The sequence below is a fragment of the Spea bombifrons genome, chromosome 8, assembly GCF_027358695.1.
Source record: "Spea bombifrons isolate aSpeBom1 chromosome 8, aSpeBom1.2.pri, whole genome shotgun sequence".
NCBI lineage: Eukaryota > Metazoa > Chordata > Amphibia > Anura > Pelobatidae > Spea > Spea bombifrons.
Genome location: NC_071094.1, coordinates 21,627,110 through 21,750,925, shown reverse-complemented (window position 1 = coordinate 21,750,925; position 123,816 = coordinate 21,627,110). Strand labels below are relative to the sequence as shown.

Here is a 123,816-nt window from a genome sequence, read left to right as displayed (position 1 = left end):
GATTTTTCTAAGGTCACACAAGGTAGACATCCTGATGCTGTATTTAACAGGATTAATGATTTTTAGCAACCTAGCTAAATATTCATGTCTGCCCTCAAGGTCCAGCAGTCCCTACTGAGTCTGAGTATGTGTGAATTTGTATCATGTATATTTGTGTTAACAAAACCAGTGTTTCAGCAACACAATCTTGTAGACTTTAAATATTGGATACAATGAAATATGGAAAAATGACTTGAATTGTGCAGCATACTTAAATGAATCTCTCACAATTAATTAACATTAATTAAGAGTTCTGACTTTGAAGCAAAAAAATTGCCCTGTGTTGCTGCATGAGGAATTGATTACTGCATAGTTAATAATCCTTCTATAATCACTCCATCAATCATACAGTGCAGAGGTGTCAGGAAATGTCATACCCGGCATAGTATGTTATTCTTACAGACCCATCTGTGCATTCCAACAAAACCGATCAAGAAACAAGGTCATGTAAAAGACACCACAGTGCACTCAGCAAACAAGATACTTAAAATGTCTTTATTCGCTTTTATATTATTTATATCTCCATTAGTTTCCTAATTGCTTTGTCATAATATCAAGTACTGATTTTCAGCAAGATGGCATAAGAATGGTCTCATTCTGAACACATTATATGCTATGAGAAAAATGGTTAGACTGTGTCCTCTTGTTGAGGTAGTATTTCTGCTTTTAAAAAACTCTTCCTTTATCATGTTGACTCCCTTTAAGTATTTAACCCCTTAAGGACAATGGGCGGTCCCTAAACCCATTGAAAACAATGCATTTTGACCCCGTACATGTACGGGCTTTGTCATTAAGGGGTTAAATGTTTCTATCATAGGCCCCATGTCTCATCTTTCTTCCAGGCTATAAGTGTTGAGATCATTTAACCTTTCCTGGTACCCTACAGCTTGTGGTCACATGGTTGGGAAGTATAGAAGTACATAGTTACATACTACATAAGGTTGAAAAAAGACCTAAGTCCATCAAGTTTAACCCTTCTACCTAACCTTCCTACTCTTGATCCAAAAGAAGGCAAAAAACATAATTAAACTACTTCGAATTCTGCCATCAGGGAGAAAGGATCCTTTTAGACATTTATTTATAGCCCTGTATGTCAGGCCTTTCTAAATAAATAAATAAATAAATATCCAGACCCCTTATGAAGGCATCTAATGTATTTGATAACACCACCTCCCTTGGCAGTGAATTCCATACCTTTATTGTCCTTACTGTAAAGAATCCCTTCCTTTGTTGTCTATGAATAGGTCACTGAAGAGCTCTTGATATTGGCCCTGCATATATTTATATAATGTTATCATCCCCTCTAAGATGCCTTTCTCTAGTGTAAATAATTTAAACTTTTTTTAGTCTCTCTTCATAACTAGTATCTTCCAATCCCCTTATTAATTTTGTATCTCTCCTTTGCACTTTTTCTAGTTCCATAATGTCCTTTTTAAGGACAGGTGCCCAGAATTGTACCACATATTCAAGGTGAGGTCTTACCATTGACCTGTAAAGAGGCAAGATGATATCCTCCTCCCATGAAGTAATACCTTGTTTATGCATGCCAAAACCTTATTGGCCTTTGCAGCTGCTTGCTGGCAGTGCACACTGTTGTCAAGTCTGTTGTCTACCATTATTCCCAAGTCCTTCTAATAGGTAGTTTTCCCCTAGGATATTCCGATCCTAGTATAGATTGCATTGTTATTGTTTTTACCATAATGCATAACTTTGCATTTATCTATGTATAACCTCATCTGCCACTTGCATGTCTAGTCCCCAAGTAAATCCTGCAAAGAAGAAACATCAAGATGAGTTACCCTGCCTAATTTTGTGTCATCAGCGAAAATTGTAACCTAGCTCTCAATGCAGCTTGGGAAATAACTTACAAACAAATATTAAAAAGAAGAGGGCCCAGGACAGACCCCTGAGGTACTCCACTTAATACATGTGTACAGTCAGAGAAACATCCATTCACAACAACTCTCTGCATTCTATCATTTGCCCCTAAGCCTATTTCTGTTAATTTGTATAGTAACCTTTTATGTGGAACCGTATCAAATGCCTTAGCAAAGTCCAGATAAATCACATCTATGGCCACACCCAGATCTGTATTTTTACTGACTTCTTCATAGAATGCTAATAAGTTGGTTTGACAAGACCTGTCTTTCACAAATCCACGTTGACTTATACCGTATTTGCTCGATTATAAGACGAGTTTTTTCCAGATGCTCTGAAAAATACCCCTCGTCTTATAATCGGGGACGTCTTATAATGAGACCTCAAATAGGTCTGACTATGAGGCTAAGATCCAGATCTCCAGATCCCCTGCAGCGATGTAGGGGGACCTGGATCCTCCTGTGTTATGCCCCCCCAACTTACCGGTGCTTCTGACTCCCCGGTGCTTAGTCCGGGCAGCGTGTAGAGCTCTACGCGATTCGCGTAGAGCGGAAGTTGTCTACGCGAATCGCGTAGAGTTCTACACGCTTCCCTGACTAAACACCGGGGACTCCGATGCAGGGGACCTGGATTCTTCTGTGTTATGCCCCAACTTACCGGTGCTTCTGAGTCCGCGGTACTTAGTCCGGGCAGCATGTAGAGCTATACGCGATTCGCGTAGAGCGGAAGTTGTCTACGCGATTCGCGTAGAGCGGAAGTTGTCTACGCGAATCGCGTAGAGCTCCACACTCTGCCTGGACTAAGCACCGGGGGACTCTGAAGCACTGGTAAGTTTGGAGGAGGGAGAGGGAGTGTTAAATGGGGGGCATAAGGCATTTCTGGAGGCAGAGTGCTCTGTGAAATGCCTTTTAACCCCCTTAATGCCACACTGCCTCCAGAAATGCCCCATACCTCCCTATATGCCACTCTGCCCCATAATATGCCTTTTAACCCCCTAAATGCCAGAGTGGCATGTAGGGGTATAAGGCATTTCTGGAGACAGAGTGGCACATAGGGGGTCAAAAGGCATATCATGGGGCACAGTGGTATATAGAGGGTTGAAAGGCATATCATGGGGCACAGTGGCATTTAAAGGGTTAAAAGGCGTATCATGGGGCACAGTGGCATATATGGGGTATAAGGCATTCCTGGGGCAGAGTGGCAAGCCTGGGGGCAGATGTGCATAACTGGAGGGGGCAGGTTGAAAAAAAAGGAAATAAAAACAATTTTTTTTTCTCAATCGTAGCTTTTATTAACCCCTTCGCGACCTTTGCCGGTTCAGGACCGTCATGACAAGAAGGTCACTAAATGACCTTTGACGGTCCTGAACCGTCATAAAATTAAATAAGCTTAGAAAGTGATCAACGATCACTTTCTTCGCTGAAACGGCGTTACGGTAATGCCTCGATGTCGAGGCATTCAGTAGCGCCGAGATCGGCATCGGGGGCCATGTCACGCCCGTTTTAAAAGCGTTTAGGAGGCGATCAACGATCGCCTCCTAAACTTAAATGGTGTCGCTGGAATGCCTCAATCAGGAGGCATCCAGCGACACCAAACACTTACCTTTGGATGGGCTGTGACCGCTCTCCGGAGCTGCCGGCGTTCTTCGCCATCAGCAAGATGGCGGCGGCCCGGGAAAAAAAACAATAAAGACGAAAGAATTCGCTAGACGGTCTCCAGACCCTCTAGAGAACTCTGGCTCCACTTGCAGGTTGAATACAGGTACTGCATTCAACCAAGCAAGTCAATGGAACCCAGCTTTCTAATCACTATGTGATTAGTAAAATATTCAAAAAAAATAAAAAATGGAAAAAAAAATAAAAAAAAAATGTGCTAACATTTACAAATAATTATGCAGTGATGTCACTAGATGAACCATCCAGTACATTGCAAAATGTGTAAAAAAAAAAATATAAAAAAGTATTAAAAAAATAAAATAAAAAAATAAAGTTTATTATTTTGAGCAAGTGCTAAAATTTCTCAAAAATCTCAACAAAGAGTTAAAATAAAAGCACTTTAAATACCCAAGGGGTGTCTAATATATAAAAAAAATGGCTGATGGGGTAAATTGGAGTGGCTGAGCTCAAAGATAGGGCATAGGTACAGACTGACCAAAATGGACAAAAAAAGCGCACTTCCCAAATGTGGCATTTTAAATCTCAAACAACACGACAAACCCATGCATGTCGGGTATCACTGCACTCACATATTGGGGTGTTGTTTGACAGTGACATATACCAGAACCTGTATATCTATAACTAAAGTACAATTTGTGTGAAAAAAAAATAAAAAAAATGACTATTACAGAGTTTGACAAAGTGTAGTTCTATAATTGGTGCATAGAAAGTGTTAAAATAACAGCATTTGGAATATCCTGGGGTGTCTATTTTTCAAAAATATATGGTTTGAATGGGTTAAATTGAGTTAACCCGCTTCAAAGATATTCCAAAGAGGAGATGGAGGCAGAATGACCAGATTTGTTAAAAAAGATTTGGAAATCATAAAACGCTGCTTGTATTTATTGCCCTATAACTTACAAAAAAACAGCAAAAAAACATAAAAACATTGGGTATTTCTAAACTCAGGACAAGTAGCAGAATCTATTTAGCTAGTTTTTTTACTTGCTTTTTTAGGTGAGTAAAAGATTTTTCAAATAAAAGTCATAAATGTCTTTTTTTTCAATTTTTCACCATGTTTTTTTTACCCACAGGGTACAAAACGAAAAATGAGCCCGGTCCTTAAGGGGTTAAAAAACAATTGTTCACATAGTTTACATGAATTAACATTTACTGGTAAACTTTTTTCCTATAGGGTCGTCTTATATTCAGGCTTTTTATTTTTTTCATAAATTAATATTCAGATTTTGGGGGGGTCGTCTTATAATCGAGCAAATACGGTACTAATTGGATTCTGGATGAACATATGTTCTTAAATATATACCTTTAGCAACCCTTCAAATAATTTCCCCACTACCGATGTTAAGCTTACTGGCCTTTAATTGCTCGGTTGAGATCTTGATCCCTTTTTAAATATGGGCACAACTCATCATGAGTAGAAAACTCATTTCATTAAAGAGACAGAAGAATAAATAAAATGGATGTAAAACACCATCACACTGAAGTACTCTTGTCTATTATGATGTTCTCAAACAACCAGATAATAGAACAGTGCAAATTAACCTCTTAACGACAAACGACATTCCAGGCACATCACAAAAAAAACATAAAGATGGGGACTGAGGACGTGCCTAGCATGGGGTTAAAAGGGGCTCTGGTGGGCCCTGGGCAAAATAATATAATAGTGTCCCCCCACAACAACCCTTTCAGCCCCCCCAGTGTCATCTCTGTCCCTGATTCAGCCTCCCCAGTGTCAAACCAGTCCCCATTCAGCCCTCAGTGTCATCTCTGTCCCCATTCAAGCCCCCCAGTGTCATCTCTGTCCCCCATTCAGCCCCATTGTCACCTCCCATTCGGCCCCCAGTGATTTTAGAGTAAATAAATTGGTGGTGAATAAATGGCAAATTCAGCAGATTAGTAAATATCCATTACCTTTCTAAATTAGTCACCATTCGAGGTTCTGTCCTCCTGTAGTGTTGGCCTAGCTTGGCAATCTTAGCAGGCCTGTCCCGTGCCTGTTTATCATTTACGAGATTGTCGCCGCCTGTCCTGACCCGTGCCTGTATACATTTACGAGAGTGTTGCCGCCTGCCCTGACCCATGTCTGCATTATCAGCCTACGTATTGTTCCTGCTTTGGGTATCCATTACCTAAACCTTCTACGCTGACAGTGTGGCAGAGCCTGTCCTGGTGTTTGTTTTTGGGTGTCGGTGTGGCAGAGCCCGTCCTGGTGTGTGTGTTTGGGTGTCGGTGTGGCAGAGCCTGTCCTGTTGTGTGTGTTTGGGGATCTGTTTCCTGGCACTTTACTTACTTTAGGAATAAATGGAACTAATTAATTTTTACACCCTCCTGAATTTGTAGTCGCTTCAGACTCTTTAGTAAGAGGATAAGTAAAGGTATTGTGTTATTTACGCTATTTCAATCTGCGTATTTTATTAAAAAGAATTAGTCGCACTGAATTGTGGCTTAAGGCGTCCCGTATGATGACTTTTTTTTTGGGTGTACTGATGTACTCCGAATCCCATCACATAAGTTTCTATCCTATGTTGCCTGTCACTGATGTCATCTTTATCCAATACACATGGATGCCAAGGGGTTAATATTCTGTCTGTTTTATTTATTTCTATAAAAAGGCCCACCCAAAACCTCAGCAACAGGTCCATAATGCTCTTAATCTGGCCCTGTGTATCCTCCTTGCAGACAGCACGGATATTCTCCAATTAGTGGCAGGTCTTCACTGAAGCCTCTTCCCCCATGCTGTGTTGTGGCTGCGCTGGATATGATGTCATTTCATATCCAATGCGATGTCCAACCCCACATGTAGTCCTGTTTGTTCTGGCTGCGTGAACCAGAGCTTGGGGGAGGAAGTAGTCCGGGAGCAGATCTTCCACAATTTGGTGGATGTGAGGAAAAACTCATGAGGGGAAGTCTCCAGAATGATGGGCTCTTTATGAGGAGTGCTGTTCTGCTGGTTGACATCTGCTTACATAGTGTTATTAATATAACTTTAATATAACATTATTTAGCTGTTAATACATATGCCTGGTGCATGGTATCGCATCACACAGCAAATGATTTAGTGACACCAGGCATATGTTTATTAATAGCTTTGATTTTTTTTAAAATTTCCACACCCCTGAGGTGTTTGTGTGTGAGCATGTATGTACAAGTGGGTTGAGATAGAGTGTGTGTTAGAATGAATGTGTACATGCATGTGTAAGTGAGTATGAAAGTGTGTGTAATTCGTGTAAGTGTGTTTACATATGTAGCCAGAGTGTGTGTTGGAAGGAGGGGCAAGGGGTTAGGAAGGCACAGACAAGTTGTTTGGGGGCAATGATGGCAAAGACAAGTTGTTAATGTTGAGGGCCACGGGACAATTCCCACACCAGGGCCCTGTGGTTTCTAGTTACCCCCTGGTCTCATATGCCGATGGTTCTCAACCTGGTTTGCTCCTAAATATGATTTGCCCACTGATTATACTGTTCCTGTTGCTGAACTCTTTGGCCTTGTGTTTGAATCCTAATTTACCGCTATTCGCATTTTATTTCTATTCTGCTGTCCAGTCTCTGCTCCTGGGTTCCGGTATTCTATGCTCAGCTTGACAATAATACCGTATTTGCTTGATTTATAAGACAAGGTTTCTTTAAGAGCTCTGAAAAATACCACTCGTCTTATATTTGAGGCCGTCTTTTAATCAGACCTTATATAGAGGTCTGACCATAAGACTAAGATTCAGATCCTCCGCAGCGCTGCAGGGGACCTGGATCCTCCTCTCTGGTAACCTCCGCTGCTGCTGGCACTTCCGCTGGGGGCATCTAGACACCAGGGAGTCTGAAGTACGAGTCTTGGGAAGCATTGGTAAGCCTGGGGAGGGGCAAAGTGGCATATGGGGGGGGGACATAAGGTATTCCTGTAGGCAGAGTGGTATATATGGGGTTAAAGGCATTTTGGGGGGTTAGAGTGGCATATAGGGGATTAAAAGGCATATCTGGGGGGCAGAGTGGGATATAGGCAGGTATAAGGCATATCTGGGGGCAAAGTGGCATATAAGGGGGCACGAGGCATATCTGGGGGCAGAGTGGCAAGCCTGGGGTCAGATGTGCATAACTGGGGGGCAGGTTGGCAAATGAAAGGAAATAAAAACAAAACAATTTTTTTCATATGTTATAAATATAAAAAATAGTTTACATGTGAATTAATATTTACTAATAAAAGGTTTTTCCTATAAGGTAGTCTTATATTCAGGCTTTTTTTTCTCTTTCCTAAATTAATATTCAAATTGTGGGGGGTCATCTTATAATCGAGCAAATACAGTATGTGTCAGGACCTGGGTCCATACAGACGACTGTAATGACCCAGAGCGCCCAAAGATGGAGTTCAGGAGTTATTGCACAGTAGTGGAGCTGGACAGGGCCTTTTTGCAGGGCGACTGCACTCTCCCAGGTGGGCATCTAGGGTTGTGCAGCCACATACCAGGGTCCTGACACAGCAGCAGATGTTGTCCAGAACAAAACAAAGTGATTACCTGCAAGCATCCTGGAGGAGGCATGAGACATAGCACTGGAATCATGTGCAGGATGCTGCAGGCTGGGAGTATGGAAGCTAAGCAGAGTAGCAGCTGAAACACAGCAAGCAAGGGAGACAGAGCGAGCAAGGGACAGGGAGACCGAGCAAAAAACATAGCCAGACAATACATACATGGTATTCAGGACAGGACATCCCTCTACCTCTACAAGACTACACAGATACCACAGGACCAAACAGGGCTAGCCTAGGACTATAAAATAACACTTGGAGATTCCGTCACATCTGATGGCCATAGTATGCTTAGCCCACCACTACGCCAAAGTACTCCAATATTCGGTTGGTCCTAACACTAAACCCTGCCTACTGAATTAATAATAAACTGAAACTAAACATTGAATCTAAACACAAAACCAAGGAGGACATACCTTTAGACTGCTGACTTATAAAGGAAACAGAGCTGAAGCAAAGAGCAAAACCGGAATCAAGGAATCAGAAACACAGAACAGAGCATATGGAAATCCAGGAACGGATTACAGCAAAGGGGAAACTCTAGTGAGACAGGGGGAACAAGAGAAGCAGTTCCGCAGCCTGAACAGAACTTGACAGTACGTAAGAGATGGATCTGGTCCTCTAGAACACGTACAAAAACTATGTATGGTGTTAAGGGGCCGTGCAAACGACTCTATTAGTCGCCCGCAATTGGACCCTGCAGGCGACCAATAGGTTCGATTGCACGCCCTTTTTAACTCCTCACGGCAAACCTATGGATTTCTACTCCCGTGAACCCCTGCAATGCTGCGTAGATAACGGGAGCGGAAATCCGTAGGTTCGCCATCAGGGGTTAACTTGGTGAAAATTGGCCGACAGAGACCGCTGGTCTCCCTGCTCCAACAGTTTAAAGTCTGTACGAACAACCAATAAAGTCGCTTGTACAGATATCAGGATTCAACCTTGTCAGACAAAACTTATTGTCATATCTGCGGCAGGCCCTAGAGGCTGCCTGTGTGTACACAGTACCCTGTAGGCGAACGCACAGCTGCCTCTGTGCCCTGTCAAGTGAGCTTCCTGCCTTGTGCCCTATCAAGTAGGCTTCCTGCCTTATGCCCTGCCAAGTGGGCTCCCCGCCGTGTGTCCCCGTGCCCTGCCGTATATCAGGTTTCCTGTCAAGTAACTCACTACCTGTTCTTGCCTGTCCTGCTGGTTTCTTCAATACAAAGCATTTCAGAGTATTCTGCCTGTGGTGAGTTTCTTTGCGTCATAATGCATCACAGGGTACAGACCAGGCCCTGCGTGTCCCCTGCGACTGGGCTCCTACCTGACCATCTAGCCCGGCTCCTGACAACAGACTTTTAACTGTTGGAGCAGGGAGACCAGTGGTCTCTGCCGGCCAAGTTGCTGCACCAGGATTTTAAAAGTCTGTATGACCGACTCTATTGGTCGCCAGCAGGGGGCTCGTCTGCCATCATCATTGATCACAGGTCATAGGCGACCAATGGAGTTGCTCGTACGGACATTTAAAATCCTGGCACCAAAGTTGCTGCATAGTCCGTGCTGCGTTAACCCCGTATTAACCCCTTTACAAAAAACGAACACGAAGAATGTACACGAATATTCGTCTGAACCAAACACAGGAACGGGCGAATATTCGCAAATATGATTCGCAAAGATTTTTTCCCCCACGAAGACGAACACGAAGAGTTGGCCAGCACCCAAGTCTAGTACCTACTGTATAGAGGAAATTCTAAGCAGAATTGCAAAAACAATATTATATATATATATATATATATATATATATATATATTTTAGCACACATAAATTATTGTTTTGGGTTTTTCTATGGGTTCAAAAGAAAGCCCTACTTTTATAATTTGTGTAGGGACATCAAACAAGAGGAATCTTGATTAAACCAACATATAAAAATGGCAAAAATATGGTATTTAGGGTAAAAAAAAAACCCCTTGGTACTGATGGGGTTAAAACAGTTACCCTTAACCCCTTTATGATCCTATGGACATATTTATCATTGTAATTTGTAATTGTGTCATGGAAAAACAAACATGGCAAAAATTCCCAAAAAGGCATTTTGGCTGTGAAGGTGTTAAACATGCGTTTGGTCTTTCATTAGTTTTCTATGAAAATAAGCAACATTTTTGAGGTCTCAGTTTAGCTCTTAACAACATTTAATTATCTCTGTGAATTCAGACCAAAATTATTTTTAGCTGTTACTTTATACATGTGTCTTCCCTTATTACAAAGTTAGTATGCTTGCTGAGACAATGTTACTTTGGGTCACTCTGTGAGTTTACATTGACTTCTCAAAACATCATAGTGGTGGAACAGGTAAATGGTACATAATTGTTAAAATGTTCCAGCAACTCTGAGAAACATAGCAATTCTGCTAAGAAATACGTGTATATAATGCACAAAAAACCTTACAAAGTGAGTGTGTGGTAAGACATCAATAATACACAGCAGGGTTGCTGTATGAGGCATCAAATTCTGTTATTTTTGTTCTGTCTCGAGAGGAAGCTAACAAAAGATCTTGAAGTAATTCTAACACAATTCATATCAGAGGAGTGTATTTAATTTTGGCAGTGTGTGAATTACATATAATGTTGGTTAGCAATTGTGAAAAACTAACTTACAATGTATACAGATGCATGTGGTGTATCTGGTTATGAGATGTTTTAAATAAATTATTGGATCTTTGGGGAAAACTACATTAAAATAATAGAATTACAGTTGTGGAGTTGATAGCTTTTTATGCTTGTTTTATAATCCCTAAGGGAGTACTTTTTCTCTATTTTAAATTATGCATCATAAATATATTAAATGTCATGTAATACATTCTGTTTGGTGTTTTATTTTGTGAGATTGTGTTCATCTATTAGATTAGATTTGTGTGCATTAAAGTTTGTTGAATTTACAAATCACTGTCCTTGAACACAATGCTGGATTAAGGAGCTTTGGACCTTGGAGCAATTACACAAGAAAGGTCCCTTTTCTGGATTTCCTGCCTTTAGCAACCCCTTCCCCCCTTTTTCTCTGCTTTCGGCCCCTTGCAGATATTTTTCCTGCCATTTTATTCTTTCCTCCCTCTTTGGCTATTTCTTTTACACCACACTTGCTGACATCTTCCCCCCTTTTTTTTAGGCTCATTAATATGTTGCTATATATTAAATATTCCCTGTGGTAATAAAACCATAAGCCATAAAACAATGTAAACAAAACAAAAGGAATCATATCGTAAAACTTAACTTTTAATGGATAACCCACTAAAATATAGCCAAAATAAAAAAATAAATCCATTGCTGAGATAACCCACAGTCAATAAACTATTTGAAGTAGTGGTCATAGGAGTCTCTTACCAACTAACTCCAACCTCTGTATAGTCCTGGCTGAGTACTGCTTGATAAATGGTTTTAGAGGACCTGCTCGTTAATTTGTCAAGCAGTACTCGACCAGGATCAGACAGAGAATTGCAGTTATAGATCAATTGAAAACTCACACGCAAACTCAGAATTGAAGGTATAGATCAAATAAATAATGTATGGAAACCCTAACTTACAGGCAGAGATCACAGGTCGCACACCCCAAAGGCCAGGCCTGGCACCCAGCTGAAGCTAAGAGCAGGACTCAAACAAATTATTAAAAGTAAATGGCAGAGCACAAGGAAATTCAGGAATTGATTACAGCAAAGGGGGAACTGTAGCGAGACAGGGAAACTGTAGCGAGACAGGGAAACTGTAGCAAGACAGGGAAACTGTAGCAAGACAGGGGAACTGTAGCGAGACAGGGGAAACTAGAGATAAGCAGCTCCGCAGCCTAAATGGGGCCTGACACGGACAGCGGAAGAACCACCAGTTGAAGTATGGGAAAGGGACCAATAGCAAGCTGTTTGAGCAAGCCAGGCATAGGTGTGAAGTAGAGAGCCACACCTTGTTTGTAGGTAGGTGCTGATGTCTGCATCTGACTTAAGGCTTTGGTTAGGTTGCGACAGAGATGGCTAAAGGAACAGGTTTTTGGACCCGGGATGTGGCTTCAGGTAGTTTGCTGGGAACAGGAGCACTGGGTAAAATGATAGTTATACTCATATAGTGCTGGACCTGGTTATTGTATGTGAACTCGGCTGTGGGAAGTAGATGAATCCAATCATCCTCCAAATGCGTGACAAAGCAACACAAAGAGTGTTCCAGGATCTACCACGGTCAGAGGTGATGGAGTCTTGGATGCCATTTAAACAGTATACAGTCCTTATAAACAGTGTTGCAGTCTTGATGGTACAGGATTGGCCCCCTTGTGGTTGTAAAGCATACCATTTTGGTGAAACAGTCCACTATCGCAAGGATTCTAGTGTGACCTCAGACGAGGGCAGGCCCAACAATAAGATCTATGGCGGGATCTAGCCATGGACATGTTTACGTTTATAAAAGGCCCGCGGTTTAATGACAATACCAAAATTGCGTCTTTTGTGTACAACCTCATGCATAAATATTTACATTTCACCAATTACAACTTTACCAATTAGAGTCTGACCCACTACAGATTGTATATCATTCAATACATTGAAGCTAGCCTCTTGAAAATACAATAATTCTCATTGAGAATGGCTGCATAAACACCATAAACTACTATAAATTCATTCAAAAACACCTAATGTACTGTTAATGTTTGTATACTTTAAACCAATTCATACTTTTATCAGTTTCTGGTGACAGGTGGAAGGGGACCCATATTCAATGGGTCAACAATAAAATACAAAAAGTGGGTGGCTGGGGGGTATAAGTACACAACAGGGTGGTTGGGGCATCACATAAATCAATACACAAAAGGGGTTGGGTGGTTGGGGGCAATATACATGGGTACATTAACCAGTACAAAAGGGGGCATCAATACACAAGGGAGGGGGGCTGGCTGAGAACATCACATAAATTAATGCACAAGGGTGTTGGGGCATACATGCACAAAGAGGGCTGGCTAGGGCACACATGCACATGGCAATACACAAGGGTGTGGGGGGATACTTTAAAACCAAACAGGAGGGGCTGGCTGGGGCATCAATACACAAGGGGGGAAACACACAAAAAAACAAACCAGTGTGGAAAGCATTTTTTATGCTTTGTGTAGATTAACCCGTACTGATGCGGATGTCGGTGTAGCAGAGCCTGTCCTGGTATGTGTGTGTTTGGGTGTCGGTGTAACAGACTCTGTCCTGGTGTGTGTGTTTGGGTGTGGGTGTGGCACAGCCTGTCTTGGTGTGTGTGTTTCAGAGTAGGTATAGCAGAGCCTGTCCTATTGTATGTGTGGCAGAGCCTGTCCGTGTGTGTGTGTGTGGGTGTCGGTATGGCAGAGCCTGTCCTGGTGTGTGTTTGGTGTCTCGGTGTGGCAGAGCCTGTCCTAGTGTGTGAGGTTGGGTGTCGGTGTAGCAGAGCCTGTCCTGTGTGTGTGTGTTTGGTGTGTCGTTGTGACAGAGCCCGTCCTGGTGTGTGTGTTTGGGTGTCGGTGTGGCAGAGCCTGTCCTAGTGTGTGTGTGTGTGTGTTGGTATCTCTGTGTGTGTTAGAGCCTGTCCTGGTGTGTGTGTTTGGGCGTCGGTGTGACAGAGCCTGTCCTGGTGTGTGTGTTTGGGTGTCGGAGTAGCAGAGCCCATCCTGGTGTGTGTGTTTAGATGTTGGTGTGGCAGAGCCTGTCCTGCTGTATGTGTCTGGGTGTCAGTGTGGCAGAGCCTGTCCTGGTGTGTGTGTCTGGGTGTCGGTGTGGCAGAGCCTGTTCTGGTGTGTGTATTTGGTTGTCCGGTTCCTAGCACTTTACTTACTGTAGGAATAAATAGAACTATTTCATTTTTATTTATCCAGAGATAAAGCGACCTCCTGAATTTGTAGTAACTTCAGAGGACAAAACTCTCTAGGCCCAGAAATCAGTGAGAGGAAAAGCACATGTTTTGTGTTATTTACTCTATTTCAATCTGCATATTTTATTGAAAAGGATTATTGGCACTAAATTGTCGCTTCAGGTGGCCCGTGTATGATGACTTATTTTTTGTGTACTGACATACTCCCAATTCCATCACATTACATCAATATGCATTAGAAAATCAGGAAACAATGGGCATGGATGGTGGACTGATTCGATGGCCCAACGGGCCACTTGAGTAGACTTTCCTCACAGGCCTTAGGATGCCAGCCTTCCCCTGTCTATGACTGAGCACCGGAAGGTCACGTCACGCTGATGCTCCGTCATAGAAGCCCCGGCGGAAGTGTCAGATAGCAGTGGAGGTTGTCTGCGCACGTTCACAGGCTTCCAGAGAGGAGGATCCAGGTCCCCTGCAGGTCTGCAGGGGATCTGGATCTTAGTCTTGTAGTCAGACCTCTATTTGAGGTCTGATTATAATATAGCCTTGAATATAAAAAGAGGGGTATTTTTCAGAGCATTTGCTCTGAATAAAACCCTGTCTTATAATCGTGCAAATTTTATTTCTTAGTATCAGTTGTTACTGCGTATATTATTGTAGGTGTATGTTCTGTGATTCAGCTTACTTATTTTGGATGCTTTTGCACACAAAGGTGAAGGTTATTTTTTCTGTACAAAGTTTTGAATGTTGCCAATACTACAGTCGTGGCCAAACGTTTTGAGAATTACACAAATATTGGTCTTCACAAAGTTTGCTGCTTCAGTGTTCTTAGATATATTTTTTAGATGTTATATGGTATACTGAAGTATAATTACAAGTATTTCATAAGTGTCAAATGCTTTTATTGACAATTACATTAAGTTCAAGACCTCTGCAATCCGCCCTTGGCATGCTGTCAATTAATGTCTGGGCCACATCCTGACTGATGGCAGCCCATTCTTACATGCTTGGAGTTTCTCAGAATTTGTGGGCTTTTGTTTGTTCACCCGCCTTTTGAGGATTGACCTTAAGTTCTCAATGGGATTAAGGTCTGGGGAGTTTCCTGGTCATGGACCCAAAATTTCAATGTTTTGTTCCCCAAGCCACTTAGTTATCACTTTGGCCTTATGTCAAGGTGTGCCATCATGCTGGAAAAGGCATTTTCCGTCACCAAACTGTTCTTGGATGGTTGGGATAAGGTTGGGACATCACTGGCATTAATAACATGTTCAAGAGGTCCCTACGAGGACCTCTAACCATTTTTTTTATTTTAAACATATAAAAAATACACAAAAAAATAAAAAAAAATCTAAAAAGAAAATAGTAAAAAAAAACAAAAAAAAAACCTTACATCTCATTGCCCTAACACAACATCTAAACAGTATAACCCTCCTGCCCCCGTTCACAACCCCCAAACCCTTTAAGCCATAAGCATATGAATAATGTACACCTTGCTGGGAAAGTATGGAAATCTATATAATTTAGGTCTTTCTGAAAACACCTGAATTGATAGACTTGGAGGGAATTTTCCATCAGGTTACCTAATTTTGTGAGGATTCAGAGAGAAAATTAAAAAAATATTAGGTGTTTTTTTTTTCTAATTTTCGCTAGTTTTTACTAAATTTCTCAAACTAAATTTTCAGCTAATCAACAATGGTATCAAAAGAAAGCTCTATCTCTCTTTGAAAAAAACAATATATATGTCATGCCCCATCCACGCTGCGGAGCTGCATGTCTCTGGTTTTCCCCTCTTTTGCTACAATCCATTCCTGGATTTCCTTATGCTCTGTTCTAATCTTCTGATTCTTTTATTCTAGTCCTGCTCTTTGTTTCAGCTTCTGTTTCCTTTATAAGTTATGCCCCTCCAGAGGGCTTCCTGTTGTGTGCCCTGCCAGAGGGATTCCTGCCTTGCGCCCCTACAGAGGGCTTCCTGCCGTGCACCCCAAGTATCCCCTGGCACTGGGCTCCTACCCGACCTGCTTACCCGGTTCCTGACAATATAGTTTACATGGGTACACTATTCACAGGAAAAGGGAATAATCGCTGAACTGACATACCGCAAAAATGGCAAAATTGTTCCGGGACTTGTGGTACCAAAAACCCCTGGGACTGAAAGGGTTAATTCTAGAGGGGGCTACGGTTTTTCATTTGCAGATCCATGTAAAGGAGACCATGTAAAGGACTTGGGGAAGATGGAGATGCTCTGGATTGTTTTTCTTCTCCTGTACATTCTAAACTTTCAGTATAGAAAAAATAACCTACACTTTTGTGTGCAAAAACATCCAAAATAGGTAAGTTGAATCATATAACACACACTTACAATCATACATCACTACTGATACTAAGAAGGAAAATAACACCTACACAATTAAAATGTATTTGGTTTATTAATTTCATTTATAAGAAACACGTCAAGTAAAATAATATTACACATAATAAATAAATATCAGTTAACATTACAGATAAGAAAAAACAATTGTTAATTGATTGCCAATAGATAGCATAAAAACATTTCACAAAATCTACAATGTTTTATCTCCTCTTTTTCTCTTCCCACCTTCGTTCTGTTTTTATCTGTATGGATAAGGCTATTATACATTTGTATTACCCATACCTGAGTCAGTGATTAATCTAAAAGGCGAAATAGGTTAGGTCAATTGTTACCAGCATATGCATACCTATTTTAAAACAAATCTTATGGATAACATACACCCCATTTACATCCACAAAATAAATAGTATTGCAGAAGCTATACCAACAATGCCATGCTATCTGAATTTACATAGTTATTATTATTATTATTATTGAGTTGCCTGAGTAAACACTGCTAAGCATGTATATATATATATATATATAAAACTTAGACAGCAGTCGAGTATTTGTATACCCTTGCTATATATGTCCTGTTACGAAGGATATGAAGGTATTTACATGTTTATTCAAAATGTTGGATTTATATCTTAATATACCTTCAAAACTTATTTTACACTAAACCAACCTTATCTACTATTACAAAAACAAAGGCCACACTTACCTATATATAATTAACATAAGTCTCTCTGCAAAATCGGTCTGTACTGCAACTCTCAAAGAACATCCCGAACAGAATTTGTATTACTTAACACCATTTTAATTTACCGTTTGTTGAGAGATATAGAGTAAGGAGACACTACCACAAAATGCAGGTGTTATACATATATTTTACCCCTTTCGATATGTTTTAACATACTTGTGTTAGTTGTGCTTCAGCTCCTTCACTTCACTATACATCACAAAGGTCCAGCCCCAGTGAGCTTCTGATGCAGGCAGAACATGGGTGGCCCTATACAATGTATAGTTAAATCAAAGGGTCTTCTTACACATTTAATTATGCATTGCACTGGGCCAGCTCAGCATTTCACTCTGGAAAATTTTTTTAGTGTTGGCCCTTTGTAATGAACATCAAAGCGAAAGTGTCTTACCGCAAGTATACAGGGGCGTACCTAGAGTATTTGGCACCTGGGGCGGATCCTGAATGTGGCAACTCCCCACACAGAGTTATGCTGTACCACCATCAACTAGATTGTAAGCTTGCAAGAGCAGGGCCCTCTTTTTCTTTTGTGTTGGTTTACGTATTTTTTATTTTACTGACAATGTAACAGCGCTACAGAATCGGCTGGCGCTATATACCATATTTGCTCAATTATAAGACAAGGTTTTTTTCAGAGCAAATGCTCTTAAAAATACCCTTCGTCTTATAATCGAGGTCGTCTTATAATCAGACCTCAAATAGAGGTCTGACTACAAGACTAGGATCCAGATCCCGCGCAGCGCTGCAGTAGACGCAGACAACCCCCGCTGCTGCTGGCACTTCCGGCGTCACATGACTTTCCGGTGCTCCGTCATAGCAGCGCCGCCGGAACTAACGCCGGCCTCCACCCACTGCCCCCACTAGACACCAGGGAGTCAGAAGCACTGGCATATCATGGGGCAGAGTGGTATATAGGGGGTTAAAAGGCACTTCTGGAGGCAGAGTGGCATGTATATGTGGTTAAAAGGCTTTTCTGGAGGCAGAGTGCCCCATGATATGCTTTTTAACCCCCTTTATGCCACTCTGCATCTAGAAATGCCTTTTAACCCCCTATATGCCACTCTGCCTCCTGAAATGCCTCATATCCCCCCCTTTAATGCCACTCTGCCCCATGATATGCCTTTTAACCCCCTATATGCCAAAGTGGTATTTCTGGAGGCAGAGTAGCATATAGGGGGTTAAAAGGCATATCATGGGGCACAGTGGCATTTAGGAGGGTATAAGGCATTTATGGTGGCAGAGTGGCATATAGGGGGTTAAAAGGCATATCATGGGGCACAGTGGCATTTAGGAGGGCATAAGGCATTTCTGGAGGCAGAGTGGCATATAGGCGGTTAAAAGGCATATCATGGGGCAGAGTGGCATATAGGAAGGAATAAGACATTTCAGGGAGGCAGAATGGCATATAGGGGAGTATAAGGCTGAGTTTCTGGGGGCTGAGTGGCACACCTGGAGGCAGATGTGCATTACTGGGGGCAGGTTGGCAAATAAAAGGAAATAAAAACAAAAATATTCTTCTCAATCATAGCTTTTATTAAATATGAACACATAGTTTACATGAATTAATATTTACTAGTAAAAAGGTTTTCCTATAGGGTAGTCTTATATTCAGGCTTTTCCCCCCTAAATTAATATTCAGATTTTGGGGGGTCATCTTATAATTGAGCAAATACTGTACATTCATATAATGTAATGTCTGGCTCAGTATAAAGTGATGGGAGTTATGATCTACTTTAGAGGATTCCCCCATATATACTGAGCCAGGCACTGATGGAGCACAGCATAACTCCAACCACTATACGCTGAACAAGACATTGACAATAGTGCAGTATAACTCCCATCACTCTCATACTTACTAATGCTTTCTTACCGCCCTCTCTCTTTCCCTCCCTCTCTCTCAATGTCTTCCTACCTTTTCCCTGTCACTTTTTCCTCCTCCTCTTCCTTCTTTCTCTTGGCTCTTCTTCTGTGTCCTTCCGGTGCAGTGAGCGGTGGGTGTGGCTTTAGTGTTGTGTGCCAAGATATGATACTGTCGCGGACCGGGTCCATAGAGATGACTGAAAGGACCCAGCGCGCCCAAAGATTGTGTGCAGGAGTCACAGTGCAGTAGTGGAGTTAGACAGGGCCTGGTTGCAGGGCGACCACACTCACCCAGGTGTTGAGCACCTAGGGTTGTGCAGCCACATACCAGCGCCCTGACATAGCAGCAGATGTAATCCTGAAGGAAACAAAGTGAAATCCTGCAGGCACCCAGGAACAGGCATGAGACTTCACGCAAGATTCATGTGCGGGATGCTGCAGGCTGGGAGTATGGAAGCTAAGCAGAGAAATATAGCAGAAACATAACAAGCAAGGGACAGGGAGACCAGGCACGAAACATAACCAGACTAGATATACATTATTACAGAGCACAACAGTGAACAAGACAAGAAATAAACATAACCAGACAAGATATACATAATACAGGGCACAACAGGAAATAAGATAGGACACCCCGCTGCTGGGGATACAGGACAGGACACCCCGCTGCCGGGGATACAGGACAGACTGACACACATAAATACAGAAACTAGCCTAGGACTGTTTGATAACTATTGGAGATTCCGTCACATCTTATGGCCATAGTATGCTTAGCCCACCACTACGCCAAAGTACTCCAATGACGGTGAGTCCTAACGCTAATCCCTGCTGACAAAGATACGAAACAAACCAAACATGAAATCCAAACACATAGCACAGAGACATGCCTTTAGACTGCAGACTGAGACAAACAGAACACACGCGTGGGGCACACCTTATAAAGGAAACAGAGATGAAGCAAAGAGCTGAAGCAGAAGCAAGGAATGGAAGATCAGAACAGAGCAAAAAGAAATCCAGGACTGGATTGAAGCAAAACAGGGAAACTGAAACAAGAGTTAGATATGCAGCTCTGCAGCCTGGGTAGGACGTGACAGATACCAAATCCCGACGCACAGCAGCAGTTGCACACATTGCAACGGAGCAGGATTGGGGGTCTGCATTAACAGACCTAACGCTCCCTTGACTGATTTTAAGAGTGTTCGAGGGAGATCTTTGATCTCCCCAACCGAGCCTGCTCCTCTAGATGTGGACATTCTAGTCAGTCTCTGGAGGTGTGCACACCCGATGCCGGCCTGGGGGCACCCCCCAGGTACGCTACTGCAAGTATACCGCTAACTCTTTTTATTGAATAAACCCCGTTGTCTTTCATGGTCTCCTCTTTTCTTACCTAAGTCTGTCCAGTAATTCCCCAGCAACTCAAACATATTGTACCGATGTCTCACCACATATTACTCCAATGTTCCACTATATACCTGCAAGAGTATTTTCATCTATTTTGTGTAACAGATATTATCAATGTTTACCAGAATAGTCCTACTGGATGTATTGTTGGTTTGTGGATAATATATATGTGAGGTTATTGGCAATAACATCTGCCTAATAATGAGTAATGAGAGTATGCATATATTTGACAACAATGTTATGGAACTATTTGCAAGAAATAGCGCATAGCATATACAGTATATCATAAATGTGTATACAGGTGATCTATGTATGCTGACATCAGTATAAATCTATAGAATAGACAGGGAGCTGTTTTTTTTTCTAAAAAAAAAAAAAAAAAGAGGTTCGGCGGATCTATTTTTTTTTGTAGTGTACAGTGATATAATGTTGTATTATGCTTCAGTCCTTTGTACCTTTCACTATGTAGTTCAATTTGGTCTACTATTTTACATATTTTTTTACAATCAATTAGTACAAAAAAAAACCTTTTGTATATCAATCTTTTTTAAATAAATATTTTAGTATTAAACTCTTAAAAGCAATTCAGCCCAACATTTTAATACACTTTGTGCTTTTAAGAATACAAATTTAAACAGTAAGACAAACACAATCACCTTCATATTTCTTCAATACATTGGATACTAATCATAGCACATTATCTTTAAACCAAGTCAGGCAGATTAAATATTTCAATACATAAAGTAAATCTTCTACTCCTGGAAGACATTTTGTAGTTTGCTCAAGTAACCATTGTATCTTGTGAAATACAGCATATTTAGCAAACATTGGGCTGAATCAAGAGACCCCTACATAAATATCATTGTGATAGCTATAATTTGAATACTTAGCTAAATGACTTAACAATCCACCTTTAGAATATCTACAGTTTAAGGTAGGTGAGAAGTTCTTGTAAGAGGGAGGAGCATTTAATAGTTTTTGGCTTACTGTGCTAAATTCAAATGATCCTTCCTGGACCTCCTCTTTATATTAAAGGTTAGCAAACAGTGTTAGGTTACTATTACAGAGCCATAGGATACTAGCTTGGGATTTATTGACAAGCCTTTAGTCCAGAAACATATGGCGATTCTTGCAGTCTACCAATACACTCTTGTTGCTGAGGTGTGAATGGGTCCATAAAATCAGGTGCCGGGAGTCCTGAGAGGATCATCAAAGACTTGTTCCATATAGTGAAGGTGGGGCATACAGGAAGAATAAAAGAGATCTCAAAAGTATATAGATGAAGGGAATTGGCTGGATCGTAGAAAGAAAATGTGTTGTTGTCATAGTCAAGAAGAACACCTAAGCGCTTAAGCTGTGGATGAACGTCCAAAATAATTTCTTTGTTATTGTGTCTCACGAGAAAGTTATTGTTGCAACGAGAGAAGACCCATGAAGAGGTGTTCTTTCCAATCCATTCATTCCTTGGGGCAGACTTATAAGCAATTCCTATTGCATACCTGAGGACAAAAAAAATAAACATTTATAAACATTTTGCTGTTTTGACACTGTGATGCCTTCGACATAGTTGACCACAACTTTCTCCTGCAAATGCTTCACTCTGGTGGCACCAATAGCATAGCTCCCTCTTAGCTCAAATGCTACCTCTACGGCCATATCTTCTCAAGGACTCGTTTTGTCTCCCTTACTGCTATAAATTGGTATACCCTACTCTCCTCTATCTATAGCTTCTCCCTGACAAGTAATCTGTTCTTTTGGATTCCAGTAGCAAATGTATGCTAATTTATCTTTCTTCTCCCGTCCTCTCACCCTCCCTTGTAACTTGCCTCACTAACTGAACTTTATTTGCTACCTTTATGTTACACTTAACTCAACTCTCTTCTTAACACTTACATACTTTTTTCACGCAAGGGGCTACTGCAATACTAATCAATTCCCCTGTCATATTCAGCCTGGATTATTGCAATTTTCAACTTTTATACATCAACCTCGCTACAATGAAATAATTTTCACCAAAGCAGTCCTCTCCTTTTGTCTCATTCCTCCTCAACCTACTAAGAAAATGTAAGCTCGCAAGAGCAGGGACTTCTTCTCCTTTTGAATCAGTATGTCTTAATGTGTGTTTATGTTATTGTCAATTTTAATCTTGCTTGTAATCTTGTCTTTGTTGTGATAGTGCTATAAAATCTGCTGACACTTTTTAACAAATGTAATTTAATAACAGCTTAGTTTTTTTTTGCCCAAAACATAAAAAGTATCTTTGAAGTTTTCTCTAAGCGACCTTTTACTTAACAGAAGCAAGACGTCAACATCTGAACCTAGCATTTTCAGTGCCTATTCACAGACTAATGCACAACAATGTTAAAAATGTATTAACTGCAGATTGTTACTACTCTAGGATTCTGGGTAATATGCCGACATTGAGCAGTGATTTTGCTTGCGGGTTTTCTTTAATAACTTGGCAAAACAGTTTTCCACAGTGCTGAAATCTAAACATTATGAACACCTCTGCGGAAAGGAGTGCATTTTTTTGTGCTTCGAAAGCCTAAAGAGCAATGTACCTTATTAAAAATGAATGTTTGAGGACTGCACACTGCATGTTAAACAGACTGTGTGTGAAATTTTTAAGCAGAGTTGACAGCATCACCATAATTGGTGTTGTCAGGAACGAACTGCCCACGTAGTGTGTGACCCAGGGGGAGAAGCAGAGTGCAGAGATCACACAGAGCCATTCGAAGTTATAATAACTGGCTTAGACATGCATTCAATGAACATTTTCAAAAGGAAAAGATAAAAAAAAGAGACCAAACGAACATAAAAACCATAGGTTGTTGTGCAAGCCATCCACTGAAGGCTTAAGGTAAACTAAACACTGCACATTGAGAATAAAAAAGACATGTGCACAGGTGTTCCTTCACAAACGTACACCAATAACATTATTGTAAGTAAACAGCTTTGTGGGAGTACCACAAAACAGTCTCCATCAAATAGTTCAAGTCAAAGAAATAAAGTTTTACACAGTTTTTACACAGTTTCAAAAGGCATTTTCAGAGTAAGCAAGAGAAGCCACACAACGCACAAACAGTAATAGCTAACGTCATGGCCTGTTATCTAGTGTGTATCAGCAGCTTGGCAAAGAAAAAATGATACTTAAATGAGTGCATTAAACAATCATCAGTCATTGATATTAGACTATCCACTAAGCCACAGATTTAACTAACCTCTTTGTCTAAAGTTATACAGGACACAGTAAATGAACATATTACCAGTTATCAGAGCCGTAGTTAGCTTCTTTTGTACCTGAGGCAGGAACAGAAAATTGCGCCCCCTCTCTTTTTACAAAGGTTATTTTGAGGAAAGTAGATAAAAAATAAGGACATTAATAATATTACAACATATTTATAAAGATATGTAACTTAGCATGAATTTACACAAAAATAAAGTGCTCTCAGTATTAATCTGTATTTATTAAGATTTTATACAATATTTAAATTATAGAATTAAAGTGTTTTTCATGTTAATTCATCGCCCGGAGAAGTAACCATTTTTGAAAAAAGAAAAACAAATGATTGCAATAATGTTGGGAACATAAAGATTTAAAAATAAAGCACATTTTAAGTGAGCAACGAGTGTTTACAGAGGGTTACCTCTTTTATGAGAACACTATATGGACACCTGCCCATAACACCAACAGGGACTTTTAAATACATAGACATAGATGCAGGTTTTCAAAGTTGTATTTTTCGTGCCTTTAATGAGGCAAATGTTTCAATAATTGCATCAAAATCAATATTTTTTGCTATGTCTTGTTCAATCGACAAGATAGCCATACTTGTTAGTCTCTCTTTACCTGTTGATGCTCTGAGGTAGTTGATTTGTTTAAGCTTGATAAAACTTATTTCACAAGAAGCTACAGTTACTGGCAAACTGAGAAAAATTCTTAAGGAAATTTCTACATTTGGGTAAAATTCAGCCAAATGAGGGCCATGAATAAACCGAAGAAGGTCTAAACTAGATGCCATTGTTTAAAACTCTGGATCTCAGATGAAAATTCACTCATATTCAAATCATGGTTGTATTTTAGAGTCAAATCTACTGCTGCTTTTTGTAGATGCACAGTATCCATTTTGTGAGTGATTCACCTGACAGAAAATCAAAATCAGAAGAAATTTAATTTAGGGCTTCGTATCGCCAGTTAAATTGATGTATTATGGTGTCAAAAACATTTTTTAGATTTGTATTTTGAAAGACTTTTCAGATGATAAAGTAGAAAATTCATCTTCACATTCATATGATTGCTGTCTTTTTATTTTTCTGTTTCTAGATTCCATAAATTCTGCTGTGATTCCAATTTCTTCAGCCTTTTTTTGCAGTCCATAAAAACAGTGACCATATCACTTTGCCTTATCTCCTGTAAGATATTTTGTAATCCCTGATCATTCTGGAAGCCTGAGAAACAGTGGTGCCTTTGTTTTGTAGTGATATATTAACTGTCAATTTGACTCAATATATTGCGCCATGTTACTTAGCCTGCACAAAATATATATAAATTTTTTTAAGAAGGCTGTTAGCTGTTGAAACTGTTTCTGGACATTTTGTTGTAGCAACATGTTTTAAAACCTTGACCACTTATGCAATCTATGAATTTAAAGCTTGTACTGCATTTGATGACCACCTGGCTTCAGCATGACTCTTTAGTGATACTTTTAAGAAACTCATCAAAGTATCCCAGCGACTGGTAGAATGGGAAAAATTGTCAATTTTATTCACAATCCCAAAAAATGAAACAATTGTGCAATTTATGAAAGCTGCATGAACTCTGATTAAGTTAAGGCAATGGGTGAAACATGGAAGAAAATTTGCGTATTTTTTTCTTCTTCTAAATTTCTTAAACCTTCGTACACTCCTGACACGTTTGCGCCATTATCATAACCTTGACCTCTGACATCTTGAAGATCAAGCCCATCCTTTTCAAGCTTTTTTATTATTTCTTTCGGCTAATCCAATTCCTGTTTTTTCTTTTGTTTCGATGAAGTCAATGAAACTTTCTTCCACAGCTATAACTCCATTGTCAATTCACACATATCTCACAATCTGGGACATTTGTTTTCGATGAGATACGTCTTGTGTGCAGTCCAAAAGGAGTGAATAATATTTATCTTTTTTAACTTTGGATATAATTTCACCACATGGTCTCCTAGTAGGACAATGAACTAATTTGTATTGTTGGTGAAAAGTAACTCGGTGAACCTTTATTTCCTGAGTTGTGATATGCTGTTTTAGCTGTACATCATAGCGACTTATAAGTTTCAGTAAACTAAGAAATATTCCCGAGTTAGGGTCTTCTATGTTGTTACTTGATCCTCTTAGAGGTAAATTGTTTTTAGCGCAAAACATGACAGCATCAAGTATTACTTTTAGAATGTGTCTCCATTTTAGTTTTTCAGTTTCAATAGCTTTTTGTACTAAATAATCAATAGACTATCTGCTTAACAACTTTTTTTCTATTGTCTTCCATTCACAAACGTTTTGGCAGTGATTTGCAGAATTTTTGTGTTCCATAATATGATTTACATTTTTCCAGTCAGTAAACCCTACTTCTGGAGTGGCAATATTTGGTTTGGTGGATTGTTGATCAAACAACATACATGGGAAACAAAAAAATGACTTACTGTTTTCTGAGTAAATAAGCCAATTGTGTTCGACTATTTCACCATTAGAAAGCTTCTTGAAAAACCAGTCTTTTGAGAATTTTCTACTATCTTCGGATATTGACTTTAGAAAATCAGCAGTTTTTCCTTGGTCAGGTCCATGCTCAATAAGGTAGCACCTTATTTTATCTGTTATGCAAGGTCATGAAGATAGATCATTAAAATTTAGAAACCCTGAATAGGAATTATATTGTGGATCATAAATGTTCGCATTGGTATTAGTATCAGTTATGGTATTGAAGGTGCTGAGTGTCTAATCATTGTCAATAGTTGATAACGGTGGTGAATGATGGTATTAATATCTACATTTAATTCTAAAGCTGCATTCCCACTGTCATTCTGGAGACAAGCTTGAAATCATCTCTTCAGAGACACTGGGTGCTTTGGTATTCTCATCGGTTGATGCCGTTTTTCCCAGCCATTTTCCCATCGATGAGGACATTTTGTCATTTTCTATTTTGGTATATTTTCTTCTTTTACGATATTCTGCCCCACTGGGTTGTTTTGAATTCATTTTCAAAGACTAAAATACTAGTATGTAAATAAAATACACCTAATTCTAAAACATAAATCTAACAACGAAAAATACAATCCCCTACGATTTCAGGAGCTAGTAAACCATGAGATGCTGGTTCATTTATGGATTATTTTAAATAGAACTACTCAGATTTTTTGGTGTAAAACCTGCCCCCAGTGGCATAGCTACAGGGGTTGCAGCAGCAACGGGGCCTGTGCTTGTAGGGGACCGGTGTGACCTCTTGTTCCTTTCTCCTCATACGGTTTCAAAATTGTTTAGAAAGGGATGTGTAATTGTGTGTGTGAACATGGATTTGTATTTGTGTGTGAGCACGGATGTGTAAGTGTTTGTGTGTGAGCACGGATTTGTAGGGGTTTGTGTGTAACCATGTATGTGTAAGCAGGGTGAAATGTGTTAGAATGCGTTTATATATGTGTGCCAAGTTGTTTGGGGGCAATGATGGCACAGCCCAGCTGCTGAAGTTGCCCCTAGGCTATTTTCGCACCAGTGGTTTCTAGCTACGCACCTGCCTGCCCCTACCTTATTCCTTTGTTTCTGTCCTACCTGCTACAGGTAAGCACCTTGTTTTTTCCCCCTATTTTAGTTTTGGTGTTTTGCTTTTTTGTGTAGGGCTAGTGTTCTTGCATACTGTGAAGTAATATGAAGCTGTGACAAGCTTGTATCTTACAGCCATAGGATAAACCGACTTTTTACATGAATGAGGTCCTAGAGCTAGCTTTTGTGATTGTTTTGTATCTTTGTTTGATGCTTGCCTGTATCCCTGTCCTTTACTTCAGTTTGCCATGCCTACTTGCCATCTGGATCTGTCTCAGCACATGTATACCTCTGCATATTGGACTCTGACGCATGACACCAGACTTCCTATTGATCATGACAGTTTGGTCATAGGCACGCCTTGCACGTCCATGGAGTGAATTCTTTGTTCAGCAGCCCTGAGGCTCTATTTTGGATAGATCTGGGTTTTTTTCTAATTTCTTCTTGCTCCTGGTTTCGCTGCTTGCCTCTTGGATTCCCAGCATGACCTGTTTTGCCCTCAGTTGGTAGTGTCCTGTCTCCTGATAGCAAGATAAACAAGAGTAGCCAGCAGGTATCCCCTTAGCTGTTGAACTCCCACATGTCTCACAGCCTAGGGGATTAATATCTCATCACACATATCTGTATAAACAGCTAAAAGGGAGATTTTCTTTAGGGGTGTGGCTAGAGATACTTCTTGGTGCAGACTTAACCAAGATTTTTTTTTTATGTGACTTTGTGACCTAGTACCATTGTTTAATTTATGAATGTATTTTCTGTTTACATAGAAAATGTTGTAACTTTTTTATTTGTACGTATACCTGGCTACCATTCTGTAGGTAATTTAGGGGAATATGGAGGTAGAGAAGGATTTGGGCCCAAAATAGGGATTGACCCTCCTATAACTGTGAATCTCATGCTCTCCCTCACACATGCAACTCATTTACACTTGTGCAAAGTCTTAGCCTGTCTTCACAGCAGCTAGCCCACAATGCAAACAGCCAAGAAACACGGAATCTCTTGAAGAGAAAAATCTGTGATGAACCCCTCTGGGGTTACATAACCCTGATTCTAGGGCTGCAACAACTAATCGATACAATCGATAATAATAGATAATGAAAATCGTTGCCAAGAATTTCATTATCGATTAGTTGAATCGATTCTATCGAATATAAGAGGAGGGGTTTTTCAGAACAAATGCTTTGAAAAATACCCTTCATTTTATAATCCGATCAGAGGTTGGATAATAACACTAAGATCCAGATCCCCCGCAGCCCTGCAGGGGACCTGGATCCTCCTCTCTGACAGCCAGCAGATGTCTGTGCAATGTGCGCAGACATCCTCCGCTATTATCCTCCATTTCCGCCGGGGCTTCTATGATGGAGCACCAGCGTGACATGACCTTCTATGATGGAGCACCAGCGTGACATGACCTCTATATTCTTCCTCTCTGGCAGCCGGTGGGGGTCTGTGCCTTGGGGGCAGAGTGGCATATACGGGGTATAAGGCATATCTGGAGGGGGCAGAGGGGCATATCTGGAGGGGCAGAGGGGCATATCTGGAGGGGCAGAGGGGCATATCTGGAGGGGGCATAAAGCATATCAGGGGGTATAAGGCAGTGTGGCAAGCCTGGGCTCAGATGTGCATAACTGGAGGGGGCAGGTTGGGAAATAAAAACAACGTTTTTTTATTTGTTTTTAACATCCAGTTTGTCCACTAAATTATTTTAAATAAACAATTTACATTTACCGTATTTGCTCGATTATAAGACGAGGTTTTTTTCAGAGCAAATGCTCTGAAAAATACCCCTCGTCTTATAATCGGGGTCGTCTTATAATCAGACCTCAAATAGGTCTGACTAGGAGACGACTAAGATCCAGATCCCCTGCAGCTGCAGGGGACCTGGATCCTCCTGTCTCCCTCCCCCGCCCCACTTACCGGTACTTCTGAGTCCCCGGTGTGTAGCTGGAGCAGCCTGTAGATGTCTACGCAATTCGCGTAGACAACTTCCGCTGCAGCAGGAAGGAGGTGTGGCTAGCAGCGGGGGTTGTCTGTGTCCATCGTTCACCGGTGCTGGGAACTCTGATCTCTGACAGTCGGAGGAGGTCTGCCCCCCCCCGCTGCTAGCCACGCCTCCTTCTGGCTGCAGTGTAAGTGCGTGGGATCTACACACTGCCCCGGCTACATGACAGGGAAGTCAGAAGCACCGGTAAGTTTGGAGGAGGGAGGGGGAGGGAGTGTTAAATGGGGGGCATAAGGCATTTCTGGAGGCTCTGTGAAATGCATTTTAACCCCCTTAATGCCACTCTGCCTCCAGAAATGCTTTTTTAACCCTCTATACGCCACTCTGCCTCCTGAATGCCTTAAACCTCCCTATATGCCACTCTTGCCCATAATATGCCCTCTAAATGCCTGAGTGGCATATAGGCGTATGAGGCATTTATGGAGGCAGAGTGGCACATAGGGGGTCAAAAGGCATATCATGGGGCACAGTGGCATATAGGGTTAAAAGGCATATCATGGGCCACAGTGGCATATAGGGTTAAAAGGCATATCATGGGGCACAGTGGCATATAGGGTTAAAAGGCATATCATGGGGCACAGTGGCATATAGGGGGTATAAGGCATTTCTGGGGCAGATGTGCATAACTGGGGGGCAGGTTGGAAAATAGAAGGAAATAAAACCAAAATATTTTTCTCAATCATAGCTTTTATTTAAAACTTTTTTCCTATAGGGTCGTCTTATATTCAGGCTTTTTCTTTTTTTCCTAAATTAATATTCAGATTTGGGGAGGGGGGTCGTAATCAACCAACTAATCGATTATGAAGATAATAGTTAGTTGCAGCCCTACCTGATTCATTGTAAAATTGTGGTGAGGTACAGGTAAGAGTTAGAAACTGAGCAAAAAATTATAATGCAATTTTAGAAATAGTAGTACAAATTTAAATAAAAGATGCAAATATCAATACAATTGTTTTCTGTTTTATGAGTAACATACCAGTTTAATATATAGCATTTCATTTTAAGATATTTCTCTTTTCATGTAAAACATTCAGAGCTCATAAAGGTTTCTTAGAAGTCATTTAGATCCTACAATATTGCAGCAGACAATATTACCAGTCAGCACATTCATCAGCTAGTGCTATCAGCCTCCATTTCAGAGATTGATTTATTGATTTGTCAGATTATAAAGTAATTCCTGTTAGTAAGGCTGGAAACCTATCTTGTACTGATGCAAACAAGAGAAAATATTTTACTGAGGAAACATACAGTAAGAAATGTAAAAATTTTAGCTCGTGCAAACAATAACGCATAACAATTTCAGCAGACCCTTAGACACAAAGGATGATTCCTCAAGACATATATGTCTTCTGAACACTTGTTTTATTAATTACATCAAAATTTCCTTAGGCTGCTCAGCAACAGATGCATCACACATCAATCTTTATTACGGAAAAACAAAAAACTAACATTAAAAATGTGTTTGTGGCTCTTCCTTTCCAGAAAAACTGCATTATATGACTATGAGCTTACCATGTAGAGTTCCCCACGGCTACCTCCCAATAGTGACATCCACTATCGATAAATACATTTCCAGAAGCTCCATAGCAACCAGCTCCGCTGAACCTTTCAGGTGTGTGGCTCTTTTTCAGAGAACTCTCTTCCTTTTCCATCTGCATTCCATCATTTGATATTTTTAGCTTCTTGTGAGCAAATTTTGGGTCAAGTTTAAAAGGCTGACCTACAATAATAGTAGTTAAACAAATTACTGCAGCTGAAGGAACTGTAATTAGGGCTTGACAAGTAGAAGTTAGACATACGTACTTTAACATGTGTAAAAAGATGATTTAGATAACTGGGCCATGATACCATGTGTTAAAATAAAATCAAACTTCACCTTTTGGATGCATCCCCCTTTAAGACCAATAATTACATATATGCTAGAAGTCCATTATAGTGCATATGATAATCCAAAAAATGTTTCTTTATAGAGGGAAGAGAAACAGGGAGAAGACGAATTCTAAGTATTTGCATTTGTATTTAGTTTTGAAGAAATATTAATGTGGAATAACACCATCCAGAAATTAGTTGCATCTAGACAAGAATGAAGGGGATACATTGTATAGTTTTTAAAGTTTATAAGCTTTTCTTGATTACATTTCTATTTATTTAAGATAAATCAATCATACTTGAGACGTTTGACATTGCATTCTAAATACATAGACATTAATATGCAGTTGGTCCCCCCTCTTTGCAGCTATAAGAGCTTCCACTCTTCTGGGAAGGTTTTCCACAAGATTTTGGAGTGTTTCTGTGGGAATTCTTGCCCATCTTGCATCCAGTAGAGCATTTGTGAGGTCAGACATTGGGCGAAAAGCCCTGGCGCTCAATCTCCCTCTCATTTCATCCCAAAAGTGTTTGATGAGGTTAAGGCCAGGGCTCTGTGCAGGCCAGTCATGTTCTTCTACACCAAACTCATCCATCCCTGTATTTATGGACCATGCTTTATACACTGGGGCACAGTCAAGCTGGTATTGAAAAGGGCTTTCCCCAAACGGTTTCCACAAACTTGGAGGCATAGCATTGTCCAAAATGTGTGTGTGTGCCCCCTTCAGTATATAAAGACATTTTGGACAATGCTATGCTCCCAACCTTGTGGGAAAAGTTTGGAGAAGGCCCTTTTCTATTTTAGCATGACTGTATTGACAGAATAACAGAATTCCCACAGAAACACTAAATTTAATTTCTCTGCAGCTTTAGTTAGTTTGAGTGTTAGAATTACAGTTACTGCAGATATTTAGAATATAGAGATTAGCTAGCGTTGTCTCCTAGTTGGAGCTTAGTGTGGGAGGCTTTACTGTAGGGTTTGTAGTTTTTAGTTTATGTATTCAATAAATTATTTATTTACTTCAATTCTCCCTTGCCCTACAGCCGCTTTGCAAGATCAGGGTATATGTATTTGATGTTGGGTATTTATATTTTATTTATATTCTCCTATGACCATTTAAATTATTATCTATTAAATGTTATGTTTTAGAGATTACAATTTCTGATACCAATTGGATATTCAGCAGTACTAAGAATAATGTTTCTATAATGCTTCATTTTGTTACAAGTATCAAAATCGGCAGAGGTAGCATCTTTAAGTGCGTACACATAGGCTGCATCTTAAATCTAAGATAAATCATTTTAAAATCAGATCTATCACCCTTTACGTTTGCTCACACGCACCTGATTTTAAATCCTCAGTGAGCTTTACTGCTTATAAAAGCAGTTTATTTCCCAGGATTTGGAAAAGCCAAGGTTCATAGAGAATTGTGCATGGATGCAATGAATTGTTACATCCTGCCTGCCTGGACATTGTCAGTTAACTGCTACGAGATAACATTAAATCCAGAAACCCCTTGTGAATAGCAGACATATTTCTTACTAGTGCCAAGGAATTAGATTCTAATAGGAACTCTGCATCTTTTGTCCTTCTGACATTGTGAATACCAGTCTAAGTAGTGATTTATTTTTTGAGCATCATAATCTACAATAAGAAATGAAGTCATGTTGTTAACAGTAGAAATGCACTGATTTATTAAGCTCTACAGCATACTGTATTTTAGCAATTAATTTAAAATGTCATTTGAATGCTACTGAATCCCAATTCAAATAAAATATTTATTTTACAAAACATTTTCTAGTTAATGATTACGTGTAGATGGAACTATTAGCTGGTATTTAGGTAGGGGAGAGGGATCAGCTTGTTTTGCATTTGAATTGTTCACATTATAGGTCACATTAACCCCTTCAGGACCGGGATTTTTAAGCTAGGGTGTCGCTAAAGGACCGGAGCCGTTTTTGTGTTTTTGCCATGTCTTTCTTCAACTGTAATTTTTCTCTTATCAAGTGGTGCACCCACACAAATCATATATTGTTTTTTTCAGCACAAGTAGGGCTTTCATTTGAAACCATTTTAAGCTGGGTAGTACATTGTTTTATTTGAAATAAACTGGAAAAAGTGGGGAAAAAATAAAAAAAACGCATTTTTTTACAGTTTTGTATACATACAAATTGTACACACATTGAACCAATGGGAAAAAATTATCCCAAATATATTCATTAAGTTGTCCTGATTTGGAAACCACCCAACACGGCCAGGATTTTTATCTATTTTGACCAGTATAGGGGAAAATATTGCAAGGCATGCATTACGTTTTTGAAATGTAATTTTTTTCAAATTTGGCATGGTAGTCTAATAACTGCAATAGTTGTCACAGATACTGATTATCCCCCCAAAATTATATGTTTATGAACAGTAGATAAGTCAAGGTGTACAACTAGGGTCATTTTGACACTTTTCAAACAGGGATTTTATCGCCAATTGCTGCCAAATTTTGAGGTATTTTTATATTTTTTTGGTTTTTTTGCATATGTTGCAATGTTGCTTTAGATTTTATATTATATTTTGTATAGAATATGTGCAACTGCAGAAAAAAACACCAAATTGTGTTCACCAACATCCCCCGGTTCCAACAAGGCCTCACATGCATGGTTCATGCAATTTTTGAGGAAGCTATGAGGGCAAAACTGGAACATGCGCATTTTCTTTTTCACATTTGGAATTTTCAGAAATTGGTTTCCTGGGCCCATATCCCATTTGGGACATTTTGGAAGCCCCCCAATGTAAATTACCCCAAAAAAGTATATATTTATGAACAGTAGACAAGTCAAGGTGTTCAACTAGGGTAGTTTTGACAGTTTTCAGTTAGCCATTTCTTCACTGATGTCTGCCAAACTTCACAGGGAAATTATTTTATTGCGTTTTTAACGCATACATTTCAATGTTGCACTGAATTTCTTGCACACCATAAGTGCAACAGTGGAAGAAAGCACCACATTTTGTTCACCAACATCCCATGAGTCCAACAAGGCCTCACATGCATGGTTCATGCCTTTTTTGAGGAAGCTATGAGGGCAAAACTGGAACATGTGCATTTACATTTTTTTAAATATTTTTTTTTATCAGATTACTTGTAAGTGACAGGTTTAGGCCGCTGACATCAATCAGGGAGACCGATCAATAATCAGCGACTTAAAATGTCACCGACAAGTGATCAGGTAATAATTATGATTTTTCAATTTGTGTTTTTTCATAATTACCCTAGATGACCCCTCTCTCTTTGTAGAGCAGGGTCATCCGTGGGCTGCCATAATGATCCGATCACTCCTATTGGCCAGGAGCGATCTGATCAGCCCAGCATTTGACCTGGAAGCACCCTGGACTTTCAGGTCAGTGCTGTTATTTTTTTTTATTATTATTATTATATTATTTTTTTTAAATTAATTTATTTTTTAATTTTTTTATTATTATTATTATTTTTTACATTTTTTTTAACTCTTTCAATGCTGATGCTCCATTGAAGCACAGCATTGACTGGTATTTAGTCCCCACAAGCTTGTGGGGACTAATATTAACCCTTGCAATGCTGCGATGGGGGTCATACACAATCGCAGCATTGAAGGGGTTAATTGAGGAAGAGGGGGGAGGGGTTAACTGAGGAAGGGTGAGGGTGGGGGGTCTGGTCTCCACACTCATGTGGAGACCAAAGAACCCTGTCTCCCTGTCCCTGAAGCTGCCTCTGGCAGCTGGGACACAATCTCCAACAGACTGGAGATTGTAGGGGAGGAGTCTCTCTTCTGGGACTTCTGGGGGCTCGTTTTTGCTGTTGCTGGTCTGCCTGGGTTCCCAGGCAGACCACAAGCAGCAGAGCCCCCTACAAAACGGGAATTAACCCCTTCAATGCCGCAATTGCGGCATTCAATGCCGCGATCGCGGCATTGAAGGGGTTAACACTGCACTGACGCTCTCATGGAGCGATCAGGCAGCAGGGGGGTGTTGGATCATTCAACACCCCCCCCTTCCCTGAAGCTGCCTGTGGCAGCTGAAACCGCTATTGCAGATTTTTCTGCAATCGCTGTTTCTGCCTACAAAATCACTCCGTGGGAGTGATCGTAGGCTTGGGGGCGGGTTTAGAGAGGCTGTGCTGTCTGCCCAGGACTCCTGGGCAGACAGCAGCAGCGCCTCCACGATCACCGCGATCGTGGTGATGTGGGGGGCGTTTTTGGAGGAGACATACCTGGTACGTCCCGGTCTACCGGTGACCAGTAACCAGGAAGTACCAGGTACGTCCCGGTGCTGAAGGGGTTAAAGGTGGAAAAAGTTCTGACATGATTTATCTTTGTCTCATTCTTTAAAATCACAAGAACCTGGTATTTTAACAGGGGTGTGTAGACTTTTTATATCCACTGTGTCCTCTTTCTTTTTATATTTTCTTAGTAGTGCATATTGACTAACTCAGGGTTTCAATATCTACAGTCCCTCTATTACCATTTTATTATTAGTTTTTGCACTGCTCTCATGACAGGCCTGGACTTTTCAGAACCTTCCTATGTGAGGTTGATTGATAAACAGGTGACCCTTTTTGGGTACATATTTAATATACAGATATCGTGATGCACTTTAGGTATAATTAGGTCTGTTGGACCAAAATGTCCAGTGGTTCATAAAGGTTATATATTACTTTTTTGTGCCAGTGGGTGAAATATATTTTAAGCACTGCTCTATAGTGCACTATAGTGGAAGAACTACTAAACACTTAGCTTAGATACTCACTATTAGTCTTGAGCCTTGCAGGGTCACTGTGTCTGCTCCCAGCTTGGTTAATGGCTTTGACCAAGAAGATGTACCGTGTTCCACTCTGGAGTCCATGCACAGTATAATGGTTCTGCTTGATGTTAGGCACAATCATCCAACTGTCCATTGAACTGTACAGACCTGCATTGTGATAAAAATGGAATATACTAAGATTCTGCAGAACCAAGGGGGCGCCATCTAAATTTAAAGGGACCTCTTGGCTTTAATAAGCATTAAAGTGTTTTTGATGGTTGGAGAATCCCTTTCAGTCAATATACTGATATATTTCATGTTTCACAGTCAAGTTGTCATTTAAGATTAACACAGCGAGGTCCTACCGTGTTTCCCCGATAGTAAGACACCCCCGATAGTAAGACGTATCGGGGGTTTCAGAGGGGTCGGCTAATATAAGCCGTACCCCGAAAGTAAGACATATGTCTTACTTTCGGGGAAACACGGGGGATTTGCCGGGTCCGCCACTCTAAGGGGCCGGGAAGTCCCCACCAAGGCCGGCCTTACGTGTCTGCGGCCGCACAGGATTTAAATTAAAACATCGGGGTTTTTTTTTTAACTTTATTTAACATCCTCCATGTTAAATAAAGTTTTTTTAACTTTATTTAACATGGAGGATGTTAAATAAAGTTGAAAAAAACCCCCGATGTTTTTATTTAAACCCTGTGCGGCCGCAGACCCCTAAGGCCGGCCCTGGTGGGGGCTTCCCGGCCTCTTAGAGCAGGGCGCCACACTCCAGGGGGCGCGACGGGGGGCGGTCCGCACCGGGTGCCGCTCATCAGGGGCTGCCAACTTGCGGCACCCGGCACTCCTCCAGAGACGGACAGTAATGTCCGCCGCTGGAGGAGCAGGCTCGCAAGGGAGCGGTATCGGAGGTCTTTAACAGACCTCCGGCTCCCTTGAGTGATTTTAAGCCGGGTTCAACCCGGCTTAAAATCACTCAAGGGAGCCGGAGGTCTGTTAATGACCTCCGATACCGCTCCCTTGTGATCTGCGCGGCAACAGCTGTTGTGCGCCGGGGTTTCTTGTCAGATCCCGGCGCACAACACTGAAGCCGCGCCCACCGCTGTCCGTGCCCTCTGAACCAGGAAGAAGACAGAACTGAAGAAGAGGAGCGAAGAGGAGGAAAAGAAGCTGAAAGAAGAAAGGAAAGGTAGGAAAGCATTAAGTGAGAGTGGATTGGTGTATATGTGTGTGGATTGGTGTATGTGTGTGTGGATTGGTGTATATGTGTGTGGATTGGTGTATATGTGTGTGGATTGGTATATGTGTGTGGATTAGTGTATATGTGTGTGGATTTGTGTATACGTGTGTGGATTGGTGTATATGTGTGTGGATTGGTATATGTGTGTGGATTAGTGTATATGTGTGTGGATTTGTGTATACGTGTGGATTGGTGTATATGTGTGTGGATTGGTATACGTGTGGATTGGTAGGTGTGTTGATTGGTAAGTGTGTGAGAGTGATGGGTGTTATGCTGTACCATTTCCAATGTCTTTTTCATGATCTAATTATGCTCTAAAAGTACATCATAACTCCCATCACTCTCAATTTTTTCCCAATATAAGACATACCCCGAAAGTAAGACATAGTGGGGCTTTTAGGGATAAAAAGAAAGTAAGACACTGTCTTACTTTCGGGGAAACACGGTATAAAGTGTGATCATGCATTGAGAAATGTTGGCCAACCTTAGTCCTCCTACTGGATAGAATGTTCATAGTGGTTAAGTCTTTTGTTCAAGAGTTGCTTGGTTTCCCGAACGTATTTTAATATTGGGTGATTTCTTGCATTGTGTGAGATACATCACGTAGTTAGATTTTTATTTATTTAACAGCTCTGTGGTGGGCCTTTCAGAAAGTGGTTTTCCTAAAGGTTGAACATTTTGTCCTGTTGCAGAATGAGGCCCCTGTGTGAAATGGTTCAGTAGATGACATTCTGTTCATGACCAGAAAACTATGGATATTGTAGGGTCAGAATAAGAATAAAAAACACTTCTAGAAATAATTGTATTATTTCATAGTGTCATTATTGCATGGCACATATTTGCGGGGTTCTAGTCCCCTTTTTTAAAAAAAAAAAATATACATATACACAGTGTGTAGGTGAATGTAGCTATTTACCTCTTAAATGTTGGTGTGCAGCAAATCCCACAAATCTTAATTATGTTCGCACTTACTCTGATCATGCTCACACTGATGAAAACTCAAATACACTCACTACTCCCAATCACAGTGACATGTCACAGCATGTGCTATATGACTGGAAATCTAACAAAGACTGCCATATTTAAATAATTTACTTATTAGAGATTAGGAAAATAGCAGGTTTTATATGTCTACCGATTCTAATAATTACTTATAAAGACATTTTTTTTTTAATAAACACATTTTAAACTGGGGAATACGCACAGTGTGTAAACAAATGCTTCTTCAGATGTGAAAATATTTTGATGTCTACCTCTGTGTACAAAAACAATCTGGCAACGAGAACAAAACCTCCAGCCAGTAAAACAAACATTATATATATATAAAAACATGAAAAGTACATTCTAGGTTTCAAATTTATTATCAAGGCACTTGTATTGCATTACTCACATATTTAAACTATAAAATTAAATTACATTTGTTATTCATTCTTATTAATGATACACTTAAGGTAATGCTGGTATTCAGGTAAGGGAAATGGGTCATACCATTTTTTTTTGTGAGAGTACAGAGAAAAGCATTTATGAGACTCTTAATCTTGCAATAATAAAACTTAACCTTTTATTTTTTAGTTGAGATATTTCTTTCTTTATCTTTCTCTTAAAAGGTAGAGCTTGATTAATCAGGGTTTCAATACTTACATAACAATATAGTAGTTAAGGAGTTCACTTACCGTTTACTATTCATTTTTACAATTATTTTGGATTAGCGTTTTATCCTGCTATGAGGGGTATAAGGTATTTTTTCTCTTTACACATTTGTCATTTCCTTTATGTTTTTTTTGTTGTCATGACATGCTGCCAGAACCTTCCTACTTTGCCACCATTGACATCATTCTGGCATTTAAACACATTTACGTTATCTGTGTCAGCTCAAGGCTAACCGTTAAGTTCCTGCTGATGGAAGGAAGGTTAGGATGTCAGCAGACAATTAGATCCCCAATAAGGGGATTCGACAGGGCAAATCTACCAGATGATGCAAAATAGCAAAGCCATTTGTTGGTCATTGTGATTACTTTTTCATAATGTAATAGTATCTCTATAGGATCGTGAACAAATTGATGTTTTGGAATGCAACTAATCATTATGATGAGGGGGTGGAGTTGATTGATAAACAGCTGACCCTTTTTGGGAACCTTTTTAATATTTAAATGCAAAACTATTTTTTTAAACAAATTGTATTTTAACAGCTAGATCACTCTATTACATAGTGATCAGAAGGTTTTTTTTTTTACATTTGGGGTTGGGAGAGGGACAAATCTTAATAAACGAAAAAAGTTTGAAAAAATTGATGTATGTGATGTAATTTTAAACCCAGCATGGCCACGTTAGTGAACAGAAGAAAAATCAAAATCAAATTGATATTTGGTGTGACCACTTTTTGCCTTCAAAATAGCATCAATTCTTCTAGGTTCACGTGCACACATTTTTTTATTTTTATTTTTTTTTTATTTTTTTTTTAAGGATCTTGGCAGCTAGATCATTCCAAACATCATGGAGAACTAACCACTGTTCTTCTGTGGATTTAAGTAGCCTCATTTGCTTCTCTCTCTTTTCATGTAATCCCAGACAGACTAGATGTTGAGATCAGGGCTCCTTGTTTTTATAATCCTTTAGAAAGTTATGACACACAAATGTAGACAGCTTACTTTAATGAGAGCCAAAAGACTCTCTGCTGTAATTTAGTCATCTACTATTTTGGAGTGATGCACCAAAGAATCCCCGTTTCCAGCCCTTCGGCAAACAAAACTCCTCTGGCTACATCCAAATAATTCAATTTTTGACTCATCAGTCCAGAGCACCTGCTACTATTTACCTGCACGCTAGTCACAGGCTCAAATAATACAAATGTGTAATACGAGGCCTACCAAACAGGTGTAAGCATGCTGCAAGAAACAGTGTATTGGCTGTACAATGTATACAAGAAACAAAAACTGTCTGCGCTTCTTACCCTAATAAAGTTGGCAACAAATATATAAACATAATATAAATGAGAGGTTTTGATTATATGAATTGGCCAAAGCATAATTAAGATCACCCGCCACGTCAAGGCACACTCTCAATAGGGTGAGAACCTACTCTCACCTCCTACATAGTGGGCACACAAAGCAGTTTATACTGCTACCAAAACCTTATTAATGTGTTGGGGGAGGTGCAATTAAACCTCCTCCCTATTAACCCCTGGACAGCAAGCTGCAACCAGACTAATGAGGAGCCAACACATATTTGCTCTGAAAAAACCTCGTCTTATAATCGAGCAAATACGGTAATAATAATAATAAATAAAAAAGGCTCCAAACAGAGAAGGGCAGAGGGGAAGGGGACACACCATGGATACCCAACCCCGGTATATGCAGGCAATGCAAGCAAGCCCTTACAAAAAATTACTGCAGTTTTTCTGCAGTTTTTTGGACATGAAAAAACTGCAATACTGTACTTTTACTGCAGTATTACTGCACGTTTACTGCAGTTTTACTGCATTTGTACTTCACTGTACTGCATTATTACTGCACATTTACTGCGCTTTTTTTTTTTACTGCAATTATACTGCATTGTACTTCAATGTACTGCAGCTTTATTGCAATTGTACTTCCGTACAAAAATAACTGCAGTACAACTGCAGTACAGTGAAGTACAAATGCAGTAAAACTGCAGTAAATGTGCAGTAATACTGCAGTAAAAGTGCAGTATTGCAGTTTTTTCATGTCCAAAAAACTGCAGTATTACTTCAGAAAAACTGCAGTAATTTTTTCGTAAGGGAGGGCTCACATGATAATGCAAACAATTCCCATGACCTCACTTCACTAACCTGATAACTATAGCAAACAGATTGTTTGGATGGTGTTGTGTCTCTAATTTGTTTTAAATCTTCTCTCTTCATCCGCATCTCTGCAAACATGACCAAGTGGCAACTTCCGCTAAAATGGCGACGCCAAAAGCACCGCCATATTGCTCTGAGTTCAAGTTAGGGCAATATGACGGCGCTTTTGATGACATCCTCTCCCCTGACTATAAGATTGAGGAGAGGACGTCATCAAAAGTGCCCCCCATTTTGGCTGAAGTTCCCGCTGGGTTATGTCCACGCAGATGTGGACGAAGATTGAAAATAGCACATTGAAGATAGACAAGAGAAGATAAAAGAAAGAAGTGGTCAGCAGAAGTGGAGGCGGTATGCAGAGAAAGTAGGGAAACATTGAGAGAGCGTGAACAAGAATGAAAGAGTGAATGTAAGTGAATGAGAAAGAATATGGGCCCACGTATTTTGGACGAAATTCTGAGCATTTTGCTTAATTTTTGTGGTTTTGTACGTTTTTGTGGCTTTGTACGAACTGCTGAATTTACCAAAATTCAGTACATTTCTTACGAATAGGAAGTCTACAAATAATATTTTATTTAAAAAAAAAAACATATTCATATGTGGTAAAGATATTACTTTTAAAGAAAAAGTTTAATAAAAAAAAAAGGATTTTTAAAATATATGTATTCACTGTTTACAGGTATGAAAAATATCTACAGCTAGATATAATGTAAAAAAAAAGTATATTTAGCTTGCTCTTATATAAAAACACCCAAATGTATATTCCTATATAATTTTCATTTGGTTTAGGTTTTTTTTATTTATTATTATTTATTTATTTTTTTATTCCCCTAGGGATTATCTTTTCTTGATGTACCTGGCACATCATTGGTGGTGAAGGGGTTAACCCGAGACATCTATTTGCAAAATAATAAAATACCTTAATTATTCAGCAATTATCCTGATGGTGGAAAAATTTTTCGATATGGAGGAGACAATATGATTTTTTATGATTAATACAGCACTATCATATTGCGCACTGTTGTACAGTGGGAAAACTCTAATAATATTTTGTACTTACAAAAACAAGAGATGATGAGTGTCCTGCTTATTTGTGCTTACAATCATTAAATCTTTGTCTTCTGATTGTATTTTATATTCAAATTAATCCTAATACCAAAATTGGTGCAATGATCAATTAGATTATGCTATGGCAAAAAATTTATATATATTTTTTTTAACAATTTATTAAATTGTTTTAAATCAAAACATCCTGCTTACTACACAACCCATATACATACTCAGTATCAGATCTTAGATCATTTAAACCAAGCACCCTTTAAAGTTACTTTGTCTCTTCAGGACCTTACCTGTAGTTTCATTTGATTTGAATATAATGCAGGGTTAAGACATTTTACTGTGGCACACCAACCTTTCTAAAATATGCTGAGTACCAATTGTATTATTATTATTATTTTTTGTGTTTTTTTTATCCCTCACTACACAACAGAATAACCAGACATTATAACCTCACCTGACAGTTCCATTTGACACCACTGGGAAAGGCATGATTTATCCAGAAACAGTTTCCACATTACTTTTTTCTGCCCCTTTCCAGAGATAAGCACATTATTTCTGACTCTACTAATTATCATATCACCTACTTCAATTGCCAGTTATATAAACCTGTTCTCCTCCCCAGATCATTAGTGTGTTTGCATAGTGTAACTGGTCTATGTTGCTCTCTCTCTGCCTAAACCCTGGTTAGTCGGACCAGTCATGATTATTGTCTCATCTAGAGGAGAAGGTTTAATGCATTAAAGATTTGTCTTACCTTTGTAATATTGTAACATATCTGCACTGGTTGCAGTTCAACTAAACCAGCCCCAGCACAAAGGATTCTATTTCTGTGATACACATTGCCTATGCCTAGTTAAACCACCATACAAGCTTATCAGCAACGTTAAGAAAATCTAACAGAACAAAGCATCATACGTTAAAGTGGTGACAATTTACACCGTAGGAATGCTTATTTTTCATTTGCTGACCCTTTAGGTGGTCAACAAGATTCTGACTCTCATTCTGCAATGGCAATGCTTTCTACAAAGTGGAAATACTTCAACGGCAAAATTGCCCTGCTTGTGGCCATTAACCTGTTCTGATAATTCAACTGCATGGAATTCCTTCTTAGTTACAATAACAGGAATACTTTGTTTCCGCCTGTGTGACCTGTGTCTACTGTGTGATTATTTCAAGGTCGGAAAAAAATCAAAGATCAAATCCATCTTCATACCTATACGTAGGTTAAAGCAAAAATACATTGTGATATTTGTCATTGTGTTGATCACAGCAAAGCCCATTACTCACATACAGGATACATTTGTATAATTAGAGAGTCAGCTTCAACATTTTAATGAAAGTGAGCAAGGGGATATAAAATATCAAGAAGGGGTTAAATGAAATACAGAAATGTGTTGAATGGAGTTTTTGAACTGAATATGTCATGGTATAAAGTCATAAACATGTCAGTTATCAAGGCTGTATCACAGTATTTCTACAAACTCCTTACACACAAGCACTATTAAACAAAACTCCCATTGATTAAAACTATTTTAGAATGTCAGTAACTATTTCCCAGACTATAGTTAGAATATGGGTTACTCTATTCCCAAGACACATCCCCCATAAACAGAAGGCTTCCTTGTGGCTTAGTAAGAATGGGCTGTTGTGACTAAAATAGACTCATGTCCCAAGGACACAACACAGAGCATATGCCAAAGAATAAAAACAGTGAATCATACAAAACAATTAACCGGTTTTTAATTTCCATTAAAAAAAAATACAACTGAACAGAAAACAAAAACAAAAGATACTACCAAATAGTATCAAATATATTTAAGTAATGAAACAAAGAAAGGGCTATGTTTATTTGCTATATTGTTTTTCCTACTAAGGCTGCCCCCTTCTGATTCAGTGAAGCAAAAGATCTTCAAAACTACATAGTTACATAGTTACATAGGCTGAAAAAAGACATGCGTCCATCAAGTTCAGCCTTTCCTATATCTGTTAATTTGTTGCTGTTTGATCCAAAAGAAGGCAAAAAACCCCGGCTTCGCTCTTTCCAATTTTGCACTAACCAGGGACAGAAATTCCTTCTTGACCCCAAAATGGCAGTCAGATTTCTCCTTGGATCAATAAGCTGTTTCCCCATAATTAAAGATTATATCCCCGAATATTATGTTTTTCCAGGTATCCATCCAGTTGCAGTTTAAACATCTGTACAGACTCTGAGGCGACGTTTTTCTAAACTAAACAGATTTAAATTAGTTAACCTTTCTTCATAACTATAGTGCTCCATTCCTTTTATTAATTTTGTAGCCCGCCTCTGCACCCTTTCTAGTGCTATGATATCCTTCTTTAGAAAAGGTGCCCAAAATTGCACAGCATACTCAAGGTGCGGCCTTACCATTGATTTATACAGAGGCAAAATTATATCTTTATTACGCGACTTGATGCCCCTTTTATACTACATCTGCAAGGGGTCTACAAAAAATGTCGCCAGTCTTCCTAGTGTAGCAGCACAAGCAATAGTCTGGTCTGTGTGTATTTCTGTAAGTCTTTTTCCCGTCCTACCTTGCTGATCAACAGCAGCAATGACAAAACATCACCATGGACTGCGGGAGGGGAATGGAATAGTGAAATTAGTGGCATCATTTTTTTGATGCTCAAGGCTGTACACTGTTTGCTCACAATATTGTCTCCATTTGGGAGCCATCTCTTACTGCCGGTGTTTTGCTTTGTATAAGACACGAAGTTTCTTACTGTCGTGAATGTTTACAACAATATAGAGTTGTTTCTAATATTTTAACATTCCCCAGTCTATCAGAAATTTTAATATACAAAACTGTTCCCCTCCACACGGGATATGTAACCCACTGCAGAATAATGCACATGTAAACTGCTGACCAACAGGCTGAAATCCTTAAATGTTTGCTTCATTTAAAACGTAGCTGAACATAAGGTGTGTTATATATGGTGAATTGCTAGCACTTGACCAATCGGGAAGACACGTTTTACTTTTGTGGTTTGATACACAATATTGATTATTAACGTTAGTTTACCAAAAGCTTAATATCTGGCAATATTTAAACCTTTAAGGACAGTTGTACTTTGCTGATGTGAAAACAAAACAAGAAAGGCAGATTTCCACTTTGAACAGATTGCATATATGATCTAATTCTAAAGTATAAACAATTTTACGACACTTAAACACTGCAACATGTATATAAATTGTGAAGAACACGTAATATTTTAAACAAGTAAGGATCATGGAGTCTATACTTAAAGGTGATGCCTTTTATCAGTCCTAAATATGTTGCATACGCTCTTAGGACCTCAGGGGTCTCTAATTCATATGGGAAATAGGTTGTCATCTTCATGGAAGGGAACAGGTTGAGTATTTAAACCATAGTCGATTCACACAATTACAGATTTTGCTGTGTGCTGATATGAGTGACACAATGTGAATAGTAATAAGCAGATTGGTAGCTAAGGGGAAGAATAATGAAGCATCTCTTCATATCCACTCTTCTCCCTGCTTTGAGTTTCTAACCTCATCGCTTTCATTTTGCTGCATTCTCATTCATTTTCTGAACAGCTGTTTTTTTTGGTTTTTTTTTTTTGCTAATCTCTATTCTGTGCTTCTATGTTTAATACCACCTATTTGATCAAAATACTTCTGATCAAACAGACCTTCAACATGATCCTTAGGTTGGACAAGTTACAGTAATCACTTTTTTTTAATTGTTATTCCTATCAGTACTATGAACTAATCATCAGGGTGAAGGGAATTGTTCTGCAGCTGCTGTGAAAAGGCTGAAAACTGCTCAATATTGAATTTAAATTATTCTGTGGTATCCTCTCTCGATACGCTATCTCTTTATTAGGTTTCTTAACACATATCCTGTATATTTTACAAGATCCAGTCTTATTTTTCTCTTGCTTAACCCCTAGCAACACTGCAGCTGGTTTCTCTCTCATTACATCATTCTTTTTTTCTCTGGAAGCTTTCACTCCGTTTGATGCCCTCTCTTATTCTTTCACATCTTTCTTTCCCCTCCAGACACTCCACCCTTCCTCACTTATTTAAGACTACAGCTACCTATGTGTCATATTTTACATACATCTGTCTTTCACTTGCTGTCCACTGCATGTCACATGCATATTTTCCCCCACAGTTAGCCTTTCCTCTAGCTGATACACAAACATGAATGAACAAACAGCTTTACGTCTGCCTTTTACCCCCTCAAGCTATTGTCTCTCGCTTCCTCATAGACCTCTTCTTGCGTTTTTCTCCCCTCTTCGTTCCTCTCTGGTTGACCATAACTCATAAATAAACCAATCACTGCAGACAGCTGCAGATGTCTAGTATAAAAAGCCCAGCCTATATATTCTTTTCCATGCACTACCCAGATGGCAATTTAAGCCATTCTGAAATCATTTTCTAATATATTTCATAAATATACCTTTCTCAGCTGGGCTAATCCTAAACAAAGAATTGCTCAGTGATTTGTTTAAAGAGATGCAATGTTCTACTATTAACCTCATTTGACACAGCAATCTTTTTTAAGGCTTTGGGGTTTTTATTTTTAATAAAAAGGCTTCAGCATGAACACTTTTTCAAATGCTTCCAACCGGCAGTTACATGCCTTACATATTAAGCAAAGCACTGAATTCCCCAACGACTAGCTGTCATGGGCATAACACTACTCTACAACACAGAATTACATGGCTGTTAATACACATTCTAACACATCTGCAGTAATTTACACTATGTCTCAACCAGCTCTGAGGCTCTGGGTACAACAGGAGAACTGTGGCATCCACTTTCACTATGCCTCAACAAAGATGGACACAAAAGGGATTTATTCACTAAAAGGAGAGCTGTGGCTTCAATCAACTCACATCACTATTCTCATAAGAAGAAACAGCAACGTTTTTAACATACTTGAAAATTGACCGAACATTAGAGTTGGGCAGAAAATAAGCAAGAGATGGCTGGCATTTAAGAGGCTAAATGGGTGTCCATAGACCGGGCCTGGAATATTGCCCACAGAAGTAACACCCTATATAGCTATTCCAATTGTCGAAGAAAGCCACTAGTCAGATATAACAAATTAAATAAAAAGATTGGAAAATGAATATCATGTAACTGATTACGAAAAGTCAAAGCAAGGAAAATGGACGGGAAGAAAATATGTAATGACTGATTCTGGTGTTCCTCGCTAATAATGTAAAATGAAAAATATTAGACATATATGCTGATACAAACAATGTTTACAGGGTGTAATATCACCAAAATACAATGTACAAAAAAGGGTTTTCAACATAGTGTAATGCATAAACAAAGCAAGGGCAGAACAGACTGACACCCAGTGTGAGATCCCCAAACATTGTCAAGGATAGGATCTAAAACCCAATAGTGATAGAGAGGTAAAAATACCTAGCTTGTCTTTCAAATTAAGGAAATGTGCAGCCGCATTGTTCATGGCAGTGTGACATTGTCACGCTCATTTGCTACTATATTATGCTCATATAAGATCCCCCTGAACTGTTCTGTCTACTCCTATGTTGTGTATAGACTATAGTCTCAATAATGTTTTTTGAATGATGTAAGTGCGATTTATGCGCATGAACGTTTGCACGCAGTGTGTCACATTGATCTGAACAGGGTGGTCGTCCATTTCTTTCATTTGAAAGACAAGTCACTAGGCATTTATACCTCTCTATGACTATTGGGTTTTAGATCCTACCCTTGACAAAGGAGCTGAAATGTTGTTGGATCTCACACTGGGTTATTTTTCATTTTTCATGTGGTTTGAGTGCTAGCCTTACTCTTTTTACACTATTGCTACTTAAAGTGCTTGGAGGGCGCCTGTAGGCTTTATCACTATTGATCTGTGTGTGTTACTTATAATTAGAGTGCAGTTCTGACTTTCTATCTTTGTAAAATTTTCAACGATACCCATGAACCCGTCACTTTAACCGCCGTTGATTTACACAACAATGTACAGAGGCCAGGTTACCGAATAGTCTGCAACTAATGTTTTTTTTTTTAAAAAAAGTGTCTCATTACCTTACAGTTTGTAAGCCTGGCTAATAATAATTAATGGCACTAAGAATTACTTTAACTTGGTCTCTTATAAAATTTAAATTGCACTGAAAAATAAGTTATGTTAACAGAAAGCAACAAACTCTTTATTTGAAACAAAAATACATTTATCAACTTTGTCCTGTAAAAGAGTCTGTTTTGTTTCACACAAAACAGTTCATTCTTCATGCAGACCACATTTTACCCAGTTTGACAAGCATCACTTGAATATTAACATATCACACAGGTAATCAGTTGAAGTTATGCAATCAAGAAACCCTACACATTTCACTATACCATCTCCTTCAGAAAGTATCAGCACCATACATTATGCATGAGTACGTTAAGCACTATATGCAGGGCTTGGTTGATTACCAGTTCTGCAAGACAGCTTTTGGGCTGAGGGACATTTGGTTCTCCCCACTCTCTGTTTCAAACTGATAAGAACTGACATAGTTTGTGAAAACAGCCCATTCTTCATGCAGACCACATCTTTACAATGTGAAAAGCATCACTTAAATATTCAACATATCACACAGGTAATCCGTTAAAGTTCTGCAATTAAGATGTCCCACACTTTTCACTATACTATCTCCTTCTCAAAGTACCATTACTATGCCCAGGCCACTGATCTGCTGGAGCATCAAGTCTGTACTATTTTAAGGACCTGTCTCTGATCACACCCTAGCCCTACCCCTAACCACACCCCCAATAAAGGTGTCCAGCTTTGGGCGCCCGATATGTTTGGTGTATGTTATATGTATCCACAGTTCTAACCTGCCAAATCACTTAATTTGTGCCTTAACTTACCAACCCAGTAAATCACAAACAATCCTAGCACACACAAGTTATTACTTAATTTATATCATATATGTCATCATAATGTACAATAATATTTTCCAGTTTTCAGTGGGTAAACAGAAGGCAAGTGATACGTCATTTAAAGGAATTCCTGCTGATCAAAACATATTGATTATGATTTTCATGTTACACAAATGTAACACTCCGAGTTCATATAAAAAGGTATTTTCACTCATACCACACCAAAAAAAGCTAGGCAGATGTGTCTATTAAGCAAATACAGAATACATGCCCTTCGATTCCTACCAAGCAACCAACATACATAACAGGTGAGGTTTTTTCTGTTCACATGGTACTATAATAATAGGATTAAAGAATTTTAGGCACAGTATGAAATATCAGAAGATATATATAGCCTATGATATACAAAGGGAAACAAAAAATGAAAAGCTATAAGTGAATTAAAAGAAAGGAGGCTATTTATGATTCCACACACCATGGGACTTATTTAGTTGACAGGAAAGTTTGCTGTGGTGGTATTTTCATCTCCTTGCTTAAAAAAAGGGGCCAACACTAGCAGACTTCTACAGAGAAATGAGCTGACCCTGCCAATGTCTAATTTAATGGGAAGAGACCAAATAAATCTTACTAATTTCACATTATAGAGGGGAATCCAAGCTCTTCCTACAGCAAGCAATCACTGAGGTTGGACCTTCATTATGCATGTTGAGGCTAAGGAGTTAGAAGGTAGAACCACAACTCCATTGCAAATTCCACTGTCAACTGACCCATTTCCTATCACTAAGAAGCATTAAAAGCTTAGAAGGATGGAGAATCACAAATAAACCATGATATACACATTAAATACTCCTTTAGCTCACAATATATTTTTTTATTTAAAAGTAACAACTTACTTATGAAATTTGCTTGCCCGGTATAGATGGTGTACTGAAGCTCATAGCAGCCAACACTGAATTCATCATCTGACATCCAGTGAACTGTGATTGTGTCATGAGAGGCAGTGCACAGCTCTTCTCTGATGGAAGGTGGGTTTGGTGCTGCAAAAAAAATAACAATTAAACAACTAAAATAGAAAAGGAAATACCAAGAAGTACAAATATACAGTTATTTAACTAAACTCGAAATAAGGGGTGGATCTAAGGAATGCAACAAGGCAAATGATGTCATGTGGCCCCATTAGACTAAGGGATGAGGATAAGGGGACAGAAACTCTTCTATACTTTGCTATTTACTTTCATAAATATATATATTCAAAATATTTACATACACTGACATAAATGGTTTAGTGATTTTAAATGTTGCTTGGCTGCTTAAATAATTATGTTTCCATTCTTTGTATACAAAACAATTTGGTTAGTTTTGCATGAGAGTTGCATAGTGCATTTCGTTCTTTTGAGTTTATATAAGGTTTGTATCAATGGAACAATATATCTAATACATAAAAAATATTCATTTTGCATCAATTAAGTAAATAAATTGCCAATTCACCTATTCATTCATTCAGTTGTTTCATTGGTAAATAACTCATAAGATGAATTGATGCAATATTTCATAAACTATTCCTATTTCCTATTTTTTGGCGAATCATGCTCTTCATCCATCTACTAAGCTCAGTTAAAAAAAAAAGGGTGATCAGTTCTTCAAAAGTGGTAGGGTCCCAATCTTCATCTTCTGGGGCTGCAGAAAACAAAATCTGTGCACTGAAAAACTGAAGGTGAAGTTGCAATAAGTGGTGCCAGTGTTATCCACAGGCCCCAGCCACATGTCTGGTAAGTAAAAAAAAATCCCCCTCCACCACCAGCCATAGGCCAGGGCAATTTTAAGAGTGGGTAAAAATAAAAGGTGCATCAATTGAAGGGATCCTGTGCACTGTGAATAAAAAAAAATGTGCCCCCACACACCACTCAAGTGCAGAGTGCCCCAGCCTATCCATGCCAGGGGATACTATAACAACCTTGGGCTCACTGATGCAAATCCAGGCCTTGAGGGTAGAGGACGACGCTTTTCCTCTCTCACAGGTACTCACCTGATCTTAGCCAGAAAGGCAGAGAAGCCAGAAGGCCTGCAGGAGGGCTGCATCTTATTAACCCTTTCCCCACAAGGGTTAGGGCCACTGAAATTCACATAAGGGGAGGGCACTCATAGGATATACATAGCTCCTCCCCTCAAAAGAAAAACTGGGATCTTTGAGGGGACCCAGCTCCACCATGGCATTTTTTTGGTGTCCTGTTCCACCCTTCTCTGGTATATATACAGTACCACCATGGAAGCCCCAAGCCTTTATGCTGGTGTGATAATTTTTTTTTAATAAGGGCTAGTGTATACAAAAATAAAAGGTGCTTCAGGGGTCCAGAAGTGATCAGTGTGCTTACCGATGTGCTCAACATAAACTGGTGATGTGTTAACCCCACACACCAAAAAAGCGAATCCGTGCCCTGGCTGGACCAGAGCATAGAGGACTCTGAAAATACCTTGGGGATCCAAGCCACTCGGTCTTAAAGACAGAGGACCAGGCTTTCCCTCTCTCACAGGTACTCATTTGATCTTGGCCAGAAGTGATTACCTCTACAGTTTACATAAGGGAGTAGAGAGCTGTACTTGGAGCAGACCTCTGTCAACACTTTCTTATGCTGCAGGGAAAGTGGGACCTGATAGAAAATGGAGTGGTGTGATATTCCTAGTTTTTCTACTTGCTTTCTCTTAAGGCCCCCCAAGGAAGCTCTCTCCGAAATAAGAACACAGTTGACCTCATACAATGCATAGTTATCTCAGTGACACTGAATAACTGAATTATTCTTTTTTAGTGTTGTACAGGAGCACAAATGCAATCTTATTTCATTTAGCCATCATGCAAACATGAAGGCAAATATCTATTCTAAATATGACTACAGTCATGCAATATAGAGATCTGAACTGAGTTCCACATTTGAAATTGTGAACTTTTTATGACCATTAGGTTTTCACTAAATTAAGCTTTGATTCAGCATCTCAATTCTCTCGATCTCTATTCTGTAAGATGCTAAAATCAGGTATTTTGCTTTTTTTTACCATGGCATCATAACAGAAACAACATTTGTATTACATTATATTCAATTGTCAGATGGACATTCTGTTTTCTTTTCTTACCTGTTACGTAGTCAAGTCCTTCTAATAATTTCTTCTCTCTGGAGAAATCCAGAGCAAAGTTTTCAAAGGCATCGTTTAAATTGACATCAGGGATTAGAACCTGAGACGATGTAGTTGCCATAGAGACTCTGCCATAAAATGACAGCATTATTAAGCATCTGGGTTGTTCTGTGATTTTTAACAAACTGTTGTTTTTTTTTTAAATGCAGTATGCCTCAGTGACGTCTAAAAAAATTGGTAATGCATATATTTATGTGATGTAAACATAGCGACCCAAATTCTCACCTCAACTAGTGTATGGGTAGGCTCCATTTAATCATAGCATTGGTTAATTATGCACTGAAAACCAGTTTATTCAGGGAGTATTTCTTTTAGTTGTGAAAAATAATTACTTCCTTTGTAGCACCTAATGTTTGTATCTCTTACAAAAATTAAACATGACTGACTCTGATGTACACTTAAAGGAAATTATTGCCTTACTATTGTTTTGTTAATTAAATATTATGTTAATTAAATGCAGAATAATGATCAATCATAGGGACGGAATCAAGAACTATTTTTAATGCAACTTATATACCTCCATACACAACCACTCATGGTAATAACTTTTCACTGAAACAATGGTCCTCAATACAATAAAGCAGCAGTTTAAAAGAATGCACAGGGGCCAAACTCGAAACACCAGAGCCCTGGTGTGAAAATTGCCCTGACTTCCCAAGCAACATATCCCACAGTGTCTCCTTTCTCCTCAAAACATCTTGTCATAGTGATCTTTGCCCCCAAACAGCATGTCAATGCCATCCTTGCCAAAACACGTTTGTGCCAGCTTTCCCCCAAAACAGCTTGTCAGTGCCATTTTTTCCCCAGACAGCTTGTTTGTGCCATATTTGCCGCCAAACAGACTGGAAAATAATTTAAACGGATCACGCACACATGATATGTATTAAAGTGCATATTATCGCTGAAGTGTCCATTTAACAGGTATATGGTTATATTTTAAATTTAAAATGCAGTGCACCAAACAGCATATGGAGAGATTTTTTTTAATATGTATTATTTATATTATAGAAGTAAAAATACATATTTATATAAGTAGATGTATGATGTCATAAAGTGATATGGCTAGTTTCTCAAACAAACAGCAATATAATACAGAAGTTGTTGGACCGTTTTTATAGAATGGCTCACACTAGATATAAATGGTATTTTGTTTGGTGTGAGTATTCTGGTAATGAATCATGGATGTCAGTGAAATATACCTACATTTTTATTCAATCAATACAGTGCCAATTAAATTAATTATCAGTATGCTTCACTGGTATAACATCTGCTCAACCATAAAAAAATTTAATCATATATCAATTTTCTTCCTTATCCATTGTCTTAATCAAATGGAAGCCCGATGACTTGGACACAAACGGCAGTGAAAGTAGCTACAACTTTTGTCCAGCATCAATCTGCAAAGAAAGCTCAACTAGATCACAGCACAAAGATTAATAGTAAGAATGCGGCTCATACCTCTCCACTACAGTTTTCGCAGCTTGCAGGAACCTTGCAGGATCATTCTCCTTAAGAATATGATCTGACTGATTGATTAATACTGTGGAACGTTCGAGTCTCTGTCTGCAATTGGCTATTTGCTGAGCAAGCTTTCTTAACTTCATCACCTTAAAGACATTGCATCAAAATTGACATCAAACTAGTAAAAATAAAAAAACATTTAAGATAGAAAGGGTCGTAAGCAAAAGTAAATTACCTGTATAGCATACTAAATTTACAACCCAGGATAATCTTAAGGAAAAAAATTGATTTTGCATATTGTAATTCAGCATCACTTCAGAGTTCATGCACTTCTGGCAAATGGGTATTATGCAATCATTTTTCAATGACCACATGATTTGATTGTACAATATCGAATACAATTACAATGAGTCCAAATAGGGACTCCAGAAAATGATTACAATAGCCAGAGTATGACAATTATGGTTCGCTCTTACAGTTTAGAGATGAAAATCAATTTAGCAGAACTTGCTAGAAACAAGTGGTTCTTTAAGTAATGATAAAATCAGTTCTCAATTTCCTAGAAACAGTCTATTTTCTAAAATTTTAAGAGGCAGCTTGCCATACTGGATTATATTAAAATTCCAAATTTAAAACATGAACCAAACCCATCTCCCTCAACACATCTGATGCAATTCTTGCACAAATGTTAGAATATAAAGAGATTGCTTTACTCGTGTTCTATTCGATTCAGTTTCTATGGATAATCACACTCTTTTTTTCTTGCTCTCCTGGTTTTTTGGTTTCAAATGGTAAACTTTTGGAGCCTTCTTCTCCAGTATGCTTGTAATTGTTGTAGGCTAGGTCTTAAACATTGGCTGCTTCTATGTAATCAACTAATGCAGTCACTTGTGATGCAGCGCTGCAGGTTACGGGCCTTTGGTTGTTACAGCAGTGCAGATCATTAATTTAAAGTTAACTCATCATAAATTAACAGATGGACCTAGACTGGATGAAAACTGCAGCAGCATCATCTCCATTTGCCCTCACCAAGTACTTTGTTCAATTTACCTATTTGTTCTAATAAGCTCTGCATTTCTACAGTGTTTCCCACCTAATTTTATCTCTGTGCTCCTTCATTCTCTCACAATTAAACCACACCTTCAAGATCCTCAGACACTAACACACTAACATCTGCATGTGACTGTGGTTACATTCAAATCAGTCACTTACCTTCTGTCTCATTCCCCTTAACCTACTGATAGATTGTAGGCTTCCAATACCAGTGCCTGCTTCCCCTTCTCTGTCAGTATGTCTCATGTATGTTCTTGTTAATGTTAACGTTAAAGTTATTGTTAAACTCATGGGAGATCAAACTAATATACCGTTTTAATACCCTACTAACTGGCCTCAACAGAGACAGAGAATTCATCTCCCATTATAACATTACAAACCATTAATCCTCTCACAATTCGAATTAACTACAAACAACTTATTCCTGGGAACATTTGACACCTTCGTGGATCTGGCATATGTCAAATGGTTTTATGGCCCCTCTAACCAGGGAGTAAACTGGCCAAGGATGCTTTGATTGAACCATATCTGTCCATTGGATCTCTGCTAGTCCAGCTAATTTACTGCTGAACAAATTCCCCAATACCTCTGTGTTTATCTAGCGTCTTTGTTAATGTGTGAATTGTGCTTTTGTATTTAGAAAAGTCTGTGTTAGCTTCATTAATGCCTGAGCAAGGGACCTAACAACTTGGTCTCGAAAGCTCGCAATTAAACTCTCAGTTAGCCAATAAATGGTATCATTTTAACTATACTTTTCTCCTGTTTTCTCAACGGCTAACACGGTACAAAACCTTTTTATCATGTTAAACTCATATTCTCTCTTCATTGTAATAGCTCTATCAAATATGGGAAATTGTACCTAGAATCAATATTGCATTCACAAGGGTAAGGCTCAATGTATGGTTTACAAAACAATTTCTGCTTAATTTTAGGAGAGTTTTTAAATGCACTGGATCATTACAATTATAATTTATTCTTACTTTTGTCTCTTTAATTTTGACAGCAATCATCTGCTTTCTTCTTTGTATAATGTCCATTAATTCATCACATTCCTCATTGAGCTTTGCTTCATGCATACTGGTATTAACCTATACAAAGAGAGCATAGTCAGACTGCTCAGCTTTAATATATACCATTTATTTCAATAGTTAAATAACTTCTGAAGATAGTGACTATTATTATTTACCGATAAATTGTCAGACTCATCAAATAGCATCTAACATCAAAGTGATCTAATCTCAACGTGACAGTAAACTTATTTTCTTTTACTGAAGAAAATCACGATTTGTCAATATTCCCAAAAATTAATGACCTGAATGCCTTGGTACCAATGGCAAGGAAAAAAAGCATTTCTTTCAATTTGGTCATGCATTCAAACCTGGGGATGGGGGTTGGCTGCATCAGGGTTGGGGCAGTGCTAGCCACCAATAGACTTGAAAAGTGTGGGGAGCATTCATGTTCAAGCACCACTCATGGCCCAGAGATTCCATACTGATCCTGAGATTCATGCTGTGCTCTAAATTCCACAGCTTGTAAGGAAAATCCAGGCTTGCATATATTTTGGTGCAGACATGTCCATAAATAGAGTGTAAAATTCGGTGCTGGATTATGAGCCTCTAGGGCGCCTGCTACTGCTATTCTTCTGGTGTATGTGTGTGTATGTATAGTATTAGAGTCAGTGTGTTTGTATATGTATAATGCGAGAGTCAGTGTGTGCGTATTGTACTGTAGTGTTAGAGTGAATGTGTATGTATATAGTGTTAGCGCATCAGTGTTTATGTCAGTATATGTATAGTGCTAGAGGCAGAATGTGTGTGACTGTATGAATAGTGCTTGTTATTGTATGGTATTGGATAGCGTGTTCATGTTTATGAGAGTGTACGATGGTGTGTGCTGTATGACGCTTTTGTGAGTATGTCAGCATATAGTGTTAGAGTTTGTGTTTATTAGTGTATGGTGTTAGAATGTTTAAGCGTAGCTAAGTTACGATTTATTTAGCAATTTATTTATCGATTAATTATAAACTTGATTTACTAATGATTTCATGCATTTAATTTACCAATCCTCAATAAAATGGATTATCGTTGATATGTATTTGCCAAATATTTGATATATTGATCAATATTTTATTTTCTATTTATCTATTAATTATGTTTAATACATATTTCTTAATTATGAGAAATATATTGTTTTATATTAGAGGATTTTGTGTTAGTGGAGCATCTTTGAAAACAAAAACATGACTGCGGAAAAAAAATGGCTTCTACATTTTTTTTGGATGGCTCCTAGATTCAAACCAAATTGGTCAACTCCAAAGTTAAGGGTTAACATAAATAACCAGACTTGACTGAGGTTGCATGTCCTCATATGGTAGCACTTTTAGAATGTAAGCTTATGAGTGAGGTTGTCATAAGCCCACCATTCTTGTCAAGAACTTTGTATGGAAGCGTCATGAGACTAAACCGCAAGCTCACAGGGTAGGTTCCTCAACTCCTGTTGTATCTTTATGTGCAAGTGTATCTTATTTGTTTGACATACGCAATGCCAGAGCCACTATCAAGGCACTACAACAGGTACTGGTGTGTCTTACCTTATTACATTAGCGTGAGTGTGCATGTGAGAATGTAGTGTATTTCTGTATGGTGTTAGCATGTGTGTTACCGTAAGGTGTGCAAGTGTATGTTAGCGTAGGAAATTACCATGAGTGCATGTCTGTTTGTTAGTATTTGCTGTTGGCATGTGTGTGTATACGAGTGTCACACATTTTATTAGTAAGTGTGTGGCAGTGTGTTGGAGTCTAAGGATGAGCCTAGGGTTAGTGGCTCCTGTGTGAGGTCTAATAAGGTTTATTTATGGAAGCATCATAACGATCATGAGGGGAACATGGGTCGTGCAGTAGGCAGGGCAATTATATGGACATGGGGCAGGCTAATTTAAAGGGCATGGAGGCCCAAGCTTTAATACTGTATTGCACCCCAAGATTTCTGATGGTGGCCCTGAGTAATGCTGACTTCCAGTGGTGTATTCTGGCCTAGGGTGGTAGTTTAGGGAGCAGCAGCCCCTTCTGCCTCTTGGGTGATCAGGCCCCCTATAGCACCACTGTTCAACACCAGTAAGGACAGCGGCGTGAAAGGGGCAGTTAGAGGGGTCACTGCAGACAGTATATCACATGCACAGTGTGCTTATGGATCAATGCAAAACTGATGCAAAAAAGCAAAACGTTTATTTTATGTTAGAACAAGCCAATCCATGTATGACGCATTTTCATACTGATCACACTTTCAATGTGTTGGGATTTAAATCTTTTCACTTCTTTGCCCACACACAAAAAAGGTCACTGTCCAGTGCTAAATCCTTTTTGAATTGGTTGATAAATTGCTGTCGCTTCTAAAATGCACTCCAATCAATTGTACTTTACAAGTCAGCTTACTTGTCAATGAGAGGCCACTTAATTGTCTCACCTCTCTAGGACTGCAGCCCACAGTGAGACATCTTATGCATTAAGGCTAAATCAACAGCATTTCTGCTATGTTACCTTACCGTATTTGCTATTGACGTAATTAAGGGGGTTTAGGGATAGAAAACGGATATTATACTCTTGTCAGATAATTATGCACTACCTCTTCACTTGCTGATTAGATTAACCACTTCTAGCGTATAACTCCATTTCTCCCATTCTCTCAAAAATTTTAATTTGTGTATTTATTTTTCACTTTTTTTAGGTGGCTTTCTGCTGTTGCAACCAGGTAACAGATGTTCAAATGAAGTGCCAGTTTTTCCCATATAGTGTTAAAATATGCTACATTTTACAAAACCTTAATTTCACATTTCAAGAGACCTATATTATGTTATTGTGTGTACGGATTAAAATAAGAGACGCATTTATGTATAAAGGGCCCATTGAGCTTAACCTATTTTCATGCATACATGATGTGCATGACTATTCCTCCATATTTGCTGCTATTTGCTATACCAGCTTCTAAGTGCTGGAACTCTCTGCACCTGAGCTAAAATATCAAAAAGTATCTAGACCTCAGTCCTGGGTGTCAGTAGTAATAGATCGGGGGCAGCTAAAAAAGTGAATTTTGAGCTGCCCCCGATAGGTTTTAAAAAAAAATAAAAGTTTTAATGTATGAATATATGTTCTATTTCTCCTATTTTTTAAAAATATGTCTGAGATTTATTTCCCAAATGAGTTAGTAATTAGCTGCCTTTCATTTATGGATTGTGGCCTACAAACTATATGTCAAAGGAAAACTACACCTGTAAGAAACTAAGGCTAAAATATTGACTCTGTAGTACAACAATATTGCATTATGTAACCTTCATGTTTAAATCAAAATACTTTACTGTAGGGTTGCACTCTACAAGTTAGGTACTGTAGCAGGAGCTCCAAACATTCCCCAGGACAATATGCTCTCCAAATAAATGCTCAGCACCCCAGAAAATGTGGTATTTATTGCAATACCACTGGCAATGTTTCAGCTCACCAAGGGTATTTGTCAAGCCATAACAGTATAATAGTTTGTCTGTGCGATTTGATCTATGTTGGAGAGACTACAAAAAAAATTTGTTTCTACTAACATGAACCGACAATTAAAACCCAAAAATTGGATTTGCCTGTTTCAGAACATTTACATGAAAAGGGCCACACACTTGCAGGGTTTTGCCACCGTTTTATTGATTTCATCCCTAGACAGATTAGAGGAGGGGATAGAGAGTATCTCCTTAAAAAACAGGAAGCATGGTGGACTTATGCGTTTGACTGCTTAACCTCTAAGGGGATGAATAAATAACTCTATTTAGTCTCATATTTATGATATGTTAATCTAGTTTCTCCGGGTTCTTCCACAAAAGATTTTTCGCATATGGATTATGAAAACAATTGCCTTAAGATGCAGCTGTTCCTGTATTCTTCAGATAAGGTTATTGGAAATATATATTTACCTTTATCATATTTGTATATATAGTTACCTACTGGAACAACTGTATTCTGAAGATTATCAGTTGTTAAACATGTGATTGACATAAAACTCTTCAGTTATACATAAGATATACACTGTTGCAAATGCTTTGGCTTTAGCTGTGTGTGTAGTTTAAACACTGCTACACACTTTTTTTACACATTGATTGATATACGGTATACGTGTCAACATTTTTGTACACACTTTTTATCCACTATAAAATGTTTCATTATGAGATCGCTCAATTTATACGTGATTTTTTAAATATTTGACACATTGTTAAAAATTGTATAGTGTGTTATTATGTGACGTTGATCCTATGTATAATTATTGTATCCTTATAAAGTCACTATGTAGTTGTGCATATAAAAACACTTGGTTTTTTTACACTGCACTACAAAGACTCTTGGTGAACTGAAACGTTTCCACTTGTGTTGCAATACATACCCACTTTTCACATTTTCCGACGTGCCGAGTGTTTATTTGGAGAGTAGAATGTTTAAATCAGATCTGCTGTATGTATTAATTGATTTAGCTGTCTAGCATGTCAGCGGAACAAACTGATTATGGCTAGATTAAATTATGTACCAGGTCACTAGAGGAGAATGTTTAGAAGCACATGAATGTGTGTTCCCAATGGGTGTGAATACATACAAATAACACCCAGCAGCCACTGATAAAGTTCAGGAGCATTTTTCAACATGAAAAGATGTTGCCTTTCAACATAAAAGGCAAGAGACCGTGAGAGATGCAGGATTTTACAGCAGAAAAGTACCATCTAGTCTGCCCATTTTCAGGGGCGCTTAGTCTGCTGATTGACCCTGTCTTATATGCCTCTCCTTTGCTTTAGTGATCACTGGGTCTCCTTTAATGCAGTTTTTCTTTCTGAAGGCTGTCTTGAAACAGGTTTGTTTTGGTCTGAATTGGTGATATTTAACCCCTTCAGGACCGGGATTTTGATACTAACGTGTCGCTAAAGGACCGGAGCCGTTTTTGTGTTTTTGCCATGTCTTTCTTCAACTGTAATTTCTCTCTTATTAATTGGTGCACCCACACAAATCATATATTGTTTTTTTTAGGACAAGTAGGGCTTTCATTTGAAACCATATTAAGCTGGGTAGTACATTGTTTTGTTTGAAATAAACTGGAAAAAGTGGTGAAAAAATGAAAAAAACGCATTTTTTTACAGTTTTGTATACATACAAATTGTACACACATTGAACCAATGGGAAAAAATTATCCCAAATATATTCATTAAGTTGTCCTGATTTGGAAACCACCCAACATGGCCAGGATTTTCATCTATTTTGACCAGTATAGGGCAAATATTGCTAGGCATGCATCGTGTTTTTGAAATGTAATTTTTTGCAAATTTGGCATGGTAGTCTAATAACTGCAATAGTTGTCACAGATACTGATTATCCCCCCAAAATTATATGTTTATGAACAGTAGATAAGTCAAGGTGTACAACTAGGGTCATTTTGACACTTTTCAAACAGGGATTTTATCGCCAGTTGCTGCCAAATTTTGAGGTATTTTTATATTTTTTTGGGTTTTTTTGCATATGTTGCAATGTTGCTTTAGATTTTATATCATATTTTGTATAGAATTTGTGCAACTGCAGAAAAAAACACCAAATTGTGTTCACCAACATCCCCCGGTTCCAACAAGGCCTCACATGCATGGTTCATGCATTTTTTGAGGAAGCTATGAGGGCAAAACTGGAACATGCGCATTTTAGTTTTCACATTTGGAATTTTCAGAAATTGGTTTCCTGGGCCCATATCCCATTTGGGACATTTTGGAAGCCCCCCGCTGTAAATTACCCCATAAAAGTATATATTTATGAACAGTAGACAAGTCAAGGTGTTCAACTAGGGTAGTTTTGACAGTTTTCAGCTAGCCATTTCTTCACTCGTTTCTGCCAAACTTCACAGGGAAATTATTTTATTGCGTTTTTAACGCATACATTTCAATGTTGCACTGAATTTCTTGCACACCATAAGTGCAACAGTGGAAGAAAACACCACATTTTGTTCACCAAGATCCCCTGATTCCAACAAGACCTCACATGCATGGTTCATGCATTTTTTGAGGAAGCTATGAGGGCAAAACTGGAACATGTGCATCTACATTTTTTTAAATATTTTTTTTATCATATTGCTTGTAAGTGACAGGTTTAGGCCGCTGACATCAATCAGGGAGACCGATCAATAATCAGCGACTTAAAATGTCACCGACAAGTGATCAGGTAATAATTATGATTATTTCATTTATTAATAATTTGTGTTTTTTCATAATTACCCTAGATGACCCCTCTCTCTTTGTAGAGCAGGGTCATCCGTGGGCTGCCATAATGATCCGATCACTCCTATTGGCCAGGAGCGATCTGATCAGCCCAGCATTTGACCTGGAAGCACCCTGGACTTTCAGGTCAGTGCTGGTATTTTTTTTATTATTTTTATTATTTTTTTATTATTTTTTTTATTTATTATTTTATTAGTATTTTTTTTTAAAAAATTTTTTTTTTTTTTTAACTCTTTCAATGCTGATGCTCCATTGAAGCACAGCATTGATTGATATTTAGTCCCCACAAGCTTGTGGGGACTAATATTAACCCCTGCAATGCTGCGATGGGGGTCATAAACAATCGCAGCATTGAAGGGGTTAATTGAGGAAGAGGGGGGGTAGGGGTTAACTATGGGGGGTGGGGGTGGGGGGGCTGGTCTCCACACTAATGTGGAGACCAAAGAGCCCTGTCTCCCTGTCCCTGAAGCTGCCTCTGGCAGCTGGGACACAATCTCCAGTGGACTGGAGATTGTGGGAGAGGAGTCTCTCTGATCAGCCCTACAGGGCTGATCAGAGGACTTCTGGGGGTTCGTTTTTGCTGCTGGAGGTCTGCCTGGGCTTCCAGGCAGACCACCAGTAGCAGAACCCCCTAAAAAACGGGAATTAACCCCTTCAATGCCGCGATCGCGGCATTGAATGCAGCGATCGCGGCATTGAAGGGGTTAACGCTGCACTGATGCTCTCATGGAGCGATCAGGCAGCAGGGGGGTGTTGGATCAGGCCCCCACACTTGTGTGGGGACCCATTCAACACCCCCACCCCTTCCCTGAAGCTGCCTGTGGCAGCTGAAACAGCGATTGCAGATTTTTCTGCAATCGCTGTTTCTGCCTAGAGAATCACTCCGTGGGAGTGATCGTAGGCTTGGGGGAGGGCTTAGACAGGCTGTGCTGTCTGCCCAGGAGTCCTGGGCAGACGGCAGCAGCAGCGCCCCCGCGATCACCGCGATTGTGGTGATGTGGGGGCGTTTTTTGGAGGAGACGTACCTGGTACGTCCCGGTCTACCGGTGACTGTTAACCAGGAAGTACCAGGTACGTCCCGGTACGGAAGGGGTTAAGGCAGATATACACTCACTGGACACTTTATTAGGTACACCTGTTCAATTGCTTGTTAACACAAATAGCTAATCAGCAAATCACATGGCAGCAAATTTAGGCTTGTAGGCATGGTCAAGACAACTTGCTGAAGTTCAAACATCAGAATGGGAAGAAAGGGGATTTAAGTGAACGTGGCATGGTTGTTGGTGCCAGACGGGCTGGTCTGAGTATTTCAGAAGCTGCTGATCTACTGGGATTTTCACGCACAACCACCTCTAGGGTTTAAAAAGGTTCAGAAAAAGAGAAAATATCCAGCGAGCGGCAGTTGTGTGGACGAAAATGTCTTGTTGATGTCAAAGGTCAGAGGAGAATGGGCAGACAGGTTCGAGAGACAGAAAGGCAACAGTAACTCAAATAACCACTCGTTACAACCAAGGTATGCAGAATACTATCTCTGAACGCACAACACGTCGAACCTTAAAGCAGATGGGCTACAGCAGCAGAAGACCACTCCTGTCAGCTAAGGCTCACCAAAATTGGACAATGGTAGACTGGAAGAATGTTGCCTGGTCTGATGAGTCTCAATTCCAGCTGCGACATTCAGATGGCAGGGTCAGACTTTGGCGTAAACAACATGAAAGCATGGATCCATCCTGCCTTGTATCAACAGTTCAGGCTGCTGGTTGTGGTGTAATGGTGTGGGGGACACAAGCTCACAATCTCAAACTCATTTCTTGAACATGACAATGAGTTCACTGTACTCCAATGGCCTCCACAGTCACCAGATCTGAATCATATAGAGCACATTTAGGATGTGGTGGAACAGAAGATTCGTATCATGGATGTGCATCCAACAAATCTGCAGCAACTGCTTGATGTCATCATGTTCATATGGACCAAATCTCCGAGGGATGTTTCCAGCACCTTGTAGAAAGTATGCCACAAACAGTGAAGGCAGTTCTGAAAGCAAAAGGGGGTCCAACCCAGTCCTACCAAGGTGTACCTAATAAAGTGGTCAGTGAGTGTATTTGCCACATATTAATATTGGTGCGTGTGCTTAGTGTTATTAGATAGTATTATTTGTTACATGAGTGGAATTAACTTTGTGTTTATTTATGATGCTCTGTGTGGCATTGTATGATGGTTCCCAGCTGATATAATGTAGTGTTCTTCGATCATGATATGAAACATTGGGAAAGTTAAAAAAAAAAAAAAAACGACATTGAGTGCAAATGGTCCCTTAAAGTACATAAAGCAACATTCTGAAAGTCACAATATGTCCTGAATGCACCACATAGTTATACTGTGTAAAAACTCTCTGGACAGGAAACATTAATTCTCTGTTTTTCCATGTGGGGACCTTAAGAAACATGTAATTAATAATATTTTCAGCACATACAAAAAAAATCTTAAAGTAACATATAGGGTGAACCTGAAAAAGCATTCTTCACAAAGGGGGGGTACATAACTAAAATACAGCCAATACTTTTTATGGTCAGATTTGGTCAGATGTCACAGAAGAGGGGTCTAAATCTGTTCCTACAATACATGTACAATTATTGTTTATACTCTGTAAGTAACCTGTGAGCTCGGTGCATGTTTTCTTAATATCACCATAAATAAAGTGATACAAAACATGTCCTCTTACCTCAACTTGTTGGCAGATTTGAATAAGTTTGGCCATCTGGGTTTCAAGTTCACTGCTGTGCTTGACCAAATTAGACAGATATGACTCCAAAGTTTGCTGAAAGTCAAGAGAGAATGAGGGTCAATAGTATTATATCTTTCACAGAATCTAGACCCCCATCCTATTCTGATACATTGTTACATGACCCTACAGCTGAAAGTTGCTTGAAAAATGTGTAACAGAAACCAGGTGGGCTAGTGGGATGTCCCTGGACATTGTTGCCGCCTTCCTCCTAACAAAAGCCGGCTACAAGATGCATAGCTGTTCCGGTTCACAGAGTTAAGGTCCTCCTCCAGGCAAAAAAGGTCACCCATAAAACCGTACCACCAGTCATGACACACAAAGGATATATATTTAGGTATACATGCAGTGTATGTATAACAAATATAAATTCTTAGTTCAAAAGGATTGTACGGAGCATTATAGTGTCCTTCAAAGTAAAGTAGGCTAAAAGGTTCCAAAAAGTAGCACATGATGCCATGATCTAAAGAAATTTAAAAACAGATGAGAAACAAAGTCATTGTCACCTGTATCTGTCTGGAAAGGATTACAAGGCCATTTCTAAGGCTCTAGGACATCAGAGAATCACAGTGAGAACAAAGGGAGAAAAATCGGAAAAGTGGTAAACCTTCCCAGTAATCACCGGCCTACCAAAATTCCTCAAACAAGCATCAACCGCCTTATCACCAAGAGGTCACAAAAAAACCCAGACTAACAAAGAATTGCGGGACTCATTTAATGTCAGGGTTCACAATAAATAATAGAGACTGTTCAAAAATAGCACCCATATGCAGGGGCATACCTATTGGCACTTAAGGTGGATCCTATATTTGCCCCCCCCCACATTAAAATGTAAAAACACCCACACTCTCACTCACGCTCTCTTACTCACACCAGGCCCACACAGGTCCCAAGTTTCCCAATAAGGAAATTAACTTATTTTTTACTTTTTCTCTCCCTACTTAACACAAAATCCACTAAAACCCCTGACAATTCTCAAATCCACCCACTAACCTAACAAGAGCAAAAAGACAGATTTCATATGACATTAAATGATACTGCCATAGTCCATAGAGAAAGTGTAATGTCCCATACAGCCCCACCAACAAATGATTCATATTTTTAGCACTCATATTCATGATCACTGCAAATTAATTCATAATTTACATTTAATAGTACAATGAAGACTTTCATTTAAGAGGAAAGCCTCACGTTTACTGTAAAATGGGGAAGCTTCCTCTGTACTGAAAATACCTTTCAGCAACTTCTCTAACAATAAAAAGTGTAAAATGAAGATCCAAATACGGCTGCTTGCTACCATGGAAACAAGCCGGCAGAAATCGGCTACCTTTCAAAGATCTAGGATTGTGGTGCCACAGGTGTCCTCGCTCATACACTTGTAAAAGCAAAAAATACACACCTAGATGGATAGATCTATATACAACAAATGTACTGACAAGCCAGAATGATGAGAACAAAGAGAGTTCTAGCTTCCAAACGCTAATGCGCTAGAGGTTCAAAAAGATTTTACACATGGACATGTGTTTTCTAATTTTATTTTGTTTCTTTAGCATGATTATGGAATTCAACCCTTTGTTATGTGTAAACTATGTTATGTTATGTAACCTATATGCACTGTGTTCAATGTACATACAAACATTTCTATAGGATACATTTACTAAAGCTTTTAATACAATTTCGTTTTTATTACTTTTATCATTTACTTTGTAATTTATGGCAAAATTATGGGGGGGGTGGAATAAAAAAAAATTCATTGGTTCCCCCTTTTGTTATTGATCTTGCATGGTTTGCCTAAAACTAGGTATCTATAAAAATTTTAACTTTCCATGGGGAAAAAAAAACATATTTCCTTAAATAAACGGTCACCAAACCTATAGTATAAAGTACAGCGAACCTATGAAAATCTGCCTGGCCTCCCATGAGGGAAACATCTGCCCACAATCCACAGCACTCAAAGGGTAAAAATATTAAATGTAAAGTACAGTATATAATTTTATCAAATGAGGCCTATTACCTACCAAAATGTTGGCAATTACCTTCAAAGATACAAAAAAATCTGTTGTTTTAGACAAGATATTTAAGTGCATAATAATAATTAAATGCAAATGTTTTTAAATGTTTTATATTAACAGAGGAAGAGATACACAGTGAGGAAATAGTTAGACAAGGAGAGGCATGATGATAGACTTGGTTCAATATAGAAGCCTGCGTACAAAGAATTAATAAAATGGAGATAGATATGCCATACAGCTATGCAATGGCATGCAAGAGATGTAATAACCAGCAGACCAATTTAATAACATGCATGGTAACGTCATTATTGAAGAGGTTAGTTATACGATCTCCTTAGAGTACACATCTGTCTTGTGAAATGAAAATCACTCAAACCGAAATGTTTACTTTCTGAAAATGCATAAATGTATGAATATATTTAAATAAGATTGGGTCCTTTTCAACTGAGCTGTCATTTAGCATAGCGCACACCACATTATACACTGTTTATCTGTCCACTGTGCATTATGCAATATTTATAAAGGCAGAAAAGAGCTTAGCAGAGCTAAAGATAATCCATTTGGAAGTATTTTGAGATTTCTGAACACAGTGGACTATATAACACATCAATAATTCAAGTGACACCGAATTCCCATTAAATGATATGATTTCTGCTAAAAGGAAAGGTTTCGTAAAGGAGAGGCTGCTTTACCCATAATGTAAATGATATCTTATTAATAGTTTAAAGCTTTCAGGAAGCAAATTCACGGCTGTTAAGATTTTAAGACTTAAAATGAAGGCAGCAGGAAAAGAAAAGTGACATATTGCAGCTTGTCTAAAATTCCCAGGCGCTGGTAATATAACTGATACTGGAATTAACTAAAAGTAGAGCAAGAGCAGAAGAACAAACACTAACATGTCCCTTACATACATATAATTACATATATATATATACATATACCGTATTTGCTCAATTATAAAGACAACTCCCCAAAATTTGAATATTATTATTATATTATATAAGACTTTTAGGGAAAAAAAAGTATTACTAGCAAATATTAATCCACATATAAACTATGATCGTTTTGTTTTTATTTGCCACTTTGCCCACAGTTATGCACATCTGCCCCCAGAAATGCCTTATAGCAGCGCTGCAGGGGACCTGGATCCTCCTGTCTTAGGTCCCCGGTGTGTAGCAGGGGCAGCGTGCAGACGTCTATGCGATTCGCTTAACAGCGGGGGTTGTCTGCGTCCATTGTGCAGACCTTCCCTGGCTGTCAGTGAGAATTCCCCGCACCAGAACTCTCCTGACAGCCGTGGAAGGTCTGCGCGATGGACACAGGCAACCCCTGCTGCTAACCGCACCTCCTTCCGACTGCAGCGGAAGTTGTCTACGCACCGGGTACTCAGACGAACCGGTAAGTTGGGGGGGGGCATAAGACAGGAGGATCCAGGTCCCCTGCAGCGCTGTGGGGGAGCTGGATCTTAGTCTCATAGTCAGACCTATTTGAGGTCTGATTATAAAACGACCCCGATTATAAAACGAGGGGCATTTTTCAGAGCATTTGCTCTGAAAAAAAAGCTTGTCTTATAATCGAGCAAATGTTTGGTTTCAGCTTATTAGTGATTCAGTAGGCAGGGTTTAGCGTTAGGACCCACCGAATATTGGAGCACTTTGGCATAGTGGTGGGCTAAGCATACTATGGCCATATAATGTGATGGAATCTCCAATTGTTATCATAGTCCTAGGCTAGTTCCTGTATTCATGTTTGTCTCTTATGAACCTTTGCACTCCTTTCCCTCAATCATCTGAGGATTTCTGTTCCTCGCTCCTCTCCCCATGTCTCAGTTAAGATGTCCTATCCTTGCCTAAAGGAGAAGTGGCCGAGGATTCCAGCTCCTCGCTCCATCCCCTGTGTTCCTTGCCTTGCTCCCTTAGTTGTGTTCTGTACCAGGTATGTCCTGTCTTCCTATGTTCCTTGCCCGGTCTCTCTGTTCCTCGCTCTGTCCCCCTTGCTTGCTACGTATCTGCTGTTACTCTGCTTAGCTTCCACACTCCCAGCCTGCAGCATCCTACACATTATTCTAGAATGTTTCATACCTGCTCCAGGGTGCCTGCTGGACATCTCCAAGTTTTGTTTGGCTTTCGAAACCCAGCCAAGTTTAGTTTAGTTTCGTTCTGCTATGTCAGGGTCCTGGTATGTGGCTGCACAACGCTAGATGCCCACCGGGAGAGTGCAGTCGCCCTGCACCAGGCCCTGTCCGACTGCACAATAACTCCTGAACACAATCTTTGGGCGCTCTGGGTCATTACAGTTGTTTGTATGGACCCAGTCTCTGACAAAAGTACACATCTTAATGTGATCACCAACATGTCCCAGTTTACTGGTCCCCATAATAATGCATGTGCTTGGTCCTATTTATTAGACATGTGCACAGGGAGCAAAAAATCGCTTGAGCTGTTGATTTTTGTCCGAAATTAAGAGGTCTTTTTTGATTCGGAATGACATTCAGGGGCATTCCCAAAAGGGTGAGGTCCCTGACAACTTCTGGACTCCCCTTTCATTACAGAAATTTTAAAAAGTTAGGACAGTCAAAGAGGTGCAGCAGTAGTAGTAGAGTGCTGGGCCTGGGTAGGCAAACACTGGCCCCGTAAAGCAGGACAATTTCCTCAATATTATATATTATAATGCATGGTTTTGTCACCAATATTTATCAATGAAGAATAATACTGTCTTAATTAAACTCCACTCAGGAACAGGGGAAAAAATGTCTGTTGCAGTCCCTGTAATACACTATAAAAGTGTCAGGATTCCACCCTGCTAGCCCGGACCATGTATGATTATTTTTGCCGTTATGTCCGGCTGCTACCACTAGTGGCCACCCTCTCCCTCTCTCTGGAGTGCTCAGGATCAGATTACCAGGTCAGCTGGGTCTGATCACCTGAGTAGTACCTGGCCTTTATTAACCTGCCCTGCCCTGTAGTCAGGGCCTTTGCATTGAAGTGCATGGACCGCTCTGCTTTGGCCCTGTACCGTGAGCTACCCGTGTCTTGTTCCTGAGCTACCTGCCTGTACCTGAGCTAACCGCCTGCCCTGCCGTCAGCCCACCCAGTGGGCCTCCGTACCAGTCAGCCCACCCAGTGGGCCTCCGTACCCGTCAGCCCTGCCAGTGGGCTTCCTGCCGTCAGCCCACCCAGTGGGCCTCCGTACCCGTCAGCCCTGCCAGTGGGCTTCCTGCCGTCAGCCCACCCAGTGGGCCTCCGTACCAGTCAGCCCTGCCAGTGGGCTTCCTGCCGTCAGCCCACCCAGTGGGCCTCCGTACCCGTCAGCCCTGCCAGTGGGCTTCCTGCCGTCAGCCCACCCAGTGGGCCTCCGTACCCGTCAGCCCTGCCAGTGGGCTTCCTGCCGTCAGCCCACCCAGTGGGCCTCCGTACCCGTCAGCCCACCCAGTGGGCCTCCGTACCCGTCAGCCCACCCAGTGGGCCTCCGTAACCGTCAACCCTGCCAGTGGGCATCCTGCCTAGAGACTACTGCCTTTACTTGCTGGTGATATCTTATATCAATACAGTACCTTTCCTCGTATTCTGTTGTGCTGTCCGTTATTTCGCCTGTCCGTACCACATCACTTACCGTCATGCATCGTGGGGTGCAAACAGAACCCCTGGTATCCCCTGCTACTGGGCTCCTACCCGACCTGCTTACCAGGGTCCTGACAAAAAGTCACTACAGCCTCTCCAATCTATCCTACAAAAGGACATTTTCTGTCCTTAAATAAACTATTCATTAACTGGCAGTATGGTAGGTGAGCAATGAGCATTAGTCTCTGCTAAACTGCCACTGTCTAATGCTAACTTTCATTAGTCTGTTACTTTTCGTTAGTTTCACCCTTGTTTTCGTTGATTTGTACGAAACCGGTAATTTTCATTAAAAATAAAGTTTGTACGAAAACAAAGTCACAAGTCTACTATGTATTACTTACTGAGCATGCAGAAACATCATGAAATGTGAATGCATATAGCAATTTGCAAACATATCTAGTACCTTCCTGGGATTGACATGGTTGACATGTGGAATGTTAGGTTGATAATGGCCTACTCCACCTATTTTTATAAAACAATCACTCCAGAGCTACTGTGGTGCAACCAACAATAATTAACTCATTTTGTAGTCAGTGTATGTCCATATTTTTCCTCTTCTCTCAGATCAAAGTATTTCAGGTAAAATAAATAAAAGCATGTATTAAATGGTTATATTTAAATGGGATCACTGAGCACAATAATACATTTACTTGCATTTCCAATTCTCCATTAAAACGTGTCACTATGTCAGAAATTCAATGTATTAGAACTACCAAACTGAAAGGGGCTTAAATACTAGATAACACACGGGCCAAATTCCCTTAGTCATTCATCACAATGGGTAAGACCAAGTAACATAGCTGTGATGTGTGGCAAAGGTTGCGGAGCTTCACAAAATGGGAAGTGGCTATAGGAAAATAGCAAATAAAAACCTATTTCAATCATCAGGGCAATAATTAAGAAGTTCCAGTCAACTGTAAATGTTATGAATCAAGCTAGAAGAGGACGTGTGTCTATATCGTGTTCGAGGGGCCCAAAAAATCTCCAAGGATCACAGTTGGAGAATTGCAGAAGTTAGTTGTGTCCACAAGTTGTTTGGGTTTCAAGAAAAAAGCCTCTACTCCCATCAAAAAACCAACTTAATCATCCTCAGTTTGCCAGATACCACTAGAACTACAAATGGGTTCTATGGTCACATGAAACCAAAACAAAGCTTTTTGGCACCAAACTTTTGTCGTACACAGAGAAATAGCCATATATCGAAGTACTTCATGCCCTCGGTTAAATATGGTGGTTGCTATTTAATGTTTTGGAACTGTGTTTCTGCCAGAGGACCTAGACATTCTTTTACGATACATGACATCATGGACTCTATCAAATATCAACAGATATTAAATTAACATCCAACGGCATCTGTCAGAAAGCTTAAAATGGGCTGTGGTTGGATCTTTCAGCAGGACAATGATCCAAAACTTACATCAAAATCAACACAAAAATGGTTTACTGACAACAAAATCATGGTTCTACTATGGCCATCCCAGTGTCCTGACTTGAACTCATAGAAAACCCGTGGGGTGAACTGAAGAGGAGAGCCCATCAGTGTCAACTTCTAAATTTGAAGGATCTTGAGAGATTCTGTATGGAGGAATTGTCTCAAATCCCTAACTATGTATTCCCCAACCTCATCAGGCATTATAGGAGAAGACGTAGAGCTGTTATCTTGGCAACAGAAGGTAGCATAAAATATTGACTTCATAACAACAGTCTCAGCTACAGAAGGTAAATGGAGAGATGGGATAAAATGGGCTATTTTGGTCAAGCGATCTACAAACACCATGATGTTATTGTGTAAGTCAACTATAAAATTTACTGTGATGTCACCCCATGGTTGCTCAGGTACTGGTAACGGTTGTAGGAGTCCTGTGGGTTTGAAGGTATTACTCTTGGTGCGAGCAAATGCGTCACACGAAGGAACCTAGTTATGTCCTGAGAAAAAACAAAGTGGGTCTACAGCTCTTAAATGATAGTGAAGCTGCAATCCGAACTGTGAAACCCTTAATCACATAAACATATAAAAAAACATACAAATGGTAAAAATGCGCTAGTTATGTCCTCTCTCATCCCAGGGCACCAAAAGTATCACTGTGCCAACCCTTAGATCTTTTAATCCCCTCCCTGACCCGCTAATGTATGGTCATGTATGGACTGAAGAAAAGCATATCTGGCTTTAATCGGTACAAAGAGCTTAACATTTATGTACAGCAATGCATTCTCAAAACATAAAGATTGTATCCCAGGTATGGTCTCAGATGTGCGTACGGATTTCAGCAAGTGAGGATACAAAAACGGCAGGAAAATGACCTGGTTGAATGGCATTTTTTGGGGACATATATCTATTTACACATGTATTTTGAATATGCATTCTGGGACTTATTTATATATTGATCTATTTATTTATTGGATATTCATTATTTATTGTAAATTGATTAATTGATCTATTTATTCATTATTGAGGATTCAGGGACTAATCAATGTATTTATTAAAGTCTATTTATTCTTATTTGTTATTTGATTTAGGAATCAATTGATTTATTTATTCTATGTATTCATCAAATTAAGTTATTTATATGTTCACTTAATTTATTTTAATTTTATATTTATGAATGAATTCACTTTTTTGAATTTAGGTTTTTTAACCTCTTAATGATAAAACATGAGTGCAATGTTGCTGTTTAGCTATTCAGCGCCTGGTATGTCACTTCCAAACACCCCAATAAGTGTTCAGTAACATCTCCCAAGTACAGCGATACCATCTATGCATGGCCTTGTCAGGGTATTTAGGGGCTAAAGGGCCACATTTGGGGCATGCGCAGTAGTTCAACTTACAATTCTGACACCTGGTCCTTCTGTCCCATGTCCTATTTGGGATTTCCTTAAAGAAAGCCAGTTCAAGTTACTCCCATCAAACCATATATTTTTGAAAACTAGACACCCCAGGGTATTTCAAATGGTGGTATTTTAACTATTTCATGCACTAATTCTGCCACCAGCCTTTGTCAATGTTTGTGGTAATAATTTTTGTGCCTTTTTTCACACATGTTGTACTGTAGGTATGAATTTACAGCCCTTCCTATGCCTCAAACAACATCTCAATATGTGTTCCACATCTCTTGAGCACAGTGATACCATGCATAGGTTTGTTGGGTTGTTTGGGGCTCAAAGGGAGGTAAGCATTTTTTTATTTCACTTTGAAATCCGGTCAGAAATCTTTGAACCTAGCCAATTAAATTTTCCCCAATTAAACCATACATTTTTTTGAACTAGACATCACATCGGTTTTTCAAATGCCAGTATTTTTTTTGCAAGTTACAGCGCTAATTTTAGCACTTGCTCATCAATATAAACCTTTTCCTTTTTTCTTTTTTTTTTATATTTTTGGAAATTTTTTACATTTTTTTACAATTGTTCCCTTGATGGTGACATCAGTAATAATGTATTTTTTTAAAATATTTTGTACTATTTTTTTCACTAATCTGCAGTAGTATTAGCATTTTTTACTAATCTGGTATGCTCTGCTTTATTAATTTGCATGGTTAAATGCAGTACCTGTATCTAACCTGAAGGGGGAGCAGGGACAAACCATCTGTGAACTCTTCAGCTTTTTATTTGTTCAGTTACATGTATGGGCATTCGTAACAATGCCTGTACATGTATGGGCTTTGTCATGAAGGGGTTAAATAGCACTTTATAGATAAGCACTTTATATCAAGTATATTTTAACACTGAGCACTTATGTGTGTATTCCCATACATTGAAACCAGCTAGAGGCATGAGCGGAGGGGATTGCGGCATATGTATAACCTGAGGCCATGGGACCTGTTTCACAGCTACATCACCAAAAGCGGCATCTGTACAACTTGAGGCTAGGGATTCTGCCCAGCCATATCGAGATTGTGAGAGATGCTGGATGGGGCAGTTTGAGTTAGGGGGACCCCGTGCCGAGCAAGCCCGGGCCTCAGGTCTGAACATAAATTGGGGGGGAGGGGGTGAAGTGGCTAAACATGTGGAAGAATTCCAAAGCAAAAGTACAAACAGGAAGTATTTTTTACTTTTTTTGTGACATACATTTTATATATGAATATAGCTTCGAACAAATGGAAAAAGAGTATATAATTTGTGTCAGTACACTAAATACGAAGGGGGAACAGGGGAATCATGATTGAATAAAATGTCCAAAAAAAACCTTTGTGGTCTTCAGGACATTTTATTCAATCTTTAGTACACAGAATACCCTCAGCAGAAGTTTAAAGACAAAACAGATTAAAAAAAGAAGAGACTCCCGTCCCATATTTCTTCTAGTGAAAATTAAGCATCTTTATGAAAAGGAAGGGATAGAAAAGTGGAGTTCCAAATAAAAATAAGTGTTTACAGTAAAGTATTCACTAATTGCAGAGGCTGTCATCACAGTACTAGTAGAATACCCCCATCTGTTAGCAGATTTCCTCAAACTTATTAACAGGCTGGTCCTGTCTGAAGTATACAAGATGGAATGTGATCAATGAACTCAAAAACAGTACCACCCTCAGTATACAAACAAAGAGTCCAAGGAAGGAAAAGCTTTACTCTCTATTCCATAGAGGTATCCAATGTTTTAGTGCTCTAAACTCAAGGGATTACGGAGAGGGAGGTGTAGCACAAACAAATATACAAGTGCCTCTTGTTAGCCTGGACTTTGTCACTGCTTACCCCTATGAAGTATTAATCAAATTAATTTTATCCATGTATATATGTACTCTTCAAATTAAAAACACTAAGGGTAACCACATTTATGTATGGCCTAACCCAGCAAATTTTCCAAAGATATCTCATAGTAATTAAGTGAGGTTCCCCAAATGTAAGAGAGATGCCATATGTTCCTCTAGCCATGCTGCAATGAAACAAATTGCAAATAAATACATAAATAAAATAACTATAAAAATGTCCCCTAATACTATGTATTCTTAACACACATAAAATATATTTAAAAAGAAAACACTTTTTATTGTATCCAAAATCCAAAAGTATTAAACAAAAAAAACATATGGTACTACATAAGGGAACAATGTGGCCCTCCATCGCTTAAAATATATGTGGGGTATTAATGCAATTAGGGGATGTTGCTAAACATCTAAATTTATATTTAAATCAAAACCACTGTTTTTGCGGTGTTTAACTACATCCTTGTTTGTAATGTTCTAAAGTATCCTACCATTTCTCCATCCTAACTGTAGCTTGAATAGAATATTATTAACTCGACCTTACATACATACTGTGGTGCTCATTTCTAAAAACGGTTTAACATCTTCTTCCGTAGCAGATGTACGGAAAAATACCAATATGGGATTTACAGAGGATTACACTACAGAGTTAAACGCAATTCTATAAGTGTTTTTTTTTTAAAATATACACGAGGCTGTGACCACATAGGTGTAACCCTTTCTTTAGTGCAGTCCAGAACCCTCCATTGGTTAACTAAATTTAATGCATAGAACAACAGTGCTATTCATATCTTGACTGGGTTTAAGTGGAGAACAACGTGCCCCTATCCTGTCCAAGTCTGGATCTATCCATGTGTGACAGGAACGACCTGTACCCCGACTGGGTACTCCCGCCAAACGTTGCTTCCTCCTGCAGGGACACCAACGATTAACCCCTTCCGCGCCAGACAGAACCAGCGGTGTAAAAGGGGGGACGTCGCTGCACCAGAGCTGCGTTCGCACTGTGGCTAGCTGAAGCTTAGCTACACAGTGTGGCTATTGTCCAGAAAAGGACAAAAAAAGGATCATAGCAGTCCAAGACTCATGTTAAGGTGAAAACAGGAATCAGTTTATTTGGAAACACAGGGGTATTTAAACTGTACAAGGGGTAATTTACATACAATAGACACAGCAAGCCATACACAGTTTTCCATCAGGTCCTCCTTTGCACACGGCTCAGTATTTGCACTCAGCCCACCTCAGCCCAGTAGGGGGTCGCTATTGTAATCTGTGGGGAGGATGGTTCCCTGATTTCTGGCTGAAACCTGCTGGATATCAGATCCAGGTGTAAATACTGGCCATAGATGTCTCTGTCCTGAGCCGATGGAGAGTAACACCACACATAAACCCCCTCCCAGAATGCAAGTGCTGCAAATCTGTGTCCGAGCTCCAAAGTCTTTAGAGTCTCTTGTACTTGGGGAAATGTGGCACTCCATACCCGGACCCATCGTCTGTAGGAAGGAGACTGGCACTCAGGCCCTTCCAGCAGCCCATGGCATGGAGGCTTCTGTGACACCATGTATAAAAGACCTCTTCAAGGAGAAACCACATCCAAAAGTATTTTAACACCTTTTGGGGTAAATTTTCTTCTCCTGGATGGTATGGCCTAATGTTTTAATGAAGAGTATGGCCATACCCTGGCTTTATTTCTAAATACGGCCTCAATGCATTCCTTGATCCATGTGCTCCTGGATTTCTAGATAATTCATCATGTCATTCATCATTAAGAGTTTATATGGTTAAAATTTCTGCTGTGCGTGCTATCAGTCTGGTCAGCACCTCCCATTATGCATGTCTGTAACTAGGAAATGTGTATTTAATGAGACACCTCTTCAACAAATTATTGTATGCTAACTTTGTATTTTGTTTTGATTATCCTCATTTGCTTGTGCTCTTTTGGCCTGGACATGATGCTGATTGTGACACTATGGCTGCCCTTGAACCTGTCTGAACTGTGACAGTGACGTGAAAGTTATTTACTTTTATTTCTAACTGGTTGGGCTACTTACTTCATTTAGCATTCTTCTCAATATTCACCACTGCACAGCTCTGGGTTTAAAGACACAGGACTCAATAACACTGCTATGAACTGTGTTAAATTTTTAGTAAGCCTCTAACTCGTTATTTGTTTACTATAGATCTACAGCTGAGTTCCACTCCTCTTAAAGTGGCAACACTTCAATTCAAAATCTCTCCAACACAATCTCTTGCAGAAACATAATGTGTGGCTTTCTGAGCATATTCTTCCTCTTTAGTTGAGTGATTAGTCAATCCACATTCCATTATACAATTTCCAGCAGCTTCAGTGAAGGCTATGTAAGGGATCATGGACGGGGTCCATACAGACGACTGTAACGGCCCAGCGCCCGATGATGGGATGCAGGAGTTCCATTGCAGAAGGGGAGTTGGTCAGGGCCTGGTGCAGGGTAATCACCCGGGTGTTGAGCATCTAGGGTCGTGCAGCCACATACTAGGGCCCTGACATAGCAGCGGATGTTGTCCAGAACAAAGCAAAACTTAGTGATATCCTGCAGGCACCCTGAAGCAGGCATGAAACATAGCACTAGAATCATGTGTAGGATGCTGCAGGCTGGGAGAATGGAAGCTAAGCAGAGTAACAGCTAAAACATAGCAAGCAAGGGGGACAGAGCGAGCAAGGGACAGGGAGACCAAGCAAGAAACATAGCCAGACAAGACATACATGATACAGGACACCCAAAGGACAAGGAACAAGACCAGGAATACACAAGATCTGACATGAACAGGACAGGGCACCCCTCTACCAGGGGTTCAAGGCAAGACACAAGACAGGACAACAAAGCACGGAGCTGACAAGACTGACCAGGCTACACATGACAAGAGTACACAGAAACCACAGGACCAAAGAGGACTAGCCTAGGACTATAAGATAACAATTGGAGATTCGGTCACATCTTATCGCCATTGTATGCTTAGCCCAGCACTACGCCAAAGTACTCCAATACTCGGTGGGTCCTAGCACTAAACCCTGCCTACAGAGGTACTAAACAAACTAAACATGGAATCTAAACACATATCAGAGAGACATACCTGTGGACTGCAGACCGAGACAAATATAATGGGTGAGGCACACCTTATAAAGGAAACAGAAGCTGAAGCCAAGAACAGGACTAGAATCCAGGAATCAGAGGTTCAGGACAGGACATACAGCAATGGACCACAGCAAGACAGGGGAACAGCAGCAAGACAGGGGAACAGCAGCAAGACATGAACAAACAGAGACATGCAGCTCCGCAGCCTGGGTAGAGCGTGACAGGCTATCAAGTGAATAGTTGCGAATGTCCTGTTTTGCTGTGATAATATAAAAGACACAAGTATATCAAGTTCAAACTCCCTGTAGGACCAGAAGAAGGCAAAACTCTCATAGGTGCTCAGACTTACATATTAAAGGTGGGGGTCAGATCATTAACTTATACAAAGGCATTTGTTTTACCATTGACCTATATAGAGGTAAAAGATATATTTTCCTAAAGTGAGTGAATACATCTTTTTATACATGACAATATCTTACTGGCCTTTGCGGCAGCTAACTGGCATTGAACACAATGGCAGGATTTATTGTCTACAATTATAGTCATTTAATGATTTCCCTAACACCACCTCATTTAAGCCATGACAAATTTTGACATCCTCCTTTGTCCTAGCTGCCACGAAGCACTGTCTTCCTGATACTTTAAGTAGTTCTAGATTGGGATGTACGACTGATGATGTTGAAAGGAGTCATTAGAAGAAGCACGTTGTAATGAACATGAACCTCAACAGTGCAACACAGAAACGGCCTAGAGCATTTAATATTTTCAGTGATCATCATGGCAAGTTATTCAAATTAGATTTTGTTTAAAATGTAATATTCTAGAGCCTGAGAATAAGTTCAATCATTTATTTGGACTCTCTAGCCATCATGCACCTTAAAGAATATCATATCTGTATAACCCCCTTACATTTTCATGGTGTTTCTTCTGCATATGCTTTGGAGAATTCTGCAGAATCTATTCAAGTGCATTACACCCTCCCCTGGCTACTTTGTGTGCAGGAGATGTGTTTGGCCGATTACAAAATGCAGCACAGCAATGTAAACATGTAAAATTATGTTATTTCTGCATTTCAGCACAGATCTCCATTGCAGCTCCTACGCGGCCTCCTTGTAATGCTAACGATGCAAGGTAGCAAGAAGGCTTTGCCTCCTGTCCCATCCAATGCATCATATGTCTTCAAATGCAAACCATTCTAAAAACAAAATGCATGCAATGAGTAGGTTCAGTACTTAATACATTATTACATTTGCAGGATCTTTCACCCATTTTATTTCTGATTTAAAGTGGTAATAAAATCTCATTACTTAGATAGATTGTTCTTATATCCCTCCCTATCAACAGGAAAGCACAGACAGATGCTGAGGGAAAGCAGGCTCCCTTTAGAACATCTGTAAATGTATATACACACAAACTATTACTCCCATAGGTCATGTGGAGCTACTGAAAAGTAGCACAGCGGTGATATTGTATTCTGAGAGGCAATTCATTTTTACAGAATACAGTTCTAGAAGCTGTTTTACAGCTTCTACACATTGAAAAGTAAAAATGTGTTAATAATGCAATAAGTGGGACTAGATAATCTGTAGGACCGACGGGTATATGCTTAAAGATTAAACAAGAAGCAAGGTTAACTTCAGGAAGCAGAGATTTACATTATATGCTGTACACAAACTGCGACATCAGAAATTTAACTAGAGAAAAATGCCAAATGGAACAATTTTCATAATTTAGGAGGGCTTCTATATTTCAAATCAACATGACCTAATAAAAAGCACCCACAAATCCAAAAAAAAAAAAAAAAAATCACAAGTTTGATAAATATCACATACAAAAACATTGGTTCTCCTCAACTACATTCCAGAAGAAACCATAAAGGTAGAACTTATGTTGGTAGGAGTATTTACGAACATACTGAGGAACAGATCAAGCAGATAAAGTTCTCTATATATTAAACTAACTACTTTTTTCTTGGAGTGTCATCATTAACTTTTGTTTGGGCATTTAAAAACTAAATGCAGCAGCCCAGCCTCTGTCAGGTCAGAGTAAGCCATGCTGGCTCCTGCTGACAGAGAGATTGGGTTGTCATCAGACAGACTGATAATAAGTCCTTTGTCATCAGGTAAAGTTTTTTGAGCATTTACCATTATGTCTTTTGTCACAAAGGGATTAAAAAGGCTAAAGTAACCCTTATCATATATCCCACATCTTCCTTTCAAAAAAATATCTTTGAAACTCATAACACTTTGTCTCATTTTTGTTCCCCTGAGGTCACCCTATTTTTAGGAGCATAGAATGGTTGATGGGTTTACGTTTTCCAAAAATAAATTGTGTAAACAAAATATATTTTTGCAGACCCAGACTGGCAACTTGCCAACATCATGAATCGTGCATCCTTTTCTGTGCGACTGACAACTGGGTACACCTGGTCACATGCTGCAAAAGTTTTGAAAGTTGTGTATCTAGTAGTCAATGTAAACGTATGCTTTATGGCCTTAGGTAGACAGGACCAATTTCACCCCACTCTGCATTACTATTCTTTTCATAGTCCTTCTTGGTTACATACAGTAAATAGCAACAAAGTCTCACAATGAATGACCAGTTGTCCCCATTTTCCTGGACAGTACCTGGATTGAAGCTTCTATCCCCCTTTACTATTTCCCCTGCAATGTGACTTCTGAAACTGTTTTAAGCTGGTAAGTATATTTTAGAAATAGGTATTCAAATACCATAGATAAATCTACCATTATCAATTTCAAATATGACAATATTACACAATATACATGTAATAATATGTATTTACTTTACTGAATATCACCCTTAACCCCTTGAAGTACAATGTGCGTGAAGAAAACACATACAAAAATACTACTGCAAACAAAGGCTGATGGTAGAATTAGTGCATGGAAATAGTTACAATACTAGCATTTGAAATACTCTGGGTTGCCTGGTTTTCAAAAAAAACTTGATTAGGTGGGGTAAACTAAATAAGCCGGCTTCAAAAATGTCCCAACTAACACATGGGGCAAGATGACCAGATGTCAAAATTCCCCAAAAATGCATACTTCCCAAATGCGCTCCTTTAGCTCCCAAACAACCTAAAATTTCATGCTAAAATATGTATGGGTGGTGTCACTGTACTCAGGGCATGTTGCTGAACACATATTGTGGTGTTGTTTGATAGTGACATATACCAGGAGCTGTAAATTTATACTTGAAGTACAATGTGTATGATAAAAAAAAAAAATACTACCACAAACACTGACAAGGCTGGTGGTAGAATAAGTGCATGGAAACAGTTAAAATACCAGCATTTGAAATACCCAGGGTTGTATAGTTTTAAAATAAGAAGGGTTGACAGGTTAAATTAAATAAGCCAGCTTCAAAGATATCCCAAATAACACACAGGGGCAGAATAAACAGTTTTGAGGAGGGGGGGGACATAACCGTTTGGAAATAGCAATATGCTACTTGGACTTATTGCCCCATAACTTGCAAAAAAAAAACAATAAACATTTGGTATTTCTAAACTCACAACAAATATTAGAATCTATTTAGAAGTTTTGTTATTAGCCTTTGTAGACGAGTAAAATGTATTTCAAACAAAATTCAGAAAAAGTCCTTTTTTCAATATTTTATACATTTTATATAGTAAATTAGATGATTTGATGGTATAAAAAAAATAACTTCTTGTCCGTCCTGAAAAAAATATATATATGTATAATTTTTGTGGGTATACTAAATGAGAGAGAAGAAAATTACAGCAAATATGAGCAGCGTACAAATATTAAAACAACCATTGTGCCAAAGGTTGCAAAAAATAACATTAAGGGGTTAATATATCAATAACACAGAATATTAGAAACATTACATTGAAGCATATTAAGATTAAGTAAAGTGATCAGAGAATAAAACAAAATTACTCCAGTCATTAGGAACATCTAGAACAAAATGCATCTAAATGTGTTATATATGATTGCACAAAAAATGTCCCTAGAAATTGCTTTAAAAAGCTGGTCAGCTAATCCAGTGATATTTAGTGATTTCAGTTCTGTTATACAACTATTCTATTCATGCTACATGTTCCTTCTGTATATACATTAAATTTATTGTAAATCATAGTTAGATCACTGGAGATATCAGAACTTTACTCAATACATAAGGACAACGGTGTTAAACAGCTCCCAGTGGAGACATTACATTTCTACAATTACAGTATGTGGATTAATATTACTACAGAAAGGTCTGAGCTCAACATCTGTCATTGCTTCTGTCCTGAAATCATTTTAGTGTCATGTTTAAAATGTCAGTACCCAAGCTAAAAACAGTGATATTTCATGGGTTTAGAAATCCCACTGTGGAACATTATCTTTAATGCATTAAATATGTCACTTACATTAATTCACTTTTGTGTGACATTGACGCTAGCTCATTACATTGTAACTCTCATACGATAATTTCATTTTAATAGACATAATATCTAACCCATTAAACACTGTTTTCTATTGCCTAAAATTGGCAGTGCAACTTGGTTTGTAGTAGCCATCATTTTAATTTGGAAAGTCATGTGTTTTAAATTGAATGCTAATTGCATGCTAGTTAATTAGATTATTTTTCATGTAAACTCTTTAACATCGTTCCATGGTATTTAGAAAAGGATGCACGGTTTTCATATACGACGTTACTACCTCTATATATCTTCTTGAATTAGCTTTCTAGGGCCTTAAAACTTAATGACTTAAAGTAACAACTTAATTACTGTTTGTTTGTTTTATCTCTGTACTGAAACCCCATACACTGGCTGGTCTATGATAAAGGGTCTTCTGAGTTTTATAACTAAGACTGAAGATTAGGTAGCAATATCGGATAGGCTATTGACACCATGAGACAAGAGTAGACTATGTAGTAATGGATCAGCCCTACATTAAGAATTGACACTTTTTCCATCATTTTTGTAATTTTAATTTATTATTAAATAAAGGTAGCGATTTACAATTAGCCATTTTTGGTTAAGACGTTTCTGGGATTCACTTCCCCTCTGTGATGCCATTCTATGCAAAGGGGTGGTGGCGCTAGTCTTTTTTGTCTCTATAACTAAGAGCAATTTTCGTTAATAAACTAATATAGTTTAATAAACTAAATCACTGGAATGAAAACCCTTTGTGCCATTGTCACAAGGCGACATGGGGTTGTGGGAATAGGAAGGAGTTAAAAAAAAAAAAAAAAAAAAAAAAAATCCCTGGATTTTGCTTGCGCACTTCTGCTGCCCTCGCACCGCACTACTGGTGGGATTTTAATGTATAAATATATGTGGTGCGTGTAGTCAGTACCCAAGGCAAACGGTTAGCTGTCTGTTCTGACAGCACTGAAACAGGAGAGCAGTGGGCAGCTGAAAAGGCATTTCATTCAATTAATATTTATTACATTTTAGAAAGTGATTTATATTTTTTTTTTAAATACTTTGTCGTAGCTTTTATTGGGTTGATAGTTGTCTCCATTGAAGGGAACTGGTTAATATTCAAGGTGAAAATATATAGAAACTGGAATTCTACGTGAAATAGATAATAAAAATGACAGTAATACTCCCCAAATGAAAGCAGCAGCCAACAACACTCTTCCTTCAAGTGCTTAAACAAATAGACGATAGACCATGGCGCGCATAAACATATGGGGAAAAGAAAAATAAAAAACATTAGTGTAATGTGTACACACAAGTGGTATACTAATGTGGTAGCTTATCAACTCACACGGGCTGAATAGATCAGGCTCATCAAAGGTATCAGTAGAAAAGGTCCTTTAATATCTTCTAAAATCGGGCAGGCATGGCGGCTATAAAGTTGAAGAGGTATCCCTTAAAATCGTTTCTGCTGCGGCCGATGATCGCACTGTAACCACTACATGTATGTATGTTATAGCGTACTTTTCACAGAGGCACAAGATATTTGACAAGAAAATCAGTGAAAGGCAATATTGATATTAAAGGACCTTTTCTACTGATACCTTTGATGAGCCTGATCTATTCAGCCTGTGTGTGAGTTGATAAGCTACCACATTAGTATACCACTTGTGTGTACATATTACACTATTGTTTTTTATTTTTATTTTCCCCATATGTTTATGCGCGCTATGGTCTATCGTCTAATATTCAAGTTGAGCCTTCTGGCTAATAGTGGACTACAATAATAAATCCAAATTGGTGTCTTGTGCTTTATTTCATGTTAATGTGCTGCTGTAGGTTAGTTTCATATACTGCACAACCACATGCACAGACCTCAAGATGTGTTGACGTCAGAATTTCTGTTTTAACAACAGCAGTGGCTGATATCAGGTTGTAAACAATGCAGTGAAATGTAAGGCTGCTTTCTTTCCATCATTTCTATACAAAGAAAGTACAAACACACAGTATTAACATGCGTTATTTGTGTGCAAGTACTACTAATCACAAATTTTCCCTTTATAGGTCTTTATTATCTGGAGAAAAGCATTGAGGTTTCTAAAGAGTGAAAATGAATTTCATCCTATAAAAGGAGATTTGACAGTAGGAGATGCAGGAATGTAATAGTTTATAAAGAGGGAGAGCACAGCCTGTACAGATACTCAACAACAGTAACTGTCTGTCTCACATGAATTCTAGGAAACACATCCTGGTTTCTAAACCAAACACAATTCCAGTGTTAACTAGGTGCAACCCTACTGGTACTGCCAAGTGTTGATCCAATGTATATTATTAAACAGGTGGTTCTACTTGCTGTGTAAGCAGATTATACATATTATATATATTACGGTATAAATATATATATATATACACACATACCATATGTACTTGTCTTTGCTTTTGTGTTTAATCTTAACCATCTGGGTGCCAACACTGTAGGATTTTTTGCTGTAAATGTCATCTGTACTTTCAGCTCACTTTTAACTGCTACAAAGTGGAGGTTAGGCAACATGTAGGGTTGTCACCAGCCGGTTATCAACCCTTTGGAGCACTGGGACACTGAAGCATTCAGCAGCAAAGGTAGGGAGACATTGAGAGAGTGAGAGCGTTTCAGAGTGAGTAAGAGTGTGAGAGAGCGTGGGTAAGAACGAATGTGACATCATGTGGAAAGCAAATAAAGTGGAAACAAAAATGAAGATGAAGCCTTATTAAGTATGTTAGACAAAATGGGATAAGAACATATCTTCTACACAGATAAACTTTATTTAAATAAACTTTAAAACATATGTAAAGCTTTTTATGGAGTGGAAAAAAGAGGGATATGGTGTCAACACGACAACAAATCCCTCTATTATAACAGATTTATTTTTACCATTTTTACCAATGAACTAAACAGTTTTTGGAGAGTTATCCATTTATGAGTGTGGTTTTAAAATGCAAATGTGATCCAAACCACTGTTTGGGCTACTGCTTTGCTTCAGGATATCCACAATGCTTGAGGAGAACCGAGCTCCTGGCACCCAGTACCTGCACCGAGGAGCCTGAACCTCAATCACGTAAGGGTTATGCAATATTGAGCGGCTCCACCCACACCTGTCCACAACTCTGACAGGTTTGTTTTTTTTTAGGAAAACATTTTTTTAGGCAACCCCAGCTACATGCAAAGATAACTCGTTATTACCAAGCTTCCACATTCTTCAACATTTGGTCCCATTCTGGATCATACCAACTCAATCTAAATATCACACAGTTACTATTGGATGATTTTTATTTTAACCCTTTCTTAATCATCATTATTTCCTACCCTAAAAACTGGAGCTTTTTTTGCAATTACAATATGTTTATCTTACTATAACGTTGCTTTTTTGTATTTTTTGTAAATTATATATATATTACACACAGTTTTTTATTTTACAAACAACCCATATTCATATGAGGGACCCCATCAAATAATTTAACTTTAGTCTTTTTAGTTTAACCCAGTGATCCCAATATTTCATTCACTGAAAATTTGCAAATGTGATGGTATTAATCTTCTTATAGTTCTCCTATTGTTTCTGCAGCATTTTCTATTTTAATGTATAGGTGGGATACAAAACACATCCTCTCTATGCTACTGAATCTTACATAGCAAGTAATTATAGGTAGTCATTTTATGTTAAATAACTGTGCATTTAGGTTTGGTACCTATTAAATGCCACCTGGAAAATATAGTGAAGCTTTGCGGGCTTTTCTAAGGACCTTATTATGAAAACATTTTGAGATTATGCCCTATCTTTGTAAGAGTATGGTGTTAGAGTGTGTTTATGAGTGTGTTTATGGTGTTGTTAGTGTGTGTAAGTATATGATGGTAGACAGTGTGCGTCATTGTATGGTGTTAGTGTGAGCTTGTGTCACTGTATAACAGAGTGTGCATGCGTTTGCGTATGGTGTAAGTGTGTACATTAGTGTACGGTGTTAACATGTGTGTAAGCCTTTGATGTTAAAATTAAGATCCTCACAAAATAGGTGCCACTACTAAAAACAAAATTAACATTTTCTGTTCAACAACGCCAGCCTGATGCATATGGAGAGGAAAATTGAGACAGGATAGTGGAACATTAGCAAATACCAGTAATAAGCTTTCAGTAGATGTAGTGCAGGCAAACAGTAAAGGAATTAAATAAAGTTTATGATTTACTACAACTGTGCTAAAAGGTGACTAAAAAATGGCCATTTTGCTACTGCCATCTCTGTATGTATGATTTTAATTTCTAAGTTCCCCGTGACAATATTATTTATGTAATCAGGATCTACTGCAGATATACACAGTTGCCAGAGGAAGAAGATGGTTAGCTTGGCCATGTCTGCTTAATGACTTCTTTGTAACTGGTCTACCAGATGCTCTATATTTAAAAAGCAGACAGTTATATTCAGTAGACCATCTGATTATTGTAGGAGCCAGAGAAAAACACTTAAAAATATTTAGCATTCTAAATGCAAGATTCCTTAACATATATTAGGCTGTATGTGTGATCAGCAATAGTGTCCAAAAAAACATTTAGCGTATTTGCTACATAATAAGTTTTACATAACAGTGGACTAAGCTTTTACAGCTAATCTTTTGAAACCTACATGTCTAACATGGAAGAGAATATCCAAAAGACTAAAATTATACTACAACTTTTCTATAAATGTTCCAATTTATAAAACCCAGCATTGCAGGTGGGGCTTTTGGGAGAGACCCTGATGGGATTTCTGATTGCTCTACCTGCTGGTTGATCATACACATTGAGATCAGCAAGGCAGGGCTAAGGAGCCATGCTTGCTGATTAAAGAGAAATACATAAATTATATATACAGTATCTCACAAAAGTGAGTACACACCTCACATTTTTGTAAATATTTTCTTATGTCTTTTCATGTGACTACACTGAAGAAATGACACTCTGCTACAATGTAAAGTAATGAGTGTACAGCCTGTATAACAGTATAAATTTGCTGCCCCCTCAAAATAGCACACAGCCATTAATGCCTAAAGCTTGGCAACAAAAGCGAGTACACCCCTAAGTGGAAATGCCCAAATTAGCCATTTCCCCTCCCCGGTGTCATGTGACTCGTTAGTGTTACAAGGTCTCAGGTGTGTTTAATTTGGTGTTATCGCTCTCACACTCTCTCATACTGGTCACTGGAAATTCAACATGGCATTAGATATAAGAAGATTGCCAAGACCATGAAACTGAGCTGCAGCACAGTGGGTAAGACCATACAGTGGTTTTACAGGACAGGTTCCACTCAGAACAGGCCTCGCCATGGTCGACCAGAGAAGTTGAGTGTACATGCTCAGCGTCATATCCAGAAGTTGTCTTTAGGAAAGAGACGTATAAGTGCTGCCAGCATTGCTGCAGAGGTTGAAGGGGTGGGGGGGTCAGCCTGTCAGTGCTCAGACCATACGCCGCACACTGCATCAAATTGGTCGTCCCAGAAGGAAGCCTCGTCTAAAGATGATGCACAAGAAAGCCCGCAAACAGTTTGCTGAAGACAAGCAGACTAAGGACATGTATTACTGGAACCATGTCCTGTGGTCTGATGAGACCAAGATAAACTTATTTGGTTCAGATGGTGTCAAGTGTGTGTGGCGGCAACCCGGTGAGGAGTACAAAGACAAGTGTGTCTTGCCTACAGTCAAGCATGGTGGTGGGAGTGTCATGTTCTGGGCCTGCATGAGTACTGCCGGCACTGGGGAGCTACAGTTCATTGAGGGAACCATGAATGCCAACATGTACTTTGACATACTGAAGCAGAGCATGATCCCCCTCCGTTCGAAGACTGGGCTGCAGGGCAGTATTCCAACATAATAACGACCCCAAACACACCTCCAAAACCATATTGAGCATCCGTGGGGCATCCTCAAACGGAAAGTGGGGGAGTGCAAGGTCTCAAACATTCACCAGCTCCGTGATGTGGTCATGGAGGAGTGGAAGAGGACTCCAGTGGCAACCTGTGAAGTTCTGGGGAACTACATGCCCAAGAGGGTTAAGGCAGTGCTGGAAAATAATGGTGGCCACACAAAATATTGACACTTTGGGCCTAATTTGGACATTTCCACTTAGGGGTGTACTCACTTTTGTTGCCAAGGTTTAGACATTAATGGCTGTGTGTTGCGTTATTTTAAGGGGATAGCACATTTACACTGTTATACAGGCTGTACACTCACTACTTTATATTGTAGCAGAGTGTAATTTCTTCAGTGTTGTCACAAGGAAAAATATAATAAAATATTTACAAAAATGCGAGGGGTGTACTCACTTTTGTGATACTGTAAATAAAGAAATTCTGCTGGGTAATAATCCATTGAGAGTGTTAAATTTAAAATTTCATGTGCCCACATTGAAAATGCATGGAGGCATTCTGGAGAATCTCCCTATATGCATTTGCCTTTTCCAACCCAAGCTCCTAGGCTTCAAAGAGATATATTGCTGCCTGTATCCATAGGGTATTCTCCCTGCCAGTAAGCTCCAATGCTGGCACAGCAAAAGTTTCAAGCATGGGTAATTAGACCCCCTATGCGTACACCCAGAAATCTCTGATTTTAATAGGAGTGCTCTCCTGCCAAAAATGGGATAACAGAGAGGGCATTGCACTTCTCATAAAGGTCTTTTTTTCCCTCTGTTTTAACAGGTTGAAGAATACATATAATCTTTGTTGGTGAGGCTACATGGAACACTGGAGAGTCCCTTTAATTTCTGGGGAGCTGATGAAGGATAAGCACTTTAACATTTCTAATATTTAACAAAAACATGTAAAAGACAAACAGCTTATCAAGTTGTGTCAGTTTTCTTATACTGTCCCTGTAACAGGGTTTCATTTACAAATGAATGTACTTTCAAGGTGGTCACTTCCATGTCTCCCAAAAATATATGATATGAAAAAAAAATTGCCACTCTGCCCCTGATATGCTGTATGCCCCACACATATGCCACTCTGCCCCCCCAGATATGCCACTCTGCCCCCCCCAGACCAATGCATCCCCAGGCTCGGAAGTGCCGGCAGCAGCGGAGGTTGTCTGCGCATCGCACAGACATTCACCGGCTGCCAGAGAGGAGGATACAGGTCCCCTGCATCGCTGCAGGGGATCCCCCTCTTTGGCAGCCGGTGAACGTCTGTATGATGCGCTCAGACAACCTCCGCTGCTGCTGGTCGGTACTTCCGCCGGGGCTTCTATGATGAAGCGCAGGCGGAAGTGGCGAGCAGCTGCAGAGGTTGTCTATGCGCATCGTGCAGATGTCCACCAGCTGCCCCCACTAGACACCAGGGAGTCCAGGGACATTTGGATGCTAACCCTGCTGCTTGCCCGCAGCAGGGCTAAATGAACAAATCAAAACAATCTCTGTGCTGACATACATTCGTTAAGAATTTCAATGTGCTATTTTGAATGCTGTATTTATTTATGCAAATATTAAAATTTGGTTGAGCACTACAAGAAAAATAAATAATAATTAATCCAGACAATTCATTTTATATATTTTACACATCAATTTTGGGATTAATGGGAATAATCTAGGCATTTTATTATTTGAACATATGTAATCAGCTAAAAGTTTAGAGTTTGCCTTTATCCAATAATAAAATAAATATTATGAAGTAACAGTAATAAAATATTTTCATTATTTCTCAATAATCTTACCTTGACTTTTTCAAATCGTTCACTCAGTGAAGCCACCTGATGTTCTCTGTGCCTACCAACCAGTTTGCATAAGGCACAGATAAGTTGATCATCTGCTGTACAGTACATGTTTACCTTCTCATTCTCATGTTCCATACAAACTAGTCCTCGAAAATGAGCATCTGGCACAGGCTCCACTAACCGATGACTAGTGAAAGGTTTCTTGTTTGGGTGAGTTGCACGCAGACACCGGTCACAATAGGAGACCTCACATGTTATACATGTCTTTACTGCGTCTCTTGGTGGGTCGGCTTCACAAAACTGACAAGGGATCCTTTCAGTAGCCATGACTGGGACACTTTTATATATCTTTTCCTTATGGTGGTCACTAGGGGAAGTGGGTACACTCAAAGAAGCCTTTTGAAAACGATGGATAATGTTCTGCAATGTAACGTTACGCTTCAGCCCATCCAAGCCACGATGGTTGAGAGATATGACATATCTACAGGTTGGACACTGGAAAGCTGTAACAGGTTCCACTATTTCACTGGTTGCACATCCACTAACTAGTATTCGATGGGCACAGCTAAAGCATAAGCTGTGGGCACAAGGAAGGAGGAGAGGGTCCTCAAACAATTCCAGGCATATTGGACAGGTTAGTTCTGACTCCAATGTTTCCATGTTTAGTTAAAACATCAGGATGTTGACTGGCGTGGGGTTTTATCCTGCAGAACTGAAAACAATACATATGTATAAGTATGTTCAGCATCAGCAGAATTATTATATCAACAAGTCAAGATAACACCAGGGACAAAGTGGTGTGGATTTCTTGCACAATAAAGTGATATTAATTCTATATTTTATTTACTATATTTTTCATCTGCAATACCTTTAAAGTAAAATAAGACCAATTTTCAACTTTGGACCCTGCATCAAGTATAAAAGCCCTGATTAGCGTAATCAACAGGTGTTGTCAGTTCCAATTCTTTTTGATGCTTGGACATTTTTTTTTGGTCACATCTGAGCTAAATGTAGTATCTTCTAGTTTAGGTTTGCTATGTTTCCCTTGTTTCACACAGTTTTATAAATGCAATTTACCCGTCTTTGGACGAACATTCAACTTTGATGCCAACATGATCCTATATTCTGATTACTGACTTGTCAGTGAATTATATAGCTTCTGGTTCTTTGATGGCTGGTCTTCAATTAGTTTACAGATATGATAAGCATTAGACATTTTAAATATCAATGTTGTAGATGTAAAATGTTTTTTTAGACAAGTCACATTCACTTAAGATCATAACTAGTGGTATCGCTGGTTAGTGAAACTCACTGACTAATGCATTATGAATGGTCAAAGCCAGTAGGTTTCTCCTGCTAGAAGAGGTGAGCTTCCCCAATACAATTCATCCTTAAATTGGTGAGAACAGATTTAAGAAAAATTGTCGCAATCTAATATGACTGTCTGCTACCAAAAGTATAAAAAAAAAGAAAAAAGTGTTCCAACATGTTACCAGCTGATCTATAGTTAGATCAGCTGGCTGGTACACTGCACACATTGTCTGATCCCTGCTGTCATGCAGGGGATCAGACATTGTGACACAATCACCGACACACACAAATTACATAATAAATACCATACACCCACTTTCTAAGCAAATACATTTTTTTCACAAATGGGAAAAGGACCATCACTCTTAGGCATACTGCTGATGAAGGTGATGGGACTTGGTGGTCCAGGTCGAACCAACTCTTTGTGAAGACTTTTGAACTGGCACACCCTGCTGCCCCTGGTTTTATTTATACTCTAAACTGTGTTTGTATAGTGTATTATGCCATTGACCCTTTATTCTCTATGTGCCTTCCCTGCCCTATGCTGTGTGCCGTTGCGCAGTGAGCTTGTCATGTAGTGCGCCTTTCAAAAATTATACAATAACCTATACATGTGGGGTATTTCTGTAATCTGGAGGGGCAGGTGAATACATTTTGGTGATTGTGTACACTTGCACATCACCTGTGCAACAAATGGTAACCGACGTGAAAGCGTATTTCGAAAAAAAGAATAATGGCTAGATTTGGCAAAGACTGGTGGCCAAATGGTTGTATAACAAGAGCCTAAAAGCTTTCAGTGAAATAACGGGTTTTCTACTTCGAGATATTTGCACTTTGTGGTTATTTACGGTTTTATTTGTTTGTGATTACTTTTACAAACCTATATACTAACTGAAAATAACAGGATTAAAAAGTACTTTGAAACAGCAATGTATGTTGTCTAATATTTGCCCTATAATTAAAATGAAGATATTGTAATTCTTAAATTTAAGGCAACTCTACTTTAGTAACAATTATCATAGCAAAATTATAATAAAATGCAATGCTCTAATTACGCATTGTTATTTTTAATGATATTTTTAGTTTTATAGTCTCCCATCATTGTAATAGTGCTAAGGAATGTGTCGACGTTCTGCAAATAAAATGGGTTGATAGCGTTAGCAGTGGCTATTACCACACACCTACCTGTTTTGGAACTCATTATGTCAGCAGTACTGAAGACACATATAGTTATAAAGCTCCTTTCCTCTAATGAAGTATGCCCGCTCTCCTGCAAAGGAAAATAATGTTCATGATTCTGGTATATTTTATTTGAAGACTACTAATTAAATGTTTTCCTGCCCAGTCAGAACGCACAGCCTATGTAGTAATACCAAACAGAATTTAAGTTCTTCCCATTCTGTTAGTAACATATTACACATATATAATAATATATTACACACTGTCATAAGGGTCATCCAGCTTTGTGACAATTGTCCTAAGCTTTAATTAGATAAATCTGGTATGTTTAGTTCAAACCACGTGTGAATCAATTAGATTTTCTTTCATTTAATTCAAGAGAAAGACTATAGGTCTAATGATGTCATTTTGGAAATACAATATTTCTGTACTCTGTACATTTCATCTGTTCTTGAAAATAATTCTATTGAAAGGCTCAACACAAACAGCTGTGCATGTAAAACACAATTGCAACTATTTTTGATGCACAAAACACTCTTTTCTTGCTCCATGATGAGGTACAGACTAGTCCCCATTTTTAATGCATGTTGGGGTCCATGTTCCATGGAGTACATTTTACTGCACGCGCATTGGCTCGTACATTCTTTAGTGAATGAATTAAAACAGACTTGTTTAAGTCCTCCCCCAGCTGCCTCAATATCCAATATAACCTGAAAATAGGGCTGTGTTTGTTTATATACACGAATTATTGTTTTAAACCATGTTCCTACATTTAATAGCCATAACACACCATTTTTACACTTTTTTACACATACTGTAGCATGTGCACTATTTTTGTAAATTAATGTTGGAGGCAACAATCTCAGCTGGGTCTAGAAAAACCTGGAACTCCTCATAAAGGTGCTGCAGAGGGTGTTGTGCTGGTTCGAGGTTGTGGGGCCAATCATGCATATAGGCATTTCTATAAGACATAAGGCAAGAAGTGGGCAGAACTACATGGAGAGCGGGCAGTACATCACACCACACCACGACCCTTGTATTGGGTGTGAAACTGTGTGTGACATTATGTTCCCTTATGTGTCCCAGCATACCCGTGTACTTCCTTGAGTTAGGCCACCTGGTCCTCTCCATATACAAACACGCTTGTGGGACTATCATACATGTAGGTTATGGTGACCGCATCAACCTTTTCTTACTACTATTATTACTACTATTCCCATGTTTCTAACAAACATATGTAAAACACTACCAATTCTATCACTATATTGCTTGAAACTGCTGGTTTAGGGAGCTCCTTAACAACTACAATGACGGTCACTCTATACACCACAGACACAATACCCCTACAACAAACAGCCTACACCATAAATTGTACTTTCTCCTGCAAATCATTCAATGTGAGATCATTCACCACATGTATTCACTGTCCCAATAAAGGACTATATGTCAGTGACACACACCCTAACAGGCTGGATTAATTGTCTTATATATAATGTGAACTAAGAAAAGGCAGGCATGCTGTGCACACAGGTGGTGGCGCATCTGAAAACAGACCCACCTGTTTGTTATTTTCAAGTAAAGGATTTCTCATTTAAGTTTGTCTTCCAAAAATGTATGGTTATCATGTAATATAATAAAAATATAAGTACCTCACTAAAGCACATTTCATATTCATTCATTCAATCTCTATAACATAAACCTTGTTCATGTAGTAAGAAAATGAGGGTATTCATTGTTGTGGAAAAATTATTTTACATCAGCATGTGAACATTTGTAGAGCTTCACCCACATTTATCATCTCTAAATCTATTACACGTCATTTGGAAGTAGATAGGTAACGTCTGTTAGTTAATTAAGAAGTGTTGTACATTACAGTGAGATGTTCCAGATAATTTTGCATAGAGCTTAACTCAGGTTTCATATTGGTGAGAGCCACTCTAACTGTTTAAAGTGTAAATATGGGGGTGCAGACTCATTGCATCATCTTTGGTCTTGTCCTTTGGGGTGATGTGCTTAACTTTGCGACTCAAAAATTGGGTTTACGTTTTCAACTTTCTGCTGCCTGGGCCATTTTAGTATCGTTCTTGTGTCAGAATGCCCGTGTCTTACAGCAAAAGCAAAATCTCTTCTCATTATGCAGTCTGCTGTGGCCTAATGCTGTAGGTGGGTTCATTCTCAGCCACCAGTCTTGGATATGGCACTCTCTAGATAAGTTCATTTTTTTAGATAGACTGGATTGATGCGTCTCAGAGAAAGGCTAAATAATTTTTTGACAGATGGGCTCTGTTTAGATCAATTCTGTATAATGCGGTAAAAGTCACCGTCCTCAACACTTTTCAACATACAGGGTGGCTCTCATAAGTTTTAAAAGGGATTACAGAGTGTCTCCTTGATGTGTTGGGTATTCGGTTTAGTATTGGTCTAACTCATTTTTGGCTCCCCACTAATTTAGGCTGTATTTACTGACTTTATGGATTGGAATGCGACCATAAATACACTATATATGACAAAGGGTAATTCGTACTGTCTATGTTAAACCAAGCATGTACTTGTTGTATACTATATTTTTCTGAATATGTATGTAGGGGGCTACAGGTAGAAGAAATATCCCATGGAAACTAACTTAAATATTAGCTTCATGGACATTGTGAATGTAATATTAATGTGTAAGATAATTAAGGAAGGGGCCATCTAGGCAAGGCATATCACTGGGCTGGCGAGCCGCTGCCTTGATCAGTCCCTGTAACCGGTAGAGATGACAGACTGCCAGCAGGGTCCTCTCCATCAATGCTCACTGACTGAATATGAGCGCGAGGATATGACATCACTTCCCAAAATTTTTCTTAACACACATGAAGCATGTGAGGACCACAAGGGTGCACCAGAACATATTTGTTAGCAGCCACTGAAACACCAAAAATGAGCTTCCTCCTGATCAAACAAAAGTAAGCAATCTGAGAGGAAAGTGACAACCATACAGGTATATTTCAGCCTTCACAGGCTTTAGCAGTCAGATGCATTTGATATGTTTGTAGGTACGGGGGGGGGGAGGGGTGGATGGGATCCAGATCTGGAATCCCATCTTATGGAGAGCTACAAAAGTCTTCTAAAGCAAATTATACAAATCAGACTAGCTCATCTGAGAATGTACAAGACTTAAAAGGCTTGTCTACTGGGAGTTTCAGCTCAACTTTCAAGTTCCAACTTTAAGCTCGCTAGTACCATTACACAGGAAAAATGGCCATTAGTATATCAGACGAATCCTGCTACATCCTCAGACAGAAATTTGGGGCGTGAACAACAGCAACCTTTTTTCTCACATTGCCTTTAAGCATTCCCTGAGAAAATTCCCTGAAAAAAAATTAACACGATCAAGCAATTAACCTATACAATATAAGGTTTAGGTATTTAGCTGTACTAGGCTTTTTTCTAATGTTGCATTTAATTAATAAACAGGTCACAATTTTCCTCAAATAATAGTCAAAGAGAACGCATACTGGATAATATACATTTTATAAACTTAAATTTAAAGATTTGTATTACTGTACAATTTTATTTGAACCCAAAAACATCTAATTTGAAAGCAGATGAGAACCACTGGGCCCCATCCAGTCTTCCCATTTGCTTAATATGTACTACACATTTGTTAGGAAGTAAGGACCCAAAAAATGTGATAGTAGATGTCTAATTATATATCATAAATACAAGCATCCATGATTACCACATACGTATCCCACTACATAGCTGAGGCAAAATATTATGTGATTGAACCTAAAAAAATAGGTTAGTCTATTTACATGACCATGAGAATCCTGCAAATATGATGATTGACTATTTAAATGCGGTTCCTGTTTTCTAGTATTGAAAGTCTTCCCCAGAAAAAGTAAAAATAATATAAGCTATACAGGAATTTTAAAATGTGTAATTATATATATATATATATATATATATATATATATATATATATATATATTATACACACACACACACACTAGTCCTTTACCAGACAGAACACACAACCAACATTTGTCAATTTTTTCCATAGGAGGAGGAGGCTTAGAATTCAGGTGTGAATCAGAAAACACATGAAATACACGCACGTTGATAAAATTATGTATAGCCTTGTGTATGTCATGATTTGATTTTTGCACAGTATTTTTGTAAATGAACACAGACATATTATTTACTATATCAAGTAGTGGGATCGCATATTTAGACCCAAGGAGCCAGCAGTTCCAGGCTTCCATCTGTGATGTTGCAAAGCAGGTGTACCCATAAATCCATTTGCATATATGAATCACCAATACATACAAACACAGACATGTACAGCAATTACCCTTAACTTTCCCAGCGCAGCATACTCCCTCGGGGCGGCTCAACGTCCTGCAAAATATGTAACACCAACCAGGGTGTGTACCAGGAATTAATCAGAGGTGCAGCTCTTTCTACGGTCGGGGGCTGAATTATAAGTAAAGAAGGCTGAGTGTTGCCGATGTGATTATAACTGCATAAATCCTTTATCCAGTGCTTGCGATCGAACAGTAGAGATATCATTTGTTTATAAATAATATCAAATCACACATTCCGAGCAGTTACGAAAAAGGGGGCATTTAGTGTAATAATAAAATCGGGGCTCCTGACAGGCTCTGGCAAATACAATATCAATACTACAGGTCCTCACAATCACTCAACAAATTAGGCAGAGTACCTACCAGGTAAAGACTACATTGATTGTAGGAGGGACTGAAGGAGTCGGTGAACAGCCAGTGGTCATAATTGGGTTATCAAGGTTGTATTCTGATTGTTCAGGTTGTTATATATCCAGATCTAGCAAGACCAGTGATGAGCTTATGTGCCAGGAAACAAGAATGATCCAGGATGTCTGCTCTGCGAGTGAAGGGAAAGAGTCAATACATCTCTGCCTGGGAGGAGGTGACATTCAGACTAACAGGCTGTGCGGTTTACTTCCCACTCTCTGGAACATACAGAAGTCAAACCAAATCTGTTTAAAGGGGAGAGGGTTCCCTCTACTTTTTGAAGCTAACACTACAGTCAGCCTCAATAGCCGCCTTTATGAAATCTGTAGTGTTCAACTGTCCATGTGTGAGATTATATATATATATATATATATATATATATATATATATATATATATATATATATATATATATATATATATATATATATATAATTAGTAAGGTTCAAACATTTTTACAGGTATAAACACTATTTCTTGTAAACATTATAAATACATAAATAAGAAAAGGAAAGAGAAGCAAGGATTAGTTGATTAAAAACAAAAGTAGGTCTAGCTGATGGCCTAAATCAATATTTCTGTTCGGTTTTTAAAAATGAAAAAAGCCTGGCTGCTTCTGGGCAGCTGTGGCACAGGCAGGTTGTTTTAGGGGCAAATGTGGCACAGACAGGTTGTTTTAGGGGCAGCTGTGGCACAGGCAGGTTTTAAGGACAGCTGTGCCACAGGGATGCTGTATTAGGGGCAGCTGTGCCACAGACAGGCTGTTTTAGGGGCAGCTGTGCCACAGACAGGCTGTTTTAGGGGCAGAGGCCTACCACGTCAAAGTCTGGCTTACCGTATAGTGATTGGGGTTATGCTGCACTACCGTCAATGCCTGGCTCAGTATATAGTAATGGGAGTTATGCTGTACCGTATCTGTTCAGTAAATGGTATTTATTTAAACTTTATTTATAAGTTAATTCATTTTTTCAGATTTCTAGTTTTTTCAAGCTGACATACAGTTTACATTTTATGAAATAAATATTCTTGCCAACATTAATTTTTTTGTGTTTGGAGAGGTGCCACATACAGGATCCTCCCCGGGTGCCAAATACTCTAGGTACGCCCCTGCTTAGACCTGTTCTCTTTAATATTTTTTTTATGATATTCTTGCAGAAGGCCTTTATGGTAAGGTAAGTATTTTTGCTGATGGCACAAAGTTTTGCAACATGTCCTTTGCGGTGGTAAGCTCTAAGACACTGGTTATATGTCTATAAGTTTGTTTTATAGCCCTAAAAGTCACATTAATGTTAAGATAAAGAAGAGAGGGAAAGCAGAAAATATGTTGATTGCATGGCCTTCCTTTACCGCCACCAAATAAGCTTCCTTCAATGTCCAATATACAACATTTTCAAACACGGGGTGTCAGGATTGGGTTTGGAGCATAAGAGCATAGGATAGTCCCCAACAATGTCAGGAACAGTCCAATAGGTCAGATCGCCGGTGGCGATCAGAGAAAACGGTAGTCCAAGCTAGGGTCAGGAAACAGACAAGCGGGTTTGTCCAACAGGAGAGCCAAATGTCAAATAACGGAGAATCCAATGGGGGGTCTGTAGCAAGGGAGCAGAGAAGAACAGAAATTTGTGATCCAAGGACTTACAGGAACGAAAGTTCTGGAACAGTGGAGTAAAGTGGTCACAGTCTGACAGTCTACTCCTCCCCTGTGCTGAACAAGCTCCTCACTGGATTGGTTGCCAGAGAGGAGTTATTCCACAGCACCTGGTTCACTGTTTCTGTGTGTGAACATTATTGGTGGATACAGTAAAGTATTTGATCCCCTGCTGATTTTGTACGTTTGCCCACTGACAAAGATATGATCAGTCTATAATTTTAAAGGTTTATTTGAACAGTGAGAGACAGAATAACGCATTTCAAATAAGTTATAAATTGATTTGCATTTCACTCAGTGAAATAAGTATTTGACCCCTTTGCGAAACATTACTTAGTACTTGGTGGCAAGACCCTTGTTGGCAATCACAGAGGTTAGATGTTTCTTGTAGCTGGGCACCAGGTTTGCACACATCTCAGGAGGGATTTTGTCCCACTCCTCTTTGCAGATCCTCTCCAAGTCATTAAGTTTTCGAGGCTGACATTTGGGAACTCAAACATTCAGCTCCCTTCACGGATTTTCTATGGGATTAAGGTCTGGAGACTGGCTAGGCCACCCCAGGACCTTAATGTGCTTCTTCTTGAGCCACTCCTTTGTTGCCTTGGCCGTGTGTTTGGGTCATTGTCATGCTAGAATACCCATCCACAACCCATTTCAATGCCCTGGCTGAAGGAAAGAGGTAGTCACCCAAGATTTGATGGTCCCTTTTTATATGGTGAAGTTGTCCTGTTACTCAGCAGAAAAGCACCCCCAAAGCATAATGTTTCCACCTCCATGTTTGACGATGGGGATGGTGTTCTTGGGGTCATAGGCAGCATTCCTCCTCCAAACATGGCGAGTTGATGCCAAATAGCACTATTTTGGTCTCATCTAACCCAAAAACACTTTCACCCAGTTCTCCTCTGAATCATTCAGATGTTCATTGGCAAACTTCAGACTGGGCCTGTACATGTGCTTTCTTGAGCAGGGGGACAGTGTGGGCAATGCAGGATTTCAGTCCTTCACGGCGTAGTGTGTTACCAATTGCTTTCTTGGTGACTATGGTCCCAGCTGCCTTGAGATCATTGACAAGATCCTCCCGTGTAGTTCTGGGCTGATTTCTCACCGTTCTCATAATCATTGAAACTCCATGAGGTGAGATCTTGCATGGAGCCCCAGACCGAGGGAGATTGACATTTATTTTGTGTTTCTTCCATTTGCGAATAATCGCACCAACTGTTGTCACCTTTTCACCAAGCTGCTTGGTTATGGTCTTGTAGCCCATTCCAGCCTTGTGTAGGTCTATAATCTTGTCCCTGACATCCTTGGTCTTGGCCATGGTGGAGAATTTGGAATCTAATTGATTGATTGCTTCTGTGGACAGGTGTCTTTGATACAGGTAACGAGCTGAGATTAGGAGCACTCTCTTAAAGGGAGTGTTCCTAATCTCAGTTTGTTACCTGTATAAAAAGACACCTGGGAGCCAGATATCTTGCTGATTTATAGGGGGATCAAATCAATTTATAATTTATTTAAAAATGTGTTATTCTGGTTTTTTTGTTGTTATTCTGTCTCTCAATGTTCAAATAACCGCAGTTTTGGCCTAACGTGCTACCGCGATCAAGAACGCAGGTAGACGCCCACTACTATAGGCCTTGGCTTCGGCCTACTCTGTGGTCACAGAGCTTTTGCAAGGCCTGCAGTGGGGGAAGCAGAGAAGGGTGAGAGTGGCATGACACAGGTGAGTAGACCTTCAAGTAAAAATATACATACATAACAGTGCAACATATCTATATAAACAAACATCTCGCTATATACATAGAGCAACTGACAAACATAAGATCTTATATCCAACTAGGAGTCTCCTCCACCTGATCATATCACATGGAAGAAAATGAGCAGCTCACAGAATCATTCAATATTTATTAAAAACATGCTTACAATGCAGAGGTCAGAAGGAAGTAGAAGCATTATTAAACACTCATCTACAGACACCATACATTTTCCCTCAGAAATCTCATGGTGCTGCCACAACCACAAGGGATTCTAGGTAGGCACATGCAAATAAGGTCAACAACAATCACCTTTTGTCTCTATATCGGAAGAAGGGAGAGTATGTATAAAATCCATGTAAATATCCAGGAACATCTTCAATACATGTCCTCAAAAAATGCAATACAAAATTAGATGTAAAAAACACAAACCCCTAATCAAACTTTATCTTTCATCCCCACTCTGACTTCTTCAGGAGATGATCTGTTCCGTCTTTAAATGGCTCATCACCATCTTCCCAGCGCATATTTGACTTTTTCACCAGCATTGTTAGCATAGTATCATATACAAACTAAAACACCGTATTTGCTCAGAAAAATAACCATCGTCCTATATCCGAGGTCGTCTTCTAATCAGACTTCAAATAGAGGTCTGACTACAAGACTAAGACCAGGGGACCGGGATCCTTCTCTCTGGCAGTCGGAGGACGTCTGTGCGATGCGCGCATTCAACCTCCGCTGCTGCCGGCACTTCCTCTGGGGCTTTTATGATGGAGCGCAGGCATCACGTGACCTTCCGGTGCTCATTCATAGAAGCCCCCGCGGAAATCCCGGCAGCAGCAGCGGAGGTTGTCTGCACGCATCGCACAGACCTCCATCGGCTGCCCCCACTAGACACCAAGGAATCTGAAGCACGGAGGATAAGTCTAGGGAAACACTGGTAAATCTGGGGAGTGGCATATAGGGGGTAAAAGGAATATCAGGGAGGCAGAGTGGCATATATAGGGCTAAATCTATTTAGGTGTATTTTTTTTCAAATATTTTCACCGTATTTTAATTTTTTTATGGTAAATTAGATGATATGATCTAAAAATAGTATCTGAAAAAAGCCCTTCTTGTTCCGAAAAAACAACATATACCTTTTGTGGGTTCACTAAATCAGAGAGAAGAAAATTACAACTAAACACTGCTAGAGTGTTGAAACAAAAAATAAAAAAAAAAACAGCCTGGTCCTTTTGTTTGTTTTTGAAAGAAAATGTAATTGATGTTAAATAGCATCAAATGGATCAGAAATACAGTGTAGAGATTGTTATTGTAGTAAATGACTATTATAGTTGGAAAACGGTTGAGTTTTAATGGAATATCTTCATAGGCATACAGAGGCCCTTTATCAGCAACCATCACTGCTATGTTCCCATGGCACATTGTGTTGGCTAATCCAAGTTGAAGTTTAAAAAGCTAATTGATCATTGGCAAATGAAACACAGGGAGGGAGACTGTGTGTGTATGATGTGTGCATACGTAGTAGAGTGTGATGTTTTCATGTGTGACTGTCTGGTGTGTGTGTGTATGGCATTTGTGTGGATGTGTGTCAACATATGGTTTTACAGTGTGTGGGTTACTGTATAGTGTTAAAGTGTTTTAGTGTATGGTCTCAGTGTATGGTGTTGGGTGAGCCCAGAGTTAGCAGCATCTAGGAGATGAAAAGGAGGAGCAGAAATGTGTGTGTGTGTATATATATATATATATATATATATATATATATATATATATATATATATATATATATATATATATATGAGTCTGTCTGTCTGTGTAGGTGTACATTGTTAGTGGGTCAGGATTCCACCCTGCCAGCTGGACTATATGATAATTATACCTACTGTCATACCTGCCTGCAGCCACTAATGTCCACCCTTCCCTCTCAGACGCACCCCTGCCATTAGTTTCTGGACAGCTGAACGATGATACCTGGGTGTAGCACTGCCCTTATATACTTGCTTTGCCCTTCAGTCTGGGCCTTTGTGGTGTAAACAGTTCTGTTTGCATTTTCCTGATATGTCTGTACCTACCTACCAGTTACTATGCATGGTGAGGTATAGACAGAGCCCCTGGTATCACCTGCATCTGGGCTTCTCCTCGACTCCCTGGCCCTTATCCTGACATTGGGTGAGTGGGTGTTAGAAGAAGAGCGTATTAGAATGTGCATGTTAGTTACAGGGGGTGCACAAGAAGTACTGCACCCAGGCTCCACTAACCCTAGACCCACCCATGTTTCTACTGTATTCAACTAAAATGAACCAATTATAACTAAACTTTGGGTCTCACAGTAATATTGACTGTACTACAATAGCTGTTTAACAGCAAAAGTCTAGGAACTGCCTGCATAGTTATTCATTGTTTTTATCTGCTTGGTTTACCATGGGACTCCAGATGCTGTACATGGGGAATATCCTCTTCATATCTTAAGCAGGGCTGCTACCAGTCTCAACTGGAAGGTATAAAAATGGGACCTTAGAAACACGGGATTCGGCAGGAGAGTTGAAGTTTCAAGGTCCTGAACCCACTATCCATCATAAAGACATACATCTGACCTTTATTTCTGCAAGATGGGTCTAGGTAATGTATCGTTGTCAGCAGGGCCACAATGGTGATAATGAGGTGGTCCTGGCTGCCTAATGATGTAAGTGCCGCCATAATCTGGCTACCAGGGCCCAGCACCCTCCCAAGCTCTGCATACCCACCATCAGGCTTCACCCTAATGGCTGATTGGTGTACCAGTTGAGGCCCTTTACTGAAACCAAGAATAAAACAATTGCCTTCATATGAAGGCTATCACTGAGATCCACCAGAAGGGCTGATTATACTTTATTAATGTCAAAAGTACATATAATGCCTTATAAGCATGGCAGGGTGAGATGATATTCCTTACCACTCAGGACTCAGTTACACAAGCAAAAGGGAGAGCTCCAAGCTCTTTCATCCACGTGCTGTATCTGGATAGTGCTTCATAGCGCTCTCACTGGATGAGGATCCATGTTGCAGAATACATGTTAAATCATTCAAGCTACTCTAGAGCTTACACTGGGACAGCAGATCAGATGGATGATTTTGCAGAACACTACTTCCTACAGGATCTGGACTGTAGGCCCCTCTCACAGCTAGGCTAATGTCCAGGGGGAATATCAACACTTTATTTGGGAAACGCACAGCCTTATACACAGTTCAACAATGGAAGGGTCATAAATCACAGTAACATACTCCCGCCCTGCCCAGACACCCCGGCACCATACTGAGGCCACCAAGCCCCGCAATGTCTGTATAACCCCAATCCGCTGTTTCGGGTTGATCCTGAGGGAGTGGCAGTGATCCCGGGGTACCGCTATGGGGACCCCGAGCTGTAGCGGTTTAATGTTTCCCCGGGATGGAAGGCGATATAGCCGGCCGGGTCTTCCGTAACCGTCCCGGCTGACCCCTGCTCTCCTGGAAGTCACAGCACCTGGGGATCCATCGGAGCCTCCCTGTAAGGACTTACCTGCCTCTCCGGTCCCGCGCCGTGGCTGGTCCCGCGACGCTGCCTCCTCAGCCGGCTTCCCGGGCAGCTAGTACCACCGCTACCCGGTCGGCGTCTTCACCGCGTGGCCGACCACGCGGCAAACAGGTAGCACAGCGCCACCGTGTGGCCAAAAAGTAATATTACACGTTACATACATAACGTGTTCTTATAGCCTCGGGTGACCTCCTTAATGCAGGACACACCTCCACCTGTCCCTATTTAAACCTGGACTTCCTCTTCTGGTTCACCCTTGGTTGGTGTATTCTGTGGTTTTCCTGTACGAGTTGCTGTGACTATTTCTTCGTTTGACCCGGCTTGCTGACTTTGTTCCTGTCTCCTGATTTGGCTCCTGATTCCTGTTCGTCTGGTATTTGATTCGGCTTGTTTGACCTCGTCTCTGGATTCTGATTTGGCTTATCCTGATTACCTGTCTGACCCGGTTGGTTCTCTGACTTTCTGGTTCCTGTTTGGCCTGGCTAACTCTGCCATCTGGGGTCCTACCTCACCATAATCGTTACAGTACCAAGGGTCACCATGGACCCCGCGGAGATTGGCCAGAAGATGTCTACCTGTGAAGCCCGTATTGAAAGTCTGGATCATCGCATGGACCAGTTTACGCAGGCTTTGCAAACACTCCTGGCGAGGACCGATCCAGCACGTGGTCCTCCTCCTGTGCCTGCTGCTGCACCTGTTGCTGTTCCACCGCCTGCTGATCCAGGTCTTCATACCCTCCGTTTACCACCTCCTCCCAGATATGGAGGAGATCCTGCTACCTGTCGTGGATTCCTCAATCAGTGCTCCATTAACTTTGAGATGTCTCCCTACTTGTTTCCTTCCGACAGAGCTCGTGTGGGGTATGTCATCTCCCTACTCACTGACAGGGCTCTGGCCTGGGCAACTCCTCTTTGGGAACGCAATTCTCCAGTGGTCAACGATTATACTGACTTTGTAACCACTTTCCGTCAAGTGTTTGATAGGCCGGGTCGCGGCCATATTGCCTCGTCAAGTCTTTTTTCACTGCGTCAGGGTACACGCAGTTTATCTGACTATGCAATTGAGTTCCGTACCCTGGCTGCAGAAGTGGCATGGAACAACGATGCCTTGGTTGCTGCCTTCACTAATGGCCTATCTGACCGCCTAAAAGATGAGGTGGCTGCCCGGGACCTGCCCACGGATTTGGAAGAACTCATCGCCTACATTGGCCACATTGATCTGCGCCTCCGGGAACGCCAGGTACAGCGAGATCGCCAAAGGAGGGCTCCAGTACGTTTTGTTCCACGTCCGGCTTCTTCTGACTCTGCTTCTCTTCCGCCTGAGGAGCCCATGCAGATCGGCTCCACACGTCTCTCTGAGGAAGAGAGATCCCTGCGGCGGCAACAGAACCTCTGTATGTACTGTGGCAAACAAGGACATTATGTGCGTTCCTGCCCTGTGAAGCAGGGAAACTACAAGGCCTAAGGAGGGTTGGGGTACCTCCTCTAGGCCTTTCTGCTGCCTTTCCCCATGACCGGGCGCCTCGTATGTTTGTGCCTACATCTCTCACTATTCAGGAAAGCACCATTCTGGCTCCAGCCCTTATAGACTCTGGAGCTGCAGGAAACTTTATTGACCATGACTTCTGCAGGCTCCACAATATACCCTTGCAGGAGAAAACCTCCCCGATCTTCGTGGAGGCCATTGACGGTCGACCTCTTCAACCTGCAGCGGTGACCCACGAAACTATCCCGCTTCGTCTCAGAGTTGGGGTTCTCCATACAGAGACTATAACGCTCCATGTGATAACTACTCCAGCTGCCCCCATTGTCTTGGGCTACCCTTGGCTGCAGCTGCATAACCCTGACATCGATTGGTCTACCCGTGAGATCACTTCCTGGCGGTGCTCCTCCTGCATGTTCCCTCAACCATGCTTAGTGAAAATCGCCTCTTTAGATACCACCACCCTGCCTCCGCAATACCAGGGATATGCTGACGTGTTTGATAAGAAAGAGGCTGACTCCTTGCCTCCTCACCGTCCCTATGATTGCCCTATTGACCTGCTTCCTGGCACCGTACCCCCAAGGGGCAGAGTGTATCCGTTATCCCCGGCCGAGACTGAGGCCATGGAGGCCTACGTCCAAGAAAACCTCCAAAAGGGCTTTATCCGCCGCTCCGCTTCTCCCGCCGGTGCAGGCTTCTTTTTTGTGTCTAAAAAAGATGGCGGTCTACGCCCGTGCATAGACTATCGGGGCCTCAATCGAATCACCATTAAAAACACATACCCCTTGCCACTCATTACCGAGTTGTTCGACCGCCTGAAGGGATCAAAGGTGTTCACTAAATTGGACTTACGTGGTGCTTACAACCTCATTCGTATCCGTCAGAACGATGAGTGGAAGACAGCTTTTAATACCCGCTCTGGCCATTACGAGTATACAGTAATGCCATTTGGGCTCTGTAACGCCCCAGCAGTATTTCAGGAATTCGTTAATGACTGTTTCCGGGACTATCTTCACCAATTCGTTGTCATCTACCTTGATGACATACTTATCCACTCGCCGGACCCTATTTCACATCGGATACACGTTAAAAAGGTCCTGGCACGCCTTCGTGAAAACCGTTTATACGCTAAATTGGAGAAATGCGTATTTGAAGTTTCCCGCGTACCTTTCCTTGGTTATGTCATTAGCGATACAGGGTTTGAAATGGATCCTGACAAGCTGCATGCCATTCTGCAATGGCCTCAACCACAAGGACTGAAAGCCCTCCAGAGGTTCCTCGGCTTTGCTAACTATTATAGACGATTTATCCGAGACTTTTCTAAGGTTGTGGCTCCCATGACTGCGCTCACTAAAAAGGGGTCTGACTGTCATAATTGGCCTGCCTCCGCTGTTCAGGCCTTCCAGAAATTGAAGAATCTGTTTGTGTCTGCTCCGGTCCTCGTTCACCCTGATGTCTCTCAACCCTTCGTTATAGAAGTAGACGCTTCAGAAATCGGCGCTGGAGCGGTCTTATCTCAGCGGAAAACATATGAAGGGCCGCTACATCCTTGTGGGTTCTTTTCCAAACGCTTTTCTCATGCGGAGAGGAACTATGACATCGGCAACCGGGAACTACTGGCAGTCATCCTCGCCCTTACTGAGTGGCGTCATCTCCTGGAGGGTTCCCGCATACCTGTTACTATTCTCACAGACCACAAGAACCTCCAGTATATTGCTGATGCCAAACGTTTAACCCCCAGGCAAGCACGATGGACTCTCTTCTTATCCCGTTTTAATTATGTTATTTCCTATCGCCCGGGGTCTAAAAATACCAAGGCCGACGCTTTATCCCGTATGTTCTGCACAGCCACAGAGGAGAAACCAGACCCGGAACCCATCGTCCCAGCTAACCGTATTATCTCCGCTGTATCTCTAGCCGTTGCTTCTCCCCTCCTGCAACGCATTCAAGCCAGCCAACCATCTGCTCCAGCCCATACCCCACCTGGCAAACTGTTTGTACCTCCTGTGTACCGTGAAAGGATACTTCAGTTACACCATTCCACAAAGTTTTCTGGCCACCTTGGTCTTCGACGCACCTGCCAGGCCCTAGGCCTCCGTTTTTGGTGGCCCTCCTGGAGACAAGACGTGGCTGATTACCTCAGATCCTGCCGCATATGTGCCACTACCAAGACCCCCAGGACTCCTCCAGCTGGTCACCTACGGCCCCTTCCAGTGCCTTGTCGTCCCTGGACCCATATTGCCATGGACTTCATAGTGGAACTTCCTCTATCCCGCCGCTACACCACCATACTCACCATCGTGGACCGCTTTTCCAGGATGGTTCATTTTGTTCCGCTAGTTAAACTTCCCTCAGCCAGAGAACTCGCGGACATCTTCATGAGAGAAGTTGTTAGACTCCACGGAATTCCCCAGGACATCGTATCTGACCGTGGAGTCCAGTTCATCTCCCGGTTCTGGAGGTCCTTCTGTAAAGCCATAGGTATCACCCTGTCCTTTTCCACGGCTTATCACCCCCAAACCAACGGGGCAGCGGAACGTTCTAATCAGCGCCTTGAACAATATCTACGAGCTTTTGTTAACGACAACCAGAACGACTGGGCTGACCTCCTCCCGCTTGCGGAGTTCGCCCTCAATAACTCCGTGCAAGGCTCCACCCAACACACTCCCTTTTATTGTGTCTACGGTTTCCACCCGGTTGTTTTGCCTACAGACACCCCAGAGGTAGGGGTACCTGCTTTGGACGCACACCTAAAACACCTGTCTTCTGTTTGGTCCTCTGTCCGTTCTGCGTCCATAGCTGCTTCTCAGACACAAAAGAGGTATTATGACCGTAAAAGGTTACCTGCCCCTTCCTATATGCCTGGAGACAAGGTGTGGCTCTCTACCCGTCACATACGCCTTCGCTGTCCTTCGCAAAAACTAGCACCGTGCTTTATTGGACCATACTCCATCCTCCGCCGTATCAACCCTGTCACATATGAACTGAACCTGCCACGTAACCTTCGTATTCCTCGCATGTTTCATGTCTCCCTCCTGAAGCCAGTGTTGTTCTCCCGTTTTACTCGTCCTCTGGCCAGCCCTGGTCCCGTTTCTGTCACTTCCTCGGAGAACTACGAGATCCGTTCCATCCTCGATTCCCGCATCTTCCGGGGTGCTCTGCAATATCTGGTTCACTGGAAGGGTTATGGACCTGAAGAAAGATCTTGGGTGCCCGCCTCCGAAGTCCGCGCGCCTCGGCTGGTTCGCCTCTTCCATTCCAAATACCCCGGGAGGCCTGGCAGGGGTCCTGGTCGCCCTTCGGGCGGTTCTCGAGGGGGGGGTACTGTAAGGACTTACCTGCCTCTCCGGTCCCGCGCCGTGGCTGGTCCCGCGACGCTGCCTCCTCAGCCGGCTTCCCGGGCAGCTAGTACCACCGCTACCCGGTCGGCGTCTTCACCGCGTGGCCGACCACGCGGCAAACAGGTAGCACAGCGCCACCGTGTGGCCAAAAAGTAATATTACACGTTACATACATAACGTGTTCTTATAGCCTCGGATGACCTCCTTAATGCAGGACACACCTCCACCTGTCCCTATTTAAACCTGGATTTCCTCTTCTGGTTCACCCTTGGTTGGTGTATTCTGTGGTTTTCCTGTACGAGTTGCTGTGACTATTTCTTCGTTTGACCCGGCTTGCTGACTTCGTTCCTGTCTCCTGATTTGGCTCCTGATTCCTGTTCGTCTGGTATTTGATTCGGCTTGTTTGACCTCGTCTCTGGATTCTGATTTGGCTTATCCTGATTACCTGTCTGACCCGGTTGGTTCTCTGACTTTCTGGTTCCTGTTTGGCCTGGCTAACTCTGCCATCTGGGGTCCTACCTCACCATAATCGTTACACTCCCTCTCCAAACCACTCCTGGTCTTTACCCTACCATCTGTGAGCTAACTCCACGAAAAAAAAACGCTCTGTGGGATCAATGGTGTCCGTGTTATGAGGGTTTAAAATCCGTGGGCAATTGCTCAGGGGAAAAGGGGATAAGAACCACAAACAATAGTTAAAACAACCCAGGGTTGTGACAAACATAAATGCTCTGCAGGTAGGAGCCAGGATCTATTTTCCTGTAGTTACAGGTTGATGCATACAGCAATCATGATTCTTCCTTTACAAGCAAAAAACCATGTTGACTGCCTCTGACTAAAAAGAAAGCTTGTAACAGACTGACCATGTCACATGATAGGAAGTAAGAAACAGGAAGCTGACTGTGCTATCACTGATGCCCGTAATGGAGTCTGTGTCTCTGCAAATACACCTGCATCAGGAGAGAGCCCCCATGCACCAGGTGGGCCCCCATGTGGGCTTCCACATCGCCCAGCACAATAACTACTGTATGGATTTGGTGCAGTGTAGACACATACATAATACACATACTGTAACAAGTAAGCAGCAAGTGGGGGGTCCTGGTGGCAAGATACCCAATTTTATCCCACATATCCCATTGTTAATCCACCCCTGGTTGCATATGACAGACTGCACATTAGGTTTTTATGCTCATATGGCAGATTTGGTGTGTAAGGCATAATATGGCAAGATAAAAACAAATATATGGGGAGAGATCATGAGGAGTAGACAGAAAGGGAAGAAAAAAAAGAAGGGGGAGATAATGAGAAAGAGGAGCGATGGGGAGCAAGGGGAGAGAGCGTGAGAAGGCAGAGATGATGAGTGTCACGGATCTGGCTAGTCCGACCGGCTACCTCCGCTGACTTGTGCTCCCTTAGCCTGGGACAACACACTTTCCCCGGTTCCCCAGTCACTAGCCGAGACTCAGTGTAGGGTAAAACCAAACGAAGACTGATTTATTATAGACACACAGGGCTGGATATATCCAGCAAAACACACATTTACATAAAACAAGATATTGGGATACAAACCGAACCCTTAATCTGCCTCTCAGAGACAACAGGGGCAGTAACGGGATTAACAATACAATGGGGGGGGGCTGATTTATATAACATAATAATGCACCATGGGGTAGAGGGGTCTGATATTAAATTAAAACAATGGCAGTCACTCCCTGGTGGCCGATCCTGACCGTCTGCCGGAGATAATCCCCTCAGATAGTGATGGGATGATATACTGCTGGGGGTAGGCACAGAAGTCTTTACAAACCCAGGGCCCATAGTCAATAGGGAGGAGGCTGGCTGTCAGGGCTCTCCAGTGGCCCCAGTGATGGAGGGTTCCGTCACAATGAGAAAGATCAGAGATGGAGGAAAGGAGACATGAATGAGGAGAAAGGAGAGAGATTGGGAGAAAGGGGAGAGAATGAAAAAAGGAGAAAAAGAGAAATAAAGATAAAAAGGAGGAGAGATGAGATAAGAGAATACAGTTTGATTTAATTTATTTGCATGACTTTAATTCACTTTTATTTAAAAAAAAAACATGTATGTGGAGGGCAGCACTTCACCCTTGGACCAAGGTAGCACAATGTCTTGGGCCAGGCCTGCATCCAAAGCAGCTGCCCCTGGAGCTCTCAACAACACCTGAGATCATGGTGATTGCAGGTCCGTGTTGGGTCACTCGCCGGACCTGTACCATTAATTTTTTTCTTATGTGACCAGCAACGTACTGTGCTTCTTCCCTGCCCTGGGCATGTGGCGTAAGGACGTCTCATTCTGAATAGTTGTCACTCAACTATTACTAGTTTGCAAAAAAAAATGGTCTAGCTTCTCACAGGAAAAATATGACCCAACACCTTAGCAACCAGCTACACAAAAATATGTTTTACAGATATGCTGAAAAAGATACGTGGCAGTCATTCTACAATACCTATGTGAGGGACCCAAAAACTTGCAACAAGAAGAGAAATTCTTTGTATAGGTGTATGAATATTTGGTGTTATCAAATATTGTTATCAAATATTGTCCAGAACAGCATCAAATCTTCCAGGTACACTTGTACAAAGTCAGGGATTTTGTAGGCATATAGTTAGGTGTATGATTGAACAACTATACCAAACAGTATGTCTTCTCGGATGTCACAGGGAATATGACTGTACCATCGATCTACACCCAGGTGCTCCTATTCCTTTTGGCCGAATCTACCCTATGTCGGGTCGGCCACATTAAAAGACTATATAGATGAGAACCTGGCCAAAGGATTCATACGGCCTTCCACGTCCCCGGCAGGCGCATGCATCTTCTTTGTGTCCAAAAAAAGATGGTGGTTTGCGCCCTTGTGTCGACTATAGAGCACTGAACTGTAATAACTTGTCTTGTCCCCATAAACAAAGGGAATAGGTTAAGGTGGGCGTTCTTAGAATCCTTCCCTCCCACAGTTCACTAAAGGAAGTGATGAAACAGGATGTGATGTCAAATGAAGGGTATATAGTATAATACCACACATGGACTCTTTCAGTTCCTTTTCCTCCATGGTGGATGTGGTAAGAGTCAGCTCTCAGCAGTGAGCTATTATCGGATCTGGAGGCTTAATAATGGGTGAGATCAAATTGTGTTGAAGGGAATTGTTATATGTATAGAGAGAGAGATAAAAGGGGGTTGTTGTCCTGTGGGGTTTGGCTATGCGTGTATATATGAGATAAATGTGTTTGCTGTGTTGTTACCTTATAATAAATACCTTTGAATGTAGACAAACCTTTGTGAGATATATTTTTATATTTGGTTTAAACACCACATGAACAACATAACAGTGAAAAACCGGTACCCTTTGCCTCTCATTTCAGAACTGATGGAACGCCTTCGCTCGGCTACCGTGTTCACTAAAATTGACTTGAGGGGAGCCTACAAGGAGGGACATGAATGGAGAACAGCGTTTCGATCACGCTATAGACATTTTGAATATCTAGTGATGCCCTATGTCCTGTGCAATGCTCCAGCAACCTTCCAACTTTTCAGGAGCGACGTGTTTATAGACATGTTGGACAACTTCGTCGTCGTTTACCTTGATGACATACTGGTCTACTCCCCTTCACTCACCCTGCACAGGGGACACGTCACCAAAGTGCTGATGCGTCTCAGGGAAAATGGATTATATGCTAAGCCCGAAAAATGTGTGTGATACTGAATCAGTGGACTTCCTCGGTTTTATCCTATCGCCTACAAAGGTCGAGATGGACCCCAAGAAGGTGACAACCATCCTGCAGTGGCCACCCCCTACAGAAAGGAAAGGTGTCCAACGGTTCGTTAGGTTTGCAAATTTCTATAGAAAATTCATCAGGAATTTCTCCAAGGTTATCCAACCTATCTTGAAAGAGAGATTCACCACAGCCCCTATTTTGATGCTCCCAGTACCACACAGACCGTACGTTCTTGATGTAGATGCATCCGACTCCACAGTAGGAGCAGTATTATCCCAGAGGGATGACCATGATAATCAACTACATCCTGTTGCTTTCTTCTCCCGTACGTTAAACCCTGCTGAACTAAACTATAATGTGGGCGAGAAAGAGCTGTTGGCTATGAAATTGGCGTTGGAAGAGTGGCACCATTTATTGGAAGGTACTCCTCATCACCGTCTATACGGACCACAAAAACCTGGCGTTCTTCAGGGAGCTAGGTGTCTACAACCCAGGCTTGCCAGATGGTCTTTGTTCTTTTCACGATTTCATCTCCACATTACGTACAGACCACAACACCAGTTCCCGTAATACCAAGGCCGACTCCCTTTCTCGCATGTTTGAAACACCGACGTCACATCCCCAAGAACAAGACACGGTGTTGTCTTCGGGACACTTCCTAACACTCACACAACCCTTATGGGAACCCCTCCGTACCTCTGCTTGGACCCCGTCCGTAACCTCTGACATATACCAGAAAGACGGGTTCTATTACCATGAAGACCAGCTCTTTGTTCTGTTGGTCCCTCTTACAGTCCAGGTGTCCACCAGACACCTCAAGTTGAGTTGCCCCTCTAAGAAACTGGGTCCCAAATTCGCTGGACTATACACAGTGACTCGAGTCTTCTCTCCAGTGGCCGTAGAATTGCGGCTGCCCCCTTCTCTGAAGGTGCACCCTGTGTTCCACACGCCACTCCTGAAACCATGGATCGTGAATCCTCACAAAGGCTCCTCCTCTGTGTGTCCTCTTCGTTCGCCGGGATGGGAACAGAAGGGCGGGCGCGCTCACCACGCCCCCCTCTTATCTCCTGCCTCCATGGCGACGAAAGGACGCACAGTGCGTGATGTCACTAACCAGGGGCGGGGCAAGAGAGGGCGGGAGGTTTAAAACGAGCATTGACTTCTATTCAGTGCTTGGTTATCCTGTATGCTGAGCTCACTGCTGTGAGCAGATATTATCTAGTTATTTCAACTGCTGTCTTGCTACTGCTGTATCCCGCACTGCTGCCTGGCATACCTATACCCTGTTGGTCTGGTCAACTACATGTCGCTCATTCCTGTTCCAACGCCACAGCAGCAGCTGCCACAGGGGAGAGGGAGACCACCGCACGGCCACCCCTGCAGCAGCCGCCACAGAGGAGAGGGAGACCTCCCTCCACCACAAAGCCACCACCGCAGCAGCCGCCACGGAGGAGAGGGAGATCCCTCTCCACCACACGTTCACCTCAGCAGCAGCCGCCAGGGAAGAGAGGGAGACTTTCCTCCACCACACGTCCACCTCAGCAGCAACCGCCACGGAGGAGAGGGAGACCCCCCTCCACCGCACGTCCTCTGCCTCAGTCTTTCAAAGAGGCAGACGATGGTAATCCAGCTGCCTCACGGCAATCCGCTTTGGTGCTCTCGAACTGCAGGACTTTATGAAGGGAGATTACGCTACACACAAGATGGCTGCAATTCCTGACACCGAAGTGACGTCATGATGGTTTTGGCGGCAAATTCGAACTTCCATTCCGGATTTCTATTTAAATCCATCAAACTGTAGTAACCTTGCCTTCTGATGGTCTTCTATGCCTTGTGCTAGTTTCCACAGACTGCGTTTATACATTCCTGATCTTCGTGTTTACCGTTTATCCTGTCCTCCGGAATCCTGACCTCGGCTCTTTTGAACTTACTGTTTCCTTGGATCCTGCCTGATTCCGGTGTCTCCAATACCCGTTGTAACGTGAGACATAGTGGACGACTACTAGTGTGTTAATAATTATAATTAATAATATTATAATAATTTTAGCTAAATTACCTGTTATATTTTATCTTAGTGTACTTGAGCTATTCTGTCAGGTAGAATTTATCCCACATAAAGATTAATCCGTCCACTACTACCCTTAAGCTTAAACTAGAAGTTGATAATTATTAATTATATTAACATAAGAAATCCCAAATTATTATTAATTTAGTTTATCATTTTTAAATTTTAAAGTTTTTTTTCAATTCACCGTTTATTGCAAAACAAATATGTCAGAGCACAAAATCACAACAGCAGCATCGCAAAAACAAGATACACATGGTACAAAGTCAGGAGGGTACGCCTCCCACAGGTTACAGGCCAATAAATTGTCAGCACGGACATAGGGGTACATTGTCTAGAAAAGGCAAAGAGATCTGTGCGTCATATCAACCGTATGCGACAAACAGTGACTGTAGGCAAAACGTCAGAGACAACAACAACAAAAGTACCTGGAGGAAAAGGACAACTTAAGTAGGAGAGGGATTTATGGCCGGGGTACCGGCAATCCCACCCCGCAGGTAAGTTAGGTACATAACATTTCGTGTAAAAACATACACAACATGAGTGGTAATCAAAAGGAAAATCAAAAACAAATAAACAACTAAATGGACTGAAATCAGAGATCCGAAGTGGAGTCAAGAGACAGTGAAGGGCTCAAGGCACCAAGGAGGGCAGGCGATCAGCAAGGGAGGCAACGTAGGTGCGCCAGTGGAACCACTGGAGGTCGACCGAGTGCTCTTGGCCCCTAGAGGCCCCCGTGAGGACCTCCATTTGATAGATAAATTTGACGCGTCTGAACCAGGCCGACATAGAGGGAGTGCTGGCGGACTTCCAGGATCTGGGAATTGTGGTGAGGGCAGCATTTATTAAATGGAATTTGACGGAGCCTTTATAGGACTTGTAAGGGCTAGCGTTATGGTGCAGAAGGACGGATGCCGGTGTAGCTATGAAAGACTGGTCAGCCACCTCCCGGATAACCTCAGACACCGCGTCCCAGAATGGTTGGATTGCCGGGCACGACCACCATGTATGGAAGACGAAACCAGGGAGGGAATTGCAGCGCCAGCAGGTAGGAGGGATCTGGGGCAAAAACCTATTCAGGTCCAGGGGGACCTTGTACCATTGGGTGACAAGTTTAACCCCTTCGCGACCTTTGCCGGTTCAGGACTGTCATGACATGAAGGTCGCTAAATGACCTTTGACGGTCCTGAACCGTCATAAAATTAAATAAGCTTAGAAAGTGATCAACGATCACTTTCTTCGCTTAAACGGCGTTACTGTAATGCCTCGATGTCGAGGCATTCAGTAACGCCGAGATCGGCATCGGGGGCCATGTCTGGCCCCTCCCCGGGGCGTCAACAGGATGCCCGTTTTAAAAGCGTTTAGGAGGCGATCGCCTCCTAAACTTAAATGGTGTCGCTGGAATGCCTCGATCCGGAGGCATCCAGCGACACCAAACACTTACCTCTGGGTGGGCTGTGACCGGGAAAATAAACAATAAAGATGAAAGAGTTAGCTAGACGGTCTCCAGACCCTCTAGAGAACTCTGGCTCCACTTGCAGGTTGAATACAGGTACTGCATTCAACCATGCAAGTCAATGGAACCCATCTTTCTAATCACTATGTGATTAGTAAAATATTCAAAAAAAAATAAAAAATGGAAAAAAAATAAAAAAAAATGTGCTAACATTTAAAAATAATTATGCAGTGATGTCACTAGATGAACCATCCAGTACATTGCAAAATGTGTAAAAAAAAAATATAAAAAAAAGTATTAAAAAATAAAATAAAATAAAAAAATAAAGTTTATTATTTTGAGCAAGTGCTAAAATTTCTCAAAAATCTCAACAAAGAGTTAAAATAAAAGCACTTCAAATACCCAAGGGGTGTCTAATATATAAAAAAAATGGCTGATGGGGTAAATTGGAGTGGCCAAGCTCAAAGATAGGGCATAGGTACAGACTGACCAAAATGGAGAAAAAAAGCGCACTTCCCAAATGTGGCATTTTAAATCTCAAACAACCCGACAAACCCATGCATGTCGGGTATCACTGCACTCAGGAGATGTTCCTGAACACATATTGGGGGGTTGTTTGACAGTGACATATACCAGAACCTGTATATCTATAACTAAAGTACAATTTGTGTGAAAAAAAAATAAAAAAAAATACTATTACAAAGTTTGACAAAGTGTAGTTCTATAATTGGTGCATGGAAAGGGTTAAAATAACAGCATTTGGAATACCCTGGGGTGTCTAGTTTTCAAAAATATATGGTTTGAGGGGGTTAAATTGAGTTAACTGGCTTCAAAGATCTTCCAAAGAGGAGATGGAGGCAGACTGACCAGATTTGTTAAAAAAGATTTGGAAATCATAAGACGCTGCTTGTACTTATTGCCCTATAACTTACAAAAAACAGCAAAAAAACATAAAAACATTGGGTATTTCTAAACTCAGGACAAGTAGTAGAATCTATTTAGCTAGTTTTTTTACTTGCTTTTTTAGGTGAGTAAAAGATTTTTCAAATAAAAGTCATAAAATGTGTTTCTTTCAATTTTTCACCATGTTTTTTTATTTTTTTTATAGTAAATAAGATGATACGATCAAAATAATGGTATCCGAAGAAAGCCCATCTTGTCCTGAAAAAAACAATATATAACTTATGTGGGTACACTAAATGGGTGAGGAGAAAATTACAGCTGAACACAAGCACCTCAAAAGTGTCAAAACAGCTGCGGTCCCACAGGGTACAAAACGAAAACTGAGCCCGGTCCTTAAGTGTTTAAAGAGCGTTTCCTGCACTCTGCTGGAGACGGTCCCCTTGTGCACGATCATAAGCATCCTCTCCCACTCCTCCAGGGAAAAAGAGATCCCCAGGTCTCCCTCCCGGAGGCTAAAGTAATACGGTTTGGTAAGTACTACCGGGGCGAGCTGAATGGCGTACAGGGCAGAGAGGAGATATGGAGGTACTTTGTCAGCCAAACAAAGCTTTTCAAACTCGGTAAGGGCACGAGTCCCACCAGCAAGGGCACCGGAGGATTTGAGGAAATGCTGAACCTGGTGGTATAGGAAGACAATCGGGAAGGTGTTGGTCGGGTCACCGGTCAGTTCCGTCAGCAGTTTACACGTAGAGCCATGGGAGACATGGTAAACCCGAAGTACGGAAACATTAGGAGGCGTAAGGGACGCCATCCGAGCGGCATCTCCCCCAGGAGCAAAGTCAGGATGCCCCGAGATAGGAAATAGGGGAGAGGGTTCCAGAATGACACCTCCAGCACGCACCGCCCCCCTGAACGCCCTCAGTGTTGACGTAATCAGGGGATGAGGTGTATGAACAACACACCTCTGCGATTCAGAGATCCAGGGAAGGACACCGAGGGGGCAGGAAACGGCCGCGGCCTCAACCTGAAGCCAAGGCCTGTTGGAGCCAACAGACCACTCCACTACGCGTCGGAGATGAGCGGCCCGCCAGTACAGCTCCAAATTAGGGAGACCCATTCCTCCCGACGTCTTTGGTCTGGTCAGGTAAGAAAAGGAAAGCCTAGGAGGCGTATTATTCCAGATATACCGAAGAAAGGCACTGTGACACTTACGAAAGTAGGGTCGGGGGAGGAAGACGGGTAATGTCTGTAAAAGATAAAGAAAACGGGGTAAAACATTCATTTAAGGACACTAACCCTGCCAAACCAGGACACATGGGGGAAGGCCCACTTAGTCAAGTCGGCCTGAAGGGTAGTCAAAAGGGGGTCAAAGTTCAAGGCCTTAATCTGAGACAAGTCCAAGGGAATGAGGACGCCCAGGTATTTGATATAGTCATCCTTCCAGCGAAATGGCATCGTGGAGCGGATATGATGGGAAAGGTCCGACGGAAGATGGAACCCCATCACCTCAGACTTGGACAGGTTAATTTTATAATTGGATAGATAATGGAAATGCTCAAGCAGGGACAACAAAGCAGGGAGCGAGCGGCACGGGTCCGAGAGTGTCACAAGGACATCGTCACAAACAGCGAGATCGCATGGGAGCGACCCGCTATCTCAATGCTTTGGTTGCCGGGTCTGATCGGACTGCCGTTGCAAGCGGCTCAACCGCCAGGAGGAACAAGATGGGGGAGAGAGGGCAGCCCTGGCGCGTCCCGTTGGAAAGGGTCAGCCCCTCTGACTGGAGACCATTGACCGTAACTCGGGCCATGGGAGAGGCATGCAACGCACGTATACAGGTCAGGAACCGCGTGCCCAGACCGATACCCTCCAGGACCTTAAATAAAAAGGACCAGGAAACCTGGTCGAATGCCTTTTCGGCATCCATTGAGGCAAGAATCATCGGGGTCCGGAAATGCTGGGCATGCGCAACAATATCTATGACCCTGATCGTGTTGTCCCTCGCCTCCCTCCCCGGCACAAAGCCAACCTGATCCGGGTGAATCAGACCTGGCAAGAGGGGGCGAAGGCGGTTAGCGAGGATTTTTGCAAACAGCTTGACATCTACATTGATCAGTGAGATCGGTCTATAGCTACTGCAGAGGTCCAGATTTTTGTCAGGCTTCGGAATGACCACAATACTGGCATCGAGCGCTCGGGGGTCAAAGGGCTCGCCTCTAGCTATAGCATTAAAGTGGGTGACTAGGCGGGGGCCCAGGAGAGGTAGAAATTTCTTATAATAAGCGGCTGAGAAGCCGTCCGGACCCGGGCTCTTGCCAGAGGGAGAGCTCTTGACGGCGGATTCGACCTCGGACAACGTGATCGGGTCCTCAAGGAGCTTACTGTCGTCCGCAGACAAAACCTTTTGAAGGTGCGCAGCCAGGAAGCCAGCGGTGGCCCGCTGAACCTCCGAAGGGGGGCCTGGCTAGGAGGGAGATTGTAGAGAGAGGAGTAATACTGCCGGAATCTCTCAGCGATTTTATGGGAGTGGAAGTGTAGCTGATTGTGGCCATCACGAATCCGGAGCAAATAGCTCTGGGCCCTTTTCGCCTGCAGCGCCCTAGCTAGCAATTTCCCTGGCTTGTCCCCAAATTCGTAAAATTTATATCATTTTTAAAGTTAAGCTAATCTTACTAGTGGTGCTACAGTGCTTTAGTTTGTGCTTTGTGTTAGCAACAGCAAGAGACAAAGTCAATTTTTCTTCTTAATATTAATTAATAATTATTACATTTCATTTGCTGTGCTCACCTCAGTCCATCAGTGAAGTGAACTAGTTGGGCTAGTGAGTCCAGCCACATAAGTGCTGTTCAGTAAGCAGTGAAGCTAACTGTTTTGCTGTTAAATTTTATTTTCTTTTTTTTTTTTTAAGAAAGATTGACTGTGTGACAACTGTACTAAGCAAAGCTTTAAGGTAGGTGTAGTACTAGTAGTAAGAAAGAAAAAAAAATAGCTAATATTTGTAGACTTAGCAGTAGTACAACTATATCGGTCTGCTTCCGTATCTGATTTAAAGTTAGTGGTTTAAACCCATAGTATAATTATAATTTATAATCTATATTACATAAATTAATAATATTAATTAAATATAACATATAGATAACCTCACTTTAGCATAGTGGGCTTGAGAGTGTCTGTCCTTGCCTAGGGGTAGACTTAGAATAGGGAGGAAATATAGCCTGAAAAAAGCTTTAGCCTAGTAGTAGAAGAAAAAGACTGATAGATCAATCTTGCTCTTAGGCCTGTGTAAATTTAAAATAAATATTGCTAGTAGTTAGTGTATTATAATAGTTAAACTTGAGTTAATAACACCATTTAGTGGCTTTAGTTAAACAACTGGTAAATAACTTCAGCACTTTGGCAGGCTGCACATGACAGCACAGTGCAGTTGTGAATAGTGTTTCATCAGTAGCACTGAAGAGAAACTTCCTCCAAATTTTTGGGGTTTCCATTTTTTTCCTTTTCTTTCTGTTTTTTTTTAATTCATATTTCTCTCAATTTCATTAATAAACTATTTCCCCCAGTCCCCTACTGTTAAATACAACACACAACATACAACTTGAAATTGATCCTCCTCCTGGGACTAAGAAAAGGGAGGGAGGGACAGGCTCCAAAGGTTTAGCAGCAATACTGAGAGTGCTGTTCCCAACCCCAAGCGATCTGGTTCTTTCTCACAGTGGCTTTTTGTTGATTATCCGCCTCCCAAGACCACCAACTCCACCACCACTAGCGCTGCACCTGCTATTCCCATCATTCCCTCCTAGTACCACCTTTACTACAATAAAGACGGTTAGAGAGAGGGCTACACGTAGTGTAACTCCATCTAGCGATGTACAAGAGAAGCATGAGACTGAGAGGCCAAGTGCAGAGTAAGGCTCTGTTCTTCCTGCTAGTACTACTACTACTGGTAGTAGTCATGACATCAGTCTTAGTTTCAGCCTAGCAGGAATTCCATTTGATCTGGCTAATGAAGAACTTGACTGGAGGAAAGAATAGAAGAGATGAATGGTCAGGAATCAGATTCTTCAGGGAGCAGTCTAGGAATGACTAGTGCACAATTGTCCTCCATGTTCTCCACTGCTACTATCATCATCACCACCACCACCACCACCAGCAGCAAAACCTACCAAATCTGGTAAAATTTAAAAAAATAGCAGTCCTGCTACCATTTCTATGGTCAGTACTCCTGTTTGCACTGACACAGTTGCCAGTGCCACCACCAGTACTGTAACTGTGCCAGTAAGAACAACCACTGTTAGTGGCAGAGTAGAGAGCCTAGAGATGGAGAGTGAGATTAATGTGCCATCTCCTAGTGTTTGCAGCACTAGTCCTGCTACTGCTCATCCATCCAGAGCAGTAGAAGCAGCACCTAAGAGGGCAAGGCTCTCCACGCCCCAATTTGGGAGTACTATGAAAGTGTAGAAGAAGGGCTCTATGGAAAGTACAAACAGCAGAAGGAAAGTGTCTGGACATTTCAGCAGTGCTGCGATGAAGCATCACCTCAGCACTCAACATAATGCTGTGTTATTGGGGAAAGAGGCAGAAAAACGTAGGGCAGGCAGCTTAGCTGGTGGCCGTGGTACTACTACAACAACTAGTACCATCTCCAGAGAGAGTCAGCTTATAACTAAGCACAGTTTTTGCAAAACTCGTCAAGCGGTTTAGCCTTTTTGTTTGTGTTCATGTTCTGTTGTTCCTTTCGATTTTATTGTCCACGGACACTCAATAAATACTGTATTGGCTCGGATATAGGCCGCCCCCGTACATAGGCCGCACCCTAAAAGTTTGGTGCTTTCGGCGGGGGACATCTACGCAATACAACTTCTGGTGCCGGCACCGGAAGTTGTATACGCGTATTGCGTAGATGTCCCCCACCGGCCCCGCAAGACACCCGGGAGTCTGCTCCGGTAAGTCCGGGGGGGGCGGGGGCAGAGGTAAAACGCTTAGACAACCTCCCGTGCCGGCACCCCCCCGTGGGAAGTGCTGGCAGGGGAGGCTGTCTGAGCGTATCGGGGAGTAGGATGCAGGTCCCCTGCACCGCTGCGGGGGATCTGTATCCTAACCCCGCTGCCTGCCCGGCGCTAGACCCCGAATATAGGCCACACCCCCACTTTAAAGACTTAAAGTGGGGGGGAAAAGTGCGGCCTATATTCGAGCCAATACGGTATTTTTGTATATACATGCATGGATATCCTTGTGTGATACTGGTGTCGGCTGGAGCAACTATCGGTTTTTGTGTTGCCGTTTGGAACCTGGACTGGGTCCTCCAGGCGTTGCAACACCCAGCTAAGAAATCCAAATAAAATATATATTTTTTAAATCCCTTGGATAGCTGTTACGCCTTCAATTTCACTAATAATGTCTCTTTATTAGTGTTCTCCTTTTCCACAGTTAAAAATAATTTATTTTCCCTTAGCTACGTGGCTCACGTGCCCATTGTGGGTGGAGAAGGGTCAGCTTGGGCACCCTGACTGGTCTGCGGCTACGCCTTTCCAGCATTTGAGCTACAGAAGCTCGTCTGTTGGATTAGACCACATGGGCCAGCCTTCACTCCCACATGCATCGCTGAGCATTGGCCATGACTGTTGCCGGTTCACCGCTTTTCTTTTGTGATCCTGCACCTACACAGGGTACCATGTCCTTTCAAAAAGGCACAGTCTTGGTGAGTTAATGATAAGCCACAGTTTATTGTATAATCCACGTCAGCATTCAGTAACATATGCATAAATCACAAAATCTCTGCAAACAAAATCCTAGCTCATCTGAGCTTTTACTAACATAGATGTCCCTTACTAATCAGGGCCTAAACTAAACAAAACGCAGGCCTCACCATCCTTTTAGACTGTTGCTTTGTTGCATAGCAATCCTTGCTGCTTTCCGCCTTCAAATAAAACTCCCCTCTTCCATCCATCAGGCAAGGTTTTATTGCAGTCACTGCAGCTGACCAGTGCTTTGGAGTCAGTCTGAACTCCTGGCCTGGATTCTGTTTCACTCCAGGTGTATGTAAACTGCGGGGTGGAGCACCGGCCCACCTAACTCTCCGTATGCTCCACCCCAGGGGCCCATATATACTTATGTGGCGCAACAAATACTCCCCCTGGGGCTACATATCATACCACTCTCTACAAAACATATCACACCTTCCTTGGACCGCTTTTGATAGCTACAGACCGGGAACACCACACAAGAGCTGCAGTTTTGGAGATGCTCTGACCCAGTAATCTAGCCATCACAAATTGGCCCTTGTCAAAGTCGCTCAGATCCTTACACTTGCCCATTTTTCCTTGTAACACATCAACTTTAAGGACAAAAATTTTACGTGCTGCCTAATATATCCCACCCACTGGCAGGTGCCATGATAACAAGATTATCAGTGTTATTCACTTCACCTGTCCATGGTCATAATGTTATGACCACAATTTAGTGGCTGTAAACTCTGGGAGCAAAAGGAGATGTCTACCCTAGATGTACACTACTTCCCTATCCAGGTGGTTCAATCTCAGACTTGTCCCTGTTACACTCTTCAAACACATCTGTCAGCTTGAAATCCATCACCATGTTT

At 40.6% G+C, this 123,816-nt stretch overlaps 1 protein-coding gene and 1 long non-coding RNA gene across 2 annotated transcripts; one reads left to right on the top strand and one right to left on the bottom strand.

Moving 5' to 3' along the window:
* The first annotated feature begins 3,590 nt into the window (after positions 1 to 3,590).
* LOC128502623 (uncharacterized) lies at positions 3,591 to 117,018 on the top strand. Its single transcript, XR_008355156.1, has 2 exons — positions 3,591 to 4,056; positions 116,800 to 117,018. It is a non-coding gene; the product is annotated as an uncharacterized LOC128502623 (long non-coding RNA).
* Positions 20,899 to 97,421, bottom strand: MID2 (midline 2). The gene is made up of 11 exons (XM_053472469.1): positions 97,248 to 97,421; positions 92,542 to 92,626; positions 90,046 to 90,757; positions 64,446 to 64,541; positions 55,429 to 55,536; positions 53,393 to 53,541; positions 51,875 to 52,002; positions 49,642 to 49,785; positions 35,744 to 35,905; positions 30,616 to 30,823; positions 20,899 to 21,817 (listed from the first exon to the last, which is right to left on the bottom strand). Exons 3-11 carry the CDS (start codon positions 90,703 to 90,705, stop codon positions 21,409 to 21,411), a joined length of 2,064 nt encoding a protein of 687 aa, XP_053328444.1. The 5' UTR covers positions 90,706 to 90,757; positions 92,542 to 92,626; positions 97,248 to 97,421; the 3' UTR covers positions 20,899 to 21,408.
* Positions 117,019 to 123,816: the final 6,798 nt, after the last annotated feature.

Bases quoted from the DNA above. Each gene is read 5' to 3' on its own strand.
- MID2 (XM_053472469.1), bottom strand. From the start codon at position 90,705: ATGGAAACATTGGAGTCAGAACTAACCTGTCCAATATGCCTGGAATTG. The intron at 53,542-55,428 runs GTAAGAATAAAT...AATGTCTTTAAG, and splicing joins TCAAAATTAAAGAGACAAAA to GTGATGAAGTTAAGAAAGCT. The intron at 52,003-53,392 runs GTATGAGCCGCA...ATTTTATGGCAG, and splicing joins GCGAAAACTGTAGTGGAGAG to AGTCTCTATGGCAACTACAT.